The sequence below is a fragment of the Sarcophilus harrisii genome, chromosome 3 (assembly GCF_902635505.1).
Source record: "Sarcophilus harrisii chromosome 3, mSarHar1.11, whole genome shotgun sequence".
In the NCBI taxonomy this organism is placed as follows: Eukaryota; Metazoa; Chordata; class Mammalia; order Dasyuromorphia; family Dasyuridae; genus Sarcophilus; species Sarcophilus harrisii.
In genome coordinates, this window is record NC_045428.1 from 566919071 (window position 1) to 567034645 (window position 115575).

General features: G+C 40.5%; 1 protein-coding gene across 1 annotated transcript; it reads left to right on the top strand.

Moving 5' to 3' along the window:
• Positions 1–41325: 41325 nt before the first annotated feature.
• On the top strand, positions 41326–100365 carry LOC100924032 (protein-arginine deiminase type-2). Its single transcript, XM_012545615.3, has 16 exons — positions 41326–41535; positions 55614–55797; positions 56114–56186; positions 65898–65959; positions 70666–70783; positions 71085–71210; positions 79331–79509; positions 81546–81649; positions 82484–82595; positions 84651–84758; positions 88990–89141; positions 91775–91919; positions 93088–93181; positions 93720–93805; positions 95319–95447; positions 98977–100365. The coding sequence occupies exons 1-16, from the start codon at positions 41444–41446 to the stop codon at positions 99208–99210; spliced, it is 1998 nt and encodes a 665-aa protein (XP_012401069.2). The 5' UTR covers positions 41326–41443; the 3' UTR covers positions 99211–100365.
• The last annotated feature ends 15210 nt before the right edge of the window (positions 100366–115575 follow it).

Genomic DNA, 115575 nt, shown 5'->3' on the forward strand with positions numbered 1-115575 from the left:
TCAGGGCTGGTGCTCTATCCACAGTGCCACTTAGGTGCCCCAATCAACTATTTCTTAATTGCCAAATATATTGATCTTTTCTCAATCTTCTTCCTTCTTCTCCTGACTATAGCTTGGTCCCTGTCAGTCACCCTCTTCTCCATGATACTCTATTCTCTTTATAGGTTTTTATGGTTCTGCTTTCTCCTGGTTCTCCTCCTAATGGTCTGATTATTCCTCCCCAGATTTATTTACTGCATTGTCCAGATTGTGCCTAGTGAATGGGGGTGGTCCCCAAGGCTCTGTCCTAGATCCTCTTCTTTCTTTCCTCTGTCCTATTTCACTGACATCCCCAGTTCTCATGGTTTCAGCTACAACTAGGTCCTTATTAGAATGAATGATAAATCCCCCCATGAAATAACTTTCTATTTGAAGTTGTAATTATGTAAAATATGAACCTTGGTTCCAGCTCAATGAAACATTGAGCTGTGTAATTTTTATGCAGAAGATTCTCAGATTTTTGTTGCTGTTGTTCAGTTTTAACCTCTCTCCTGACCTTTAATTGGCTATTAGATAATTTGAACTGGATGACTTTTAGACATCTAAAACTCAATGAGAACAAAACTGAAGTCATTGTCTCTCTATAAACCTCCCCTCTTGCTAACTTCCCTATTATTATGCCTTCATCTTCCCAGTCTCCCAGGCTCACAATCCAGGTGTCATCCTTGATTGATTTCATTCTCTGTCTCCTTCCATAGTCAATCATTTGCCAACTCCTATTTATTCTACCTCCAAAACGGCTCTTGTCCATGCCCCTTTCTCTCCCGGATACTGCGGGTCCTCATTACCTCGTGCCTGAACTATTATAATAGCTTTCTGGTTGGTTTTATTACTTCAAGGCTCTACACACTTCAGTCCATGCTCCACTCAATTTTTCTAAATGACAAATTTGACCTTGTTACCCCTCTACTCAATCAACTCCAGTGACTTCCTATTGCCTCAAGCATCAAAAACAAAATCCTCTAACTTTTAAGGATCTCCCTTTTTCTCTCCTACCTCTCCCTCCCCCCCCATCTCTGTGTCTCTGTCTCTCTCTTTGCGTGTGTGTGTATCTCTCTCTCCCTCTCCTTCTCTCTCCCCTCTCTCTATCTCTCCGTCTCCTTCTCTGTCTGTCTGTCTCTCTGGCTCTGGCTCTGGCTCTGGCTCTCTGCTCGGCTCTGTCCTTCCTTGGCTCTGGCTCTGGGGTCCCATCTTCTCTCTCTCTCTCTCTCTCTCTCTCTCTCTCTCTCTCTCCCCTCCCTCCCTCCCTCTCCCTCCCCTCCCTCCCCTCCCTCCCTCCCTCCCTCTCTCTCTCACACACACACACACACACACACACACACACACACAGAGAGACAGAGACAGAGACAGAGACAGACAGACAGAGAGAGACAGAGAGAGAGACAGAGAGAGAGAGACCACCTGCTCTGCAACATCGTGACACTGTGCTCCTTGCTTCTCACATTAGCTACTCCATTTCTGGATGCTCAGCATTTTCACTTACTATTAACACCTCCTGCCCAATACTCCCCCATCCCAAGGCCTACCTCTTGCCTTGATCATGCTCCTTCCTTATTTCTGCCTCCCCCCACCCCCCACCCCCGATTTCTTCACCTCTCAAATCCCACCTTCTGAAAAAAAACACCTTTCCCAACCTCTCTTAATGCTAGTGCCTTCCTTCTGTTAATTATTTCTAATTTAATTGCTTTTAGGAGGTCTTTTGTATATTGTCTCTTCCATTAGACTGGAAGCTCCTTGACTATCTTTTATTTTGCTTTGTATCACAGTATCTGGCACACATTAAGTGCTTAATAAATGTTTGTTGACAAGACTGGCTATCCCCATTCTCCAGGAACCTGAAGTCTTATGGAATAAACTTAGTCCTTGTCCTCAGGAAGCCTTTAATTTGAGAGCAGGAATTTAATCCCTTTCTTAGGGGATTACCCAGCCAGAAAGGAGGGACACAATTTTTCCCTTCAGGGAAGTTCAGGTCTGATGGAGAAGATATCTGGAGAAGTATGTGAAGGATACTTCCTTTATCTTTTTTTTTTTAATTTTATTTTATTTAATAGCCTTTTATTTACAGGTTATATGTATGGGTAACTTTACAGCATTAACAATTGCCAAACCTCTTGTTCCAATTTTTCACCTCTTACCCTCCACCCCCTCCCCCAGGTGGCAGGATGACCAGTAGATGTTAAATATATTTAAATATAAACTAGATACACAATAAGTATACATGACCAAATCATTATTTTGCTGTACAAAAAGAATCAGACTGAAATATTGTACAATTAGCTTGTGAAGGAAATAAAAAATGCAGGTGGGCATAAATATAGGGATTGGGAATTCAATGTAATGGTTTTTAGTCATCTCCCAGAGTTCTTTTTCTGGGTATAGCTAGTTCAGTTCATTACTGCTCCATTAGAAATGATTTGGTTGATCTCGTTGCTGAGGATGGCCAGGTCCATCAGAACTGGTCATCATATAGTATTGTTGTTGAAGTATATAATGATCTCCTGGTCCTGCTCATTTCACTCAGCATCAGTTCGTGTAAGTCTCTCCAGGCCTTTCTGAAATCATCATGTTGGTCATTTCTTACAGAACAGTAATATTCCATAATATTCATATACCACAATTTATTCAGCCATTCTCCAACTGATGGGCATCCATTCAGTTTCCAGTTTCTAGCCACTACAAAGAGGGCTGCCACAAACATTCATGCACATACAGGTCCCTTTCCCTTCTTTAGTATCTCTTTGGGATATAAGCCCAGTGATACTTCCTTTATCAGTAGAACACTTTGGGCACAGGAAGAGAGAGGCAGATCACATAAAGACTTAGCTCATTGTCCATCTCTCCTTTTAAAAAATGTACCTGGCGATTTACACACACACACACACACACACACACACACACACACAATCCTCTGTATATTGAGTAAAGAATACAGAGCAGAGAAAGTTGTAAAGTTAGATAGAGCAGGAAAATATTCTAGTAATAGAATGGCAAGGTAGAAAGTGCCTTTAACTTATTCTCTCTTGTAAATAAGTGGGCAAAGGATCCAAATATGTGGTTATCAAAAAGGAAAACATAAATTATCCACAAGTACATGAAAAATGTTCACAATGTCTAATAGAAAAGCAAGAATTAAAACAACTCTGCCATCAAATAGGCAGAGATGATAAAAATATGACAAATTCAATGCTGGCAAGACTGTGGTAAAACCGGAAGCCTATTATGATGTTGTTAATTGGTTCAACTTTTAAAGGAAGCAATAGGGCTTTAAACTGAAGGGTAGAGACAAGGAAGAAAATGACCTTCATACCTAGATGCCATAAAATACCTACACAATAAGAAGGATTTATATTTGTTACATGGAATTTGTCTTTCTTTTATTTCATTTTTCAATGGAGGTAAAGAGAAAAAGGAAAAGAAAATAGATTTCTGTTCATTTAAAAAATTAAGTTGGGAAGATGAAGATGATCCTAGCATTGTGAAAAGTTATAGTATATGAATGTAATGGAATAGTATTGTTCTATAAGAAATGACGAGCAGACTGATTTCAAAAGCCTGGAGAGACTTGCATGAACTGATGCTAAGTGAAGTAAGTAGAACCAGAAGAACACTATACAGCAACAACAAGATTATGTGATAATCAACTGTGGTTGACTTAGCTCTTTTGTACATGAGGTGATTCAAGCTATTCCCAATAGATTTGTGATGGAGAGAGCCTCTGCATCCAGACAGAGAACTATGGAGACTGAATGTGAATTGAAGCATAGTGGTTTTGTTGTGACCAGCACAACACAAATGGGCTAGTGGCAGTTGAAAATAAGGAGACAGAGTTGTTGACAGTCCAAGAGAGCCATTTATTGAGAGAATTCATGCTGCTTATATACCTTAAAACCACAGGTTATTATTTCAAGTATTGTTCTGTAACCCATTCTGGTCTGTTTTTTTCAGGTCTTATTTCCTGAAATATATTGTGATTTTCTGGAAAATCAATCTTGTGTAAAGTTCACAGAGCTCCAGGAAATGGGCCAGGACCTCATGTTTTCTTATGATTTCAAGATTAAATGTACCCTTGATTTATCGTAGGAGGAGAGGAACATCTAGTTATCTATCTCTAGCTTCTTAGGAGTTCTTTACATATTTTCACTGTTTTTTGGTTTGCTGGTTTCTTTCTTTCTCATGCTTTTTTTCCCTTTTGGTCTTCTTTTTCTTGCACAACATGACAAATGTGGAAATATGTTTGAAAGAATTACACATATTTGGCCAGTATCAGATTGCTTGCTAACTTGAGGAGTGGAAGAAAGGAGAAGGAAGGAGAAAAATTTGGAATACAGGGTCTTACAGGACTGAATGCAGAGGGCTATCTTTGCATGTATTTGAAGAAATGGAGTACTATTTTAAAAGATAGAAAGAGGAGGGAGAGAAGAGAAAGGAGGAAGCGGAGGAGGAGAAAAAAGAGGAAGAGGAGAAGGAGGAAGAGGAGGAGAATTTTTCTAAATGAACCTGAAATCTTAACACAAAGGTACATATTAAGCTTCATAGACATGACGGACACCTCAAAGGATTGAGTCTATGGCTAGAATATGGCTCTGGATGAATATATTTTATTTAAGAGAAGTAATAGAGGTAAAAGGAAAGCATGGTAACATTGTGTTTTGAAAAGATATGTTCCAATTAGAACAGAGGTAAAGTAAGGATGTGCAGTCATCACTATTATTTAAGATACAGAAAGTCTGGTTATTTTGTGGGTTTATTTTATGTCCTTCTACTTTATTTTTTATTTTATTTATTTTAGTTTTTAATCTTTTTAGTTTTGATTATTTTAGTTAAATGCTAGGATTTTCTAAGTATTGACTGCAAAGAGGAAAAATGATGGAGAACATTTAGGTACAATTCAATAAAGACAATATTATCTTTAGAACATGTTATTAAGCATCTACTAAGACAGAAAGAGGAAATAGATCAAGAATTAGGGTGGGCACAAAAAATTGAAGGAAGGAATGGAGGAATAGGGGGCTGAGGGAGAGGAAGAAAAGGAGAGAGAAAGAGACAGGGAGACAGAGAGAAATTTGGGAAATTATTAGAATTTATGATAAAGACAGAGAAAGACTAGCATAGTCTGATTTGTGTCCTAAATTTTGAAACAGTTAGTCAACTAGGCACTGTGGATACAAAGATTTTTTTTAATAGTCCTTGCTTTCCAAGAGTCTATTAGTCTCACTTACAATACAATGATATCCAGGCAATAATGGAACTCATTACCTGCCCCCCCTCCAAAAGCAGACTAGTTAATAATTTCTTGACTTTCTCTTAGTGATAATTTTATCTTGGTAATCCAAGAAGGAGAATTTCAATTCTAAACATAATTCTCACCAACAAGGAGGAACCAAGTGTTCTTTTGCCTCTTTTTATAATCCTAGAACTTAGCACAGTGCCTAGTATACAGTCACTTATTAAATCTTTATTGACTGACATGCCCGAAGCACAGAGGAATGTGATCCGATCCAGGGCCTCTTGGCTGGATGTAATAGTCTGATCACTATCTGACACTGAGATTGTTAATATGTATATTGTGATAGCTAAAGGTATAACTAGTTGGAGAAGGAAATGGCAAACTACTCCACTATCTTTGCTAAGAAAATCCCAAATAAGGTCACAAAGAGCCAGGTACAACTGAAACAACTCAACAGCAACAACAGCAAGGGAATAGTGTATGTTTTCAGATTTGCAGATGACAAGAATTTGGGAGGGATGGCTAAGACATTGATTGAGAGTGTCAGAATTCAAAAAGCTAGAACACTGAAGCCAAATTTAATAAGATTAAATGTAATAACTTTAAGTTTATATTTGGGTTCCAAAAATTGACTTGGCAAACATAAGATGGAAGTGAGACGCAGCTTCTTCTTAAAAGACTCAAAGGGTGTGAGTGGACTACAAGCTCATCATGAATCAACAGCGACCTGGCTGCCAAAAGCCTAATTCAATCTTAGGCTGCATTTTAAAAGTCAGAACAGAATTGTTACAGGGCCCAGGACAAAGGTAGTTGGAGATAGGCAGACTTCAGCAGGACAGAAGTATCATAGGTCATCAGAGAGCTACACTTAGAAGGAACCTTAAACATTATCAAGTCCACCTTTCTTATTTTGAAGATGAGGAAACTGAGGCTTAGAGAGATTGAATTTGCCCAGAGTCACCCAACTGGTTTCTGATGCAGAATTCGTTCCGTACATATCTTCTTGATAACAAATCCAGCTCTCTTTCTATTTTATAATGCTGTCTATCTCCACCTCTCTCTCTCTCTCTCTCTCTCTCTCTCTCTTTCTTTTTCTCTCTCTCTCTCTCTCTTTCTCTCTCTCTGTCTCTCTCTCTCTCCCTCTCTGATACTATGCTGCCTCTTTTCCCATCTTTTCTGCCCTCACCCTAAAGGGCAGTTCTACATGAAAAAGATCCAAGGAGAGAGTTGTACCCCCCACCTCACTGAGCAAGGGTCAGAAGTAATGGTTAACACAAGAAAGAAGCAAGGAAGCACCTCTCACAGGCAGGATGTGTGGATATAATGACAACCCCAGATATCACCGCTTTGAGGAAGAACACTATATATAAATGTACTGATTATTTATGGCTGCATAGTCCAATGTCCAGTATTAGGAAGCTTATAGTCCATGATACTCTCTGCTCTGCTAAAACCAAATCAGGACTATTATACTCTATTCTATGCACTACATTTTAGCAAGTGCATTGGTATGCGATCCACTGCTGAGCCACCTGTGAAGTCAAAGTCTCCAAGATCATTCCATTGGAAGATCAGTTGATGAAAATGGGAATGTTGACCTGAAAAAGAAGAAGACTCAGAGGATAGAGGGTGAGAGTGAATTTATAGGTCACGTATTTGAAAGACTAACATGTAGAAGAAAATTAGTCTTAGTCTGCTTGGCTCCAGAGAACAGAACCAAGAGCAATGGCTAACTGTTGCAAAGGGGCAGATTTAGGTTGAATGTCTGGACAATTTTCCTAATAAATAGAGAATTGGACAGTTTATCTCAAAAAAATAATGAGTCCTTAAACAAAAGTGATATGACCATTTCTTAGGTATGTTGGAGGGGACCTTTTCATTGAAGTGGACTATGTGATCTTTAAGAGCCCTTCTGAGACAGATTCTATGAACAACATGAGCAGCTAGGTGACAGTAAACAGAGTTTGATGACTGGAGTCGGGAAGACCTGAATTCAAATCTAGCTTCAGATTCTTATTAGCTGTATGATCCTAGGCAAATAACTTAACCTGTTTGCCTCAGTTTCCTCATTTGTAAAATGAGTTAAGTTATTTGTAAAATAGGAATAATAATAACAGTACCTGCCTTGCAGGGTTGTCATGAGAGTCAAATGATATCATAATTGTAAAGTTTTTAGCACGAGTGCACATAGTAAGTACTATATAAATATTAGCTATTATTATTATATAGGATGAAACATTAAGTATTTCAAAAAATGTCCATACTCAGCAGTCCATCCTGGAACTACAATTCAAGGAAATTACTAACAGGGACAGAAAAGACCTATCTGTTCAAAATATTCCTACCAGCACTACCTAGAATAACAACCAAAAAATAACAACTGAAATAAATACTAATATTAATCATGATAATAGCTGACATATTTAGCTCTCTAAGGTACTTTATGTATATTATTTTGAGTCAAAGATCCATTAACTGAGAAATGGTTGAACAAATTGGAGTGTATTCAACTCCACAAACATTTTTCAAACACCTAGTATATTCAGGATATTGTATCAGAACATTGTATTGAAGAGCAAGAGGAAAAGAAATGAAACCATTATTATTTTCAAAGAGCTTACATTCTACTAAAGGAAGGAGAATGACAAACATAATAAATTAAGTAAAAACAAATAAGTCAATTGAATATATGTACAAAGTAATACATAGTAAATTCATAGTAATTACATTTTTCATTCATAGAAAGTACTAAGGACTATGGGTAGGGAAAGGGCAGAATGTAGTAGCTACACTAATCATGCTTTAAGGGAAACTATGAGTTCTAATAGGAAGAGGGGAGGCTAGGTAAGCACAAGATAATGGTGCAATAGATAGAGCACCAGTCCTGAAGTCAGGAAGACCTGTCTTCCTGAGTCCAAATCTGGCCTCAGTCACTAGCTGTGTGGTTCTGGGCAAATCACTTAACTCTGTTTCCTCATTTATAAAATGAGCTGGAGGAGGAAATGACAAGCCACTCCAGTATTTCTGCTAAAAATAAAAACCCTAACAGGGTCAGGAAAAGTCAAACACAATTGGGCAACAAAGATAATGATGTATTTCAAAAAGCTGAATAAATTTCTATGACGAACAGAAGGGGGGAAAATCAAACCAAAAGCACAATGTACATGGTTACCATTTCTATTGTTATAAGCAGCTAAAACCCCAAATAAAGGATTAAGACAACAAGGAGGATGTGGGTGCCTGTGCTTACTAAGGTTAACAACCACACTTCTTGAGGTGGGGCTTACAATCAGTAGATCAAAACAGATGCGATCATTTCTAAGCTCTTGGATTTTAAACGTTTCATCTTGTAAACTCAGCTTTTCTTTTGTTCTTCTTTGTCTTACCGACCTCCTTGGCTTCCTTGAAATCCCAACTGGAATCCCATCTTTCACATGAAGTCTTCTTCAATCCCTCTTAATTCTAGTGCGTTCCTTCTAATTATCTCCTATTTATCCCAGATACAGCTTGCTCTGTATATATTTGTTTGCTTGACCTTTTCCATTATATTGTAAATTTTTTGATAGAACATTGTGAGAATTATTAAGTATAGTTAGTGAATTGAATGCTTTAAAATTTTTTCTTTTTCATAAGGGAGGGCTCAATATAGAGGGAAATGGAGGTTCCCTCCCTCCTCCCCCAGAAATCATTATGACATAAAGACAAAAAGACATCCAAAAAAATTATAAAAGAAAAGACCATGTTTGGCAAAAGATCTGCATTTAGAGCCAGAATTCTGGGATTGAATCTTATCTGCTGATTAAGCACTGTGTGAGTTTATACAAACTCTGCCAGCTTTTTGGATCTCAGTTTGCTCCTCTATAAAATGTAGAGTTGGATTAGATGATCTCTAAAATTCTTCTGGTTCTATGTTCCGTAATTCTAGATTGATTTGATGGCCTTGGGTGAAGAGAAATCTACATTCTCCTGGAAAAATCAGGAGGCAAAGTACATACAATTGTTTTCGAGGAAAAAAAACCAATACCATGGGTTTAGTCCCTACACCTATTTTTCAGTCAGACTCAGTTTCCCTCTTAAGACTTTGGGTAAGTTAGTTGCTCACTTCTAGATCTCAATTTGTCCATCTGACAAATGGGAAATTAGAAGAGCTCCAAGAAACAATTCTCTACTTTTGACTCATTAGTGCTCCTTTCTTGGTAGCAGCACTAGTTGCCTCACTAGGGATCCAACTGGCCAGTTCCAGTTGGGCAATGCAGTTCCTGCCTGCCTGCCTGCCTGCCTTTCTGTCTGCCTCCCTTCCCTTTCCCCCTCTTTCTTTCCCTCTTTCTTCTCTTTTTCTCTTTTCTCTCTGTTAGCATAGAAAATAATATCCTTCCCTGTGGTTATTCTTGTCCAAAAGAATATAAATGTTAATCAGGTTAGATTAATTTCTTAAGGACCATGTCTTAAACCCAAATCACTCTGGTTGTTATTGATGGGACAATAAGAAGTCCCAGCCCAAGCTTCACTTGAGCATTATTGGGTTTTGATGGCATAGAATGTAAATAAATTATTTCTATTTTGACCAGAAATCTTGCCCCCTTCCAGACCAATTTTCATTTTGAATAGGTAAAAGAGGCCATTCTTTGTCTCATTTCTTACCTTGCCTTTAATCACTGCATAGCAATTGCCTGAATCAAACTGAGATTTGGGAAAGATCTTACCTTAAAAAGGCCAAGGTCTCCCACTTCATCCAGGGAAGTTGGATGTTGATGTCCTGATCTGTCTTATCATTGAACTCAAATAGTTCTGGAGGAGATGGTGAAATTGGTGACTTTGTACAGCCCTGCCTCACTTAAATCCAATTCACTTGCAAGTCATGATATCACTTTCCTGATGTCAATGGACAAACAACAGTTCCTTTCTCAAGCTCAAGAGAAAAGAATGAAGGGGAAATAATGAAGGGTAAATCAATTACTATGATCATCATAAACCCTACTGTTGGCCATTTCTTCTTCTACTTTCTTCCAGGTTTTTGATCCTTGGATTCAGGGAATGTTTAGCTGAAAGACCACCAGATTTGGAGCAAGAAGATCTGTGTTTTAATCTTAGTTTGGTCATTAACTACCTCCATGACCTTGGACAAGTCACTATCCCAATCTGGACCTCAGTTTCCTCCTCTGTAAAAATGAGTTGAACCAGATGATTTCTGAGATTCCAATCAACACTAAGATTCTATGAGCTGATGATTCTTTTCCCCATTTTTATAGATAAGAGTTCTGAAATCTAGAACAGTCAAGAACAATGATGAAGACAGTGGGAATGCAAGAAAGAGATGAACATTCCTAACTTTTGGCCAGAAGGAACATATTTCAACCAGTAAAATAAAGGAAAGAAGTTGGTAAGCTGTGCTGGAAGGGACAGAGCACAAGGACTTGGTGAGGGAATAGGACTGATGATTATAGGGAATGAAGTAGGAACAGGGGTCAATAAGAAGGCAGAAAGAAGGAATCAGAACTCAGATGTATAGAAATGTAGTGAGGTCTGAAAATCTTGATTATGGCATTCATTAAGAAACAAGTCAGAGTTCATATCTCCCTAAGCTCCAGAGACTTTAAGGAAAATAAGACACAGACATCCTTTTCCTGGATGTCTTTGTGAGAACTTATGAGAACTCTTGCTGGGCTTAGAGTCGGGATAACTGAGCTCAAACCTCAGCTCCAACACTTCCTAGATGTGTGATTCTAAGCAAATCATTTCACCTCTTCTGGCCCCATTCAACAGAAAAATAGAAATAATCATATTTGCCCCACCTATGTCACAAGATTGTCATAAAGAAAGAACATTTTGTAAACTATAAAGTGCTATTAAAATATAAGTTATGGCTATTATCTGTAATCTATGGCTCATATTCCTGCCCCCCTACACTTGTTCCAGCATTTCTAAGCCCTTATCTCCCAAAGTCTTAATAGTTTTGGGAAAATGAAAGAACAGAATGAAATAAACAGAACAAAAAAAGAACAATATGCACAATAACTAAGTAAGCCTTATGTCAAAAGTTTATCCTGAAGAAGACAGATATTGCTACTGTATCTTTAAAAACATAAAAGCCAGGAGTTATAGTTGTAACTATCTTTCTATGAGATGCTTCTCCCCAATAAATCCAAGAGAATAGCTATGTTATTTTTGCTCTATGAGGATCTATGTGTGATAAACTTTGAAGAAAACAGAAAAAAAGAATGTAAGGAAAACCTTTTTTCTAATGAGAATTGTAAATTGTTATTTTGTGTTATGTTGTATTTCTTTTTTAAAAAAAAATATTTATTTTAAGTTTCTTTTCTTTTTAAATTTTGAGTTTCAAATTCTCTTCCTCCCTTCTACCTCTTTCCCACAAACTGAGAAGACAAACTAAATGATATCAATTAATTATGCATTTGAAATCATATAAAACATATTTTTATATTAGCCATACCACCTCCAAAAAGTGAGAAAATTATATTTCAATTTTCACCCAGAGATCATCAGTTCTCTTTCTGGAGGTAGATAGCATTTTTTTCCTCATGAATCCTTTGGAATTGTCTTGGATCATTTTGGATCATTTATTAATCAGAGTAGCCAAGTCTTTCACAGTTGATCATCATCACAACATTGCTGTTTACTGTACATCATAATCTCCCAGTTCTTATTTCATTTTCCATTAACTTATTTAGATCTTGCCTTGATTTTTCTGAAATGTGGGCACATTTTTCTAAGGAGAATTTCATGAAAAGTCTGTGGGGAATCAGCAGTGTATTCTGGAAAAACTCTCTCCTAAATGGTTGAAGAAAGGACAGATAAAAAGAACAAAAGAAAAGGACAGAGGAAAATTTATTAGAGAAACTAGATTAATCCCCTTTCTTGAACATATATATATGTGTGTATGCATATATATATGTATATATATACAGAGAGAGAGAGAGAGAGAGAGAGAGAGAGAGAGAGAGAGAGAATTCTTGAGAAACTTTATTTAGTAACCAAAGTAAATGGATGATGAAATTTCACAGAAAAGAAGTCACCTGATGCTATAATGAGTGTTTAAAGTGACTATAAGTATTTAAAGTCTGGCCATTTCCTTTCTTATAGCCAAAATATTGTAATTACAAATATTTTTGTGTTGTTTCTTATAATATTTTTCATAAATTATAGATGCAGTAATGATATTTATTCAATCATAAGGGATATGGTATAGATTTAAGCAATTACTATAGAAAAGGAACTTTCTCTAGCTTATTCAATAAAAAAAAAATTTAATGTAGTCAAGATTCAAGCTAAGTAATTAATGAAAGAAAAACTGTAATTTTATTACATATAACTAAAATAGCCAGACATATTCTAGAGCTTGGGATAAGTAAATTTGGGAATTTATCAAATAGAAACTGAAGGGAAAACTACAAGTGAGTTTGGTTAACCCAGAGTATGGTATAGATATTATAGCAATTTCAAGAGTGTAAGTGAAAAAAAGTATTAAAAGTGAAGCAAACTCTGATATTGGGGCATTTCCACTTGGAGAAGTCTTAGAAGAATATTAGATTTAAAGTTAGAATATCTAGATTCAGAATCTGTAGTCATCTCACTTCTGAGTTGAAGACTAGCTCATCAGTCAACCAGAGACAAGGACATTTGTACTGTCTGCCTTACAAAAGTCAATAAATTTATAGGATTGTAGACTTAGAGTTTGAAGGTACCATAGGGTCATCTAGCCAAGAGCTTCTTAATCTGTGGGTCATGACCCCATATGGGGATCCTGTAATTAAATGCAGTATCCATGAAAAATTTGACAACAGTAAAAGGTATCAAATATTTCACTGAGATTTAACTCTTTATGTAAAAATCAACAAACATATCCATTTCATTAGTATGCAAATTTGATTTTGCCTTTAATAAATGGTAAAATTATATATATAAATATATATACCAAAGGACTGTTTTAAAATAAATGTATTATTTATATCAGCAAATGTTTGATTTGTGCACTTATTTTATATACTTATATATCCAGAAGTAATGTAAAACTTTCTCGGGCAAAAAAAAGTCATGAGTAAAAAAAGTTTAAGAAGCCCTATCTAGCCCTCTTCTCTCATTCTATAAATAAATAAGTAGAAATTATTTACCCAGGATCAAAAAAATAATAAATGGTAGAATCAGGATTTGACTCCAAACCTAGCACTCTTTCTAATGTACCATGCTTTGTCTCAATGATCATTTATTGAGGCATTTATTAAATGCCTAACAATCCTAGGACCCAAACCCTAGCAATGGGAGACAAAGGTGAAAAACAACATAATAATAGCAAGAATTTATAAAACACATTGAGGTTTGTTAACTTATTTGATCTTTGCAACAATCCCGTGACGTTATTTTCATTATTATTTCCATCTTGCAGAGGAGAAAACCGAGGCTGAGTTAATTAACTTGCCCAGTCACTTGTCAAAATCTGAGGCAGAATTCAAATGCAAGATCTTTACAAACCTTTATATAGTCTTTATAAAACTTATAAACCTTGGAACACTATGTCAATGAGTTAAGATAATAATGATGAGGTTCTACCATCTCCATGCTTGGCCTGCGGTTTTTATAGATGCTGGCCAAAGACCCTGCTGCCATCATCTGGTCCCAGCCAGGTGTTCTAGCCACCAATAAGCTTGAGGTTTCTTGAGAGCCCAGGAGGCCCACTGAGACAGAGCCTTGCATTGGTTGTCCAGGCCCATCCCTTTGGGGCTGTGTCTGCATGGAACACCATAAGTTGAAAGACTACTGATTAGTCACCGATACATGAACCACACCAGCCCCTAATCTCAGGCTGCTGGTGCTAATAATACCTTAAAACTTCAACTGCACCTGGGATTACTCCTGGGCCTGTTCTAGGGCAAGGCAGGGCAATCTGGCCGGCTCTTTGCCCGGAATAGTATCAGCAGCTCTTCCGAGAAACCTGAACTACCAGGAGAGGGGGCACTGCTGTGCCTGAGGAGAGGGGGTTGGAGCCCAGGACCACAATGGGCCACAGAATCTCAGAGAGAGAAGAGATCTCAGAGCCCATCTTGTCCAAACTGGAATGGAACCCTTCTGTGCCATCCCCGATAAATGGCAGCATCCTTCTGAGGCATACTAAGGTGTGTGTAAGGGCTTTGGGCAAATCACTACATCTCCCTGACTCAGTTTCCCTATATGTAAATAAAGGAAATATATAAGACAGACTCTGTAACTCTAGATCTATGATTCTATGATTGCACAATTGTTCAAATTCCTCCAAGGGCAGCCTGATGGCTAGACTGTGGCACCCAGGAGAGACAGGTAGAAGGAGACCCTGTAACTGGTACACAGGAGACTTGGCTGTTGCTCTAGATCTGACTTTAACCTACTTATATGATCTTTGAAAAATCACTTCCCTAAACTGGGAGACTGATACATCGTTGGTGGAATTGTGAATGCATCCAACCATTCTCGAAAGCAATTTGAAACTATGATCAAAAGGCTATCAAACTGTGCATACCCTTTGATCCAGCAGTGTTACTATTGGGCTTCTGTCCTGAAGAGATCTTAAAGGAAGGAAAGGGACCCACATGTGCAAAAATGTTTGTGGCAGCCCCTTTTGTAGTGGCAAAAAACTGGAAACTGAATGGATGCCCATCAGCTGGAGAATGGTTGGGTAAACTGTGGTATATGAATGTTATGGAATATTGTTGTTCTGTAAGAAATGACCAGCAGGATAATTTCAGAAAGGCCTGGAGAGACTTACAAAGACTGATGCTGAGTGAAATGAGCAGGACCAGGGGTCATTATATACTTCAACAACAATACTATATGAGGATCAATTCTGATGGACGTGGCTCTCTTCAACAATGAGAGGATCCAAATCAGTTCCATTTGTTCAGTAAGGAAAAAAACCAGCTACACCCAACAAAAGAACGATGGGAAATGAGTGTAAACCACAACATAGCATTTCTACTCCTGTTATTATCCGCTTGCATTTTTGTTTTCCTTCTCAGGTTTTTTTTTAACCTTATTCCTAAATCCAATTTTTATTATGCAGCAAGATAAGTGTATAAATATGTATACATATATTGTATTTAAAATATACTTTAACATATTAACATGTATGGGTTTACCTACCATCGAGGGGGCGGGGGAAGGAGGGGAAAAGTTGGAATAGAAAGTTTTGCAAGGGTCAATGCTGAATAATTTCCCATGCATATGTTTTGTCAATAAAAAAGCTGTAACAAAAAAAAAAAAAAAAGAAAGAAAAATTACGTCCCTTCTTCCAGTTTAATAAGGGGAAAAAAACACATGAATAAATACAAAAAGATTCATCAAAGACGTATAAGCAGAGTGTTATCCATCAGCCAGTCACCAAGTATGTGTTTATTTAATACTGTGTAAAGTCGATTGAAAAGTTCATCAGTTCCTCAAGGAGTCAGGGGAAGCTTCTTATAGGAGGTGGAAATTTTGTTGGGCTTTAAAGGATGGGAAGGAACCCACTAGATGAATAGTGAAATGGAAGACATTTTGGACAAGAAGAGCCTGTGAGCAAAAACACATGCATTGGGAAGCCCGGAATGGTTGCTTTTTGGAGGAGGGCTTGGAGCAGGCAGACTTTGGCAAGAGCACAGGGCCAGTATATGTCAGAACCAGGAAGTTAACATAGGTCTTCCTGATTCCAAGACCAGCTCTCTGCTCACTACACCAAGATGCCTCCATGAGTTCATTTTTATAATAAACTTCACAAACAATCTAGATGGGCAGGCCAGTGACTGGAACAATGATCTCCAATTTGCAGGTGAGTCAACAAAGGCAGGAGATTTTTGCCCAAGGTGTACTACTCACGCTATAAGTAAAACCATGGAAAGGAGTCAAGAATCCAGCTTGTTATATATAAACTAACTTGCTTATATTTGTCTCCCTGGCACTCAGCACAGTATTTGGCACATAATAAGCACTTAACCAATACTTTATCCATCCATCTAACTAAATCTCAAGCCAATGGAGGATCTCTTGACTAAGAGAAGATGAATGATTCCAAATCCCTTCCTTTGACCCCTATGTGATGTTGCCACATTCTCCTCACTTGTTCAACAGCAGATCGAGTGAATGTTTCCAGTACGGTGCTCACCAAAGGCTCCAAGAAAATATCATTGACAGATGGTAGCTCATCTACCCCTGGAATTTCATCTCAGAGCATTTGCCCACTGACCACAGCAGCATCTTCTTCTGTGGCAGCACCTATTTTCATTATCATGGAAAAGTCAAGGAGAAGGGGAAGGGGAGGGAAGGATGAACATAGCACCTTTATATAGTTCATTAAGGCTTACAAAAACCTCAAGTTTGGGGCAGCCAGGTAGTGTAGTGGATAGAGCACCAGCTCTGGAGTCAGGAGGATCTGAGTTCAAATTTGTCCTCAGACACTTAACCCTTCCTAGTTGTGTAACCTCAGGCAAGTCACTTAACCCCAATTGCCTCAGCCAAAAAACAAAACAAAACAAAACAAAAACAAAAGCACCTCAAGTTCAATAACTCCCAGATGATATTGTAGAAGAGGAAAAGGAATTAGCTCACAGCTCGCCAGTTCTATTAGCATGCTATCCACCAAATGTTTTCTCCCCTGAGTCTATCATAATGTACATAATAGGCAGTTAATAAATGTTTTTGAATGAATGACAAGATTTATTCACCAAATAGAACAGAATAGATAAACTGAACCACTGAATGTCAGATCTAGAAAGACCTTACAAAGCAGAATAGCAGAACTGCAAGGAACCCTACAACAGAGAATGGTGGAGCTGGAAAGATTCATAAGATTGGAGATTTGAGTTTAGACCTCAGAGAGCATTTAATTCAATCTTCTCATTTTATAGATTAGGAAATTGAGGCAAAAGGGGATCAAGTGGCTTTCTAGAGGTCATATAGCTAATAAAGGTCTGAGGTAAGATTTGAACCCAGAACTTCCAATTAGTTCAATAATCTATGCACTATTCGCTGCCTCTCATAATACTGCATATATTGGCTGGAACTCAAACCCAGGGCCAATTTTTCAGTCTTATAAGGTAGTTATGCTAACCATTTTACCACTAAAATTTCTTCAGTAAACAACACCGGAGTTGGAAGGGACCTTAGAACATAGGATGTTGAACCTGGAAGGGATTTTAGAACAAAGAATATTAAAGCAAAATACTGAGAGTCTTAAAACTGAATGTTAGAACTAGAAATCTTAGAACATAGAATATCATAATTATTTCTACCTTAAAAAACATGGAATATTAGAGTTAAAATGGGCCTTATGACATAGAATATTAAAGGTGGAAAGACCTTTAGAATATAAAATATTAAAGCTAGACAGGGCCTTAGAACATAAACTAAGCTAGAAGAAATCTTAGAACAAATAAATGTTAGAATTGTCCCTATCTTAGAACATAGAATATCAGAACTAGAAGAGGTCTTAGAACATAGAATATTATACCCAGAAGGGGCTTTAGGATACAGAATGTCAGTTTTCAGGATTACGGGGATGCTGGAGGTCACCTAGCCCAATCTTTCCAGTTACATGAAAGGTAACTATATTGTTCTTTATCCCTCATTTTTTACATCATCACAGGATGATGTCTTGACTCGTTGATGAATTGGTTTTGAGTGAGGCAGAGTTGGAAAAAGCCATCAACCTCACACTTATACCGAGTCATGGAAGTCCAGTAACAGAACAAAATTCAAAATGGCCTCAGTGTCTTTGATGCCCGATCAAGATTTAATCATTCCCAGCATCGACTTCAGCTGCTTTCACGGCCATTGGAACAAATTGTTCTCATCTGCCCATTCTGCCTGAAGAAGTCTTAACATGCTATGGGTAGACACCCCCCAACATAAGGTAGGGTTTGTGACCCATCAGTTACCTCCAACCTGGTTTAGCCCGTTTGCCAAGAAGGTTTGCTGGGGTGTGGCTATAGCTTTTTGAAGCCACGGGTGACAGTTGAGTGCCAGGTAGATACAAAAGGTAGATGAGCAGCCCTGAGAAGGTCTCAGCAGCCCTTTCAACAAAGGTGCTGGTCTTGCCTAAACACCCCAAACATCTACATAAAAAGAGACAAAGACCCAAAGAAAGGAAGCCTCTTGAAATACAAATCCTGAGACTGAGACCTAATTCTAACAATGGAATTGTTCAATAGTCTTTCCACCTTGCCTAGTGCAAAGTCTGGTGCAATTAGCTTAATGATTTTGGGACTGATGATAATTAGGCTGACCAATTATGACAGTGATGACCACGACAACAATGGTGTCAACAATAATGACACTTTAAGGTATACAAAGTACTTTTGTCACCACAACCGTGTGAGGTAGGCAGAGTCATCCACGTTTCCCAGAGAAGCCAAGGCTTCAAGAGGTTCAGGCTCTTCTCCAAGGCCTCCCAGCTAGTCCCTATCAGATAGGGGATGGAAACCCATGTACCTCTTGCCTCTTACACCTTACAACCTAGGATAAAACTGATAGTGATAAAGACCCCATTGTCCCATCTTCCCCATCACCGCAAAGGAAGGAGGAGCCGTCAGTCAACAATTATTTATTAAGCACAGAGGGAGGAGGATCCCTTAGTCAGTCAACAATTAATACTCTGTGTTAACCACTGGAGATCAAAAGAAAAACACAATCAATCCTTTCCCTCAAGGAGCTTACCTTCTAATGGTGAAGATCACATGGAAATAACTATGTATATAGAGGATATACTGGAACTCCTTGTTCTTCTACTCTTCCCTTTATGCTAGTCATCTTCTGCTCTTCCCCTACTGGACACCTTTGGACAGAGGAGCTCACCTCCCAATGTCATCTCTTTTTATCATTTTACTGCTGTCCCTACTGGATACCTTCGGACCAGAGGGGCTCATCTCCCAATGTCATCTCTTTATCATTATAGTGCTGTCCTCAGGTTGTTTTGTGTTTTGATTTTTGTTTGTTTTGCAAAGCTACTGGAGAAATGTGTCATTTCCTTCTCCAGTGGATCACCTTTCCTCAGAAGTCTCCATTATGTTTTGTTGATCTGGAGTAACTCAGCACAGTATAGTTCAGAGTTTCATTCAGTTATGTAAGCCTTTTCACCATGATACAAGGCAGTGAATCTTGGAACAGGAAGATGGAAAGGGGGAAACCATGCTGAAGAACAGGAAATAATAGCAATACAGCAAATCATAAATAATGGTAAATATACAATGAGTAAATTTTGCTGAATGGCAGTAAATGTGGGAATGACGTAAGCTGGAAATTTTGTTGGGGTCAGTTCTAGTTGTGAAAAGTGATAAATGCTTTAAATCCTGAAGTAGTAGAATGTGGTAGAATCAATGGAGATCTAGCATCAGCATTAGGAAGACCTGACTGTCCAAGTGGTGACTCCAGATGGTGCTGGTTGTGGGATCCTGGGCAAGCTGCTTGACCTCTCAGTGTCCCCAGCAACCCAAAGACAGGAAGTTGCTTGAACTGGTGGCCATCTATGTTGGTAGAGGAAGAATTCCTCAATAGAAACTCCTTACTCCTGTGAAATCACAAATCCAATTCTTTAAAAGTTATGTGTGTGTGTATATATATAATATATATATATGTGTGTGTGTGTGTGTATGTGTGTATATATATACATATGTACACATGCTTTTTGTATATATATATATATATATATATATAATTTTATATACTTTTTGATGTATATGTCTATATATTGTTGTTCAGTCATCCAGTATGTCTGATTGTTTGGGTTGTTTGTGACTCTGTGGACCATATCATGGCAATACAGTCCATGGAGTTTTGTTGGTAAGGATACTGCAGTGGTTTGCCATGTCCTTTTCTTTTCTTTTTTTAATAATATTTTTTTATTTTCAAAATACATGCAAAGATAGTTTTTGACATTCACCCTCACAAAACCTTGTGTTCCAAATTTTTCTTCCTTCCTTACTCCCCTCCCTAAAACAAGTGATCCAATATATGTTACATGTGTGCAGTTCTTCTAAATATACTTCCACAATCATCATGCTGAACAAGAAAAATCAGATCAAAAAAAGAAAAAATAAGAAAGGAAAAAAGCAAGCAAACAACAACAACACAAGTGAAAATACTACATTATGATTCACATTCAGTCCCCACAGTCCTCTCTCTGGAGGCAAATGGCTCTCTCCATTACAAGATTTTTGGAACTGGCTTGAATCACCTCATTATTGAAAAGAGCCATGTCCATCAGAAATGATCATTGTATAAAATCTTGCTATTGTCATATGCAACGAAATCCTGGTTCTGTTGACTTCACTTAGTATCAGTTCCTGTAAGTCTCTCCATCCTCTCTGAAATCATGCTGCTGATCATTTCTTACAGAACAATAATATTCCATAACATTCATATACCCCAATTTATTCAGCCATTCTCCAACTGAGGGGCATCCACTCAGTTTCTGGTTTCTTGCCACTACAAAAAGTTGCCCCTGGATTAAAACAAACAGAGGTTTAAGTGGCTTTCCCAGGATCGCAGTTATCGGGTATCTGAGGAAGTTTTGAATTCAGGTCTTCCTTAGCCCAGAGACTTCCATCCATTGAGCCACCTAGCTGTCCCCAAAGCCATCAGAGATGAAGTGACTTGCCCAGGACCACACAGCTAGTAAGTGTCTGAGGCTGTATTTGAACTCAGATCTATCTGACTCCAAATCAGTGCCCTATTCACTGAGCCATTTAGTTACCTCTGTGTGTGTATAAATATACATATAGATGTACATATATTATACATATACATGTGCATATATATATATTCTTACTATATTTATGTATTATAGGTGTGTATATAAGGAAAGAGGAAGGGAAGGGAGACAGACAGACAGAGACAGAGAGAAAAGGAGAGAGCAGAAAGGAGAGACAGAGAAAGAAAGAAATGGAGAGACAGATACAGACAGACAGAGAAAGAGAGAGAGGAAGGGGAAAGGGGAGGAAAGGAGGAAGAGACAGATTCAGAGACAAACAGAGAAAGGGAGAGAAAGAGAGAAACATTCTCACAAGGCTTTAATTCTGTCTATAACAATTAGTCTCTGTGAATCCAGATTCTTATTTCTCTTCCCAAATTCAGAGCAAGAAACAAACTTTAAACTAAATGTGTTCTGATAAATCTCTAATAACTTTGTGATGATAAATAATTATCTACCAAATAAAGTTTTCTTCATGAAAGATTAAATTTATTTCTTATGTGCACCTGCATAGTAAACTCCAGATTGATTTCCTTGCCTAAATGGGGCAATGGGAAGTGTTATTGAAAACTAAGGGAAGTGAGGATGGGTAAAGGCTAAATCCAACCTTTTACAGATAAAAGGCCTACCAAGGTCACACAGGCATTATGTAGCAAAGCCAAGATTTGAATTCAAGACCTCCGACCAATGAAGGTCAATATCGTCGTTGCAATTTGTAACCTCAGAGAGTTGACCGGGGACTGAGAAATTCATTTGATTTCATTTGCCAGGAAAGAAAGATCTACTATGTGCAGATACTGCGCTAAGCTAAGTATTATCTCATTTGATCTTCAAGAGGGAGGTGCTATTATTATCCCCATTTTATAATTGAGGAAACTGAGACAAAGGTCAAGTGACTTACCTAGGGACACACAGCTGGTCAATTCTTAAGGCTGGAATTAATTTGGGTCTTCCTGACTTAGAGACTCTATCCACTAGCCACTTAGATTTCTCCAGTCAGAGACAGGATTTGAACTCAGGTCTCATAAGACAACTCACTGCATCTCTGTGGGTCCAAGTTTCCTCGCCTATTAAATGACAGGGATAAATTAGTTCATCTCTAACATTATTTTCAGTTCTGAATTCTATGATATGACACATGGGTAAGTAGGTACACATATGTGGATGATTGTATCTGTTTGAGGGCACTGTAGTATGTGAGGGTCTCTATGGCTTTGTATGAGTGGATGAGCTGCGTAGGAATGGGTGTATGTGTATGTGGGTGCATGGGTATTTGGGTACATGTACCAACGGGGCTGGTTCTGTCAGTGGTTAGACCCCAGTGTGGATGAGACTAAGATTGTGGGTTTCGGTTCCACAGGATCGGTGACCGTTGCACAAAAAGATGCTCTGTTCCCTGGCCACAAATAATAGTCTCGTCCCCTGACAGCTGAGTCACAAATATGTGCCACTGGTCACAAGGAGAGTGAGAATATTCAGTGCAGCCCTTCTTCAGGGGTGAGGAGAAAACTAGGAGAGACACCTCGATGTGCTAGGTCAGGAATGACACACTGCCTTTTGGAGGAATGAGTGTACAGCACAGTGTTATTCAAGCTGTCTCCCATCACACATCAGGCTCACAGGGTCACAGGTTCGAAGCTGCAAGGGACCTTAGAAGTCACTTAGTGAAATTATCATTTATAGATGAGGATACTCGGATCATGAAAGTTAAAGTCACTGGGAAGTTACATAACTGGAATTTGAATTCAAGGCTTGTGAAGCGATCTTGCTTTTCCACTTCACGCGATGATGAGATAATAATATTGTTGTTCAGTCATTTTTCAGGCATGTCCAACTCTCTGTGACCCCATTCGGGGTTTCCTTGGCAGATACCACAGTGGTTTCCTTCTCTAACTCATTTTACAGATGAGGAAACTGAGGCAAACAGGATGATATGATAGGTCCATGGTAAATGTCTGAGGCTAGATTTGAACTCAGGAAAATGAATCTTCCTGACTCTAGGTCTGCCCCTGATAATAATACGACTTACTAGGTCACATTTCTGCACTTTATGAATGGTAAAGTACTTTCCTCATAAGAAACTTAAGAGATAGGAAGAGTGAGTATAATTTGTCCCCATTTTACAGATTTGGATAGACACCCCAAGAAATTGTGATTTGCTGTGTTCTCACCAAATAATGAGTTTCTGAGGTTAGATCTGAATCCAAGTATGACGACTGCAGCACTCTGTTCCCAAAGGTTCCCTGTTCCCAAAGGCCATTTCTGACCTACTAATGCATGGGGGTGCTTCTTTCTCTCTCTTATGGTTGCCCAGATGTACAAGGCTCCACTTGATCACTGAAATAAACGCCATCAAGATGATTAAAAGACAGAAAAGCCTGGAAAGACTTCCCATGAGCTGAGGCAAAGTAAAATGTACCATCTACAAAGTAACAGCAGTACTGTAAGATCATCAGCTCTGAATAGCCTAGGTCTTCTCAGCAATACAATGATCCAAGACAACTCTGAAAGAGTTATGATGAAAAATATTATCCATTTCCAGAAAAAGAACCGATGGTGTCCAAATACAGATTTGCTTTATTTTTTTTTACTTTTAAAAAAATTGTTTCCTTTATTTTTCTTAAGTTTTTTTTCTCTTCTGTTTTCATTAATAACGTGACTATTATGGCAGTGTTTTACATGTCCACACATGTATAACCTGCATCAAATTCTCAAAGAAGGTGGCTGAGGAAGGAAGAAGAGAGAGTTTATAGAACTCAAAGTTTTAAAAACAAATGTTTAAAATTATTTTTACGTGTAACTGAGGAAAAATGCAATATTAAAAAAGAATTTTTTAAAATGATGTCTTAAAAGAGCAGAATATTATAATATAGAAAAAACCATAATGTAGCCTCATACACTTATGAGCTGAGTGGCCCTTAGCAAGTCACTTAGTTCCTGTATATCTCAGTTTCCTAATCTGTAAAATGGAGATAATGAGAACACCCATCTTGCATGATTGTTATGATGACAAAATGAGCTATTATTTGTAAAAAGTTTTGCAAACCTTAAAATGCTAGTTATTTTATTATTAACATAGTCTGACAGAGCTGGGAGTGGTTTTAGAACAGAGAATGTCAGATCTGGGAGGGATCTTAGAACATGAAATAATAATAATAACATTTATATAACACCTACTGTGTACCAGACATCATACTTAATACTTTGACAACTATTATCTCATTTGATCTTCACAACAACCCTACAAGGTGGATACTATTATTATCCTCATTTTACAATTGAGGAAATTAGGACAGAAGTAAAGTGACTTGCCCAGGATCACACAGCTAATACGTGTGTGAAACAGGATTGAACTCAGGTCTTCCTGTCTTTATGTCCAGCACTCTATTTACTATAATGGAAAGGAGCTTAGAATATAAAAATCAGAGCAGGATGGGACCTGAGGACAGAGAATGTCAGAATGAGGAAGGTCCTTAGACAGAGAATGTCATGCCATTTTTCAGAGAAGGGAATTGAAACCCAAGAGGAAAAAATCACTTACCCATAATCCCATAGTCAGGAAGTAGCTGAGCAAACCCTAGAAGCCTGACTTCCTATACTTCATCCCTGGGCTCTCTCTACTATACCATAATTCCAAACAGCGAGACTCGGACACAGATCACAATGTCTGCATTCTGGGAAAGTTGTACCATTTAAGCTTTAAACTTCCTGAGAATCATGGCCAGATCCCAATCCCAGGTTGCCTTTAAGCTGAATATCAGGGACCTCAATAATGATAGTCAATGAATATCCTTTGACAAGAACTGGGATTGTTTATCCTAGAGAAAAGACTCTGAATTACTTGAACAGCTGTCACCTAGAAGAAGAATCCCATGTTTCCCATGGCCCCAGATGGCCCAACTAGAAACATGTGAACGAAGATCCTAGAGGCAAATAAGGCTTTTTCTAAAAAATCAAGCTATCTCTCTCCAATCCTGAATGATTTGCCTTAGAAGAAGTATGTTCCCTGCTTCTAGAGATCTCAAGCAAAACTTGGACCACCTTTGTCAGGAGCATCACACAGAGGCCTCCTTCCCAGCCGTGACCTCTCCGGTCTCTTATAGCTCAGAGGGTCTATGGCAGTGTGACCATGGATTTGGCTTTGGGCTTCTCTGCTCATTGCACCCACTTCCACTTCCTCTCTCCTGCTATCCCACTTCAGTAAATCTTCCATATCCTGCATATCAATACACCCAAGCCATGGCCAGAGATAGGAAACTTTCTGTAAAGTTTCTCTCCACACTTGGCTTGGCTGATTAGCTCATCCACAAGAAAGAAACTTATTCTATAAAGAATACTAATGGGAATACTTCCTTCCTGGGAAATACATCGAGTTGATGGCAAGATGGGGAGATGGGGATCAACTTTCTGCACCCAAGAGCCAACCTATCTGCCTTTTTTTGCCTACCCTTCCTTGGAGGTCTCCCTGGGACAGCAGTGCCATCCGTGGAAGGCTGAGGGAATGACATTTCCCAGAGACCAGGCCGTCTCTGTAAATAAAGTTCATAAAGTGACACCTTACTTCCTTGCTTGGAAGGACAAGCATTCCCCTCCTCAAGGAGCTGCAGGGCTGAAAGGGGAAGCATAATCCCTACCTTAAGGTTAGGTGTCCACTTGCCTAATCCTTGAATTGTGAAACTGAGACAAGGAAGTTTACTTACCTGCTCTAGGATCCTAGTCTGACGGTAAAATGGCGCATGCTCAGAATTTGAACTCAGATCCACTGCGCAACAAGACGCTTCCACTGCCCTGACAGGTATTCTGGAGGGAGCAGACATGATGACGGAAACACGCAGCCCAGCTCTCTCCCACCATTGCTCTAATGCTGTTGCCTTTTAAGCATGACTGAAAGGAATACTTCCTGCCCTGGGATCCCTTAGTCTGAGAAGGAAAACAGCCCTTGCCCTCAGAGAACCCCTGATTAAATGGCAGAAACTGGCTCCTGCCCTTGACAAGGGTCTAGTTTGAGGGGGGAGCCGGAAACGGAAGTAAAAGAATCCCCCCAAATTCTTCAGCATCGGGGCCCCTTGGGAAAGCTCTGTGTGATTCAGTGAAATACTGAAACTTAAAGATGAAATACGAGAGCCCCGCAGGCTTCCCCCTGGAAGCCCACCCATTATGCAGGAAGTGAGGGGGAAGGGACCAGAGGCTGAGGGGATGCTGGGGCCGTGGATGAGCCTGATCGGCCAAAACAAGTGTGGAGAGAAAGAATCCACCAGCCTGGGAAAAGGATGGCAGAAGTAAGCACCTGGGGCTGCGAGAGCATCCGTTGTCTGCAATACGGGGATGTGCCGCCACCTAGTGGTCACTGCCTTGGAACAACCCAACCCCGAAGGAGCTTAATTTTAAATGAGGATTTTAGAGATTCTCAGACTCAAAGATCCCAGAATCCTCCAGGGGGACAAGAATTCGTTGGCCATCTAAGCCAGCTGACATCTCGCTAACAGGGACCTCGCCAGCATCCCTGACACTAATAGAAAGGTCAATGAATTTAGCAGCTAAGAGATCGTTGGTAAATGCAAAAAGAGCAATTTCTTATATTTAACAGGATGGCACGTATTTAACATGGATCACATTGCTTGCTGTCTTGAGAAGGGGGGAGATAAGGGTGGGAAGAAGAAAATTTTATCACACAAAGTTTTACAAAAATGAATGATGGAAACTTTTTTTGTTGTTTGTTTTGTCTTTTGTTTGTTTGCTTTTTCCCTGAGGCAATTGGAGTTAAGTGACTTGCCCAAGGTCACACAGCCAGGAAGTGTTAAGTGTCTGACTCTAGATTTGAACTCGGGTCCTCCTGACTTCAGGGCTGGTGCTCTACCCACTGCACCATGTAACTGTCCCTTAAATTAAATGTTTTATTAGAAATTTAACAGAGAATATCAATAAAAACAATTCTAATTTCTTAATGACAATTTACATTGTGGGTAACTGAGTCTAATGCAAAAAGTAATTAGATTTTTTCCCACATTTTTCCTCTAAATCTCCATCAAGATTCTCTGTACATTTTTCTTCACTTTCCAACAGAGGATTGTAGTTCACACGGACTCCATTCTCCTAGTTCTATAGATTCTAAATTTTTCATTTTTCTTTGCTCCATAAAGGTCTTCCCAAATTTCTTGAATCAGCACTCTTGTTCATCTTAATTGCTTCATAGTATTTAGTAACATTAAATCATTTATTTAATCATTTCCCTATTTCTGAATAGCAATACATACGTGGAAAGGGAGGCCCAGGGAAGTTTCCTGCCCTGCTCTAGGTCACACATGAAATGTCAATGTCAGAATTTGAACTCAGGTCCGCTACTGCCAAATCCAAGACCCTTCCTCTGCCCCACAATGGAAGACAGGGTATATGAAGGATCAGCAGAGATGCTGGAGCTAGGGAAACACTACAGCCCAGCTCTCTCCCACAACTGCTCTAATTCTGCTACTGAATTTTTTTTTTTTTTTTTTTTTTTTTGCAAATACATCTAATGCTGCTATGAAAAAAACTTTGGATAACGTGATTTTTTAATTCTATTTTGTAACACTAGGAAGTTATATCATTTACAAAAGAACCGTTGGGCCAAAATTATCTTCCTAAATTCTGCTGTGTACTGTTCGAATGGTCTTCGGAAAAATTCATTAAATTTGCTATTCTCTGAGCAACAGATGAGCAACCCCCCTTTCCTACAGCTCCAGCCTCAGAGTTTTACTGCTTTTCATTTTTTCCAATTCCATTGGCGCAAGGTGGTGTTTTAAAACTATTTAATTTGCATCTTATTATTAGCAAGGTTCAGTGTTTCTTCAAGTAGTTATTAACAATGCTCATGTTTCTTTTTAGAATTGTCTATTCACAGTTACAAAGGAGTCCTGATGCAAAAAGCCAGCCACATCTAGATACCAAACCGATGAACTCCGAATGCACAGCAAAGCAGCCTTTTTTCACTTAGTTTATTTTTTCATGACTTTTTTTCCTTTTGATCCTTTTGCTTCTTCTTTCACCGCTACGACTAATATGGAAACATGTTTAACATCATTGCACATATATAACCAAAGTACAATAGGACCGTCACCTCCTTCTTCAATCAACAAACATTTATTAACTGCTGCTGTATTCCAGGTTTGATACTAAGTACAAGAGATGCAAAGACAAAGATGAGAGTCTCTTCTCAAGTTCACATTCACTATGTCCTTGTCTATGCAGTCAAGATTACACCGGCTATTTGGAGGGACACTATTGCTTTATAGTCCACTAAGACCCCCAAATCCTTTTCAGACTTAATGCTTTCCCCATATTATAATATTGATTTTTTGTTGTTGTTGTTGAGGCAGTTGGGGTTAAGTGACTTGCCCAGGTCACACAGCTAGGAAGTATTAAGTATCTCTGGTCAGATTTGGACTCAGATCTTCCTGATTTCAGGGCTAGTACTCTATCCACTTTGCTACCTAGCTGTCCCCATAATATTGATTTTTAAAATTCCAAGCAAAATCTTTTCCTTTGCCCTTGTTGGATCCCTTTAGACTAAAGTCAGCTCAACGTTCCGGCCTGCTTTTGGATTCCAACTCTCTTCCAAAGAATTAAGCTCCCTCCAAGGTATTTGTCATTTGTACAAATCAACTCCATAATCTCTATGACTTTCTCAAAAATAAAAAGCTATTTGATGAGTCTTTATACCACCTAAGAGGCAGTTATGTGGCACAGAAATAAATGCCAGGCCTGGAGTCAGAAAGACCTGAGTTCCAGTCCAACCTCGGACACTTACTGGCTGTGTGACCCTAAGCAAGTCACTTAACCCTGTTTTCCCCAGTTTTCTCATCTATAAAATGAAGTAATTGGACTAAAATGTGGCTTAAATCCTTCCAACCCTAGGTTGTTATTGATCTGAGTCAGTGTGGCTGATGGCACCAAAGCACGGACTGGACAGGAATGGTCTCAGGGCAGGTGGAGTCATTTGGTTTCCCTAGAACTCCAAACCTACAAGGAAACTAGATGTTAGCTGACGCTAGACTAGGAGAGTGAACAGAGTATACAAGGAAATGAGCCTAGGGAAGGTTTTATTAATATTATTATTATTGATAAACTGTTGAGTTTTTGTTTGTTTTTTACTTTTGAGAGACTTCCTAGGAACTTTATATTATGCACCTGAACTGTCAGGTGTTCCCAGAAAGCCAAGAAAAGCAATCAAGTGTCCAAAAGCTCAGAGTCATACTGTTCCCTCACCCTGGGGAGAAAAAAAAAAACCATTATGCAAATGGATTAGGGCTAAGCTGACATAACTTACTGGAAGTTTCTGTTCTTCCCTCCAGACCCCACCCAGATTGTTCCAGGGGGCAGCTGTCATGATGCTCGGTTGGCCTCCACCAGTGCAAAATGAAGGTGGAATGGACCTCCACGATGTACTCCTTCCTTATGGGAAGGAATACACCCTCTTTGCCCTGGCCCCCACCCCTTTCTCAAGCAATGGGATCTGCACGCATGTCAGGGGCTGAGAACCAGCAAGCCCAGTGTTCTGCTGAGATCCTGATTCAGAAACGAGGGTCTGGGGTCTAGTCCTGATTTTGCCTGAAGTTTACTGTATGACCACAGAACAATCACATCCTCTCTCTGGGGATCTGTTTTCTTATTGAAAATGAGTTGGGGGAAAGTTGGACAATAGCAGGGTCTGTGAACTTAAAAAAAAATTAAGACTTTTATTTTGTGCATTCAAAAATATGGTTCTGAGCTGACTTCACTGGACTGACTACTCAAAGAGTCCAGGACACACACACACACACACACACACACACACACATACACACACACACACACAAAGATGAAGAAATCCTAGGCTACAGAGACATAGCACCACAGGAGCTGAGATCAGATCCCAGCCCTGCCCATACAAGCTGAGAGATCTTGGGCAAATCCCTTCATTTTCTCATCTGTAAAATGAGGAAATCAGAGCTCTCTGAGGGCCCTTCCAGCTTTAAATCTGGGATCTTCTAAGATCTTTCTTGCTGTAAAATTTGTGTCTTATGACTCCCTCACTCTGGTGAGAGGGTAGAAAAAGGTGGAGGTCTTAAGAGGCTCAGAGGAAAAAGCCCATGGATTACATGAGGGCGAGGTGGCCAGTGCCCTGTGATGAAGAGCTGGTGTGGAACATTCACAGCATCTCCTTTCCTCCCCAGGGGGACACTAAGTTCCACACCTGTGACTGCTTTACATTTTTCGTGCCATATATGTATTTATTTCTTCTAATATATTTTAAAGTTCCTCCAATGGAGCAAATGGTATTACCACTTCACCCCTTGCTTATCAAACACAGGACTGATCCCAAAGGATCATGGGAGCTAGAATTGGAGGGAAGTTTAGAGATCATGAAGTGCAAGTCACTTTGATTTTACAAATGAGAAAACTTAGGTCCAGAACTGAGAAAGAAAAAGAAAGAAAGAAAGAAAGAAAGAAAGAAAGAAAGAAAGAAAGAAAGAAAGAAAGAAAGAAAGAAAGAAAGGAGAGAGAAGGAGGGAGAGAGGGAAGGAGAGAGGGACGGAGAGAGGGAGGAAGAAAGGGAGGGAAGGATGAAGGCAGGAAGATAGATAAGGAAATTTGTCCCTTGGTATTTCCCTTGAAGTCCTTAAGAAGGCAGTATATTAGACTTCCAGCCTTTTTCCATACCCAAATATCACATTAAGGGGCATCCACTCCAGCATGAATTTAAAGACTTTCTTAACATTTTCAGAACCCCCTGATAAAGGCCTCATTTCCAAAATATATAGAGAATTGACTCAAATTTATAAGAAATCAAGCCATTCTCCAATTGATAAATGATCAAAGGATATGAATAGACAGTTTTCAGATGATGAAATTGAAACTATTTCCACTCATATGAAAGAGTGTTCCAAATCCCTATTGATCAGAGAAATGCAAATTAAGACAACTCTGAGATCCCACTACACACCTGTCAGACTGGCTAAGATGACAGAAAAAAATAATGATGAATGTTGGAGGGGATACAGTAAAACAGGGACACTGATACATTGCTGGTGGAATTGTGAACGAATCTAACCATTCCGGAGAGTAGTTTGGAACTATGCTCAAAAAGCTATCAAACTGTGACCTAGCAGTGCTACTACTGGGCTTATACCCCAAAGAGATACTAAAGAAGGGAAAGGGACCTGCATGTGCCAAAATGTTTGTGGCAGCCCTCTTTGTAGTGACTGGAAACTGGAAAATGAATGGATGCCCATCAATTGGAGTCAATGTTGAAAAATTACCCATGCACATGTTTTGTCAATAAAAAGCCATAATAATAAAAAAAATTTTTTTAATTAAAACATTTTCAGAACCCTGAAGACTTCTTCACTCAGTGATCAGCAATAAGATCACAGGATTTAGCTCTAAAAGTACCAGTCCAACCGTCTCATTTTACAAATAGGGAATTGAGGCCCAGAGAGAGGCAGTGTCTGCCCAAGAACCTTCTGGTAGTAACAAAGATATTACCAAAACCAGATCTCCTTGCTTTCTCTTCACTACATCTCATTTATTTGAGTCTCAATTTTCTTCTCCATAAAATTGTGGTTTGATGCAAAGTGAGGAGTTTGAGTAATAGAATATCAGAGTATCGTAGCTGTGTCATTGTAAACAAGTCATTTCCTCTTTGGGGTTTGTAGATAAAAATCACAGGAGTTTCCTTGTGAGGAAATAAGGAAGGAAATTTAAAAAACTTAAAAGCTCAGTTACTATTTTTTCTCCTTCTAACAAACTTTGCCTGACTTCTAATGAAACACAGAATCACACAGCCAGTAACAAAGCATGTATTTCAAAAACATCTTTTTTCCTCTAATAATAGCACTTGACAATCATCATGTCTTTTACTTCTCTCAACAACTCTATGAGGTGGGCATCACAAACATGATTGTCCCTATTTTACAGATGAGGAAAGAGAAGCTGGGTGTGCTGAAATAATTTGACTTACAATAAACAATTAGCCAGTGATAGGGTCAAGATTTTAACCCAGGTCCTCTATCTACAAGTCTAGTCTGCCTTAAGCCCTCACATCAATGCTTTCCTTTTGTTCTGACAAATTTTGAGCCTAGTAGCATAAAACTATGTGTTTGTCCACTACATTGAAAAGGGGATTCTTGTAGGAGGTAGATTTCATGGCTTCCAAGGGTCCCTTCCAACTCAGATTCTGGGATTTTATGAGATGGCTATGGAGTCTTGGTTTCCATTAGTGTTCTCGATTCCTTCTACCTTTGAAGGTCACAGTTCTGGGTTTCTTAACATTTTGTGGCCACCAAGGCAGCATTTGAGATGTTCCTCTATTAGCCATCACTTTCACTTTCAAGACTGGCTCCCTTCTCTTTCCAGTCCTTTGCATCCTTAAAGAAGGTCATACTGGGTGAGCTGTGGCACCTGGCTTTCCCTTCACTACAATACATTTCATTTATTTGAGTCTCAGTTTTCTTCTCCATAAAATTAGTTTTATGCAAAGCGAGAGGCTGGAGTGGCAAGAATATCTGAGTATCATAGCTGTGTCATTGTGAACAAGTAATTTCCTCTTTGGGGCTTGTAGATAAAAATCACAGAAGTTCTGTAAAAACCTGAGGTTGTCTATTTGTGCCTATATGTGATGATTTTAAAAGTTCAAGAGAAATAGTTTCTGGAAAATTTGGTCATTTTATTAATAAGATCAACAGATTTCTAATAAAAAGGATGGTTGTTTGGTCTCTCTCTTATACCGAAGACAATCATGGTGGCAGAACTCACAATGTATATAGTAGATATTCAAAGAAGGGCTGGGACTGACATCAGTCACTCCTGGACAGAGAAATTTTCTCATTCAGATTATTCCCAGCCTTGAGCTATCAAGCCAAAAGGATCTGTCTCCATCCAAGCTTGAGTAGAACACAATGTCCTTTCTTCCCACGTTAGATTAAATTCCTTATAAGGTTGAGTGGTTCTGACCAAGATCAGGAGATTTAATTCAATCTCATTATCAGTAATGTCCTTCAAGAGATTGAAAATTTTAAAATAAGAAACTTGGAAGAAGGAGAGCTCTGAATGTCCCCAAGATATTGGTTATAAATAATCATTTCTCTCATATCTCATCATTGACTTTCCTTTGTCATCTGAAGTTTTGGTTCTCTTGAGATCCTGGTATTTCATGATTCATACCTGTCACCTGCTGAATACAAGTATTCAGAAAATGGTTTTCCATATCAAGAAGCAACTTGAAATCAAGAAGAAAGAAAGAAAGAAAGAAAGAAAGAAAGAAAGAAAGAAAGAAAGAAAGAAAGAAAGAAAGAAAGAAAGAAAGAAAGAAAGAAAGAAAGGAAAAGAAAGAAAGAAAGAAAGAAAGGAAGGAAAAAAGAAAGAAAGAAAGAAAGAAAGAAAGAAAGAAAGAAAGAAAGAAAGAAAGAAAGAAAGAAAGAAAGAAAGAAAAGAAAAGAAAAGAAAAGAAAAGAAAGAAGGAAGGAAGAAAGGAAGGAAGGAAGGAAGGAAGGAAGGAAGGAAGGAAGGAAGGAAGGAAGGAAGGAAGGAAAGAAGGAAAGAAGGAAAGAAAAGTTTCTCCAAAATTGATTAACCTTAGCCCCTCCTTTATTCATTTCTAGCTCAACCTGTTTTCTGCTAGGGTCATCCAAACACTGAGGAAATGGGTCAATCCATACAACTGCACACATCAACTACATCAGCCAATAAGCATTTTTAAGCACTTACTATGCGCTCAGCACTGTGCTAAGTGCTGAGGATACAAAAAAGGGGCCATGAACAACTGTTACCTACAAGAAGCTTACAATCTAATGGAGATAAGGGACAATAAGCAAACAAATATATCAAAATAAGCTTTATACAGGATAAGTAAGAAATAATTTTAAAGAAAAGGCACTGGGATTAGAAAAGGTTGGGAAAGACTCCCTGTAGAAGATAAGATTTTACTTCCATTAGCTAAAGGAAACCTAAAGGAAGGAGAATATGGCAGGCAACTGGGACAGGTAGAGAAAATGCCAAGAGCCTGAGATGGAGCATAAGGAAGCCAGTGTCTCCACTAATGTTCTGAAACCCGATTCAATCAGTAAAATGTCATCTACAGACAAAACTTTCAGGGTGATTCTTGCATTTGCACTTTGCACAAGGCATCCTCCACAATAAGAACAGACAGCTTTCATCCAGCATTTGGTCCTTTTCTTTAACAATTTTATTGTTTGCCTAGTGGTTAGGTTATCCTGAATTGAACTCAAAATGGTTCTTTGAGCACTTCTCTACATAGATATAATATGTGTAGCTCCACTTCCCACTGAAGCCTGAGACAGTTTCTCTTAAGGGTTGCCCTGTAATTATATGTAGATGTAAGGGAACATGACCGGCTAAGCAGATGAGGAAGATGTAACTTTAAAGGGTTAGAAAAACTTGAGAGGGGGGATATGAGACAAGGTCAGACTTTTTAACGACAATCTGAAGATCTCCCCCAAACTTCAGATATATAGGGAAGCTGGAGAGCCTGACTTCCAGTGTCAGTGACCCCAGAGGCTTTTAAGTAACCTCGGACACCGGACACCGGACACAGCTCCTCCCACCCCCACGTATCCTGAATGATAAAATATGAGATTTTATCTCAGCTGAGTTGAGGTTTTTATCTCCCAAATCAAAGAGTTCATTTGCTCTAGAAAATTCTACTGTGTAACCTAATCTGTATTCACCAGCAATTTCTCTTTTTTTACTGCTTACTTTGATAAAGAGTTTTACTAGTTATTCATGGTGCTCTTGGGTAACCAATGTATGATGGGAAAGAGCTAAGATGGCAGTTAGATATTGAGTATTACTCTGCCTGTGAGAACAATCAGGGAAACTGCTATTTATTCTGAAGCCCTTATTATATTTCTAGATTTTTGAATTTAGTAACTAGATGTGATTCTAGCTTAATTTCCCTCCCCTCTTTTAGAAATAGTAGCATGGGAGATCGTTGTACACTTCAACAATAATACTATGTGAGGATTAGTTCTGACTGAGGATCCTCTTCAACAATGAGAGGATCCAAATCAGTTCCAATTGATCGGTGATGACCAGAACCAGCTACACCCAGAGAATGAACACTGGGAACTGAGTGTGGACCACATAGCATTTCCACTTGTTCTGTTATTGTTTGTTTGCATTTTTGTTTCACTTCTCAGGTTGTTTTTTTCTTTCTATATCCAATTTTTAGCAAGACAAGTGTATAAATATGAAAACATATATTGTATTTAACATATATTTAACATATTTAACATGTATGGGACTACCTGCCAGCTAGGGGAGGGGGTGGAGGGAAGGAGGAGAAAAGTTGGAACAAAAGTTTTTGCAAGGGTCAATGTTGAAAAATTGCCCATGCATATGTTTTGTCAATGCTATAATAAAAAATATATATTTACCAAAAAAAAAAAAGAAATAGTAGCATGTAGGAGAGACCACCTAGCCGTGAAGTACTGGATCCTGGCTGCCTAACCCAAATAATGCAACTGGTCATATGAACCTCCTCTTTCTTATTACAAAGGCAGCAATCTTGGGCTTTCTTGGAGACAGGTTCAACCAGATCCTAGATTATATCTACCCACTCTACTTGTAAGTTGAAATATATCCTTTTTATTACAAAGCCCAACCACAGATATTCATTCTACCCAGGTATGGATAACATCTTGTTGGAAGAGATCTAAGATTTGGTCTCCCTGGGTCCAATTCTTTTCCCCAATCAATAACAGCATCTTGTTCTTATCCTCCCTTCTCACCTCCTACTCTTCAAATTCCTGGTTTTTTCCAAGACCTTTGCTTATTCTTCTAGTAATTAGTCTTCTTCTACTCCCATGAGACCATTTTGTATAGATTTTATGTTTCCTTCCTTTTGAAAATGCTTTATTCCCTGATGCCTTGTCTAACATGTACACACACACACGCACGCGCACATACACACACACACAGTAGAACGGAATCTTGGATTCTTGATTTTTAATATATATTTAGTCATTGATTGATTAATATGTTTGACTGATTGATATATTGGAGGGTGAGAGAAACCAATCCTGTGATTTCATTACCTTGAACTTGAAATCTTAAAAGAATATGGTTTAACTCATTAATATAATTTCTTTTACTATTATATATGCTTTCTTGAAATGGAAATTTATTGTTATATATTTTGAATCCTCCTGATTGCTCTACTGGGGACATGACAATGTCTTGTTTTGTTTTTATTCTCCCTTTCTGTCTTTCTTTTTTGTCTTCTGTTTTTTTTCTTATTTTATATTCAGTTCAATAAATACAAATAATAATAAAAAAGAGAATATGCTCTAAATCCATTTCTCTGACTTATTAACTATAAGACCTGGAGTCATTTAATGTCATGGAGTGCCGGTTTCTTCCTCTTTCCAATGAGGAGGCTTAATTCCATGATTTCTAAGGTCTGAGGGGCCTTTAATACGAAGATGCCTTTCCTCACATCTGGCACTTAGCCAGAGAAAACAACCTGTAACAATACGAATTTTTAGATAAATACATAGATATAACAATAGAGATTTTATGATTTCGTTGATATAGGCAGGGATGCTGTGAGACCAAAATGAGATAATGAATACAAAACACTTTGTAAATCTTAAAGAGCCACGATCTAAATGCCAGCTATTATTATCATTATTAATTTATTGTTGCTAGGTCTCCAATCTGGTAATAAAATCATTCTCTGAGTCTTCTACTGAATTCTCTCTGAGCTCAAACAATACTTATAAACAATTCAACGGGTATGATGGTAAATATTTAACAACCAGGCTTTCTACCAAAAGAAAAAAATATCACAGGCTTTTAAGTTTAACCTAAATTCCTAATACTTTCTTAAATCTAGACAATCAATAAAACAATTCATCCAGACCTGATTTATAGTATTGCCTAATTCTGTAGAATAACTGTTTACAATGAAAATTTAACAATGGGCACTCTTTCCAATATGTCACTGGTCTAAGGAACTTCCTTGTAAGAAAATTCCTTCTTTTGTTACAAAAAGCAGATTGGCACTGCTCTGCATCCTATAGTCTCAGAATTGCTTAGAGCCCTGAAAGTAAAGAGTAAAAGAAATAATTTTAAATAAATTAGAATCAACTCTGATTCTCTTCACTAAGGAAAAAAAATCATACTCAGATAATATAAAAATCATTTCTGTTTTTTGTCTTGATGTCTTGGGGGTTTTTATTTTTTAAATCATATTTGTCTTCATCCAAAAAGGAAATGCAATAGCCATTGGCTTCAGGAATCCAAACTAGTGAGGAAACAATGGAGTTCAGAAGGATCTTTAGATAAGGCAGCAAAAAGAACCATGAACTTGAAATCACACTGGTCTAACTCACAAATATAATTTCTTTTATTATTATATATGCTTTCTTGAAATGGAAATTTTTGTTCTATATTTTGAATCCTCCCTGGTGTTCCACTGGGCACATGACAATGCTTTGTTTTGTTTCTATTTTTCTTTTCTGTCTTTCTTCTTTCTATTCTGTATTTTCTTTTTTAATTCAATCAATAATAATAATAGAGAGAACGTGGGCTAAATCCATTTCTCTGGCTTACTATGTGTCCTAGATCATTAGATGTCATGAAGTGCCAGGTTCTTCCTCTTTTTAATGAGGAGATTGGTTCCATGATTTCTAAGGTCTGAGGAACTTTTAATGTCAACATACCTTTCCTCATGTCTGGCATTTAGCACATTTTGCCTGTGTTTTCTCTCTCCTTTTCCCTGCTAAACTGATAGCTCCACATGTTATTAGGTTTTTTAATTGCCCATAAGCCCTTGCTCTTTAGCACTTAGTAAATATTTGTCCAACAAATAGACAAAAGCATACTTATTAGTCAGGGGCTAGGATGGGGGAAGAAGCCAGGTTCTTAGAATAATAGACCTTACCTAGGGAATCACAGAATCCTGAAATTGCAAGAGACCTCAGAAGTCATCTGGCTCATGTCCTTCTCATTTTATAGATGAGGAAATTGAGACCTTCCCAAGTAACTTTCCCAAGGTAGCACAACTAGTAGCAGAAATATGTAGGATTCAAACCCAGGTCTTTTGATTCCCAATATAGCACTCTATCCATTACATCTCAGTACCTCCATATCCTTTCAGTGCTATCTCTAACAGAGATAATTCTTTTTTGTCCTCCTTTTTCTCTTCTAACTTTTTTCTAAGGCAAACCCTGAGCTTCCTCTTCTGTAAAATGAAACAATTGGGGGAGACAAATCAATCAACAAATAAACATTCATTAAGCACATACTATGTTCCAGGCACTATATGGCAATGGATCATCTATAAGGTCACTTCTAGTTGTAATATTCTGTTATTTGGGGCAGGTATTAAGGAGAGAGCAACTCTGGAAACATCCTAGCTGCTAAGGGCTCTGCTTTCTCCTAATTGGAAAAAAGGATATATACTTGGAACCTATCAGCAGACAGCACTCCCACTATCAATGCCCATTACTAAAGTCTTTAGAATTCATGCCCTTGAGGATCATGAGACTTGGACTGAGTTTCTGGGATGCCTAGACTAAACTGTAGCTCTGATCAGGGTCATTCTTCCCATATTCCAGACTGTCTCCCCACGCAGCAGTGCCCAGAGTCCCCACCTGTCACAGTCCTTTTCAACAAGTTTGCCCTCAGGATATCACAGAGCTAGCTTTAGGATGACTAATGGGGATAGAAGTCTATTCCTGAGCTCTACCCTTGGTGCTGATCCCCCCATTCCTCTCTCCGCCGATCCTGAATCCCAGCATTTCTAGTAAACTCTCACCTCTTCCCTATACCCCCTACCCCCTGCCTGAATATCCCATTTTCTTATTGAATCCTCGTCTCCATATTGAAACTCCCAACCCCTTGATGAGCTGTGATCCCTTCACCAAGCTCCAATATCCTATGCTGAACTAACTCTGTTTCCATACTGAGTTCCCACACCTTCCCTGTAACTCCCACTGAACCCCATTCATCTCACTGAGTTTTTTTACTAAATCCAATATTCTTACTGAACCCCATCTTCTCACTGACCCCAATTACTCACACTGAGCCCTCCCTTTCCCTCACTTACCCCCCACCTCCCTGACTGAATTCCTATCCTCCACACTGAGTCCCCAATCTTGGCATTTTGCCCCCATTCCCAGACAAATGATACTTTAATCTCCTTTCAATGGTACTCAGTACAGGCCAATCAACAAGTTGACCATCTGTCAGAGATCCTTTAAAAAAAATTCCTGGGTTGGGTGGATGGCTAGTATAGATGATCTTTCCATCGCTGAGATTCTGTGATTCTAAGTGTGGTTATCAGCCAAATCACAGAACTAAAAATGGATAAAGTTTCAAAGAAACAAATTTAGGTTTGATATAAAGATAGAAAATAATTAAAACTGTCCAAAAGTGGGATGGACTGCTTCAAGAGCTATTGAGCTTCCCATCACTAGAAGTCTTCATAGAGTTCTCCATAAGGAGTGTGAATGATCACTTGACTGGTATGTTGCCCAGTAAACGCATCAAAATTAAGAAGACCATACAATAACATTATCTACGTTAGATTGTATGTTTATTTATTTTGTTAAATTTAAATCTTGTTCTGGATCCACTTCGGAAGCTCTATCAGAAGCTTTTGGGCCTCTGGCAGTGGTATGAGTTGGTGTAGCTGGTTTCTGAGATCCTTTTTAACTCTGGGGAGTCTGGGATGGGAGGCTGGATTGAGGGGCTCAAGAAAGACCTGAAAAATCCATCCCCTGTTTAACCACTGCTCATATTGTTTTCTGTCCCACCCCTACCCTGAACACAATTTTCTACTGGCTACCAGATTCCACTGCGATCACCCTTCCTGGAAGGTTCCTGCCAGAAAGCACAATTTGGGGAACTTTGAGCCTCAGCTCTTCTTTCCAGGAATCAGGACGTGGATGATAGTAGTTTGGAGAATACTAAAAATAAATGAGCAATTTTGTTCTCAGATCACAACTGATGAAATTGGCTACCCTCCTCTTAGCAGAAAGGTGAGGGACTAAGTAAGAAATGTTACACAATGGATGCTGTGTAGGCTAGTTTTGCCCAATTGGTTTTTGATTTGGTTGGGTTTTTGGTTACCAAAAATGCATTCAATGGATGCCCATCAATTGGAGAATGGCTGAATAAATTGTGGTATATGAATGTCATGGAATATTATTGTTCTGAAGAAATGAGCAAGAAATGAGTAAGAAATGAGGCCTGGAGAAAGTTATAAGAACTGATGTTGAGTGAAATGAGCAGAGCCAGGTGATCATTATATATGGCAACAACAAGATTAAATGAAGATCACTTCTGATGGACATGGGTCTTTTCATCAATGAAATGTTTGATGCCATTTCCATTTGTTCAGTATTGAAGAGAGCCATCTATACCCAGAAAGAGGACTATGGAAACTGAGCGTGGATCACAACATAGCATTTCCACTCTTTCTTTTATTGTATGCTTGCATTTTTGTTTTCCTTCTCAGTTTTTTTTAATCTTCTTTCTAGATCTGATTTCTCTTGTGCAGCAAATATCGTTGTATAAAAATGTATAGATGTACTTGATTTAACATATATTTTAACATATTTAGCATGTATTGGACTAGCTGCCAGCTAGGGGAGGGGGTGGGAGGAAGGAGGGGAAAAGTTGGAACAGAAGATTTCTCAAGGATCAGTGTTGAAAAATTACCCGTGCATATAACTTGTAAGTTAAAAAATAATTTAAAAAAAGAAAAACAACCTGCTCATATTTCTTAGCACAGTAGTTATTCCATCGCAATCACGGCCACCGCTTAGTCAGCCATTGCCCAACTGAGGGGCATCCCCTAAATTTCCATTTCTTTGCCACCACAAAGAGAGCTGCTAAAAAATTTTAGAATACGTAGGTTCTTTTCCTTTTTTTCCCTCATCACCTTAGGAAATAGACTTTATGGTGGGATTGTTAAGTCATCTAACGTTCCTTTAACTCTGTTGTTGTAGAACAATTATTGGGGAGAAAACAAAACAATAGGGCGAAGGAGGCAAGGGGTGGGGGTGGGCGTGAATGTGGGTTGGTGCGTGTGGGTAGCAGAGTGGAGGAGCAAGGAGAGAGCGGGGAGATGAAAATAACGGAGCTCCGTGGAGAGTGAGTGTGAGCACACTCATAGCCCCACTCCAAGCCCCAAGAGAAGCTGCTCTGCTCCCGGAGCTGAGCACCTGCTGATGGAACGTAGCCAGAGCAACTGAACTGCTGCCGCTAGTGGGACTCTTCGGGTTCGTCTCCCCGCCCCCCGAGGGGCGGGCCAGATCTGACGACCAATGAGACAGGAGGTGCGATGGGGGCTCCGCCCCCGCCTGGTCAATGGATAAGGCTAAGCGCTGTGGGCCTGTGGTCAGTCGCTGGCTCTGGTTCACCTAAAGCAGGTGTCGGACCCAGCCCCCAGCCCCAGCACCCGACACTCGGGAGCCAGAGCGAGGAGGATGCCGCAGGAGCGGACCGTGCGTCTACAATACGGGAACCGCATCGAGGCGGTGTGTGTGCTGGGCACTCGGCTCTGGGTAGATGTCTACAGGTGAGAGCGGTCGGCCCAGACACCTGAGCCGGGACCGAGAGGGCTCCGATCACGGGGACAGCCTGCATCCCGCCTCCCTGCTGCTGCCTAGTCACGGCCTCTCCCCGGCACCTCCCCCACTCTGCCCTCTGCCCTCCCTCTCCGATAGCCTCTCCTCCACTTCGGAAGCCCCCGACCTCCCGGCCTCAGCCCCCTGTCCCCAGCTCTGCCCAGCCCCTTTTTACTCGCCTTCCCGTCTCCACTGCCTCAAATCCTCAAGTACCTACCTAGTTTCTCTCTCTCCATCCCAGTTTCCCGAACCCCCTCTTCTGCTGGTCTCACGTTGGCGGGTCAGGGACTCTCGTTTGCCTTTCTTTTAGATCTGGCGTTTAGCACATGGCCTGGCATGCAGTAGGTGCTTAATAAGTGTTAACTGACTGACTTCTATTCTTTCTATCACCATCCCAGTCCCACCCATCCTTGGTCCCCATCCCACTCTTCTCCAATTCCGTTTTATGGTTTTCTCTGTCCCAATCCCAGTTTCTCCTCATCTCCAGCCCCCGCGTTGTTCCCACACCTTTCCTGCGCCCATCCCAGTCCCTGTACACTTCTTTCTCTACCCCAACATAGGCTTTAGTCTGTGCTCCCAAACTCCTCTTCCTCTTTCTGCCCTGGCCCATTTCCTTTTCACTCTTTACTTCTTCATACTACTAAGCTTCTTACCCTATAAATAGTACTTATCTCTGTAATACCTCCCCTCCAACTTCTCCCTCCTTCTTATTCTCCTTATAGCATCCTAGTTTCTTCTCTGCTTTTTTCCTACCTTCTTTTCATCTCTTATTCTCACACCACTCCTCTTTCTTCTCTCTCCTTTCTCCACTTTTCCCATCTCTTTCTTTCTCCCCTGTTCCTTTCTTGCCAACAATTTTCCTCACCAATGGCATAGCTTCATCTCTTTCCCTTAAGCCATTCCCCCTGGTTTTCCAACTTATCCCTTTCCTTCAGCCACCTCCTCCTCGAGTCCTCCTCAGCCCCAGCTTGACCTTCCTCAATTTTTTCTGCTCCCAATCCTTCTCTCCCTATCCCCACTCTAGCTTCTTTTCCCCCCAGCATCTCAGCTGAGTTCTCTGGGTCAAGTTAACTCAGACCCAGAGCTTATCCCTTAGAGAGGCCAGGAGAGAGATATGATTCTGGGAATCTTGGCCCCCTGGGGCTGCCCTGCAGCTAATGTTTCAAAGCCCCACAAGGATGGTGTTAGTGATCTTTTATGAACTCTGACCAAATACCTTATCCCGGAATCCTTCCCCACACCACCTCTCTGAACCCTGGACGAGTCTGCATGGTACATCCATGAGGTTGTTTCTCGCTAAGCAGAACCCCAGGTTTAAGGATTAGTTGTTTTTGTCGTTCAGGAGGGTCCAATTCTGTGACCCCATTTAGGGTTTTCTTGGCAAAGATAGTGTAGTAGTTTGTCATTTCCTTTCCCAGTTCATTTTATGGATGAGGAAACCAATTGACTTGCCAGGATCCTACAGCTAGTGTCCGAGGCCAGATCTGAACTCAGGAAGATGAGACTCAGAGCTCTATGTATTATGGTGCTCCTGATGGTTATTTAGATTCTCTCTGTTGGTTCCTTTCCCTTTCTTTTCTTTGGATGTAAAGATATTTGACTGGCAGAAAAGGGGCCCCAGTCTCCAGGACCAGTCTAGAGATGGACATAATTAGAATTGGATTCTTAGAGATTGGGAGAAGGTGTACCTGTGCTCTTACCCCACCCCACTCCATGTCCCTTGCTGAATATAAGATGGAAAAAGAGTTTTCCAATTCCTCTGCCCCTGGTATACATATAAATATATATCAGCAAGAAGAGAAACTCACCAGGACCTTCTCAGAGGTAAATGATGAAGACCCCAGAAATATACTCTCCAACTGTATCCCCTTTGCTTAGCACGGTGTCTAGCACAAAGTAAATGCTTGTTGACTGATTAATTGGCCAGACCAATATAACAGAAGCCCAGATTTGAAAGGGAGCCTAGAGAGTATCTAACCCAACCCATATCTAAATAGGAATCTGATCTAGAATAGCATCCACGTGAGACCAGACCACCAGGAATTCCAGCTTCTATTGCTCCTTCCTTCATACAGGAGAGGATCTCAGGGCAAAGCTCCTCCAACTGGGATCCTTGGGTATTACAAAGAACACCTTCACTATCATCAATTCAGTTCAACAAATACTGCTTGAGTACATTAAATGTATAGTTAATATATACATAAGTATATTAAATAAATGAATATATTAAATGTAAAAGGCACAATACAAGTCACTAGACAAAAGTCAAAAAAAAAAAAAAACCAGTACCTGTCCTTGAGAAGCTTACACTCTTTTAAAGATCATAACTGTTGACAGCTCAAAGTATATGCAGCAAATTCATTTCTAGAGGAAGCAATAACTAGGGGAACAGGGGAAAGCTTTGTGGAGAAAGTAGTACCTGTCTTGAAAGGAGGGTAGGGACTCTCTGAAGAGATGGACAGAGGGGACTTTGGGCCCTGAGCACAATCCAGACTAGGTATTGGAAGAGAGAATGTTGTCTGTCAGAGAATATGGACTCTAATCAGAGACTAGAAAAATGAGCGGGAGCCAAAGGGTGGAGGGCTTTAAATATCATCATGAGTCTCAATTTTAGACTCCTGGAAGCAACAAGGAACTATTTATTGAAAAGAATTTTTTTGAATATTGAAGTGATCTAGTTAGATATATCTGAGGAATACCCATCTGTCAGATGCATGGAAGATAAGCTGGAGATAGAGGATAGTGACTAGAGGCAGGGAGACCAATGAGGAGACTCCTGCCATAACTTAGACCAGAAGCAATAAGTCCCTGAACAAGGATGCTTGAGTGGGAGAGGAAGAAAAGGGAATGGATGTGAGAGATGTTGGGAAGGTAGAATTGAGAAGGCTTGGCAGCTGATTGGATACGGGTATGCTGGAGCCAGCTGTCTATTGTTAATTTTTTAGTGTGAGCATTTACACCTCATAAATTTCAATTGCTGCAAATTGGTGCTTTGATTTATTGCTTATTGGTAGTCTAGATTGAAGGAATTGTTCTATTAACACATATTAAACTTATAAATGTTTGAATCTTCCCTTCCCCAGTCTGATTGTTAAATATTTACCAGTAAATTCCTATATTGCTCTATAAATATTGTTTAAGATTAGTATGAGTTCAATAGAAGGCTCAGTGAATGAAATTTTCATCACTGAACTGGGAAGCCTGGTGATTGGGGGCTAATAATAACAATAACAACAACTGAAATTTATATGGCACTTTGAGATTTGCAAAATTCTTTCCATCCATTATCTCACTTGAACTTCACAATGGTGAGGGATGGCGGTAATGGTATTAGTGACAGCACCGGGTTGATTTGCTACACACTCTTGGGTGTGAGGGAGAGTGACATATTAAAAGCTAACTCTGGGGATGCAAACATGGATGCCTGGAAGAATGTATGGAAGGATGTATGTCTGAAAGACACTTTCAATAGAAAGGGGGAAGTTTAGAGGAAGAGTAGGTTATAAAGGAAATATTATAGGTTCTGGTTTGGATATGTTGAGTCTGAAGTCTGGGTGGTTTTTTATTGAGACATCCAGGTGAAGACTGTAGTTGAAGACATACCACTGGAATTTAGAAAGATTAAATTTGGGGGTCATTACCACAGAGATAATAATTGAACCAATAGGATCTGAGGAGAGAGAGATTGACAGAGACAGACAGACAGAGACAAAGACAGAGAGAGACATACAGGTTGAAAGAGATAATGAGGGGGAAAAAAAAGAGATGGTGAACTTGGGAAAGAGAGATAAGATGAAGAAGGAATTGAGAAGAGAGAAAGGAGAGTGAGAGACAGTGATAAGCAAAGGGAAAGGACAGAGTCTAGGAATACTCAACATTTTGTGGATGGGAGGAATATGATCATCTGTGGAAGGAAATTGAGAAGGAATAGTCAGAAAAGTAGAACCACCAAGAGAGAAGTCTTATAGAAGCCAAAGGAGCTTCTATAGACTTAGGGAGCATCTAGTCTAACTCCCTTATGGTAGAAAAGGAAAAGCCCTTCCCCAAAGTCTTATAGCCAGCAAGTGACAGAGTTGAGATATGAACCTGCATCCTCAGCCTTCAGAACCTACCTAGAGCCTTTCCACTAGACCACACTGCCTCCTTGTCAACAAGCTTTTCTTAATGATCAAGCTCCATCACCCCCTAAATTGAGGCTGCATTTGGGGTGAGTTGTCTGTCACCAGGTCTCCTAATCCCCTAAGCCAGAGCTGTCACTGTACACGCCTGTTTATTTACAGTTGGGCATTCTTGGTACCACTGTGCCAAGCTCTCAGCTGGAGGTAAGGAGGGTGAAGAGGGGCCAGGAAAAAGACCAATGGGGAGGAACAGATGAGAAAGAAAAGTTCCAGTGGGTTCTCTCACTTCCTCCTCTCTGGTCATATGGATGAAATAGGACAGTGAAAGGAGAGAGGTCTAAAGGCAATATAATAAAGTAAAAAGAGGAACAAAAAAGTTGGGTTTTGGTAGTTGAGAAAATTTTAGTAATTCAATAGTAATTGAGTACTTAACCCCCCCCTTCCCTGCTCTTCCTTTTCCTTGTCCCCAAAAGAGCCAATGAGGCAAAGGTCCTCCAAGGTCATCTTCCTTTCACTCCCTCAAAGGAAGAAGTCCTATTGTTTTCTAAGTATTAGAGAAAATGCAATCACAGGACTCTTAGAGATAGAATGGTACCCTATATTAGAGAAGGTTACAAGATTAGAACTGACAAAACTTTAGAACAGGACCCTCAAAACTGGAAAGGCCTTAGAATAGAAAATATTGGAACCTAGAGGTCCGAGCTAGGAGGGGCTTTAGAGCAGAAAATGTTAGAAGATCCTTAGAAATAGAGGGAACCTTAGAACAGAGAATATTAGAACATAAAATGTCAGAGCCACAAGTTTTAGAATACACTTAGAACTGGGAAGTGACTACTACATAGCAGGATCTATTAGCCTAGCTGGACTCTTCTAGGAGAGATCGTCAGTCTCGCAGCATCTTCAGGGTAACCTTTGGCTTTAGAATAAGAATCCTCTGGGAGATCAAAGGGTTCTACTCCTTATCTCCATTACAGCCTATACAAAACCATCCAGTACAGTGATCTTTTAACCTCTGCCTAAACAGTTTCCCAATAGTTGACCCTAATTTCTTTTTTATCCTCAATGGTATTTTTTTTCAAATATATGTAAAGATAGTTTTCAATATTCATTTTTGTAAGACTTTGTGTTCCAAATTTTTCTACCTCTCTCCCTTACCTCCCCCCACTCCAAGGCACCAAGCAATCCAATAAAATATATGTCCTTTTAAACTTATTTCCATATATGTTATGTTCTGCAAGAAAAATTAGACCAAAGAGAAAAAATCACATGCAAGAAAAAGACAAACAAAAAGTGGAAATAATATGTTTTGATCTACATTCAGTCTCCATAGTTCTCTCTCTGGATGTGAATGCCATTTTTCAATTGATCCTATGTTCTTAACAAGCTTCCCCCTTCCCTCTTTTAGTATCTAGAGCTTAGTCATCAGTTAAGTTCAGTTATTTAATTCTATAGATGATAAAACAGAGTCCCAAGAGATAGCCAGATTTAGAACTGGGAGGGACCTAAGAGATTTTTTCATACAATCTCAACTCAGTGCCTGTCCCTCATGCCTGGATTGCCCTCATTCCTTCTTGGAACCCCTCAATTCCTTCAAAGCTCAGCTCAAATTTGACCTCCTATACACCAGTCATTCAAAAGCCATTCATTAAGTGCCCACTGTCCTGAGTGCAAGAGATGCTTTTGGAGGTCAAAGATAGTCCCTGTCCTCAAGAAATTATGTATAGACAGTCTATAGACAAGATGAAAGGGAACAATCAACAGAAGGAGGGCACTAAAATTAACAGAGTTTGGAAATGGATCCCTGTAATAGGAAGAGGGATTTTATTTATTTGTGAGACAATCTGGATTAAGTTACTTATTCAAAGACATTCTGCTAGTGTCAAGTGTCTGAGGTCAGATTTGAACTCAGATCCTCCTCTGTCTACCCACTGTACTATCTAGGTGCCCTGGAAAAGGAGATTTTAGCTGGAACTTGAAGGAAGTTATGAATACAGAAGCCAGGGACAACAATGAAGTCTTGTCTTGATTTCCCTGGCCCTTGCCAGCTAGTAGGGTCTCCTGTCTAAAATTACCTGGAATTTATTTTACATACAATTTGCATGTGTCAAATATGTGTTATCTGCCTGCATGGATTATAAATTCCTTAAAGATCGGGGTAATTTGGGGTTTTTTGGTCTTTGGGTAATACAGGACCTACAGTAGACATTTTAAATGCTTAAGTGCTGATTGATTGTGATGGGATACCCTTTTGATTTTCACAAACATCTTGTAAGATAGAAAGTCTTAATATTAAAATCCCTATTTTACAGATGTGAAAACTGAGGTGTAGAAAAGCTTACTCACTTGCTCAAGGTTATATAGTTAATAAGTTTCTGAGCTAGGATTCAAATCCAGATCTTGTAGGTCTTTATATTTGGCACTCTTCCCACCATGCAATTACCCTAACTGTCCATTCAAAGTGCTATTTTAGGATTATTAATCAGTTTAGGATTATCTGTGCTGTCTTTGCTCACAATATGTGGCTGGTGCCATGAGTTGAGAAATAGCTGTATTTGGAATTGTCTGTCCTCCCCACTCCCATTCCCCCCACCAAGCAGGGCCCACATACAGCCCAGCCACTATAGGGGCACAGAGAAGATTGTTCTGAGCTGGAGTTAAGCCCGGCCACCCCCGCCTTCCCGGAGCCTGTCAGAGCTCATGGGGAGCTCGGTCCCAAGGCGTGATCAGATGGGTCCCATAAATCAGGGTAACACCCCTACATGTCTCACCCTAAAAAGGCCGGCTTCTGCCAGGAGTGGCTCCGGGGACAGGTGTCCAGCTGCACTGCCAAGGTCCAAAGGGAAGAGGCTACCTTTGAAAGACAGGAGATTAGACTGGACCAAAGCCTAGCTTACATCATACCCACAGGGAGTCTTGTTTTTCCCTAGTGGCTGTGGCTGGTGAGAAGAGAAGGGACAAGGCAGCCGAAGAAGAGGCAGCTTTGTGTAGGACAGAGGTCCCTGGCCTGATGAGGAGCTTGAAGCCAGAGACAGAAGGATCTTGTCCAGATCACAAAGAGGCAAAGTTGGGACTAAAACCCAAGCATTATATCCCCTGGATGCTCATCCATGATTACTTCATACCCTTTATCTCATTTCTGGAAATAAGGGAGGGACAGGACTGACAAGCCCCATCTTACAGATAAGAAAACTCTAGAGCACATAGAAATAGGAGAAGGGGTGAATCATTTTTCCCCCAAGACTGAGGTGAGGATAATAGGAATAAAGACTTAAAGTGAGAAGGAACCTTGGAAGCCAGTTATTTGCCCAAGGTCAAATAACTACTAAGCAAGAGTGGGGTTTCGAACCCAAGTGCTCTGACTCCAAACCCAGTGTTCTTTCTACTAAACCATCTGTCCTCCTGAAAAAAAAATCAGTAGAGATTGTTGACTTACTGAGAGCAGAAGGAGAATTTGACTGAAAATCTTGGATTTGAAATCCAAGGATCAAAGTTCAAATCCAACCTCAGACACATACTAGCCATTTAAGTCATTTAAGCTGTCTGTGCCTCAGTTTCTTCACCTGTAAAATAAGGCAGTTGATCTCAAGATTCTTATGATCTCTAAATCTCCAACCTTCTGATCCTGGTTCTTTCACTGAGTACCTTTATTTTTTTTATAAACATATGCATGGATAATTTTTCAACATTAACCCTTGCAAAACTTTGTGTTCCAATTTCTTCCCCTTCCTTCCACCCTCTCTCTTAGATGGCAAGTAATCCAATAGAGGTTAAACATGATAAAAAAATATATATATATATATATGTGTGTTAAATCCAATATATGCATACTTATTTATGCAAACATATTTATATAATTATCTCTCTGCACAAGAAAAATCAAATCAAAAAGGGGAAAATGAGAAAGAAAACAAAATGCAAGCAAAAACAAAAAGAGTGAAAATGCTATGTTGTGATCCATACTCAGTTCCCACAGTCCTCTCTCTGGATGGCTCTGATGGCTCTCTCCATCACAAGATCATTAGAACTTGTCTGAATCATCTCATTGTTGAAAAGAGAATTGATCATCATATAATCTTCTTGCTGTCGGGCAAACATTTTAGTAAAAACACTAATAATCTGGAATGAGTCAGGGTAGGTCTCAGGGTTCCTACTTAACAATCTTTATACCTTGAACACGTTATTTTCCCTCTCTTGATCTCAGCTGGAGTTCTTTACAAAACAAATTGGTTAATGATTATAGAGGACTCCAAGGTGATCAGACTGGCTTCTGAGGAAGGAGGGTTCCTAAAAGGTGATGGCTTTGGGCTTCAGAATAAGGCACATATATTTGAACATGACTAATGTTGGAATTTGCTTTACTTGACTCAATTTATTTGTTATAAAAGGTTTACCTTGTCTTTTTGTTCTCCAATCGGTGAAAGGATGGTGGAGTACAAGATATCAGTCCTTAATGTTGTGGAACACATAGGAGGGGGTAGGAGTAGGGTAGCAAAAGAAAATGATGGAGGCATTTTTAAATTTTTTTCTCTTTTTTTATTAAAGTTTTTTTTTATTTTCAAAACATATGCATGGATAATTTTTCAACATTGACCCTTGCAAAACCTTGTCTTCCAAATTTTCCCCCCTTCTCTCACCCCCTCCCCTAGATGGCAAGCAATCCAATATATGTTAAACATTATAAAAATATATGTTAAATCCAAGATATGCATACATATTTATACAATTATCTTGCTGCACAAGAAAAATCAGATCAAAAAAAGGAAAGATAAGAAAGAAAATAAAATGTGAGCAAACAACCACAAAAAGAGTAAGAACGCTGTGTTGTGATCCATCCTCAGTTCCCACAGTCCTCTCTCTGGGTGCAGATGGCTCTCTTCATCACAAGATCATTGGAACTGGATGGGGGGAGGCATCCTTAAAAAAAAAACAGAAAGGAATATAAGGGAACTCAGAAAGCAGACTAACACAGACTAACAGGACAGCTTTGACAGTTACAGATTGAATTTACAGGAAAGAAAAGTAAGTCACATCATAGAGACTTATAGTATCATGGACAAGTTGTTCTACTGTACATAAGAAAGTGTTCTCTTTATACCGTGAGTGGCACAGGGCCCTGCCGACTGCAGCTCTCTGGGGCTACTATGACCCTGGCCAGCTTCTTGCCCACAGGCTCGAGAGACAAGTGGGAAACAAGCACTGTTACCTTGTAAACACCAGCAGCTCCTGCGCCCTCCGAGGATGCCAATGGGGTCCCTTGTTTTCACACTAGGCAGATAATCAGGAAACCTTGCTCACTTTCCTCCACCTCCCCTTTCCTCCCCAAGCTGCCAGGAGAGGATGGCTTTAATGAGGCTCAAGGCAGATGGTGTGATTAAAGTGAGTCCTGTGCCAAGTAAGGCTGGTACCTTGGGCCCCAGTCTGACTCCTTGAGAGAATGTTAGGAAAGTAGACTATCATTCTCAGGTGGAGAAGAACCCGAAGAGGTTAAGGAGGGCTGTGATTTTATGCCACTCATTGTTATGTCCTAACTGGAGCCCCAGAGGCCCTTAGTCTACAGTTGAGCTAGCTGAACCAGTATGGCATTCTCCCATGTTGATTTTTTTCCTATTAAAACCTATTCAAAACTCCCTCTGGGCAACCTTCTTTGACCCCTCCTGACTCAGGTCATCCAAGGAATTCTCTTAGCACTTATCAGATTATGTCAACTGCCTAACTTAGAAACTGGCTAGGAACTCCTGGAGGTTAGGGGCTCCCTAAGTCCGTCTGACAAGATGTTGCCTGAGATCAAAGACTGTATCTCCATTGGAATGGAAGATTCATGAGAATAGAGTGGATCTCCTTCACCTTGGTCCCCCCACAGTATCTAGTCTCAATGCTATTCAACTTCAAGATCTCATAGACCTTCTGGTCTTCCTTTATTCTCTTATACCAGGGATCTGTGAACCTTTGGGTATCTTTTAATGTTTCAATAACTATATTTGAAAACCATTGGATTTTTTTATCTTATGTATTTTATCTGATGCCTTTAAAAATATGAGTGATGAGATAATAATAAGCAGATTATAGGGGTAGGGGGAACGGGAAGTTGCCAAGAATACCTATTTTATGCTCTTTTAATTTTTTTATTTTATTTTAAATTTATGAACTAAAACAAGCATTTCCATGATATAGTACAATAAAAATGATGACTCATATGAAACTACAAATCCGCCCTACACAAGTGTACAACTTGCTATTCCTGTCAAAAAATGAGACAAAACTATATATATTTCATTTTTTTCTTCCTTCTCCCCCCCCCAGATTTGACTACCATTAGACACAAAATATATGTGTGTGTATATATATATATACATATATATATGTCTGTGTGTATATATGCATGTATTTATGTCTAATGGTAACCATTTATCTATATAAAGGTAGCATGTGCATATATATATATACATATTATTATAAATTATTACATATACTTCTTTTTATCAATTCTTTCTCTGGACATAGATAGCATTTTTCTTTATATGTCCTTGATATTTAATTTGGGAAAATTTTAAAGTTAAAATAATTTATTTGCTCAAAATCATTCTTAAAACAATATTGTTGTATTATACAGGCTCTCCTGGCTCTGCTCATTTCAATCTTCACTATTTCACATCCTATTTTTAAAATCACACCTGCCCTTCCCCATCCTCTGATCCTTCCAAATCTGCTTTGCAAGAGAACCTTTGCAAAATGACTAGCCTGTGAACCCTAAAGACAACCCCTCAATAAGGGCATCTGTCCTTGGCACAGATGGCACCAACTGGGAACCCCTTAGGCTATGGACAAAAGACTCCTTTGTTGTTTGGATTTGGATCCGGCTCTTAGAATAGCTGTTTGCTCAAGCTTGGTGCCTAGGGAGATAGGGTAGGGCCCTCTGTTGTAGGGCTGAGACATTAACCCTTAAAGCCCTATCTGGGCAGAGAGACCATGGAATTAATGATGAGGATAATGGTGTTATATAATAATAATGATGATGATAACTGAAATTTCCCTTATATGTTGAAGTTTACAAAGCACTTAAATAGATTAACTTAATAATGTAGGCATTTTACAGACAGGGAAATTGAGACTCCGAAATGAGTGACTTGCCTATGGATACAGGGGACAAATTCCAGAGAAATATTTGACATCCAGGTCTTCCTGATTCCAAATTCTTCATCCTGAAGAATTAGACTGAGGAAAGGTGAAAGAAAGGGAAGAAGGAGAAAATAAATAGGGACCTAATGGGCTTCTCCCTGGATCTTTGTACTTTGGGAGTCACCTGGAGTCCATGGTCTGGTCCCTACCCTTACACGTCCAGAAACTTGGATTTTATCATATTTACCCAAAGGATATTGACTTTGAAAAATCAAGATTATGCTAATCAAATTATGCTAACAGGAAAAAAAACGGAGTCAACAATCGGAAAATCTAAGTTTTACTTAGAATCTGTCCCCAATTGGCCCTCAGTTTCCTCATTGGTAAAAATGAGGGAACTTAAGTAAGTGATCACTAGGCTCCTTCCATTTTTGTTCCAAGATCTTCCCAATCTCCGGCATTCTCTGCTGCAAAGTCCCTCCCAGCTCTAACAGTCCAGGACTCCATCAGACTTATTCATGGGCCCGATTGCCAATTTAATAATTTGCGATGGGAGCCATAACTTTTCAGTAAAAACTTTTCAGATTGCTGCATTCTGTCACATAGAGTGTTTCTCTCCCCAGAGAGCACTAGATAAACACTGACTCGTTCTTCCCTGGATTTCCTTTTCCTAGCCCCCACCTATGAAGACTCTTAATAAGTGTTTGTTGATTGACTAGACCCTCTGTAGCCTTCACTTTCCCCTCCCTTTTCTCAAACCCTGTTACATTCTTTCTGTTTGATGCAACTTAGTAGTTTTCTTTAGAATAGATACATTTTGAATTAGAATCTTGATTAAATTAAGAATCTTGGGCAGCCAGGTAAGGCAGTGGATAGAGCACCAGCCCTGAAGTTAGGAGGACCCAAGTTCAAATCTGGCCTCAGACACAACCCTTCTTAGCTGTGTGACCCTGGTCAAGTCACTTGACCCCAATTGCCTCAGCCAAAATAATAATAATAATAAGGATCTTTTAGGAAAAACTCTGACCTTCAGGAATAGAATGCCTGATCTCCCTAGCAACTCATTAAAGAATCTCCAGGGACAGAAGACTGATCTTAAACCTTTCTTTTCTAAACTCCTCAAATTCTGAGAGCATCTCCTATTAGTAATATGCCAACGATAGTAATAGAGCTCGAAGAGTCCTTTGGACACAAAATGTCAGAACTGGAGAGAGCTTAAAGCAGATAATGCCAGAGCTGGGAGGAGTCTTAGAATATAGAGTATTCGAGCTGGGTGGTTGTTTGTCTTTCTTTCTTGAGGAGAACCACAATATCAGGAAAGTGGTGCTATAACTTGTAAGTGAATTGGATTCAAGTGAGAGAGGGCTGTGCAAAGTCTCCAGCCTCACTTTCTCCTCATAACCATCTGGTCCAGTGGCCAGATATAGAGCAGGACACTGGAGATGGCCCTGGATGCAATGGAAGACCTTGGCCTTCATAAACGATGATCTTTCCCAGGTTTCAGTTTGATTGAGGTAGCCGCCCATTTAGTCATGAAAACGAAGTCAAAAATGAGACAAAGAATAGCCTCTTTTATCCAGTCCAAAAAAAAAAAAAATCAATCTGGGAGGGCAAGAGGTCTCAGAGATGACCTAGTGTAGATCTTATATTACAAAGAAAGACATGAGACCCGGGGGATGGGGGTGGGAATGTGACCCATCCAAGGTCACCCAGTGAATTAGCAATGATTCCCTTTGTTTGACACTCATCCTTACCTCCGCCTTTAAAGCCAGTGGATTGGTGCCCTTTCCAGAAACCCAGAATGGCATGCTGGTGTTTTGCTAACAAAGACCAAGTGAGGCCCACATAATTCCCTGTGATCCCTTGTCCAAATTTAGCCTCACAAGGCACGCAAAAAACCCAGGTCCCAGCCCCAGAGACAGGTCTTTTGCAAGCCTGTAAAATCAATAGAGTTTATCTTTTGGGACTGCTGCCTACTGGCAGCCTCCTCCCTCCCCTTCAGGGCCCTCCCTTCCCTGGACAACTATTTCCAGATGGCAGATCCCAAGGATAAGATGAACTGATTCACCCCAAGATTTTAGTGACTAACAATGACACAGTGAGACTCCTCCTTCCCTGTAATCCATATGCTCTCAATCTAGAGGAAAGGCATTGTCAATGTTGGTGCTTCAGATGATAGAGACAGATAGAGGCAATGTGATTCAGGGATCCCTTCTTGGTATTGGTGCATATTCTTCTTACTACCCTCAAGAAAGTTTTTTGGCTGTGTGACTTTTGGTAAAATAGTTCCATTTTGTGGACTTCAGGTTCCTCATCTATAAAATGAGCCAATTTGATTCAATGATTTCTAAGGGCCTTCCTGGCTCTGCCATCCTGGGTTCTCAGGCCCCTCCCAGCTCTGACCTCCTGTGTTCTAAGGGCCCTCCCAGTTCTGACATTCTGTATTCCTAGCTCTCACATTCTATGTTCTGAGGTCCCTTCCACCTCTGACATTCTGGGTTCTAAGGACCCTCTCACCTCTGACATTCTGGGTTCTAAGAACCCTCTTATCTCTGACATTCTGGGTTCTAAGAGCCCTCCCAGTCCTGACATTTTATCTTCAGTCCTAACACTTTCTGTTCTAAGTTCCCTACCACTCCTACTATTCTCTGTTCCCTATTCTCACGGATCCCTATGATCACACAAGTCAAATTCTAGTTCTAAGAGTCTAGATTTTTTTTCAAAGAGTCTAAGATTTCATCCCCCTAGTGCCACATGAGAGCCTCTCCATAACCCAGCTCTTCTCTCTTTTGCAGTGCAGCCCCTGCTGATGCCAAAACCTTCAGCCTGAAACACACAGCTGCCGTACAAGTAGAGGCAGTGATCGATGGGCAGGCTGAGGAGGCCACGGCCAATGGCAAACAGCGATGGGCCCTCTCCCCCAGCACCATTCTCCGTCTCAGCATGAACCAGCCCAGCACAGATGTCAGCAGCGATAAGGTACAGGAACGTCGAGGGTTGGGTTTAAGGTAGGAAAGGAAGATGGACACCCACCAGAACAGCAGTGGGAAGAGGAATCTGAAGGTTAAAGGAACTATGTCAGCTCTATGTGAGCAAAGGCTTTACTGAGAGCCTAAAAATGGTGGCAGGGCTGGGGGAGATCTGACCTTATCTTAACCTAGAGTTTCATACTACAAGCATATGCATGATGAGAGAGAGAACTGGCTTGATAGGCTAAAAATTGGGGGGTTGAACAATGTTCTGAAATGTCATCAGCTGCCTTCTTCTTCTTCCTTCTCCCACAATGGATCCCCAGGTGACCGTCAACTATTATGCAGAGGAAAGCAATACTCCCATTGATCAAGCTGGTCTTTTCCTCACGGCTATTGGTAAGTAACAACCAATATTATAGAGATCTGCCCATTTAGCATCACAGACTCTTTGCCTTTCTGTTCTAGGAGGGGTCTTAAACATGGAACATCAGAGTAGAGAATATTAGAGCTGGTAGGGGTCATAAAATATAAACCTTAGAACATAAAATGGCAGAATTGGAAGGGGACCTTAGAACAAAGATTGTCAAAGCCAGGAGGGTCATAAAACATAGAATTTCAAGCCTGAGAGGGAACCCAAAGTGTCAGCTGGAAGAGATTCTAGAATTTTGGAAAGATGATTTATGCTTTGGAAAGGATGCTAGAATAAAGAATGTCAAAACTGGAAAATGACCTTAGAACAGAGACCATCCTATTTGGGAAGACCCTTAGAACAGAGAATGTCAGAACTGGAAAGGTTCCTTAAAACAGAATACATCAAAGTTCAGAATATGTTTAGAACACACAAGTTTATCAGTGGAAGCACAGAAGCAAGCACACAGCCTTGTTTCATTCCATTGGTACCTGGGAAAGCTCGAAAGCATTGCCTATTGCCCAGAACCCAGGCAAGCAGGCCATTGTGAAACTGGCATACTATACCAAGGAACTTCTCTGGACAACCAAATTTTGTTCCTCGGCTCCTTCTGAAGCCACACAGGCTCTCAGGTAGATGGTCTTTTTCTAGATGTGAGGTCAGCCTATTAAGAAGTTTTCTGGCAAGAATCTTGCCAGCAATGACTAAGAATGAGATTCCCCCTGTGATTATCACAGGACAATCTATTCCCTTTACTTTTATAAAGAGGACAATGGAGGCATCCTACGGGCATAATTTCCTCTTGGAAACTTGGAACTTAATCTAGAAAATTTTAGTCAGCTTTTGTATGAGCAATGAACCCCACCATCCCTCAAATCTCGGGAGGAATAGAATCAACCCCTGTGCTTTATCACTCAAAAGTAAGCTAATGGCATTCAAAAACCTCTTCTTTAGTTTGAATTGTCTTAGGAAGATTCTGAAGATCACCTGGCAGGATAAGGTACCAGATGCAGAGGTCCTTTCTTGAGCTAAATTGTCAAGCATTCTCTTCTACAGAGAGCACAACTCCCTTGGGCTGGGCAGCTTGTTCAAAAGCCAAATGTATTCTTGCTAAAAAAAAAAAAAAAAAGTATTTTATGGATAACTCACACAGGGCAAGCACTCACAAGGTGATCAGAAAAAGTGATACGAGAACACTCTCAAGGTCCCTCTTAAGAACTTTAGCATTGATTGTGTGATATGGGAAGGAAACACTGGCCCCAAATCACTCATGTGACATGTCCTCAATAGAAACAGTGATGTGCTCTAGGAGCAAAGCAGAATAAACATGAGATGTGCAAAGTTAGAGAAACTACCCCAAATGTTCATAGGGACTATTTGTGTCCACCCTGTGGCAGAGCGCTCCGAGCTCGTACTGGTCTGATCAGCCATAGTCGGACACACTGTAACTGAACTCTAACAGAGTGATGTCATTTTGGTCCTCTTCAAGAATGAAACACTATTGTGTTTCCACACAGCAGTGGAAAGAGACCTTAAAGCAAAAAGTGTTAAAGCTAGTTGGACCCTGAGAACAGAGAATGTCAGAGCTGGAAAAGCACCTTAGAGAATATCAAAGCTGGGAGGATCCTGAGAACAGAGAATGTCAGAATTGACAAGGGATCTTAGAGAATATCAGAGCTGGGAGAACCCCAAGAACAGAAAATGTCAAAAATGAAAAGGGATCTTAGAACAGAAAACATAAAAGTTAGGAGGATCCTCACAACTTGAATTGTTTGACTGTAGAATGTCACAATGGAATGGAACTATTTGCTCCAACCCCCTCATTTTTTTAGTTGAAAGATTATTCAAGGTCACTCATTGAGGTAATGCCAGCTAACACCAAATCAGATTTGGCACAGGCAGCTTTTCTACACAGTTCTCATGAATAATGCAGACTCACCAGGGGATAGAAGGAGTGCCCAGAGGTCCTTGGCTCTGTGTTCTGTTGCCCAGGGCATTCTGCCAAGGCTCCAACAGAGGCTCCCCTGAATGAACCCCCCCAAAAAAAGATTTCAAGCTCCTAATGTTGCACACTGTGAGGAGACAGAAAGAGGAGGGCTTAAGTGAAGACAGAAACAGAAGTGGCCAAACCAGGGGTCTGAGGGAGTGGAACCAGAGCTCCCAGGATGGTAGCCATCAGAGCTGCAGCGATCAGCTCAATGGGCATTGGGACTGAGCTGTCTCAGGTAACATCCCTAACTCACCCTTTCAGAAACATAATCTCCCTGTGACCCTGTTCTGACTAGAAATGGGAAGAGCTCTGTTAGGGGGCACAGGAAACAGACTTGGGCTATGTGGCCTGTGTGGGGGGAAACTTCAGCAGGAAGCACAAGCTGGGAGAAAGGTACAAAGACACAAATTTCAGCTTGAAATCAAGAAAAACAGCACAGTCATGGCATGGGTTGTGCCCTGAGATCATATTAATAAGAGCTCATATTTCTAGAACATTTTAAAGTTTAGAAAAATATTTTCCTCAAATAGCTCCATGACGTAGGTTATGTACAAATTTTTACATCCACTTTACAGATGTAGAAACTGAGACTCAGAGAAGTCACTTGGATCATGAATCTGAAATTGGCAAGGACTTCAGAGGCCATCTAGTTCATTGTATTATTTTTATATTTAGTGAAACTGAGGCTCAAGAAAACTAGATGTTAGGCCCCTGGTCACAGATAGTAAGTGATAAGTTAAATTTGTACCCAGTCCCTCCACCTTATTAGCTGTGTGACCCTGAGCAAGTCATTTCACCCTGTTTCTCCATCAGTTTCTCCATCTGTAAAATGAGCTGGAGAAGGAAATGTTAACCACTCCAGTATCTTTGCTGAGAAAATCCCAAATGGGATCACATAGAGTTGGACACGACTGAACAACAGAATAACCACAAACCTCAGAGTCCAGAGGCCCTGCTCTTTCTATTGAATCCTGCTGAAGAAGGATTATCTAGATAGCAAAGTTCAGAGGCACTAGACCCACTGGTTCCAGATCACTGTTCTTCTGCTATCACACACTTCCTGTTGTGAGGTGTTCTAACAGCTTATTTGACCCTTTGTGAAGAGAAATGAGGGTTGGGAAAATGGTCCTTGTCCCGGACTGAGACGATCATCATCTTCCAGCTATGAGAATCTATAGGTTGTAATGTCTCCCGGAATGAATTCCTAAAGAGACAGTTTGGGGAATCCACTTCCATCAATCAGCAAGAGGGCAAGAGACATTGAATCCACTAAGATGCAGGAGAAAAAAGCTGGATTCAGGGGCTCTGCATTCAAATTCCGACCTGATACCAACATGTGGCTGGGGCAAGTCCTCTTCTATAAAGGAATGGGGTTAGACTAAAGGGCCTTGAAACTCCTTCTAGATCTGTGATGCTAGAATCTCAAATCCCTACCATCTCCTGCCTCCTTGGTCTCTTCTGCTATTCTAGAAAAAGCATTAAGTCTCTATTTTGTGGAAAGGCTTGGAAGAAAGATGAGGAAGTAAAGAGAATAGAATTGTAAAGAAGTAATAACTTTGTTACCTAGATGGTTCTCAAGTCAACTTGAAAAGAGGCAGAAGCAAGAATCCAATAAAGGGATGCAATAAATAATATATGCTAATCTTGCAATAGTGCGTAAGCCCCCCAGTACCCTCTGGAATATGACCTGGAAGCTAGTATAGGGGAAAGAACCCTGAATTTAGAACCAGGACACCGAGGTCTCTTACCTCAAATCCCAGCTTGGTTCCTTATTATTTATGTATCTTCAAACACATTATTTCACCTTTCTTGACTTCATTTGCTTCATCCATAAAATGGGCATATTTGTACTTCCCTTCTCAACAGTACTTGAGTGGATGAGATCATTAAAATTTCCCAGGTGCTCTTACAATACAAGGAGTATTAGGGGCAGCTCGGTGGTGCAGTGGATAGAACACCAGCCCTGAAGTCCAGGAGGACATGAGTTCAAATATGACCTCAGAACTTAAGATTTTCTAGCTGTGTGACCCTAGGCAAGTCACTTGACCCCAGTTGCCTCAGCAAAAATAAAAAAAAAAAAGAATACGAGTATGAATTTTTTTTTCTGCATTCCCCATAATACCAACCATTGTAGCAAAATACAGCAGATCTTTAATGAATGCTGATTGATTGATCAGTTCTTTTTTTTCCCCTTTTGTCCAGTCCTGGGATTTCACAGATCTAAAGAACCCCTCCCCCAATGCAGATTGGCAACTTGGTTAAAACTTGAGGCCTTTGCCTTTCTTTGTATCCCTGCTGCCTAGCCTGGCACAGGGTAAGGGTTTAATGAATGCTTATTGACTTGGTAAAGAATTGCCTTAAAATAAATAAATGAACAATTTTAAAACAGCTTAGAAAATTAATCCAGGATGTGGAGTTCAATGAACTGCCAAGGCTCCCACAGCCATTATGTGTCAAGGGAGGGATTTGAAACCCGGTCTTCCTGACTCCAAAGCCAACTTTTCACCTACCCTCCTACACCATCTGGCCCCTTAGTCCTATTTTACAGCTAAGAAAAACTTAGGCTCAGAAAGGTCGGTATTGGGATGTATGGTCTGGTTTTCCTACTTCTGTTAGGAGCACAGGATTATCTCTACCATGTCTGAATGAAGGGATGAAAGTATGTTAACTAACAACATTCCCCCAGTTATCCTACTGAAGACAACCCAGGAATACACAGAGGGTAATGTGTAGCCTGAGAGGAAACAATATAATGTGGAAGAGGATCATGGGATCATAAGTTAGAGTGGGAAGAAAACCTGGGGTCCTCTAGCCTAGTGACCTCATTTTACAAAGGGGGAACTAAGGTCCAAATTGGTTACAGCTTGCTGAAGATCACACAGCTTATTAATAAGTGTCAAAATGACTTGGAGTCCAGGTCTTCTGCCTCTGAAGTCAAGGCTCTTTTCAGCGTGCCACATGGGAGCGTTGCCTTGGTCATAGAGAAGGGACTTCTAGGCTACTAGTGTGGTCTCTGCCCCCAAAGTCCAGGGCCCAGCTCGATCTGCCCGCCCCAAGGGTAGCATTGAGAATGGAGAACTGGGCTCTATCACCTGGAATGATAGTTCTTTCTACCCCAGGAAGCTGGAGAGCTGGGCACCTGGCCACGTCGGGAGGCGGGAGGACTGTGGTAGGTGTTACCACCTTGAGTTCTGAGGCCAAGGAGAGGAGAGAGGGACCCAAGGAAGGCAAGCAGCAGCAGCCTCTCCACCCTCACGTTACCCTGAACCCAATCCCCTTGACATTTCCCTTTAATCTGCCTTGCACTGGTGGGTGTACCACCTGACACCTTGGGACTATTCTGGGGAGCTGACCTAGGAGCCGGAGCCTTTGGAAAATCTCTCCTGGGCTGGGAGGCCCCAATGCCAGATTCCCCCAGCTCTTCCTACCACCACATCCAACAGAGGAGAGAGAGAGAGAGAGAGAGAGAGAGAGAGAGAGAGAGAGAGAGAGAGGCAGAGAGAAGGTGAGGCAGAGGGAGAGAGAGAGGAGTATAGAAGCAAAAGATGATGGGACCTTCCAGGGAGGTGAAACTGGTATGTCCCTACATAATAAGTCAATCCCTGATGAAGAGGGTTAAAGAAATCACAGAATAGTGGATAGCATTAAATCCCATCTCATATACTTAATAGCCATGTGACGTTAGGAAAATTGCTCAACTCTTCTGAGCCTCAGTTTCTTCATCTGTAAAATGAGTGGAGGATGAACTCTAAGATCCCTTCCAATCCTGAATCTATGACCCTATGATTGTGTACACTGGAAAGATGGTCCACCAAGACCAAATCATTGGGGAAGGAGTTACAATGGAATGCCTGATGTGGGATGGGAAGAAGAGTACATAAACTGATAGAATTGCGTTAGCGAAATATATAAAACAAACCCAATAGTAATCATGATAATAATGTATATTTCGATAGTGATTTGCTTCCAAGCAGTCTCAAAGTTTGGGGATGGGGAAGTATTCCCATTTTACAGATGAGAAAAATGAAGGTAATGAGGAAAGACTTGACCATGGTCACACTACTAAAATCAAGGTTTCAACTCGAATCTCTTGCCTTCAAATACAGCTCTCCTTCCATTACTACATAGTTAAGCTTTAAGGAAAGCACAGAGCCTCAGATTTGGAAAGATGGAGAAGAGGTGGAACCAGCAGATGGTGAACAGAATAGAGAGAGACATGGCTGCCTAATCCATCCCAGAATGCAAGTCTCCATGACAATATAATCACCCAATCAATTATGGTCATCTTGGCTTTCCTTGAAAGTCTCTAGGAAAGGGAAATCCTAGGGCCTGGCTTGACCCATTTTGCTCTTGGGTACATCTAATAACAAGGGAGGAAGTTTTTCCTTAAGCTAAGGCTAAATCATCCCTTCTGCAGTTCCCTCCTGGCCCGCCCCACCATTACTCCTTATTCCGCTCTCTGGGGCCAAGAAAAATAAGTCTAATTTTGCTTTCACATATGACAGTCGTGGAAAACTTTGAACACAGCTTGCCATGAAGGATTGGAGCTCTGGTCACTAGGTTTCATTTCCTGCAATAAGGACAGTTGAGAAGCTGCACTGTGGGGCATAGACCAGTAACTTGGGACTCACCAGGCCTAAGTTTGATTCTCGACCCAGTCACCTCCTAAATATTTGACCTTAGCTAACGAATTTCAGTTGTCCTATCAAAGAACATTTATCAAGAACTTACTCTATGGCAGGCTCTAGCCTAAGGTTCTAGGGAAAGAAAGACAAAAATAAATGTTGTTCCTCAGGGATGTTACAATCTAGCTGGAGAAGACAGCCTGCACATAGAGAGTTTAGATACAAAACTGACAGAAAAGATTTTGTGAGGGAGGCATTAGCAGCTTCCTGGGAACAGGGTGATGGATAAAAGTTGTCTTGTAGAAAATGGCCCTCAATCTAAGTCTTAGACACCCTAAAATAGGGTGTCTAAGAGCTGAACATGGATGGCATTTTAGACAGCGGGGTGGCCAACAAGCAGACTTTTGAATTGAAAATCCAGTCATGAATATAAAGGCATCATAGAATGTTCTGAAGCTTGCCCATTTTCCAGATGGGAAAAACTAAGGCCCAAGGTCACATACCTACCAAGTGGCAGAGCTGGGATTTGATAGCATGCCTTCTGGCTCCTCATCCAGCATTCCTTCTAATATACCACAAAGAAGAGAAGATCTCCTATGTGGTTGATAAGCTAGGCTCTGAAGACTATCCCCCAAAATCCCACAGAAAGCACTTTGAAGGGCATAATGCTCAATGGGCTACCCAGAAATTCAGTACTTTTTGAATGAGAAATTCATCTCTTTGAGAGAGCCTTCCTCGGCTCATAGCTACCTCATTTACCTCCTGTGCCAAGACCCCCCTCCTCTCCCTTACCCATGGAGACAGGAGCCCCTGCCAACAGCACTGAAATGTCCCTGACCCCCACTGTATGCCCGAGCCTCCAGGTTACATCCAGTTGAAGGGCAAGTCTCCTGGAAGGTTCTTTGGGCAGGAGCCCATGACTAGATTCTTTGGTCCACGGCCCCTTCTAAGAATCATTGGCAATCAGAAACCGAAGGGAACTCCAAGGATATGTAGTTTATTTCATACCCAAGCAGGAATTATTACGTTCTAGGTCTGGGTAGCAAGCACAGATAGATTGGACTCAATATTAGCAGAGAGAATCTCAGAGATGGAAATCACTTCAGGAAGCATCTAATTCAACTTAAACAAGGAACCACTTGTCAGGAATGTTGTAAAACAATTGTCCAGTCTGAACACAATGCCTGACACATAGTAGGTGCTTGGTTAATCCTAGTTGTTTGACAGTTTCCATGTGAAGGCCCCTCCAAGTGGGACAGCGAGGTGGTGCAGGGGATAGAGCATCAGACTTGGAATTCAGAGTTCAAATCTGACCTTAGAGACTCATTAGCCGTATGACCCTGGGCAAGTCACTTTGCCCTGTTTGCCTCAGTTTCCTCATCTATAAAATGAACTGGAGAAGGAAATGGCAAATCACTCCAGTATTTTTACTGAGAAAACCCTAAATGGGGTCATAAAGAGTCAGACACAATTGAACCACCATAACCTCCTTTGGTTTGTCTCACTCTTGGATAGCTTATAAATGTTAGAGTCTTTCCTTATCAAGCCAACATTTGTCTCATCAGCTTCTACTCACTGGTCCTTTGTTTTCAGCTCACTGGAAGCAAACAGAACAGGGTTATTCCCCACTTTCATCAAACAGCGCTTTAAATATTTGAATGTCCTTCCCCCAGCTTTGCCCAGATTTTTCTCTAGGCTAAACATTTCAGGTTCTTTCTCTAATCCACTGAAAAAATGTACATTAAATACTTTGCAAAGCTTCAAGCCCAATGTGAATGGCAGCTAGCAGAGGAGTGAGAGACACAGCAGCAGCATAAGAGAACAGCTTTCAGTCTGGGTGGAGATGTAGTGAAGTCTGGCGAGGAAGGAGAGCCCTGGACTCAAAGTCTTGAGACCCCAGTTCAGCTCATGATTCTGAGACTAGCTAGGTGATCTTAGAGTGACCAATGATATTAATTATTCAGTTTTCTCTATAGCCTTAAAGGGGCATTCCCACATCCATGGATTCCCATCTCTACACAATCCATTCAATCAACAACAGACATATATATTTTTATATTTTATCAATTTTATTATGATTAATTTAAATTATTATACCATTATATTATAAGTTAATATAATATAATCATGTCACATGATTACATAATAAGATATGATGTTGTAGAATTGTATAAAATATAATATATAATGAATTATGTTCATAAATATTAATTTATTAGATTATTAATGATATTATATAACTCAATTGTTGCACTGATTTTGTTTATATTAATTTTATATAATATTATATATATTTTATTTCTCCCATTATATGAAAAACAATGTTTTAAACATTTATATCTTTTAAGTTTTGAATTTCAAATTCTATTCCTCCTTTTCTTCTCCTCTCCCCTCCCTGAGACAGCAAACAATGAGATATGGGTTATGCATGTGCAATCGTGTAGAACATATTTATCATTTTGTATAAGAAGACTGGAATGAAGGGGAAGGAAGGAAGGAAGGAAGGAAAGAGGGAGGGAAAGAAGAAGGGAGGGAGGAACGTTCTTTCTTTTGAGACAGATAGTATGTTTCATCATGAGTCTTTCTTAGATTATTGTATTGCTGATAAGAGCAATTCACAGTTCCTCATCAAACAATATTTCTTCAACAGGTTTTATTAAACAGCTACTGTGTGCATTATTTGTTATTACAGATTATATATCAGATATTATAGGTTATACAGATATTATTAGGTACTGGGGATACAAAGTCTTGGTATACTCATCTGTAAAACGGAAGCAAAAATGTTTATACTCTGAATCATAAGGTTTTTCTGAGGAAAGCACTTTGTAAGGTTTAGAACACAGGCGATGCTCAGATCAGATCAAGGCTCAATTAAATGATCCCAACAACCTCCCTCTTACTGCTATCATGGGAAATAGAGAAGGCAAGAGAAAGAGAGAGAATGAACACCATTTGGGTGAGATGTAGCTGCTTCACCGTCTTGTCCCAGTGGAGAAGAGAGCCCTTCTCCTCACTTCCCCAGTCTGTTAGTTGAGGGACAGCTCTTTACACTGAGTCTGATGGCTGTGTCTTCTCCACAGAGATCTCCCTGGATGTGGATGCAGATCGAGATGGAATTGTGGAAAAGAATAATCCTAAGAAGGTAAGTCAGCATATTCCCATCCCCTGTGGGGCTCAGTGTTCCAGGCAACTAGTGACTAATGGATCAGTCCACAACACAAACTAAACTAAGTTCCTAGTTGTGGACAAGTCACCTCATCTCTGTTTACCTCAGTTTCCTCATCTGTAAAAAAGGCACAGAAACAGATATTATTGGTGCTGTTATTGCACCTCCTTCATAGAGCTATTGTGAGGCTCAAATAAGATAATATTTGTAAGTTCTTATTCATGGACAGATAGAATTCTTTCCTTTATTGTGTTCCCAGTCTGGGGTGGAGAGGGGAGCCTAGTTCCTGACCTCAGGAAGCTCCCAAACCTAAGGAGAAGAAATGAACGAATGCATGAATGACTTTTAAAGTGTGCTAACTGTTCCTGGCACTGTCCTTGGTGCTAGGATACAAATATCCAAAAGAAAAGAAAAAGTCAAAAGAAAGAAAGAAAAGGTCTCTGCCCTCAAGAAGCATATATTTTAAAAGAGAAAATGAGGTAACATGTTCAACATTTGGTAAACTTGAAAGGGGGTGTATAGATGTTAGATATTATTTTTATTTCTAGACATTTCTTCTAAATGAGGAAGGGAGGGGTGATCTTATGCATGGGGAGGTCTGTCATGGAGATGTCCGGAGAATAGACTGCTGGGTCTTGGTCAGATATGGTATATTCTCATCAATGAAGAGTCCTGCACCCTGGAATGGTTGCATGGGTATTGAATCAGAGACATCAGGCAAGATGTAAGGCATAGACTAAAGATGGTCAGTCCCTGATCTCTAGGAGCTCTCAGATCAAAGAAAGAAAACACAGCCCCTGTCTTCTGGGAGCTCCCATTTTACAGAGGCACAGGTCCAAAGGATGTAGGTAAGTCATCAGTAGAACTAGAAGGAGATCCCAGACCTCCAGAACACCAAGCCCAGTGTTTTTCTGGTCCTATTCTCCTTTTCCCAGCCCACCCATACACCAAGGAGTGACATGGTCATAAGACTGTTAGGAATGAAAGAAAAGCACAGCCTCCCGAGACAGTGCTGCCCTTTCCAATTTAGCACCCAATAAATCGTGCTTCCCAGAGTCAGCCAAAATAGAAACCTGCCCCTGTAAAAAGCCTCATTGTCTAGGTCTCAAGCCAGAACACATTAAAAGAAAGCCTGTCTGTGTAACCCTAAAGCACGATGGATTGCTGAATGGGGAGTGGGAGGCAAGGGCCTAGGTCCAAGTCTTTCATAAATGGGCTATGTGACCTTGGGTAGAGCACACCCCCTCTCCTGGATTCCATTTCTCCATATAGACAAGTGGTTGATAAATTTTCTCATCTTGTGATCTCCCCCTGACAGCTTCTGTGCCTTCCCTGTTCCCAATAAAAGAAAGCCAACTGACAGGCCTGCCTCCCAGAGGCAGGAGGGAACATCTGTGCTAGATCAGGCAGGGTCAGTCCCCAGAAAACTGGTGCTTACGGCAAAATTGCTAGGGACTCACATCCCTAGCACTCTCTCCCCTCTAGGCAAGGGACCACAAACCCCACCAGTTTATAGAATCACCTAGATTTAAAATCCCACCTACTTCTACTGCCTTAGACATTTTGGACTCCAGTTTTATCTTCTATAACATGAAAAGGTTGGAACACTGTCAGAAATGATGAAAGGGACAGTATTAAAGAAGCCTTGAAAGATCTGGATGAACTGATACAGAGTGAAGAGAACAGAACCAGGAGAACAATGTATATGATAGTAGTAACATTGTATAAAGACAGACAACTTTGAAAGATTAAGAACTTCGAGCTGCCCAATGAGCAACCATGATTTCAAAGGAAGTGCAATAAAACAGGCTGTCTATCTATTGACAAAGAGGTGATAGACCTAGGGAATAGATAAAGACATTTTTTGAACATGGAAATTTGTTTTTCTTAACTATTCATATTTGTTACAAGAGTATCATTTTTTTTCTTTTTCTTTCAGTGGGGAGGGAAGTAAAGGGGATCAAAGGAGAGAAGCAATAAAATAAAGGTGTTGGATGACTCCTGAGGTTCCATCTAATCTATGAGCTTGTCGTGCCCAGACAGAAATATTCTCTTTTAGTTCAGCTCTTGGTCTTTTCTTAGAACCAAATCCTCTTCCCCAAGAGGAGGTATTAGAAAAGCTCCCTTGAGACAATGAGGAGCATGATGATCTGTGAGGAGAGGGGGAGGGAGCCATTGGTTTTAGAATCAAATTCTTTCCTCTGACATTAGCTATGTTAATCACTAATGGGAAGACAATGGGCCTCAGTTTCCGCAGCTGTAAAAAGCACATAATATCCATAGTGCCTGTAATACAGAGTCGTTCAGTGAATCACTGAACCTTTATTAAGTACTTACTAGGTGCTAGGTACCATGCTAAGCCCTGGGAAAGCAAAGACAAAAGAGAAAGAAAAAGTTTCTGGAATTCAATTCTAATGGTTGTGAGAATCAAGTGAAATTATATCCATAAAATGTTTTTCAAAATGTAAAATACAAAATATGAGTCATTTTAGGGATGCAATTCTATGATTTCATTAATGTAGGAAGCTAATTCTTTCCACTGATGCCTGGGAGACTAAGCCCAGTAGGTCCCATTTAAATGTTCAAGACAACAGTCCAGGGAATTCAAGCTAAAAATTATTCAATGATGCTTTAAGCGGTAAATGATTGCCCAATTATGTTGTGCCTTTATTGTAACTTTCAAAAATGTTATTTACCTCCAACAAAATTAGTAATTTAATGAAGTGAGCATGTGAGGATTTGTGCTTGGATTATTTCCTTTGAATTCTCACAGAATATCCCAAATAAAATATTTGTATTTTTTAATAATTAGGGTGTTGTAATTGTATATTTAGAATTTTTAGTTACAAATAAAATTAAATTTAAAATTTTTTAATTATAGATATACAATGTAAATGGTGTTTTGGGGGCAAAAGTAACCATTGTAGCTACTGTGTGCACTTAATAACACTAAAACAATAGTATAAGTAATATGCTAAATTACCCTAAGGGTTAATAATTCATTTTGTAGTTGTTATTGAAAGAGATCTCAGAATAAAAACCGTGGGAATCACTTCACTGTCAATAGCTAGTTTAATTTAGATTAGAGATCATTTGGGGGTTTAAACTCAAGTCCTCTGAACTCCAAAACCCACCTTCTATCTACTGTGTCCCAAGTAGAGTCATCAAAGAGTGCTATTATTTATTAATAAAGGAGAATATTTGATATGGTGGAAAGAATAATAGATAGAAAACATGAAATCAAGTTTAGCCATGACATTAACTGGTAGTATATATTGGTCAAATCATTTAAAGTCTCTGACCTGCCATTTTTTCACTTGTAGAATGAGACTGTTGTTTTAATTCATTCACTTTTCAGTTATGTCCAACTCCTCATGACTATTTAGAATTTTCTTGGAAAAGATACTGGAGTGGTTTGCTATTTCCTTCTCTAGCTCATTTTACAGATGAAGAAACTGAGGCAAACAGTGACTTGTCCAGAGTCACACAACTAGTAAAGATTTGAGGCTATTCATAAACTCAGGTCTTCCCAACTGGAGACCTGGTACTCTGTCCACTGAGCTGCCTAGCTGTTCATACAATGAAAGGGTTGGTTTAAAATAATTTTAAAACCTCTGCTGAGTCTGACATTCTGTGCCCATGATGCTGTAATGACAGTAGCTAATTATAGTTGCAGTTTATAAAGGTTTTTTCCATGTATAAGCCTCACAAAATCCCCGTTTTACAGATGGGTAAACTAACGATAGTAAATAAATGGTTTTTCTCAAGGTTATACTGTGCATGGTGGAGTCAGAATTCAAACCCAGGCCCTCGAACTTTTGTTCTCTCTCTGTAGCTCTTCTCCCCTTCCCCATGAGTGTCCCCCAGGCCTAGAATGCACTCCCTTCTCTTGTACCTTTTGGAAGCCTTAGCAATCAGCCCAGCCATTGTTGCCTAGGAAAAAATCCAGCATCCCATTATCCTATCCATAATTAAATGTGTACATGTTATCTCCCCTGATCAAATAGAAGTTTTTTGAGGGCAAAAACTTTCATTTTGTCTTGGTATCCCCATGTGCTAGCACAGTGTTACATATGTTGTAGGAGTTTTATAAATGCTTTTGGGTTGAATGGGTATTATTAGTTCCTTTTTGGAAATGGGTAAACTGAGACCCAGACTTGTGGTCAAGCAGCTGCTCTAAGAGCCAGGATTCAATCTCAAATCTCCTGACTTGATCATCACACTGCTTCTAGGATCCTCTTGATCTCCAGGTTGGCCCATGCTGTCTCTCAATGCCTAGGGTGGTAAGAATAGATCTGGAGAGTCTGACCTCTGCCCCTCTTATTCCAGTCAACCAGGGGTTTCTCTCTAGGCCTGAGTGCCAGTGTTCCAAATGCCCACAAAAATGACCCCTCTCAAAAGCAATAAGTATTATGGAAAGAGAATTGGATTGGAAATCAGAGAGCTTAAGATTGAAATCACAATCACTTTTCCCACTCTGTTCCTCCGTTTCCTCCATTGCAAAATTAAGGAATTGATCCAAATGATCTAAGATCATGTTGATTCTCACTCCTATGAAAACCCCCTATTCGTGGGTAATGGGGACATGTGTTTTAGGTATGGAGAGTTGGCTAGTATTGGTCTTCCAGAGGGCGAGAGGAGAGGGGCTTGTTACTCACGTGTTGGGCTCGTGTTGTCTACAGGCATCCTGGACCTGGGGCCCTGATGGCCACGGGGCCATCCTGCTGGTGAACTGTGACAGGGAAATCCCCTGGCTGCCCAAGGAAGATTGCTCTGACAACAAGATCTACACCAAAGAAGGTAATAGAGATGGTTCTCAGGGTTGGATGGAACCCAAAGGGTTCCTTTGGGTGGAGTGAGCCACATGTTCCCTGGGGATAGGAGGAGGGAAAGAAAATCTCTTTTTTTCCTTTTCTTGGGAGTCAAAAGGGAACAGAATGGCAGCTTGAGGTTTCTGTGCCAGTTATTTCAATCTGACCAGACATGGCATCAATTCCAGCTTGGAACTGCTGGGGAGCAAAAAGGATGAAGGGCACAGGACCAAGGGACCCTGACAACATTTCCATCTCACTGATGCTCTCTCCTCCTTGTCCCTCTGCAGACCTGAAGGACATGTCTCCGATGATCCTGAGGACCAATGGCCCCACCCAACTCCCAAAAGGCTATGAAATGGTTCTCTACATTTCCATCAGTGACTCGGACAAAGTGGGCGTGTTCTATGTGGATAGTGAGTGTGACCCCAACCTCCCAGGCCATCCCAGTCCCCATACCCACAGCCCCAGATCTCCTGTTAAGCAGCTGCTCAATGCAGCCACTTACATTTAGTTGGGCAGTTCCCATAGGCCCAGCTGGGCTGCCCATGTACCCTGACCTCAGAGAATTCAATCTATCCTAGCTAGAAAACTCCAACCCATAAAAAGAACTAAATAAGAAAGAGAGTAAAGGATATAGTAAAGGGCTGATTCATCAGTGAGGTCTCATTAAATGTCACAACCAGGAGGGCCCTTAGAACAGAAGATATCAGAGCTGGGAGGGCCGTTAGAATACAGGATGTCGGAGCTGGAAGAACCATTAGAACTGAGAATGTCAGAGCTGGGAAGGAATTTTGAACAGTGGATATTAGAGATGAGAGAAGTCCTAGAATACAGGATGTCAGAGCTAAGAGTGCCCTTAGAACTCAGGATGTCAGAACTGGGAAGGCCTTAGAACTCAGGATATCAGATCTGGGAAGGGTCTTAGAACCGGGGATGTGAGAGCTGGGAAGGCCTTTAGAAATCATGTAGTTTAAAAAACCTAGTTTTCCAAAGGAGGACACTGAGACTGAGAAAGGAATGACTTCCTGGAGTCCCACACTATATCGGCAGAAGATTCTGGACTAGCAGTCCTGCCTCCTTTTCCAGGATTTTTCTAGCCCATCACATTATCTCAATTTCCTTTTTTTCTTATACCTACACAATTTAATTCAATTCAATAAACACTTATTAAGTACCTACTATATACCAAGAACTGAGCTAAGAATTGAAGATTTTTAAAAAAAGACAATTTTGCCCTCAAAGAGATTAAAATCTAATGGGGGAAAACAAGCAACAATTATATATAAATAAGTTCTATACAGTATAAATAGGAAATAATTAACCAAGGGAAGGAACTGAAATTAAGAGGGTTGGGAAGAGCTTCCTGGAGAAGTAGGATTTTAGTTGGGACTTAAAGAAATCCAGGAAGATCAGTACTCAGAGTTCAGGAGAGAAATCATTCCAAGCATGGCAGGGACAGCCAGAGAAAATATCTGCAGTCAGAAGATAAAGTGTCTTGTTTGAGGAGTTTGAGGAGTCCGGTGTCCCTGAACTAGAAAGCACATTTAGGGAAACTAAGATGTAAAAAGACTGGAAATCTTGGCAGGGCCAGGTTAGGAAGGTCTTTGAATGCCAAACAGAATCCCCAAAACTAAAATTTAAGGTTGCTTGATTTACCAAAAAACCCTGTACTGAGTTAATAGTGGGAGGTCAGGATTTCGTTCACTCAATTGTAATATAGAAATGTTAATTTATTGGGAAGTAAAACCTTTAAGAACATCTATCTATTAATGAAGAGAATTTTCTGGGTTGAAATTAACTCCATAGCTTGAAAAAATCTCATTTTACGTTTCGTTTTGTTTTGTTTTAACTAAAAAGAAGCCATTCTTTACTTCATTTCTTACCTAGCCTTAATCACTGAATGGGTGTTGCCTCAGTCAAACTGAGACCTGCTGAAGATCTTAGCTTCAAAAGGTTAAGGCCTCCCACTGCATCCAAGGTCAAACTCCAGTCATCCTGATCCTGGTCACTGGAGCTAGACAGTCCCACAAGAGAGAGACTAGTGACTTTGCACAGCCCTTCTCTACTTATATCCAATTCACTTGCAAATCACTTTCCTGATATCATTGGTCTTCTTCCAGAACATGGGACAAACAATTGCAAATCTCCTCCTCAAAGTTTCGGGCTGAGACATCCCTCTTAAAAGATTCAAGATAAAGTCAGTTCCAGGCTTCCTTTGGTTAACAAAGAGAACTTTCCCTTTTTTCTCCTAAGTATTCACTGTGCTCAAAGCTAAAGCCTAGAGATTCAATTATAATTAAACTCTGCCACTTCCATTAATCCCCACAAACCAAAGACCCACTTTCTAATTAGTCATTAAGTTTTCTGAGACTGAAGACTTCAAATAGAGTCGAGATACCATTCATTGGCTGGTGGTCCTTCATTCTGGAAGAGGACCAAAATGACATCACTATGTTAGAGCCACCTAACAGTGTAAGCAGTTCGTGGGTTTAATGGTGAAACATGGTACTTAGAAACAAAAAGACCAGAGTTCAATTTCCTGACATGACCCTGGACCAATCCTTATCTTCACTGAGCCTCAATTTTTTCATTTGTAAAATAGGGGTAATGAGAGTGCCCCCCTTGCAAAATTTTTTGTGGGAGTTTAATGAGGTAATATATGTAAACTGTCAAATATTATATGGGGGTTCTTACTCTGGGCTCCATGAACTTTTAAAAAACATATTGATAAATCTATTTCAGTATAAGCGATTTATTTGTAATTTTGTTATATATTTAAAACATTCTTTTAAGAAGGGCTTCTCAGGCTCTCAAAAGGCACACACAAAAAAGGTCAAGAACCTCTGACTTCTACAAATATAGATATGATCTGAATGTAGGATTTCATTACATGCGTTCTCCCGGCTCACCCCAATTCCATCTCCCAGGGGCCTCGCCCGACCTTTTCTCCTTGGGGCTCTCCTTTTATCTGCATTATGAGACTATGGTCAATTGTTGTTAAGTTATTTTAGGGAGGTGTTGTTATTAAGTTGTGTCTGGCTCCTGTGACCAACACTGTCTATAGGATCCTCTTGGCAAAGATACTGGAGTGGTTTGTCATTTCCTTCTCCTCCTCATTTACAGATGAGGAAACTGAGGCAACAGGGTGAAGTAACTTGACCAGCTGGTAGGTATCGGGCCACATTTGAGCTCGGATCTCCCTGATGTCCACTGAACCCGCTAGCTGCCTCGTGTTAATCACTCCCAAAAGGCTAACGCCTTCCCTCTCTAAAATTTTACTAGCACCTTTGAGGAGCACAGGACACTAGATTAAAGCTAATAACAAGCTATTTTAGGCCCTATAGGAAAGGATCCTTGGAACAGAGAGCCAGAAATCTCCCTAGGATATTTCCAAGTCACTTCATTTCCTTTGAACCTGATGAACATTTTCAGAAACATCCACTCATTCAATGATGTTAATGAAACGAAAGGGCAAGCATAGAGTGAGTGTTTCTGCCGCCCCTTGGGGTCAGACTGGTACTTGTCAAAGGAACGAGTTGGACTAGGACTCCTGAACTAGGAGACCATGCTATAAGGGTCTAAAGGAAGCTAGGTGGTAAGGTTGCTGGATCTGATATCAGAAAGACCCAAGTTCAAAACCAGCTTCAGACACCAACTCTGATTGTGAGCAAGTCATGTTACTTCTGCCTGCCTCTATTTCCTCACCTGTAAACTGAGAATAATAATCATAATCAATAGGATTGTCTTGGGAGAAAAAAGCTTAACATAATAGGAGCTTAATAAATGCTTGTTTTCTTTCTCCTTCTCTTCTGGAAAGCTCACAGTTCCCTGAGGGCTAATGCCAAGAAGATTCTGAGACCCTTCCAAGAGCCATCTTTCAGTCTCACTTTCCACCCCCCTAAAACGAGGCAGGTCAGAACACAGATTTTCTGAGGGCTCGTCCAGCTCAGACATCTGGTGATTCTGTAGCCAGGTTAAAGACCTACCTGGAGAGCCCAGACTACTGAGGGGCGTGGGTGAGCGGGGAGCAGTGCCAGACATCTGCCTCTCTCCTGATCCACCCAACTCCAGCCAGCTCCTGGGGTGATGACCCCAGAGGGAGTCAGGATTCCTCTGGGTGCCAGGCTGACACTCCCATCCACCCGGGGCTGGGAATGTTGATGTTTATCCTCTTCTGGGCCAGGTTGCCATGAGGATAGAGCAATTCTCGGGTACAACAAGGGTATCCCGTTAGATTATGGGCTCAAATGCCCCCTGCTGCATAGACTGTTGGGAAGACAGAAGGGAATCTGCTCTCCTAACTCTTGAGGGGAGGGAACACAGCCTGATTGCCTCTGGCTTCTGGGGGGCGCAGGGGGCAGTTCCCTGTCATTTCTAGCCTTTCCTAAGCAAGGCAGGGAGATGTAGTGGAGGGATCACCGGACTTAGAATAGAGATCTGGCTTCAGATCTTCCCTCTGACCCTTAGGAACTATAAGCCTTTTACTTCTCTTCCTCTGCTTCTTCATCTATGAAATGAGAGCTTGGGCTCCCTGGCTCCAAAGTTGTAATCTCTGACATTACCAGCACAACTCCCTCTGCTCAGCTTAGATACCTGGTTATTGCTATGTGGTCTCCTCCATTAGAACAAGTTTCTGTCTCTCTTTGTTACTGCAGCAGTTAGCACAGGCTCTGGCATTTAGTCAATCAGTATTTATTAAGTGCTTATTATATGTCAAGGCCCAGTGGATACAGGACCTGGTCTGGCTGAGTTAAAATCAAGCTTCTAAGTTACTAAGCTACTTACCAACTATCACAAAGCTAGGATAGGAAGCCAAATTCAGCATCCTGTGCTGAAGGTGCAAACTGAGGCAAACAGGGTCAAGTGACTTGCTCAGGGGCCCAGAGCTAGTGGCTGGATTTGAACTCAGTTTTCCTATGCCCAATAGAGCATCTAATGTGTGTCTTTAGGATTATTATATCATTTGATCCTCACCACAACACTGGGAGGTGAAGGCTATTATTATCCTCATTTTACAGGTGAGGAAACTGAGGGAGATTGTGATTTAAGTGGGTTGCCCAGAGCCACACTGCTGGATTTGAACTCAGGGCTTCCTGACTTCAGGCACTCAATCCAGACATCATTCATCAGTCCCTAGGGAAGATTTGGTAGGTAGGGAGTCACTATCGACGTTGTACTCCAAGTATTTAGAATGTATTTATCATTCTTGCTTAGAAAAGGGATGATGAATCTCAACAGCACATTCTGAACCAAAGTAGTCTGAGCGAGGTTGTCGCCCAGATCGGATACATCCTGGCCACACGCAGATGCAAAAAGCCAGAGTTGTTCTTCATTTTCCCAGATATTTGCAGAGCTGACTCTGCTCCCAGAAAGGGGAGGCTTAATGTCCAACAGGAAGAGCAGGGACTTGGAGTTAGAAGCCCCAGGCACAAATCCAAGCTTTGCTCCTTTTTACCTGTGTGATCTTGAAGGAGTCATTTCCAGTTGTAAAGTGGAAGGCTCGACCTCAGGAATCTCCCTTGCAGTGATCCGGGGATGAGAGCCCCTGAGGGAGAACAAGGCCGGAGACTCGAGTTGACCTCCGACTCTGGCTCCAGGCCAGAGGCCCCATGACACGGGACAGTTCCTCAGAAGGGCGGTGTATCGCTGCTGGGAGAGCCGACTGGAGAAAAGTAGGAAGGTTCTGGTGGAGAGACAGGGTCCCATCTCCTTAGGACAAACTGAGATTGTCCCCACAGCAAATGTCTGCGTGGATGATGGCCAAGAGCCTGAAAGAAAAACCTTATTAAGATTCAGAGGTTCAGGCTCTGTCCCCACCACTAAGGGAGAGTGTAAGGCCTACAGAGTAATGGAAACTCAGTGGCTGTGGCCCTACCCTTTCTGCCCAGGTCAATGCCCTGGCAATCTTCACCTCACCCAGGGAAAGCAGAGTCATTCAGCGCAGGATCTGATGTCCCTGGTGGGCATGACTCGGCTTTCTCTCCCCCCTCCTCAGCCCTCTGACCTTTGGAGTTGGAGATTTCCCCAGAGGATCACTGGAAATGTCTCTGAGAACATGGGTATAGAGCCTGGCAGTGCCATTGTGCTCATGGCAAGATTGGTAATTGCCCGGATTAGCCCAGCCTTAGCACCTTCCGGCGAAATAATTCAGTCGGTAGCCAAGGTGGAAGGGATGATGGAACAGAGAAAGTTGGAACCCAGATTGTCACAACTGGGAGAAGCCTTAGAGCATTACCAGGCGTGGGGCAGGAAGAGGCCACGGGGCACCAAAGGTTAGAGCAGAGTTAGCAAGTCCGAAAGCTCTGCCCTCGCCTCCTCCTGGGAATCCCTGGCTCCGGGAACTCTCACAAGCAGCGCCTTTCCTGGGCCTGCAAGCTCTTAGGTCTTCAGCCAGAAGGGCCCCTCAGCTGGTGGCTCAGTGGACAAACCCGGAATCAGGAAGACCCTCCAATCTGACCCCAGACACTAGTTATGTGACATTGAGCAAGTCATTTTACCTCTGTCTTCCTCAGTTCCCTCAACTGGAAAATGGCTCATTTGAGATATTTGTTAAGTGCTTGATACAATGCCCAGCAAATAGTAGTCACTTAATTATGTTTGATTTTATTTTTTCAAATGAGGAAAATAAGACACAGAGAGGTTAATTGATTTGTTCAAGGTCACCCAGCTTGTAAGTATCTGAGCAGAATTTGAACTCAGGGCTCTATTCATTACTAATCAAGCAACTACCTTAATTGTTGGTAGCTCCAAGAATACCACCTCCAATCACAGTGTGTTTGTGTCATATATTTCCTTATCTGTGAACAGGACGTTCCCCTCAGTAATATGTGAATCCTAGAATGCAGGTATCGTCTCACTTTGGTATCTGTGTCCCTAGTGCCCAGCACAGTCCTTGGCACATCTTTCTACTGGACTAGTGGATCATATTCATAAAGATATAAATGAATGAATGAATGAATACATATATATACACCCATGTGTGTGTGTGTGTATGGAGAGAAAGAGAGAGGTAGACAGATGCATAGAAAAGGAGACACACAGTCTGGAGACATATAGTGAAAGAGAGAGACAGAGAGACAGAGACAAACAGAGATGCAGAGAGAGAGAAACAGAGAAGAGAGACAGAGATAGAGATAGAAAAACAGAAAGATAGAGACTCAGAGAGAGATAGACAGAGTTAGACACAAAGAAATAGAGACAGAAACAGAGATAGAGACAGAGAGAAACAGAAAGATAGAGACTCAGAAAGAGATAGACAGAGACAGAGAAACACAGAGAGAAACAGAGAAACAGACAGACAGACAGAGACAGAAACAGAAGGATAGACTCAGAAAGAGATAGACAGAGAGAAACAGAGACAGAGACAAAGAGAGAGAGAAATTTAAAACTTCCAATAAAAACATTCCCTCTACCAATGCCTACTAGTGCTTCCTTTGCAACTAAAAGAATTATATGGAGCAATGTATAGAGGGACATAACAGGAACTTAATGTATGCTTGCCAATTGACTGATTAGAAAGACTTTATAATAGTAAATGTCAGATTTCCGTGAACTGATGCTGAGTGAAGTGAGCAAAACCAGAACATTGTACACAGTAAAAGTTGTGATGATCAATAGTCTTAGCTCTTCTCAGCAATAGAGTGATCCAAGACAATTCCAAAAGATCCTTGATGGAAAATACTGTCAACATCCAGAGAAAGAGCTATGGAATCTGAATGCAGATGGAAGCGGTTTATTTTTCCATGGTTTTTTTGTTTGTTTGTTTTTTCTTTCTCCTGTTTTTCTCCTTTTGCTTTGATTCTTCTTTTGCAACATGACTAGTGCAGAATTATCGTGATTGTACATGTATAACCTATATCATCAGGTTGCTGGTTGCTGGTTGTCTTAGGGAAAAGGGGAGGGAGAAAAATTTGGAACTCAAATCTTACCAAAAAATTATCTTTACATATAATTGGAAAAACAAAATACTATTAAGGAGAAAAAATAGTCAATGTCAGAACTGAGAGGCCTTCAAGGCAGTAGGGTCTCATGGAAAGAGCTCAGGATTTAAAATCAGAGGACCAGAGTTTAAAGCTTAATTTTCTTATCTACTGACTGGACAATCTTGGACCAATTAAATAACTTCTCTGGGGCTCCATTTCTTCCTCTACAAAATAAAAAACTGAAATAAATGATCTCTAAAGTCCTTCTCAGCTCCAAAAACCTGTGATCTTCTAGCCCGATCCCCTTCATTCACCAGTAGGAAACGAGGGTTCACAGAAATGCCATGATTTGCCCAAAGTCCCAGGGCTGGTTAGAGACAAGTGACCTTGAGCTGCCCCTGAATTATTCCAGGAGGTTATCTTATGTTGGCAAAGATAATTTTTCACATCCTGATTACAAGATAAGTTTCTATTCTCTTTCCTCTTCTCATTCCTTCCCTACTCAGTTATCCTAGTTTGCATTTAAGAATTCTCTTTCTACCTTGGTTGGGTTCCTCCCAAGGGGTCCTCCTTCTGCTCTTTCTCTTGCTAACAGTCCATATACCTTCCAGACCCATTCTTCGGTCAGCGTTACATCCACATTCTCGGCCGGCAGAAGCTCTTCCACGTGGTAAAGTACACAGGTGGCAAAGCCGAGCTAGAATTCTTTGTGGAAGGCCTTCGATTCCCTGATGAGAGTTTCTCGGGCCTGGTCTCCATCCATGTCACCCTGCTGGAGCTTCTGATGGAGGTGAGAGGGCATGGGCCATGAAAAGGAAGGGAAGGTAGAAGAGCTTCCCAGGATATAGAAGAAGAAAGAAGGAGGGGGAAGGAAAGAAGAGAGGTGGTCAAGATTAGAAGGTATCCCCAAAGCCAAGTGGGTCATTCTCCAAGATGGCGGGAGTCACAACACTGTTGTTTCCATCCTTCCCAGGAAAGGGCCAACAGAGGCAAACTCTTAGGCTTGAACTCCCCAGCAAGTATCCTCCAAACTTCAAGTCTACCATCAATTTCTGCCTTCAGTCTCATTCCTCAATTCAACTGCTAATCATGCTATTAACTCATTTCAGACCCTTAAATTTTAGTCTATTTAGTCCAATCCATTTTACAGATGAGGAAACAGATGTGAATTGATTTGCTCAAAGTTACTTCAGAGAGTAAATGGCAGAAACAGGATTTGAATTTAGGACCTCTTTTTTCTCTAAATCATTGAGAAAATTGGTTGACTAGAAGTTGCCTCTCTGTTTTTCCCATTTACAAAGCCCTTATGTAGAGTTATTATCCCCATTTTTGAAATGATGCAGTCATCTCAAATGACTCAAATGATCAAATGATCAAGAAATAGCAGTCAAGTGTCCTGACTTCAAATCCAGCCCCTTTTCTCACTATCCCATGCTTGCTTAAAATGCTAGGAAATTTCAGATGGGCCAAGTTTTCCTGAGCTCTGACAGTAGATTGGTTTCTAAGGGACCAGCCCAATTCCTGCCCTCCCACCCTTAAATCAGAATGTGTCTAGTTCTCAAATAATATACTTAATTGTTTAGTGAGCATCAAACTCTAATCAGATAATGTGTGTATCAGATGTCTACTGTGTGCCTATATGAAATTGTTTATTTTCATAGGATTTTATAAATTTTGAAAAATTTTTTAATATCTTTTTTTATCAAATGTCAAAATTTTCTTATGTTCGTTTCCCAACATGTCCCTTCTCCAAACCAGATAGTCATTCGTTGTAACTAAGAAGTAAAAAGACAGAGGAAGAGGAGGAAAGAATTCAAATTAACCAACACATTAACCAATAGATGCAATGTATGCAATGTTCTATACCCATGATCCCCCATCTCTGCAAAGAAGAAGAGAACACTTTCTAGCTTAAAAATCCTTGCTGGTTTCCAATAACCCTGTGAGGAAGGGAATATGAGATTTGTTATCCCCCATTTTACAATTGAGAAAACTACATCTCAGAGAGGTGAAGTGAATTTGCTTGCGGTTACACAGAGTAGAACTCTATAAATTGCGTTGAGACTCAAACTCAGGTCTGATCCCTCACCTTGACCATACTGACTAATTTCATACCCATGGTCATAAGCTTTCTATGGGTTAATTAACTCTAAACAGAGGAAAACCATTCCCTGACCCCAGATTTTACCTTTAACTGTGAACATTGACTTGTGACCCCCTTGCTTTGGGTCTCCTCTCCTAAACGCTGGCCAGTTAAGGAGGATTTGAACAGAGGAGAGAGAAAAAAGTACAAATAACTCAGAACAGCCCACTCTTACTGCTGGACAATCAAAATGAAGTCTCTCAACAAACTTAAAGGCTCAGGAAAGAACCTTAACCAGAAATTTTTGTGCTGAAGCAATCATCATGCCCTTAGTTGTTGTGAGGAGATTGGAAACTGCCCCATTGAAGGAAAACCAACCACCCTTTCCATGGCATCAAAAAAGGGAAGGGGAAGGAGAGGAACTTTTTCCTTGACAGAGGGCTAAGTTTTTTTTTTTGTTTGTTTCTATGCTGCCCAAGGATAAGAATTATCATTGCCCTCCAAATATAGCACTCTAGAGCAAAGTCCCCAAAACCCTACCCTATAGTTATTGATTTGCTTGGGAGTATCATCCTATAGAGAGGAAAAAACATCAGCTTGAGCCACTAGAGATGTCACCATTGAAGTGGGATGAGTACTTAGATTGGTTAAGAATTAATGGTTCTCCCATAAATCTTTGGTTTTAGATGATTTAGCCAGAGAGCATCCTCATTTCCACTTTCTCTCACCATTCTCTCTCCTAGGGACTTCCCCAAACTCCAATCTTCACAGACACAGTGATTTTCCGTGTGGCTCCATGGATCATGACCCCAAATACTTTGCCTCCTGTATCAGTTTTAGTGTGCAGGTAACGTAAAGTTTGTTGTACCTAGCCAGAGTGTGGCTAACCATTGGAATTACCAGGCGTGTTCTTTGGATCAGCTGGGACCCTCCCGATAAATGAGACTCAAAAATTCTTTGAGAGGTCCAGGTGAAACTTTCGTTATCCCTCAACCCTTGGGAAATAAGCAAAGTTTCCATCTTAATGGAACATCAAAGTACAGCTGTGATGGAGACCCTAAGTTGCCCCTCTTTTTCACCCACTATAAGAATAATAAAGATTCCACTCTAATTGAACAGATATGTTCCTTGAAGGTGGAGAGATTGACAGGATTGCCTCATACAGCATTAGTTTACTACCTCCCAAGGAATGAGCACTCAAACCCATATTGGTCAAGCCATAAAAGAAGGCTAGAAGATGAATAAAAAATAACATAGAATTTGCACTCAGAAAAAACAGGAATGATTTCCATTTAATTGTATTCTCAATTTTGGGCCCAATACCTGATTGATAGTAGATATCCTAGGCTGAAAAAGACACCTCTTGGTTGGTTCCATCACCCTCACTCTAGAACAGTCCCAGCAAACAGATCTTATTCTTCAAAATTTGATTGGACTTGGGAGTAATAAAGTTACTTTTTCAAGGGTATTTTTCCCATTCTTCTAGTTGATCACTAAATTAACATGAAAAACATGTTTGGATTTAGGAAATAGCTTGAGTTATATTCTTGGTCCCTTCTTCTAAAGACCCACTAGAGGGATCTGTGAGCACCCACACTGATCTAGCTGTCTCCCACAGTGAGCTTTGTCCCTCATTGCTCTTCTCTTTTCTCCTCTCCCTGCTCCCTCTGGCACTACTCAGCATGAAGGACAATTACCTGTTCCTCAAGGAGATAAAGAACCTGATAGAGAAAACCAACTGCAAGCTTAAGATCTGTTTTCAGTATATGAACCGTGGGGATCGTTGGATTCAGGTGAGAAAGTCACACAAGGATAGAGTGAGAAACATAGGGGACATTTGTAGTAACTAACTAGAGTTTACATAGAGAAGGGCTCTATATGTGACAAGTGGCAAAGCACTTTACATGTGTTACCTTATTTGAACCTCACAACAATACTAGTAAAGTAGATACTATCCTTGGGGGGGAGGGGAGAATCATGAGAACAGAAAGGTGTTTGATGGGATTTTTATATGCATTTTTTAATTTTTTTAAGTTCCTAATTCTCTCCCTTCAACCCCTCACCCACTCATTCAGAAGGCAAGCAGGTAGATGCTATTCTTTTCATGATTTTACAGTTAGGTAAACTGAGATAAAGAGCTGTTAAGTGACTTGCCCAGTGTCCAAGGCAGATTCAAATTCATGTCTTTCTGACTCTCCATCCACTAAGATACTCGGTTAGACATGGGTTGAAGTATATATCCATTGAGGTCCTTTCCAATTCTGACATTCTTTAAGTCTGTGAAATGACCATTTGATTTAGGATAACTGCCCCAGTCCCAAAACTCAGTTTAATCATTCTCCAATACTTCCTTGGTCCTGTGACCTCATTAATTCAGGTCATCCTCCAAATGAAAATAGATCACAGCCCATTCAAGATTTTTTCCTCTTCTGCCTTCTCATGTTTTTTGACCATTTCCCCCTCCAAAAAATCAGACCTGATTTCATTGATATGAAGATCAACATTTGCTCTATGACATGCAATAAATTTCCATTTCAAGAAAAGCCTAGGGGCAACCATGAAGTCAGGAGGACCTGAGTTCAAATCTGATCTCAGACACTTAACACTTCCTAGCCGTGTGACCCTGGGCAAGTCACTTAACCCCAACTGCCTCAGGGGGAAAAAGCCTATATAATAACAGAATAAATTATATTCATGAGTGTCCATCTTTAAATTTTGTTTTGACATTCCATTTCCTAATATATTCCCCTACCCAGAGATTGATCCTTTAAAAAAAAAAAAAAACTTTTTAAAAAAGGGGGAATAAGCACTGCATCATATCAACTGAGTCTGACAGAATTTGCCTTGTTGCCCATGGCACCGCCTCAAACTCTCATATCTCTGCAAAGAATGGAGAAATATGTTTTCTTAGTCCTTCTTCAAAACCAAGCTTGGTCACAATCATTCAGCTAAACAAACATTTCTTATACTCTCTGATATTTAAGCTCAGTGGACAGATGGATAGACATGACATAGATCTTATTCTCGAGGAGCTTATAATTTAATGGGATTGTAAAGAAGCGAGGGGGAAAGGTCACATAAATAGTAAACACCAAATGGAGTAATGGACAAAGTATGTGAATTGGCATTAGGAAGACCTTGGTTCAAATCCTGTCTCAGATATTTTCTAGTTGTGTGAGCTTAGGCAAGTCACATAACCTCTCTCAGCTGCGGTTCTTCATCTATAAAATGGGATTACTAGATAGTATCTACTTTCCAGGAATGTCATGTGACTTGAATAAGATATGTGTAAAATGCTTGGAAACCCTACAGTGCTGTAGACATGTTTGCTACTATTGTTGTTATTAAATAAATATGATATTGGGGGGGGAAAAGAGAAAGAGAGAAAGGAACAAAAAAATATATGAATGAATATTTGGTGAAGAGGAAAATCACCTTCAGGATGAAGGAGGGTTGGGGAGAAAAAGGGGAGATCAGGGACTTCCTGTAGGAGATAGCATCTTAGTGGGGCCATTTCCAGCTTGGGAGAAATGCCTTGAGCAGAGATAATTAGAGTTAATGAAAAATGATAGGGGATGAGGAGGGGAGTCAAATGGTAGTTTAGAGGAGGAGGATGTATGTTTCTGAACAAAGAGGGATGCTGGGATTCAAATTGGGGGGAGGGCGGAGGCGGCAAAGTGGTCCTTAGCTCCACCTCAAGCACAGGTTAGCCCAGGCTGAAGTCTGGCTGCCCCCTAGTGGAGGCTGCTCTATAGTACTGCAAACCCAGAGGGGCAGAATTAGCCAGATAGACCAGCCCCTTCCCCCCAGGCTTGTCTGATGATGTCTCATTTCACTTCCCCAAATAGGATGAAGTTGAGTTTGGCTACATTGATGCTCCCCACAAGGGCTTCCCTGTGGTCCTAGATTCCCCGCGAGATGGGAACCTGAAAGACTTCCCAGTGAAAGAGCTCCTGGTAAGATTCTCTAGGGCTTGTTATTCCTGTTTAAAGACAGGAGGTTCACCATTCAACTACAGAGCCACGGGGGAGGCCATGATGGCAAAGATGGGAGGCAAAAGATCTGGGTAAGAAGCAGCTTGGTTGGAAAGGTCCTGGAAGATCTGGTGTAAAATCTTCCTTACTTAGCTACCTTGTGACCTTAGTCAAGTCTGGGTCTCGGTTTCCTCACCTATAAAGCTTGATGATGTCCAAAGTCCTTCCCAGTTCTAAAACCTAACATGATCACTCATTCTCCTTCCCTTTACATGATCAACTGGCCAAGCAGAAAAACGCCCACTGCACATGGCATCAGGAGAGCTGGATTCTGGTTCCAAAGCAGCCACTAACTGTATGATCGTAGGAAGTTATCTGACTTCCCTGGGCCTCAACTGTGGCCTCCGTAAAATGGGGGTTTAATGTTCTCTAGGGTCTCTTCCATATCTAACATTCTAGGATCTCTACAGATTATCATTTGGGGTCAGAAAACTGCAAGATCAAGGAAGGACCTGCAGGAAATGGGACATTGGAAGTAGTGGGAACAGAGCTGACCTCCCTTTTAGATATAAATCTCTAATCTTATGTCAGAGGTCCTAAATTTAAATCCTTATATTAGTTGGGGACATTCCATTTCTCTCGGCCTCAGTTTCCTCATCTGTAAATTAAGCTGGAATGGATCTTAGATTTCATAGAATCTAATCCCTTGCCTTTACAAACAAAACCTAGGTTATGACTTGCCTAGAATTATACCCCTAGTAAGTATCTGAAGTAGGATTTGAACCCAGGCTTTCCTGACTCTCAGCCCAGACTCTCCACTCCCTCACAAAGTGATATAACAGCACCAAGACCCCGGTAGTGATGGAGGCTGGGGACTAACACTTCACAATTCCCCTCCTCTATCTTCATTTGTTTCTAGTGTCCTTAGCGTGGTCCAAGGCCAAGAGCTCAGAGCTGTCATCATTCCCAGGAGCTCGGGCCAGGTCGACTTTGTCAGCTTTATGCTTCACGCCTGGTCCCGTCATTGTAAAGCTCCCCAGCTACCCCAGACACCCGGGGCCCCACCTTGCCCACTTGGTCAGTGACAATTGTCAAGGCGAGAATGTGCTAAGCTCTTGTTATTTGTCTGCACCTCCGGGAGTGACTAGTCATGGAGAATTGCAACATGACAGTCATAGGACAAATTCCTCCCACCCCCTTTCCTGCCTTTTGTCACTCGGGTCCCACAATAGCAGAGGGAACTGGAACTTGGCCCTAGGCCCGATGATGGCATTGCTTATATGAGAGATCCCAAGTATAATCAACACCCCCAGGGTAGAGTTTCAATAGAAGCAACCTTAGAGATCAGAGAATTAGAGCTTTAGAAGCCTTCTAGTCTGATCCCCTTCATTTTACAGATGATCAGACCAAGTCCCTAATGAAGTGATTTGCCCAAGATCACATAGGGAGGATCCAAAACCAAGTGATTTGACTCCAGGTCCAGCATTCAAAACTGAGGCCCAGAAAAGTTAATAGGCTCACGGAGTTGAGAACTGAAGTGGACTCTAGAGATCATTTAACAAAACAAACCCATTTTACAGATAAGGAAATTAAGGCCCACAGAGTTTAAACTGCTTGCCCAAGATCACACAAGTAGTGGGTAGCAGAACTTGGATTTAGGCCCTGGTCTTAACAGATTATATGCTCAGGTTGAGTCATCAGAATGATTTGGTAGCCAAGAAAGAAAAGCCAATCTTAAATTTCATTAAAAGAAACAGACCGTCCAGAAGACATGAATGAATGGTCTGAAAGTTCTCTGCCAGGGTCAGATTGCACTAGAATTACTGTGTTCAGTTGTGGACATCACATGTCAGGATTTTAATAAACTGGGGAGTATTCGGCAAAATCCAATCAGGAGGATCAACTTCCTTGGGATCATACCCTAAGAGGATCAGTTGAAGGAATTAGGAACATTTACTCTGAAAAGAGAAGTGGGATTTTCAATTGACATTTGAGTGTCTTATTCATTACTTTCAGTCACATCTGACTCTTTGTGAGCGCATTTGGGCTTTTCTTGCAGAGAATGATGGGTTTGCCATTTCCATTTCCCAACTCATTAGGAAACAGGAATAAGTGACTTATCCTGGATCCCACAACCAGTAAATGTCTGAGTTCAGATTTGAACTCATGAAGATGAACCTTCCTGACTCCAGACTCAACATTGTGCACTATGGCACCTCCTAGCTGCTCAGGGGTGTCTTAGCTTAGGCCTATCACTGAGAACTTGCATTTTCCAGAAAGCGAATCAATCGATCAACAAGCTTATATTAAGTTGATAAGGCTACTGTGCCAATAGCTCCCCTCCATCCCCACCTTTTTCTATTAGATTCATTCAACCTAATAATTCACAGTAATAATTGAGAGCAAAATCTAGATCCTTTGCTCCCCCATTTTGTGGCTTTAGTCTGTGGCTCCTTTTCCACCTTTGAGGACCACATGCATGATGTACTTCTAAACCCGACTCCATCCCTACCCATAAATTCTTCTTCTTTCAATAAAAAGTCAGATTCTAGGACTCTGGAACTTGGGGTTGTTAGAGATACAACTGTGCTATGGCAGGGGCTAACCAAAAATTCTCCCCTTCTCTGGGGCAAGGTTGAGTTCCTGCAGATCGTCAACCCCCTTAGATGTCCTCCTAGGATGTTTCCAGAAGCTCCTCCTGCTGTCATATTATGAGATTCTTGAGTGTAGACACTGTCTTTTGTACTTTTTGGGTACTGCTAGTACTTAATTGGCATATAGTAGGTGCTTAATAAATGTTTATTTATTAAAGGTAGGCTTCAAAAATTCTCCCCATTCAGATCATGCAGTTCTCTCCCTCACCCCAAAGCTGCCACTTGGTTGAAAACTCCCCTTCAAAGTCCAACCCAAAGGAGCTCTTCAAACCTGAGCATCTCATACAAGTCTAAGTCAATAATTCAACCAGCAGAAGTAAAACTCATTCAGTAGGAGACATCAAGGAATATATATACACATAAAATTATCCTATATATATAGAAAATTATCATATATATATATATATCATTATCCTATATATATATACATATATCATTATCCCATATATATAAAAATATATGATACAAAGTCCCTATCAAAGGCTCACCATCCTATAAGCTCACCAAGATGCTCAAGGAACTCCCTTGATCAAGGACCTTCCCCTCCCCATTATTATTTGTAGGGCTCAGATAGAAGAGACAGCTTAGACTTTTTCTTCCTGACCCCAAAGATGAGAACTAGAAGCAATGGGTAGTTTCAAAAAATCTGCCTTAGGCTCTAAGTAATCAATTAATCCAACCATAATAAGTATTTCTTAAGTGACTGCTAGACATTAGGCTAAGCACTAGGGATACAAGGACAAAAATGAAAACTTGCCTAACACAGAAGTATCCGAAAATGGAAGGGGCCATCTTGGGAGGTAATGGATTACTCCTCACTGGAAGGAGGGACAGGAGAATATATTTTAAATTAGAAAGGACATTGGAGGGCAGTTCCCAACTTTAGAGAGGCAGACAGGCTAAATGTCTTGTCCAATAAGTGTCTGAGGCAGGATCAAATTCAGATTTTCCTGTCTCTGAGTCCATCTGCTACCCAAAGAGCACTCATGACCTGTGTTGTAAAGGAGATTCCTAGTCTATTAGCTGAGCTGGCTTCATCTGAGATCCCATATACCTTTTTTTCTCACCCCAGGGTGCTGTCCACCATGCTCTACTGCCTCATGATTGTTTGACCTTGGAATATAGGATGAGGTGAACATTCCAGACCAGACTTGTGTCCTAAACAAAGTCCTCCAGCAGTGTCTGGGGAAGTCCTTCTCAGAACCCCTTCTCAAAAGGATTTCTTTTTAAATCCATAAAGTAAAATAGAAGATAACAAAGGAAATCCAAACTATGGATATAGTTATCAACATTTTTAAGACATTCACAGAGAACCCCTGTCATAGATATATACTTAATATCACACTCCGTCCCATGTCTGCCCCAGCCCCCACGTCCTTCCCCGCACATCCCTCCTGCTGGTGGCCTGGGATCCAGCTGGACAGGGAGGATGAGCAGATCTTGGCAAATCCATCCATCACGTAACCGAGCGTCGCACCAAACTGAGCAAATGTGCCGCCGGGGAATAGTGGCCGTGTTTAGTGGAGGAGGAAGGCTAATGCAGTGTGCTGTCTACACAGGGCCCAGACTTTGGCTACGTCACCCGGGAGCCGCTCTTCGAGGAAGTCACCAGCCTGGATTCCTTTGGGAACCTGGAGGTCAGCCCGCCTGTGACGGTGAACGGCAAGGAGTACCCCCTGGGCAGGATCCTCATCGGCAGCAGCTTCCCTCTGTAAGACAGCCCTTAAGCTGGGAAAGCTCCCCCTGGGCCAGCTTTACACATAGGCCGAGTAGGTTGTTGCTACACAGAGTGATCACTGGGGACTTCCTCGGATCTACCCCTAAACATCCACTGAGGAGGCATGAAATTCTGCCCTCCTGCCTCTGGGCTAAGCTTTGTCTTCCCCTCCTGGGGTCTGCACTTCCAGCGGTTCAACGAGCATTTATTGAGTGTTTACTGTGGGTTGGGCACTGAGGATGCAGTGAAGAGCCCAAAACAGCCCCTGTTCTCATGGAGCTTATGTTCTAAATGCATATTTCCTAGCATAGGTGCTGTTGGTGTGCCATTAATATATGATTATATGATATACCACATTATAATACAACATCTCATATAATATACTTATAGAATATGTTATATAATAATATATCACTGTCCCGTATATACTTATAAGTATACGTAACAGGGGCAGCTAGGTAGGACATTGATAGAGCACCACCCCTGAAGTCAAGAGGACCTGAATTCAAATCTGATCTCAGACACTTAAAACTTTAGTTGTATGACCCTGGGCAAGTCACTTAACCCCAATTGCCTCAGGAAAAAAAAAAATATATATATATATATATATATTTTGTATATATATATATATATGTATATATAATATATATATACGTATATATGTACATATATATACGTATATATATACCCTTACCCATATAATGCCAGATATATATTTATCATTATATATATACTTATATATAATATTACATATATGTGTGTATATATAATATATACTTATAAATATACATTATCCCATATATACTTATGTAACATGCTATATAATAATATATCAATGTCCCATATAATTTCTACTTATATAATATACAATATAATAATAAATCATTAACCTATATAATATTTACTTATCTAATGTGCTATATAATAATATATCATTATCCCATCTAGTATATGCTTATATAAAATACCACATCATAATACAGCATTATCCCATATAATATATACTTATATAACATACTATATAATAAAATATTATTATCCCACATTTGTTTCTATATTACCTCACAATATATCATTATCCCATATAATATATACTTATATAATCTGCCATATAATAATATGTTGTTATCCCATATAACATATGGGAAGACTTGCCTGTGAGGTATAATCTCTATTTTACAGTTGTGGAAACTGAGGCAAATAGAGAAACCTGGCCAGGTTCACACAGTTAGTAATTGTCTGAGTTTGAATTCCTGGTGTAATCTGTCCTTTGGCATCTAGGTGCCTCAAATTCTCTTATTTCTAAAATAATTATTCAATTGCTAAAAGCCTCATTCCTCTCGATACAAAGAAAGGCCCTTAATCTTTTAACTAAAATCAGACAAAACTTAAGGAAAAAGACAATTCAACATGCCCAAATTGTTCCTGTAGGTAGTAAAATCATGGGGAAAAACACAGTGCTGAGAACTCCCTAACAAAGGTCCCCAAAGGACAATGGAACAAGAAGCAATCAGTCTACAAGTATTTAGTGCCTGGGTCTGGACTTGTGTACAAATTCTGCTTCAGACATTTGCTACCTGTGGGGTCTTAAGCAAGTCATTTTCAGTGCTGCCTGCCTCAATTATCTGAGTTGTAAAACGGGGATATAATAACACCGGCTTCCCAGAATTGTGAGGATCAAAGCAGAAAGTGTTTTGCAAAATTAAGTGCTGTGTAAATGCCAATTCTCTTTATTAAGCAACTTTTCCACGCTAACACAGCTTAGTAAAAGAGACAAGGTATGAAATCAGTTCTTCCTGGCTGCAAATCCAGCTTTCTTTCCTCTGCATCAGCAATAGCAAACTCAAGATTTGATATTAAAATTAGACATTAAAATCTACTAAGAAAATGTTTGACATCAAAAGTAAAAATACAGTATAGATCATGTTAATTTGTGTTTTTTCTAAATCAATATGCAACTGCAAGCCTGTGGCCACGGGCCAAGGACCAGAGCAAACTATAGTTCTGATTTTGACCCTTGCTAGCTGTATAACAACATAGTAACTTACTAGTTTGTGTGATTTTGAGCAAGTCACTTGTCTCCTATGAGCCCCAGTTTCCCCATCTATAAAATGGGAGAGCATATATACACATGACCTACCTCACAAGATTATTGGGAATAAAGTATTTTATAAACTTTAAAAACACTCCAGAGTATCCCAATTAATCCCAATTATTATTAATTACTGTTTAAATTATTGAAGATTAAAACTGCACTAAGACTTTTAGGAGGGAGCTAGGTGACATAATGGTGAGCCTGGAATCAAGAAGATCTGAATTCAAATCCATCCTCAGATAATTCCTAGCTGTGTGATCCTGAGCAAGTCACTTCTCCCTGTTTGCCTCTATTTCCTCTTCTGTAAAATGATCTGGAGAAGGAAATGGCAAACCACTCCAGTATCTTTGCTAAGAAAACGCCAAATGGGGCCACAAAAAGTCAGACCAGACTAAATAAGACTTTGGGGACAACCTGTAAATAAATCTGAGCTGTTACCAGATGAGAATTTTCCAGAGGATGAAGGGGAAGAGGCAAGGAGGGAAGCCCTTCTGACGCTCTTTTCCTCTTTTTTTGACTCTCCCATCCCCAGGTCTGGTGGGAGACGGATGACAAAGGTCGTGAGAGATTTCCTGCAAGCACAGTTAGTACAGGCACCTGTGGAGCTGTATTCTGACTGGCTGATCGTTGGCCACGTGGATGAATTTATGACCTTCGTGCCCATCCCTAACAAAAAGGTGAGCACAGAACCCCGGGGCTGACCTGCTGGTCTTTGCCAGCACAGGATAGTGTCCCCAGGAAGTAAAGGGGAGGGGAGGAAGGAGGAGGTAGGCTGTGAGGCTGTGTGTGTTTGTGATAGAATCTTGGTGAAACCTGGAAGTCTCCATAAGCAAGATCACATCACCCTTGAAAAAGCAGCCCCATGAGAGGCAGGGCAGGGCAATAGTTAGAGCACTGCCCTTACCACCCTAAGCAATCTCCTATTCTGGCTCTCAGTTTCCTAATCTATGAAAAAGAGGAGGGGAGTGACTATTCTAAGGCCCATTCCAGCACTAGATTTTGAATTTATACTCAAAAGAACCTGGGTTTTTATCCCAGTTGTAACATATTCTAAATACAAGACTAAAGGGCAAGCCACTTAATCCTTTTGAGACTCAATTTCCTCACCTGCAAAATGGGTATAATAGCACACAACATTTCTCATCAGAGTCCTACAAGGAAAGCTATTATTTGTCAACACAGCTTAGAACTAAGGCTGAAAGAAACCTAGATGCCCAAGATGGTCCCACCTCTTCATTCTTATAAGTGAGGTAACTGAGGCCCAGGAGGTGGGTCCAAGCTCACATAGCCAAGAGGCATCAAGGGCAAGGATCGAATTTGATCCCAGGTCATCTGCTTCCAGAGCCAGAGTTCTTATCACTGAATCAAGAGATATTTGCTTAGAGCCTCGAGTCAGACTCAAGAAGAATGGATGACCAAGACCTAAGGTTCTAACAATTCTTGGGCCTTCTGGGAATCGGTACAGCTGTTTAAGGGAGGGTCTTCTACCCTGCCTTTATGCTCTGATCCCAAACCCAGACCTGAATTGCTCTCATAGGAGAAAATGACAATAAAGACAACCTCTAGAAGAACTACATCTTACTTTGTTGGGAGACAGCAGAGATAGGCTGAATGCCAAATATTTTGGCAGTTTCCCCTGAAAAGCCAATTCTCCTCTCTCTGTCTCGCTTTTTCTTCTTTCTGAAAAGGGAAGAATTATCCCTGCTGGCTTCCTATCACCTAGAGATGTGATGAAGGTCTAAAGGTTGCTTTGACACCCTTAGGGGAAGGTATCCTATCAGGATGTTCCTTGTGACCCTCACCCTTTGTCTCCTCCCCCCTGCTCCATGGCACTCTCTCCTTTAGGAATTCCGGCTGCTCATGGCCAGTACCTCTGCCTGCTACAAGCTCTTCCGGGAAAAGCAAAAACAAGGGCATGGAGAAGCCATCTTGTTCAAAGGTAAGTGACCCAGAGCCCTGGAGCTTATGCTAGGGGATGAGATGGAGCATTTAGGTGGGAGGAAAAGATTAACCACACAATGGAGTGCCACTGAGATATAAACTAGGGATGTTTTGTTGCCTCTATCCAAAAAAGGTTGGATGGCCCATGAGGCTGGGGAGGATAGAAGCTCTGATTCTGCCATTAAAAGATGTGGATTAAATGCATGGCACTCTGCTGGGTCCACAGGGAAGATTTCAGAACAAGAGAAATAAGCATTGCTGACATTTTTTACTTCTTTATGGTTTAAAATATGCTTCATAGTCATTTTTCCTTTGATTCCCATAAAGTCCTACAGGATTATCTTGTGAGATTACCCAGGATTATCACAATCTGTTCAATTACTCTTTCTCAGTATCTCTTTCCTGGGTCATCACCCAAAAGAATCTCACAAGGCTCTATCCAGCCTGTAGTGTTAAATCACAGGGAACGACTGAGGTTTCCAAGACTCTGCCTGGAATCTCAGACTATAATCTTCCTGTCCTTTCCCCCTCTGCAGGCTTGGGGGGCATGAGCAACAAACGCATTACCATCAATAAGATCCTGTCCAATGAGAATCTGGTGCAGCAGAACCTGTATGCCCAGGTAAGGGTAGAACCTAGAGCCTGGGGGAGCAGGACGGCAACAGCCTGCTGGATCCCTGTCGGAGCCAGCCCCAGATCCCATTGGTTTATCCATTAGGAATGGCGTGGGGAATAGGTTAATTTCAATTATATGCCATTTTAAAAGATTTGCACATTTAAAGACAATGAAGATAAAATAAAAAGAGGATCCCAAATGGTGAGAAGGTAGAGTAGGGTAAAAGTCTGAGATTCAGTGTAGTATAATAATACCAGCAGCAGTTCCCCAGTAGATAAGTGATCAAAGGATATGAACCATTATCCAAAGGAAGGACATGGGAACAGAGAAGTCCCTGTGGGCATAAGGATCATAAATGCTCAGGATTTTGCCTATTGGGAATGTGAGAATGAAATATAACATAGGCATTCCTTGGTCCAGTGGTTCTCAAAGTATGGTCCAGAGAATCCTGGGGATCGCTGAAACCCTTTTAGAGGGTCTACAAATTCAAAAATCGTTTTTATTTCCAATATGGTAAATGTCTATATATATATATATAATCCAGATAAACAAAAACACTTTGGAGAGATCCTCAATAATTTTTAATAGGATAAAGATACTGAAAACAAAAGTTTGAGAACCACTATCTTGGTCCATGGAGGGCTAAGAACACACCGGAAGCACACAGGGCTACCCTTGTGAATAGCATCATGTATCATAATAGAGACAAAGTCACTCATAGGACTGTGTCAGAAGCCACATCCTGATGGGGGAAACAGTCAAGAGTGTACCAAACTTAGTCAGGGTATACCAAAAGTCTTAGTACAGTTTTAAACTATTAAATCTCATATTCACTTGCCTATCTTTGCATGGATGGTACAGAATTTTTCAAGTTAACTTCGTTAGGACTATGTGAAGATTCTCATTTTTTTTTTTAATTCAATTTTATTTTGGCTGTCATTTCTTTTAAGAATTTATTGATTGATTTTGATGTTACACAGTAGATATTTCCCAATATACATAATCACTCAAAACAATCACAATATATTCCCTGACAAAAGTTAGTTTATCGATTATTAATGGGGGGAGAGGGGAAGACACAGCCACAAACATAAATACACAGAGAGACACACACACACAGAGATTTGAGGCTGCCATTTCTTGGTTTGGTCTTTTCTCTTCTTTCTCATTCTCTCCCTGAGAGTGATGGCAAATCAGAAAGAAGAGCATCATTAAAGACTATACTGGAATCTCAATGATCCTTAAACTATTATTTGGGGATTCCTGTTAGAGGCTGGATCATTTAAAGATAGTAATCATAAAATCCTAACTCCAGAACCAAAAAGGAGTCAATTAGTCCAATTTTTATAGTCTTCATTTTATAAAGTAGGAAACTTAATCCCAAAGAATGGACATGATTAGCCCAAGATGGTATCTTTGGGGCTCTAGAAACTCAGAGAGCTGAGACTTCCAATATCCCAACTCTGTCAAAGTATATTTTTACACCTGCTTTCTCTCCCCTCCCCCAATTTCTCCTCAGCGTTGCCTGGATTGGAACCGCGACATCCTGAAAAAGGAACTGGGATTGACAGAGAAAGATATCATTGATCTCCCAGCTCTGTTCAAGTTAAATGAGGATGGCCAAGCCATGGCTTATTTCCCCAACATGGTAAGCAGCTCAGTCCCCTTCCTCACCACCCCCTCCAAGCCACTAGAAATGTGAAGACATTGATCAGAATTCATAGATTCTATAGCCAGATAGGGCTGTCAAGCCATCTAACCCAAATCCCCTCATTTTACAGATGAAGAAACTGAGGTGGAGAGGAGATAGATGATTTGGCCAAGGTCACACCTTTATTAAGCAGCAGAGTTGAAATTCAAACCCAGATCTTCTCATTCTCACCCAGTCAATACAATGGCTCAGATGTGGTTCCAAAAGGAATATATTCTTCCACCCTACCTAGATTACATATCAGCTACTTAGATGATTCAAGTCTCTAGTTAGCTTGGCTTACTAATTATTCACTGTATTATAGCAACTCATTAATTATTAATTAATAGCATTATTAATTATTTTTATAACAGCTAACATTAATATAACATTTTAATATTTGCAAAATAATGTGCATATTTTAACTCATCCTGTGATTATTATTATTAATGTCATTAGCAATAAAAATACCCATTGCTACAACAATATTATTATAGCATCATTAATACTCACTAATATTATTAATCTCCATTTTATAAATGAGGACACTGAGACTGAGAGGTTAACCAACTTGCTCAAGGCCATTCAACTAGTAAATATCTAAGTCAGGATTGGAATTCATGTTCTAGAACTCCACATCTAAAGTTATCCACCGTGCTCCTTAGTTGCCACTTATCTTCTATAGCCCTTATCTTACTCCCAGAGAATAATATTAATTGCATTCCTTGCTATGAGCATCTAGAATAATAGTAACTCCTCCTTTTAAAGAATTTTAAGGTTTACACTTTCTCACATCCCTGTAAGGGAAAAAAGTGTCCAAATACTGACCCCATTTTACAAATGAAGACACTGAGGTTGAAGGCAAAATCAATATACTTTTAAATTTACAGTATCATGTAAATAGAAGTTTATTAAGTACCTATTCTGTGCCAGGTACTGTGCTAAAGGCTAGAGGTACAAAGAAAGGCAAATAAAAAAATATTCTGAAGGAGCTTTCAGACTAACAAAATATACCCAAAAAAAAAAAAAAAAAGATACAGATAAATTGTATCTATTGTGTCTATATGTCGGTATTTATATATATAGTATGTGTATATGTACATATATAGAAAGATACTATATATAATGACACTATGTTATGTATATTATTTCATATACATATCTATCTAATTATATATGCACATAATTGGAGACAATCAAAAGAGACAGCACTAGCATTAAGGTAGTTCAGGAAAAGCTTCCTGTAAAAAGTGCAATTGTATCTAGAGCTTGAAACCAAGGAAACGGGGACAGAGATGAGGAGGGAGAGCATCCTAGGCTGAGGGACAGCCAGAGAAAATGCCCAGAGACAGAAAATGGAGTGTTATATGTGAGGAACAGACAAGTGACTGCAATGACTGGTGAGGGGAGGGAGGAAAATGTAAGCTGTCAGGTGCCAGGGAAGGTGGCTGTTGGAGGGAGAAGTTGTAAAGGGCTTTAAAAACCAGAGAATTTCATATTTGATCATGGAGATGATGGGTAGCCACTAGAGTTTATCGAATTGAGGAATAAGATACATACCTTTGAGCTAAAATATACCCATAACATTGAAATGTCCCTTTATTACTCTCCCCATTCCAGATTTCTCTGACCCCTACACATGTATGTGAGATTCCAGCACTTGCAATATAGTACTTGACTAGGAAATGTTATTTTTGCTAAGTAGTCTGTCCTCTTACCTTTTAAATTGCAGCTTTTTAGTAATTTTTAACATGGATGACATGATCAGAACTATGATTTAGAAAGATCAATAACAATTCACATTCATGTACTATTTTAGACCTTCCTTTCTTTGCAATCCCATAAATTAGGTGGTATATTATTCTCAGATCACAAATAAGCGTTCTTGCTGAGATGCTGAAAAGTCTAAGATGGAAGAAAGGGAAAAGAATTTGCCCATCTCAAAGGGGTTAAGTAATTTGCCCAAGCTCACAAAGCCAATTAATAGTTCTTCACACCACTATTGAAAATCCTGATTGATGAAGGCTCTGAAGTACAGGGCAGGATCTCAAGTCTAGAAGCCACTTCAGAGGATGTTCAGGTTCCCCTGTTCATGAATGGAAGGGAGCTCCTTCCTCAGCGTCCCTAACAAATAGCCCTTCTCCCTACCTCTGAAGACCTCCCATCCTGTTCCAGAAGCTGCCTGTTCCTTCTATTCCACCTCAGTCCTATCCCCCCAGACTCTATTTCATCTCCTGTAGTCCTATACCTTCATTATTCAGCCTGGCATGGCACTCTAGTGTTGAAGATAATCATGAGTAACGATTAGCATTTATGTGGTGCTCTAATCTTTGCAATGTACTTCATAAATATCAGCTCATTTTCTCTTCACAACAACCTTGGGAGGTAGATGCTATTACTATCCATATTTTATAGATGAGGAAATTGAGGCAGTCACAGATTAAATGACTTGTCCAGGATCACACAACCAGGGTGGCTTTGAAACTGGCTTTGAACTCAGATCTTCCTTTAGGCAAAGGGAAGATCCTCTGATGCCCTGGTCCTGGCTATTAGATTAGTTTCTTAAAGCAATTTTTCATCATAGAAGAAAGAAAAGAAAAATTAGTTAAGGGAGGGAGTTGTTTCTGCCCTCTCCTGTTCTGTGGTACCAATTCTCGCCCTTGCCAATCAATGCTGGAGAGAAGCCAAAGAGTTTGTGCCCGTGGCCTGGAATGGAATCTATTTTGTTGATCAATGAGGTTCCACATTAGCCATCAAAAAGGAATTGGTTTGGGGATTGGAGGAGCTGACCCCCATTTGGAGAATGAGGGGAATGGAGTAAATGGTTTCTAAAGTGCTGTCCAGTCCTGAAGCTATGATTCTACCATCGCCATCAAGATGATGGGAAGGGAAGGCACAATGACCTGGCTTCTTGGGAAAGAGCTTCCATTTGTCTGGGAGACAAACCTCCATCTTGTCACTGCCACCATCTTCTCAACCTTTCAGATTGGCCCAGAATTCTATCCTTTTGTCGAGTGCTTTGCAAATCTTTAGAAATGTTAACTATCATTATCATGCCTTCTGTTGTCTGGACCATCATAAATGATGATGACTCGAGTTTCTTTGGCTCTTGGAGACTCACAGCAACCCTTTGAGAGAGACAACGGGTACTGGATTTTTAATCAGAAGGCCTGGGTTCAAAGGCTTGTGTGACCTTAGACAAGTCATTGAACTGTATAAGTGAGTGATTTAGACTGGAGCACTTCTTATTCTAAATCTTTTTTTTTCCTATTGTCAGTCCATCTTACAGATGTGGAAACTGAGGCTCAGAGAAATGATTTCACTTTCACTGACTCCACATCTATTAAGTTTAAGAATTGAATTTACTAATGGCTCTCCAAGTCCAGCCTTTATTCTACTTACTACTGACATCCTTCCCTACCAGTGCCCTCAGATAAGCCTCCTTCCATCACACACAACAAATATGTACCTCCCTTTCTCCATACAGGTGAATATGATCGTGCTTGACAAGGACCTGGGTGTTCCCAAGCCCTTTGGGCCCCTGATCGAGGAGCAGTGCTGCCTAGAAGCTCATGTGTGCTCACTTCTGCAACCCCTGGGTTTCTCCTGTACCTTCATCGATGACATTTCCTCCTATCACAAATTAATGGGCGAGGTCCACTGTGGTACCAACGTCTGCCGGAAACCCTTTGCCTTCAAGTGGTGGAATGTGGTGCCTTAATCACCATGGGCGGTCTTGGCAACCCCTTCCCTCATTCCCTCCACCTTCCCCATACCTCCTCCCATATTCCCAGGTCCAACACCTTCTTGGAAATTGCTTTTTCTTCATTGGGCTGGGTCCATTTTGATATCTGCATGGGGATGGGCGGGGTCTGGAAAAAAGCTATGTGTGATGTATCTTGTCCCTCACCCCTAGGGTTCTAGAGTCCATTCGAATTCAAATGCAACAGTCTTTAGGTTTCCCAATCCATCTTCTCTCCTTGGCCAAATAAAAAGGGGAGTGGTCAATTCCTCTGTAGACAAGAGAAGGTCTGATGGACACCAGACTCAATTTGACTTTGACCCCCAAGCCCCATTTAGGATTCATCTCTCAAGGGGACGACGATGGATGTCCTCAACCACTTCATTCCTTACCAGCCCTCCTCATACTTCTGTCCCTGGTTTTCTCCTCAGAGGATCCAGGCACACTCCTTAAGACCTATCCATTACATCCCACATGCACATGTCAACGACAGTGGGCCAGATGTTCTGCCCCAGGCTAACTACAGGTCCAGGGGACTAACTTCATGGATGGTAGGGACAGAGAGGGAATAGACACAAAATATTCTGTGCCATGCTTGGCAATATCAGCCCAAGAATCCACACTGACATTTCTAATTAGTCTGATTGCCCTCCTCTGTGCCTTTTTTTTTTTCTGGAGTAAGGCCAAGGTTGGGACCAGCCGGTGGGAAAGATCCTTCTCTATCCTCAGAGGTTCCATGGTTTCCACCATGTTGGGTCCACCCCTAGAGATGGGATCAAACAGCCAGTTTATTTTCCAAGTTCTGGTAATAGCTTTCCAAGTCAAGAGGATTAAATGGCCAATAGCATTTCTCCCCAGAGAAGAAAAGATTCAGTGTTCCTTCATACTACATTTCAGTAATGAGAGCATCACTCAGAGTCTGTGACTGGGGCTCCAGAGTCAGAGGACGTGAGTTGAAATCCTATCTTTGACACTTACCAGTTGATAAGTGGCTCTTCCAACTCAACATCATCCTATGATCTCCAATCCTATCTCTACTCTCCTCACCCACCCTTCTGTGAAGTTTGTGAAGAAAGAGATCTCAGGCTGTACCCCCAAGAATCCAGAAGTAGTACTTAGGACATTTTCTTAAAACAGTTCCTAAAAGATTACTTTTAGAAAGAAATCTAGAAGAAAGATCTTTCTTCAAGAGGTCTACCTGGGATGGGATTCCTGCCCCACTTTCTTACAGAAACTGTTTTGCAGAAATGCATTGGTGTTTCGTGCTCTGCCCCACCCTGTCAAGAAACAAAAGTATTCAATTAAATGAGGCACCCACACTGCACAGTATAGATGTAACAAGTTTCTGTGCATGCCAGGGCTTTCCCTTCCCTCTTCTCTCCCTTTTTTATTTTCCATTAGCTCCACCCAACCAGCATTTATTAAAGAACTATTTTGTTCAAGGAACTATAGAGCATACAAAATATAAAACCAAACAATCCTGACCTCAGAGAGCTTTCATTCTCTAGCGCAGGGGTCCTCAAACTTTTTAAATACGGGGCCAATTCACTGTCCCTTAGACTGTTGAAGGGCCGCACTATAGTAAAAACAAAAACTTTGTTTTGTGGGCCTTTAAATAAACTTCATAGCCCTGGGTGAGGGGGATAATCTTCCTCAGCTGCCGCATCTGGCCCAAAGGCCATAGTTTGAGGACCCCTGCTCTAGGCTGTAGTGTCCCTGAGGCCCTTTGGGGGATCAGAAACTAAGCATGACTTCATTTTGGTGATCCAGACCAGATACCCCAATGACATCTTGCACTGGGGGAAGCTTAAGCAATTCCTTGGGAAAAAAATTAATTCCTGGGACTGAAGGAACCATCATAGAAAATGTGTTGATTGTCCTCCAACCCTGTGTGACTCCATTTAGTAAAAAGCCAAACTGATAAAAAATGATATTGATAGTTGGCTAAATTGAATTTCTCTGCTCTAAGTGTCCCTTGGGCACTGGTTGAATATGATTTGATAGAGTATTCATTCAGAAAAGTCCTTTCTCCATTTTATTCTGTTTTCTCTTTTCCTTAAGAATAATTTGACAGCTTTCTTCCCCAACAGAAGCATAACAAGGGCTGGTTAATCAGAGTTCTGTTTAAGGGCAGAAAAACTTAGAAGAAGCCACCAACTTTCCAGACTCCATCTCTGCCCACTGCATCTCCTCCTTGATGGTCCTATCCTGAAGTGGACTTCCTCTCTCAAGTAGCTTAGATACCTCTCAATGGTCCAGACCCCCAGCCCCCAGACCTCAAGTCTTCCCTCCCAATTTTTACCACTCCAGGTACAAATCACAGCTGCTGCTCTAGGCTTGGAACAAACTAATCAACCCAGGCCTCTTTATTAACCTGAAAAAGCCAGCCTGGGGCCAGCTCTGGGTACACAGCCATCCTTCATACACAGTGACTGTTTGGAGCCAGATCTCAATTCCCCATTTTTAATAGTATTTCTCTTAATAGAGGTGCCTTGAGGGATGAGTTGATTTGCCAGAATCACTGCTCCACATTGGAGATTTCAAAAACACCAATTCAGGAATGATTTCACATTTGAATTTCAAGGAAGAGGGATATTTGGTTGGCTTGTGACCCTTATTCTCTGATTCACTGCACACATTTCTGTTTCCCAAAGTGATCGATCTTCACTGATATCATTGACGATGTTAGCGGGCAACACTTTGGGATGCCCAGGTCCAATGTATTCAGTGTCCTGAAGCAGGGGAATCTCTTATAAACCACTTTCCCTTGACAATAAAATGTAATAGAAGAAAAAACTCAAATCTGGAGCCGTAGGAGTCTGGGTTCCAATCCCAGCCCTGCTACTTGTCCCTGTGACTCTGCACAAATATCAGCTTCCAGAGATACTGTCATGCAAAGGGAATTAAAGGGCCTGGATGTGACTCCTACTTGCCCCTTGCTACCTCTGAGATCTAGGTTGAGTCAGTTCCCTCTCTTCTCTCTAATGAAGACTTTAATAAGATGACTTCTAATTTCCCAGCTTTAAATATGTGATTTTCCAATTCCTTGATCTCCCTGGACTTCCTTAACTTCCAACCTCTTAAAAATGAAGAACTTGAACTAGTTACAGGGAGTCTTAACCCTTCTGTGTGTGTCCTAGACCTTCTGTCAGTCAATTTGGTGACGTCTACAAACTCCTCCTCACAAGAATATTTTAAATACATAACATAAAATACAGAGAAATTACAAAGAAAACTAATAAGATTGAAATATAGTTATCAAAATATTTTTAAGACAAGTTCACAGATTCTAGATGAAGAACTCCCAGACTAAGTGATCTCCAAGATTTCTCTCATCTCCAGAAATTAATCCTGTGACATTTCGGGCAGTTTTTTGGCCAAACAAAACTCTGAGAAGTGTCAGAAGTGATCATTGTTGCTAGAGGGGTGATAGGTCTGAACCCCTTTGGGATGCTGAGATGTGAGTTCTCTCCCATGATGCTTCATCTATTTCTGTCCCTGCATGCAAGTGCATATTATAGGTTGTATTTTTTTTTTTTTTTTGGAGAGAACTTCAGCATACCATGCCATGTGTGGGTGTGTATTTTTGTTTTGTGTGTTTTTTGACTCCCAGCCTGATGAGACATTCACTCCTACGCATGTGATGGGTTTTTCTAAGACTTTTTGCAACCTGCGAAACTCTAAGTCAGTTGCATTGCTGATCCAGCAGCTGGGGAACCTCGCATCCATTTATCAGAAGGCAGGGACTCCCAATGGGCCACTGGGTGTAGGCAACCTGGGAAGCCTTAGTGGCCCAGAGAAGAGGCTGAGCGGATTTAGGCCTACAAAGATCAGTCAATGGTGGGCCTTCAAAACACTTCCTGTTCCTGTGTTACTGGGGGAAGTTTTACATTTCATTAAAGTTGTAAGACAAAAAGCATTTTCAGGAAGCCTCTGGATATTAAAATATTTGGGGAAGAATCCTACTTCTTCTGACTAAATAAATAAAATCAAAACAATGCAACACAAGAAAATGTAGTGAGTGAACTTGATTTTTTTTCTTTTTAGCTATCTTTACTAATGCCTTTTGTTTTGATGTCACATTTCTAAATATTCCATCCCACCCCTGCAGAAGTGCTACTCCACCCTCAATTGAAATCTCCCTATAACAAAGATAAAGTTATGCAAAACTAATCAGAGTAGAGGCTATGTCCATGTATCTGCAAACATCCTCTAACTGTAGACTCCCATTTCTCTCCTGAGAAGAGAGGACACTTATTCTTTGAATGCTTTCTCTGCAGAAATAGAAGTATCATAGACCAGGAAGTCTCAGGATCTTGGGCAAAGGGGTGCTAGGATGAGGGGAAGATCCCATTGTAAAGGGTGATTGCTGACTTGGGGTCTAGAATTCAATAGTCCAAGAATTTATTGAGTGCTTGCTGTGTGCAAGTACACAGTACAAAGATATAAAATGAAAGATTTTTCCCTCAAGGGATTTATATCCTAGTTGGGGACTGGAGTAGGGAACGGAGTTGAAGGGATACAACATGTATATGGGTAAGTATACAATAATCTGTGAAGAGAGCATTAGTCTCAGTTTCAATTGATCAATAATGGACAGAAGCAGCTACACACAAAGAAAGAACATTGGGAAATAAGCGTGAACTGTTTGCATTTTTGTTTTTCTTCCCGGGTTATTTTTACCTTCTGAATCCAATTCTCCCTGTGCAACAAGAAAACTGGTTCTGCACACATATATTATATCTAAGATATACTGTGACATATTTAACATGTATAGGACTGCTTGCCATCTGGGGGAGGGGGTAGAGGGGAGAAGGGGAAAAGTCGGAACAGAAGTGAGTGCAAGGGGTAATGTTGTAAAAAAATTACCCAGGCATGGGTTCTGTCAATAAAATGTTATAATTATGGGGAAAAAAGAGAGAGAGAAAGCGTTAATAATTCAGGCATCAAGGAAGGCTCTCAGAATATTACATGTACATAGAAAACCTCTGGCATCCTCCTTGCTGACTCACATAAATCAGATCAGATCTTGAGGGTAACTAATTTATAATACTCTGAGAAAATCTCAAACGACAGGCCTCGGTTTCCATTGATTTGAGTTTAAAATAAAACAACTTAGATCCCATATGAATTTATAGGCACCAGTCAGCTTTTATTTAACTCCACAACTACTTTGGAAACGCCAAGGATTCCCAATCATCCGTAAGTAATACAGAAGCCATGTTAAGAGGCTCAAAACAAACCATATACAAACACATTTCTCCCTTAATGGCATTTATCATTTTAATTCGAGGGTTCTAAAATCCTCTAGATTGTATCATTATCCTGTAGTTTGAAATTCCCTCAGAAAACAACTGGCAAATCGCTTGCCAATGGGGTAAAGACATCATTCCCACCCCCACAGTCTAGCAAGCCCTTTTTTCCCACAGGTAAAGTACCTTCCCACACAAACATGTAGTACCCCCTAGTAGTTTGGACTTTCCACAAAAGGGAAATAAACACACTTGTGGCTGCTAAATGGACAACTCCCTGATATTCCAGTGAGTCCCTCTTTCACCCTGCAATCATCCTCTAGAATGTATGACTTCTTCCAGATAGGATCTGAATTAAGGGAAGGACCTGTTTTTGACAATAGCTGCTGAGAAAAGTGAAAAGCAAGTTGGCGGAATTTGGATTTAGTCTAATATCTCACAATAATAAATTCAAGATAAACAAGAGACCCGAAAGGGCAATCCATTTAGAAATGACAGGAGGATAGAAGGAGGTACTTCTCACAACTGTGGACACAAAATTTTTAATAAAAAAAAAAATTTAAGATAGAGGAGATCACAAAAGGTAAAATAGATCATTTTTATTACAAAAGTTTTTAAAGTTTTTGCACACACACACACACACACACACACACAAAGGTGAAGATGGAACAGCCAGGTGGTGCAGTAGATAGAGCATCAGCCCTGAAGTCAGGAAGACCTGAGTCTCAGACACTTAACACTTCCTGGCTGTGTGACCCTGGACAAGTCACTTCTACCTCTTTGCCCAGTTTCCTCATCTAAAAAAAGAGCTGGAGAAGGAAATGGCTAACACTCCATTATCTTTCCAAGGGAACCCCCAAGGTGGTCTCCAAGAGTCAGGACGGAGAAATGATGGAACAACAAAGTAGAAATAATAATACCTCACAGGGTGGTTGTGAGGGGCTGATGAAGTAACATGTTAAATGTGTACTTCAGAAGGCCATAACAGAAGAGGAAACCAAGGCAACTGGGAGAGCTATTATCATCATCATCATCCTCGGCATCAGTGTCTTTCTTGTGGACTATTTAGCATCCACCTTTCAGGGCTGTTGGGAAAATCGGCTTAATTAAAGCAATTTATAGACCTTGAAGTGCTAAAGAAATGTTGCCTCTTGTTATTTCATGTTTCAAGCATTTCTTTTGTAGTGAAGTAAATCTGTCATTGTCCTATACCTCATGGGACATGAGCCCTTGGTTTGGCATTCGAAGCCCTTCACAGCCTCACCCCCTCCTACCTTTCCAGTCTTCTTACACCTTATTCCCTGTCCACATACTCTTCAGTTCAGTAACACCGACCTCTTATTTCCCAAAATGCTCATCTCCCACCTCCCACCATTTTCTCAGACTCTCCCCCATGCCTGGGGCTTTCCAGGCTCCCTTCAGGGCTCATCTAAAGTCCTACTTTCTACAAGAAGTCATTCCCAGTCCTTAATCTCACTGCCTTCCCTTTAAGAGTATCTCCTATTTACCATGTGCAAAGAGATAGAATAGGGATGTAATATATATGATGTCTCTCTATACATATATGTGTGGGTATATATACACACAAAATATATAGTGCATGTATGTAAAAATAATATATATATATATAACATAAAATATGTGTACTAGAGGAACAGCTAGGTAACATAGTGGATAGAGTGCTGGGCCTGGAATCACGAGAACCTGAGTTCGAATCTAGCTTCAAATACTAGATGTGTAACTCTGGGCAAGTCACTTAATCCTGTTTGTCTCAGTTTCTTCATCTGTAAAATGGGCTGGAGAAAGAAATGGCAAACCACTTCAGCATCTTTGCCAAAAAAAATACCTAAATGGGGTTCCAAAGAGTCATACATGACTAAACAACACAAAAAATAGATGTAATATATAAGGTGTCTATATATACACAGGGCAGCTAGATAGACAGGCAGGCTTGGAATCAGGAACATGACTGAAAAATAATTGAATAACAACAACAGATAGATAGACTGATAGAGAGAGAGAGAGAAAAAGAAAGAAAGAAAGAACAAATATATAAAGTATCTCATGTACAGATATATTATATTATATTTATACCTATATTATAAAGCTATATTATAATATATAAGGTATCTCCATATACAAATACTTATAATATAGATGTAAAATGTAAAGTATCTATATATACAGTCATAAGATATAATTTAGGTATAATATAGAAGGCGCCCCTATGTACAGGTATGAGAAATAACAGAGATGTAAGATAGGTGTCTCTATATACAGATATAGGATATACTATAGATGTGATATAGAAGTATCTCCATAGACATACATAAAATATGATATAATATAGATGTGTTATGTAAAGTATCTCTCTATATACATATAAGGTATAACAGATATAAAAGGGTCTCTATATACATACGTATAATATACATCCATTTCTTGTTTTCACAGAATTGTCCACATGCACTCTCCTCCATTAGACTGTAAATTCCTGAGAGCTAAGACATTTTGCCTTTCTTCACATCCCCAGAGATTAGCCGTAATGCCGGGTATCTAGTGGGCACCTAATAAAGTCCACTTGACTGACCTTCTATCTACTTTGTCCCTTTCTAGAAAGGACCTGCCGCCTGCTTTCGGAGAGACTCTCGATACTGTGCTAGCCCTTGCCAAGACTCTTTGGAGAGAGAATTTCCCCCAAGTTCCCCTCTAGAGTAGGGAGACAGCAAACAAACCAGCAGAAATGGGTCCTTCTTCTCAGGACTGACCCAGGCTTTGTGAGTCCAGGCCCTAAGTGGGAGATCGTTATGACTCCTTACCTCCTCGATTAGTTTCTGGTTCATTTTTTGAATGAGCAATTACCACTATTGATGTTTTCATTCATAATCGCTACACACACAAAAGCCACCGGCTTGGGGGGAGAAAGGATGAGTGTGTGTGTATATGAGTTTGGTGTATAAATGTCCACATAGACCATAACATTCTCCCCCATCCTCAAGCACATCTAAACACAGACAGACAGACAGACAGACAGACACATGACCAAATTGGCTGCTAATTCAAGAGTATGCTGATGTGGCGAGATCATCTGCCAGTCTGGGACATTAGCCAGATGGTGTGGAGATGCATGTGACAGCATTGCGAGGGGGAGGCAGCTCCCATGAGCTTAGTGGCTCTGCAGAAGGGTGGAGGGAGGGTATAGGTACTGACCCCAAAGGTCTGGATAGCTTCCCAAACCTCAACAGCTGAGTTTTAGCCTAGAGAAATGCTGCCTCGTCTGAGATGAAGCCAGTGAATGGCTCCAGGAAGGCAGTCCATCCAAGCTAGTTCTATCCTTGGAGACCCCAGGGAGCCATTTCTACTCCAGTCCACTCAAGGAACCACTTTACACTCTGCATATGTTTGGAGAAGTCCAATCTTGTGATAGTCGATTTTAGCTGTGACAAAAATAGTATTTGATGCGTTTCCAGAACTATGATGATCAAGGCTAACCTGAGTTTTAATGAAGTTGTCAAGACTTTTTCCAAGTGAACTAAGGCTACTAATTAAGGAAGATGATCTGGCATGGTGGGGGAAGACTTGGGAGAACCATAGAATAGGGAGGAAAGAAACTCAAAATCATCTGGTCCCGAACAAAGGTTAGGATTAAGTAAATTGATCAGGGAGGTGATGCCATGATATGTAAGTGAACTGGATTTAAGGGAGGGTGGGCTATGCAAGGTCATCTGTCTCACTTTCCCCTCCAGAGCCATCTAGGTCTAGTGGCAAGATATAGATCAGGATGACTACAGATAGCCCTAGATGCAATGGAAGACTTTAACCTTGTATACAAATGAAACATTTGTTGATAGTAAATCATCAAGAAATTTATTTTAAAATAATTCTTTAGTATCCATTTCATTTTATGTTTTATTAAAGCTGGAAGCAGTTCTGCATACTAATGATATAGATGTGTTTTTATTTTTATATAAAGAATTAAACCTTGGTGAAATATTTGATACTTCAGAATGTAGAACATTCAAAATCTTTTTACTGTTGCCATTTTCTCTTGACTCCCACCCATATGAGGTGGATACCCACAGTTTAGGAAACTGGTTTAAAAGGAGAAAAGAAGAGCAGGGACAGAGCCTTGGGGGACCCTTATTGTTAGTGACTTGGCAGAATCAGTGACCTACAGAATCAGACAGGAAGAAGGAGAATCAGGAGAGAATAAACCAAAATCTAGGGGAAAAAAGAGTGCTCAACCAGATCAAAGTCTGCAGAGAGGTTTAAAAAAAACCATAAGGACTAAGAAAATACTATTAGATTTAGCAAATAAAGGTCACTGGTGACTTTGGAGAGAACCTTCCTTTATAGACCCAGAACAGCTAACAAGATAACTGCTGGATTCTCAGTGTGTCCAGTTGTAGAAGCACTGCCCCCCACCACTTCAATCCACTAGCCTGCTATGGGAGAGGGGGAATGATCATGAGGACTCCTTCCTCCTTTCATTATTACAAGTCCCAAATATGGGGCTAATTTAACAGAGGTAAGGAGGCAATGGATGCAGCACTAGAAATGGAATGAAGATGACCTAGTTTCAAATCTTGCCTCAGACTTGTGACTCAAGAGAAAGTCACTTAGCCTCTGTCTTTCACAATTTTCTATCTGTAAAATGGGCATACTTACCTTTCAGGGTTGTCATGAAAAGAAAATAAGTTGATATTTGTCAAGTGCTTTGCAAACTTTTTTTGCTAGCTAACCAAATTAATGAGGGCTTACTGTTTTCTCTACCCAGTGTTAATTATTGAAGACACAAAGAAAAACAAAAATAATTACCAACCTCGGGGAGAATCTTCTGATTGGAGAGACAATATGCAAACAACTAGATACCTTTGTATCCATGATTAAGGCTAGAATTCTTAACTTGGGTTCATGAATTACCCATTTCAGGGGCGGGTTGTGAACTTGGAGAGGAAAACAAATTTTTTTTTTATTTTCACTAATTTTTTTTTTTTTTGCTTCCTTTGTAATCCTTTGTATTTAATTTCATATGTTTAAAGACATGATTCTGAGAAGGGATGTTTAAATGTCACCAGACCCTGCCCAAGGACTCCAAGACCCCAAAAAGGTGAAGAGAAAATCTGATGCAAATACGAGGCTGCAGAAACTGTAAATTTTATGCTCATTTGGCATTTTATTCTGTTATCAAGAACTATGAGATCACAATGTACTGTGTCTGTGTAAGTAGAAAGTAGACTGAGAAAAATTTCAGCATTCTGATCAGCATAATGCTACTCACCTCTTGTAGAAAAGTTGCCTTTTTTAGAAGTAGAGGGAGGAAAACAAGGTAAATTATATTTCTTCTGATTAAAAATAAAATGGAGAGAAGAAATAAAGAGGGGAAAAGGGAAGGAGAAGACACAGAGAGAGACAGAGACACAAAGATGGAGAGAGAAGTAGAGTGAAAGACAGACAAAGAAATAAAAAAGAAGAGAGAGATAAAGTGAGAGAGAGAGACAAAGAGAGAAAGAAGAGATACATAGAAAGAAAGAAAAGATGGGAGGGAGGTAGAAAGGAAAGGAAGGAGGGAGAAAGAAAGAAAGAAAGGAAGGAAGGAAGGAAGGAAGGAAGGAAGGAAGGAAGGAAGGAAGGAAGGAAGGAAGGAAGAAAGAAAGAAAGAAAGAAAGAAAGAAAGAAAGAAAGAAAGAAAGAAAGAAAGAAAGAAAGAAAGAAAGAAAGAAAGAAAGAAAGAAAGAAAGAAAGAAAGAAAGAAAGAAAGAAAGAAAGAAAGAAAGAAAGAAAGAAAGAAAGAAAGAAAGGAAAGGAGAAAATAAAACAATGGTGTAAAAGGAGAAAAGAAAGCAATGGTGTAATACTTCTTAAGGGTAGGAACCAGATATAAAAAGCAAAGATCATATTTTCATAATTGATCAACATTCTGTTTCATTTCTTAAACTACAACTGAACTCGGAATCAAAAGAAAAGCTGCTTGAGAAAGAAATACCACTTTGTGTCAGGGAAAGCAGTGTCTTCAAACCGAGGCTGGCTCAGTGTTTGTAGGCTTTTGCTACCACCTTGTGGTCAAACTAGATATTACTCAATGGGATCATTTAAACTCCATCATGGACCGTGGTCTCCCTGTGTGACTCAAGTAGCTAAACCAGTTACACAGAGATGCTGATGAATAAGGATGAGGTTCCTGAAATATTGTGGGCATAAGAATATTTGCTTTGTATAGAAAACAGTAAAACTAAACTTCTAGGAAGGGAAACCTCCACTAACTGCCGCTACTTCCTCATCCTTCACCATTTCTTAAGTCTTTTCAGTGACTTCTGATTTCAACATTTTATTGACATTGCTTTCTCCAAGGTCACCAGTGATCTCGTTAATTGCCAGATACATTGGATGGCTTTTTCTCATTTCTCATCCTCTGTCTTTGTTAATTGCTGACTACCCTCATTCTCTTTCTTTGTTCATCATTTTCTTCCCACTTGTAATGCAAGGCTCTGTTCTTTTGTTCTCTCTTTACACTCTGCCCAGGTAAGCTGATCTATTGTCATGACTTCAATTATTATCTCTATATGGAATTGATGACCAGGATTACACACACACACACACACACACACACACACACATACACACACTACTTGAATTTCTGTCCTACAGCTAGATGTTCTTCCAATATCTCAAACATAATTTATTCAAGACCATTCATCACCTCTATGATAACAGCCTCCTAATTGGTCTCCATGACTCCAATCTCTCCCTCCTCCAATACAACCTTCACAGAGTTGAAAAAAATAGCCTTCATGTACAGGTAAGCATATACCTCTTCATTGCTTAAAAAAAAAAGGCAATGACCCCACACTGCCAAAAGGATAAAATCTGATTATACTGATCTGGCATTTAAGGCATGTTACTATCTCCAACCTACCCTTTCCAGTTTATTTCATACTACTTACCTCTGCACTCTAGGTTCTAAACAAAGTAGCTTACTAGCTTCTCCCTGATCTCCTTCACCCACCTATCTTTTTTTTTTTTTTTTTTTTTAATTTAATAGCCTTTTATTTACAGGATATATACATGGGTAACTTTACAGCATTAACAATTGCCAAACCTCTTGTTCCAATTTTTCACCTCTTACCCCCCCCACCCCCTCCCCTAAATGGCAGGATGACCAGTAGATGTTAAATATATTAAAATATAACTTAGATACATAATAAGTATACATGACCAAAACATTATTTTGCTGTACAAAAAGAATCAGACTCTGAATTATTGTACAATTAGCTTGTGAAGGAAATCAAAAATGCAGGTGTGCATAAATATAGGGATTGGGAATTCAATGTAATGGTTTTTAGTCATCCCCCAGAGTTCTTTTTCTGGGTATAGCTTCACCCACCTATCTTCATTCATTTGCTCAAGCCCCAATCCCCTTTAGAATGCCCTCCCTTCACATGTCCACCTTTAGGAATCCTTTTCTTTCACGGTCTAATTCAAGTGTCACTTTCTCCACAAAGTCCTCCCCGATCCTGAAGGTGAAAGTGTTCCTTCCCTCATAAAATTTTCCTAGATTTGCCTCAGCACACTTTATCATGTATTCTATCTATTTATACATACATCTATTCCTCTCAATAACCCATAAATTCTTCAGTGACAAAAACTGGGTCTGTTTTCTTTATATCTTTATCTCTTTATATCTCTCAGATCCAGTCAAGAGTCTTGTATACGCTAAGTGCCTAACAAATGATTCCTGAATTAAGAAACATAAAAAAGATAGGTAAGAACTGAATCTGGTTATTTTCCTAAGAAGACTTAAGTTAGTGGGGCAGGAGATCAGACTGCCAAAATCTCCCACTGCCTATAGCAACATCGCCTCTCTAGAGTCCAGAAATAAAGGGAAGGGACAGCAACAGATGACTTGATTCCCACTGGACAGTGAGCTCTTTTAATCTCCTTGAGCCTGGGGACTAATGCGATGACAGGGTGTGTTGAGCCCATCGATACCCTAACTCCTGGCGGTAAGTCAGGTTCTCACAACTGCTATGCAGACTGAGATGACATTTTTATTTTCAAGTTGACACTGATAAAATAAGTGGGCATGTAGTTGGGGCACAATTAGGGGTGGAAGTGACTGCTAGAATGAGAAAGAGAGCAAAGATGATGGAGAAAACAATAGGTATTATCCCTACCCCTTTCTTCACCAAACAGTACTGTGTGCAAGACACTCTGTTGTGTGATGGGGATAAAATAAGTTCTAAAATCTTCAAAAACAAGTCCAGGTTTGTCCTACTTTGCCCTCGGTGTTGTAAAGTCCTTATCATAGTTCCTGGTACATAGTAGGCACTGTATAAATACTAGCTACTATGATGATGAAGATGATTCTTCAACTATTACCAGCTCAAATCATTATTCTAAAGTAGTCTCTCATTACATTTCTCACCAGTCATTACTGCCCTAATAACAATACAGAGATTTGCTCATTTCCAACCCCAAATTTGGGGTTTTCTTAGTAAATTTATTGAAATGATTTGCCATTTCCTACAGATGAGGAAATTGAGGCAAGCAAGTTTAACTTGCTAGTTAATCACACAGCCAGTAAGTATCTGAGGCCAATTTTGAATTCAGAAATATGAGTCTTCCTGATTCCAGACCCAGCTCTCTACTATGTCACCTAGGATATTTCTTGAATAATAATATTCAGTGAGCATTTATATGGTACTTTAAAGTTATAGTACTTTAAAGTTAAAAGTTAATAAATTTAAAATATTTTAAAATTATAATACTCTAAAATTTTATAAAGTGCCTTATTGTAGCTCTTTCTAATATTATAAACATTATTTCATTTGATCCTCCTCAACAACCCTTCAGGGTAGGTGCTATTATACAGTTGAGGAAACTGAGACAAACAGAGTCATACAGCTAATAAGTATCTGGGGTAACATTTTACTCGGATCTTTCTGACTTTACCCAGAGCTCTTCCTACTGTAGCTAAGGCTGCTTTCCCATAGGAAAGGGCATTTAGGCTGACCCCTTGAAAGAAGAAGATAAGGTTTCCAAAGGCAGAGGTGAGGAGGGAACTCATTCTCTAGCATATTTCCTGGCTGAGGGATAGGTATGAATTCTGTCACCTTCCTGTTGTGGTTCAAAGGAGACTCCAAAAGGATGAGATCCAGACTGATATCATAAGATACCTCAAAAGAATTTATACTTGGGGCAGCTAGATGGCACAGTGGATAGAGCGCCAACCTTGAAGTCAGGAGGATCTGAGTTTAAACCTGACCGCAGACACTTAACTCTTCCTAGCTGTGTGACCCTGGGCAAGTCACTTAACCCCAATTGCCTCAGCAAATAATAATAATAATAATTACAAGCTTGGACCCATCTTCAAGTCAAGGAGCATAGTTTATTATCATGGTAACACCAATTACAGCAGGCTAAGTTCCAAAAGAATTTAGCAAAGAACCAATAGCAAGAAAATAAATTTATAGGAAAAAGTTAGAGACCAAGTGCTTCATGTCACTGATATGTTCATGTTGTGGTTTACAAGTGGATTTGAGGAGTGGTCTGGTGGGCTCCTCATTATTGCCTCAGGAACTTCATTATCACTGACCAATAGATTGTTATCTGACAGCCAGCAATATTTGACAGCACTCCCATGGCCAGGGGACCTTAGGGTTAGGGATCAAACAGACAGCCAGCAATGTTTGTAGAGCTACAGCATTCCCAAGTCCAAGGGACCTTAGGGTTATCACTACATCTCCCCTAGAAGTTAGGAGAGGAAATACATCATGTTTCACTACATCACTCCCAAGGCCAAATGGCCTTAGTGCTATTGCTATATCTCCCCTAGAAGTTGCACCCCATCATTCCTCCCAACTTTGTGTTGGAAGGCAAGATGTTCAGCCTAAAGGCTATCACCGACGTTGCTTCCAGAGGACAGAAAATGAAACTGGTTCTTCCCCTCTAAGGAGAGAGGTAGGGATTGTGGGTATGACATGTTGCATATTCTAGAAATTTGTGAGAGGATGATGGGACCAACAAAAAGAAGAAGAAAAAATTTTCATCCAAAATAATGCAAAAGGGAGAGAAGGGAGAAATTCAAATTGTGGCCTATGGGGATTTGGGTAAAACATGTCATTTGTCCCAGCCTGCAAGAAGCAGAGCTCCCATCCTGCATCGGGCTTGGCAAAAGCCCAGGAGTGAGCTCATCTCTCTCTTTGGACACTTCACAAAGCAGACACTTGGCCCAGTGCCTCTGACTAATGGGATCAACAACACCAGAGCTGCAGAAGTATCAGCCAGAAGGCAGATAAATGTGAAATGTGATAGTCACCTGTGGGGCCCTTGGGTCTCTCTGTGTGTGCACCAAGAAACCTGGGACACTACAGTAGTCAGGCAAATCCACACTGGCTTATGATCTGTTCCATTTGGGCCTTTTTCTCCCTTAAACATATTTGCGGGGAAAGTTTGGTCACTATAGTTAATTAAAAACCAAACTGGCCGGGTGCTGAATTTTGGCCAGGTCTTGATGAAATATTGCTTGGAATTATTTAAGAAGAAAGAAAAATTTGTGGATGTCCCCTCACCACACATCTGGTCTTTCCTCTCTCAGGCCAAATGATCCCTGACATGTAGTAGAGAACAAAAGAATCAGAAGATCTGGACCACAGAGTTTATTTAACATAACAAAAAATTAAGGGCAAAAAAAGGTTTCAGCTGTCCCACATAAGACACTCCACCTTCAACAGTGCCCTAAAACTTTTTCTGATGTGCCCTCTCAGCATTTTGTTCCTGAAAGGACAGTCCTGAAGCATCTGTAACCTCAGGATTCCAACACAGGTTACAAGAAAAATCGCAGGGAGGGAGTATGGGTCTGGGGCCCAGACTGAAGGTATCAAGGGACAACAGAAAAAGGCCAGGAGGTGAAGCTTGCCTTCCACCCTTCTCTCCGCCCCATCCAACAAGAGTCTCACCAGCTGCCAAGTTCTTGCCCGCTGTGGTCCATCAGCTGCTTAAGTCTCTGGTATTTATATGAGTTTAGACCACCTCTGAAGCAAAAGTCTTGCCAGTTTTTTGTGGCTGGCAGGTAGAAACTCAGGCTGCTCTC

Excerpts from the sequence above, each read along its gene's own strand:
- LOC100924032 (XM_012545615.3), top strand. The coding sequence starts at position 41,444 with ATGCCGCAGGAGCGGACCGTGCGTCTACAATACGGGAACCGCATCGAG. Across the intron at positions 41,536-55,613 it reads CTCTGGGTAGATGTCTACAG|TGCAGCCCCTGCTGATGCCA; the intron begins GTGAGAGCGGTC and ends TCTCTTTTGCAG. Across the intron at positions 93,182-93,719 it reads AGAAGCCATCTTGTTCAAAG|GCTTGGGGGGCATGAGCAAC; the intron begins GTAAGTGACCCA and ends CCCCCTCTGCAG.